The 139,527-nt window shown below is 35.3% G+C and overlaps 3 protein-coding genes across 3 annotated transcripts; 1 reads left to right on the top strand and 2 right to left on the bottom strand.

Annotated features, from left to right (window-relative positions):
• Nucleotides 1-20,301: 20,301 nt before the first annotated feature.
• On the top strand, nt 20,302-83,657 carry LOC149785733 (choline/ethanolaminephosphotransferase 1-like). Its single transcript, XM_089979618.1, has 8 exons — nt 20,302-20,657; nt 27,390-27,537; nt 33,626-33,767; nt 37,254-37,338; nt 38,999-39,127; nt 42,295-42,447; nt 67,535-67,660; nt 70,017-83,657. Exons 1-8 carry the CDS (start codon nt 20,436-20,438, stop codon nt 70,161-70,163), a joined length of 1,152 nt encoding a protein of 383 aa, XP_089835744.1. The 5' UTR covers nt 20,302-20,435; the 3' UTR covers nt 70,164-83,657.
• Nucleotides 63,357-64,115, bottom strand: LOC149785734 (uncharacterized). The gene has a single exon (XM_089931259.1). It carries the CDS (start codon nt 64,113-64,115, stop codon nt 63,357-63,359), a length of 759 nt encoding a protein of 252 aa, XP_089787385.1.
• A 5,906-nt stretch (nt 83,658-89,563) lies between the features above and the next one.
• Nucleotides 89,564-138,813, bottom strand: LOC149785732 (CD151 antigen-like). The gene is made up of 9 exons (XM_089979615.1): nt 138,627-138,813; nt 134,229-134,337; nt 130,048-130,239; nt 122,123-122,197; nt 118,695-118,793; nt 115,040-115,112; nt 111,141-111,313; nt 104,982-105,065; nt 89,564-103,132 (listed from the first exon to the last, which is right to left on the bottom strand). The coding sequence occupies exons 2-9, from the start codon at nt 134,286-134,288 to the stop codon at nt 103,046-103,048; spliced, it is 843 nt and encodes a 280-aa protein (XP_089835741.1). The 5' UTR covers nt 134,289-134,337; nt 138,627-138,813; the 3' UTR covers nt 89,564-103,045.
• Nucleotides 138,814-139,527: the final 714 nt, after the last annotated feature.

Below are 139,527 nucleotides of genomic sequence, written 5' to 3'. Positions count from 1 at the left end.
ATTTAAGGGGAACCTTTGCTTTGTTTTGAGGCATTTTTTTAAACCCATAAATTGCATGTATTGCACCAATTCTCCACATCCCTTGTTAAGGCATACCAGAAGAATGTTTGCCTTAATTTATGTAGAGTTTTGGTTATGCCACTGCTAACACTACTATACTTTTGGGTAAATATAAATGTTTTCAAGCTTTGGGTATTATAATCTGAAATGTGATTCATTTCCCATTTTCTATATAAAACATTATTTTAGAGACTGAGATCCCCACCTATTTATCGGCGTCAATTCAATCTGGTTTACTGTCTAATTTATTCAATCAGTCCAGTTCAATTTTTAAAACTGGATCTTGTTATTGTAGCTTTGCTAGAAAATATTGAGATTCTAGGTCTAAGTTCTTTAGGTCAACGTCTGTACCATTATTTATTTTTAAATTACCTGCATCATTTATCTGAGACTCTGCACAACCATTTGAGTCAATTTTCTCAGAATAAACATTTGATAAATCAGGAACATGTTTATTCTCTTTATATCTGTTATTTAACTGCTCTAATTTAGTACCAGTCTCTTTAGACATATTACAGTATGTGTTTTCACCTTCACTCAATTCATCGGTGCTATAGTTTGAATTAGCTGTGCTATATTCTGTTTGTTTACTTACTTTTAGGACTAGATTTTACCAATCATTCCTCTCAATGTGCATTCTTTTGCATAGGTGTCTTAATAAGATTAAACTAAAGCAAAAGAAGACACTAATTTTTTATCATCACATCAAGCCTGGAAAGTTAAGAACAGACACAGTATAATACTATAGAGTAAGTTCTTTTTACATACCATACATACTCGCTTATAAGTAAGTCAAACTGCAAGCAAGAAAGACCCAGATCTGCCTTAGCATAATGTGCCTTCAGATCAGGATCTGTGCAGTTTGCAGTTGGACTTGTCTTATAAGCAAGTACCTACAGTATCTCATTTATAATACTTTTCCCAGTCATATCAATGCCATTTTAGTGTAATTGCCATTTTAGTGTAATTACCATCTTAGTGTAATTACCATTTTAGTGTAACTGACATTTTAGTGTAATTGACATTTTAGTGTACTGGGCAATTGCCATTTTAATGTAACTGACATCTTAGTGTAATTGCCATTTTAGTGTAATTGACATTTTAGTGTAATGGACATTTTAGTGTAATTGACATTTTAGTGTACCGGGCAATTAACATTTAATGTAATTGACATCTTAGTGTAATTGATCCCCACATGTGACACTATTGACAATGTAAATTATTTTATTTCCTTCTACACTACAGGACTGAATGTGATTACTTTTGACATTGTAGATTACATCACTTTTTGTTGTCATTTGTTATTATTTCATTGCAGTATTGTTCATAGTGTATCACAATATTTGCAGAGGGTATCATGACATCTTCTTGATGATGGATCAGCATTGCTATAAATATTTCCTTGTCTATACGCAAACTTTGGGAAACAAGACTTTTTGCTTGTCTGGCATTTTGGGTACAGGCCATTCATCAATGTTTTTATCTTTTGAGGCAGTTTCCTTTCACCTGATTCAGTTATCAAGTGACCTAAGAAATAAGGAAAGAAAGAAAGAAATTCACTTTTGTAATAGAGTACACGTCTTTGGATTGAACTTCAGATTTGCTTGTCGCCTCCTCTCAAAGATAATGGTAAGATTTTCAAGTTGGCTTTCAAAGGTCTTGGAGTAGCAGGTAATCTAGAGACAGTATCAAAATGTTCCAAAATAGACCAGAAAATATATTCAGCTTGTGTCAATCAGGTGAGAGTGGTAGGTAAATTACAAAGACCAAATGCCATTCTTTTCCACATTGACTGTTCACTACCCAGTAGTATAATAGCCATTTTTGGTCTGGCTTCTTCCTTAATTTCACATTGCCAATAACCTGATTTTGGTCTCACTGGATAGTTTCGTATTTTGACACCCCTCTAATTTTTAAGGTAGAAGGCATGAACCTAATTATCACAAGCCTAGCATTTATAAATTCACACATAAGCTAAATCTGTAATGTGGTTTAGATTTACTTTGATTTAGGGTTGGAAATGGGTTGGCTTGTTGGTGACTGCCTGTCACAGTTATATGAGCATTGGAGATCAAATGCGTAACTTGGGCTGCAAATGAGCAGCTGACTTGGCTTACGTATTTTTGTGTCTGCTACAGAGGTAAATATCTAAAAATCTAGGTGGTCGAGGGGTGATGAAAAGTATGCTAATTTGTTATAGTACTAGTGAACTTTATTCATGCATAAGACACATACTGATTCTATTAGCTGCCTTGTCACAGGAAAATATTTAAAATAGCTATTTCTTGTCAAAAATGAATGTAAAATTTAGGGGTTGGTGGCAGTGTTGGTTCTTTATAAAAACCACCAGTTGCATCAGGAATTAACCTGATTACTGCAGTCAAAATCTCACATGTATACTTTCTACAAAAATCATTAGTTTGTTTTTATTTGTATCTTCAGTGTAAAATTATTCTCATTTTTCTGTAATTGGTCATTGTTGGATGAAAATTCACCAGATAAACTGTCCAGTGAGACCTTCATGTCAAGGCAAGACCGCCGTTTTGAACCAGAATGTGTATCAAGACGTTCATCAGTGTGGGGTCAAGGTTGTAAATCTTTTACCTTTACATCACTCATGCATGAAAAAAAACAATGAAATCTTAATGAGTTATTTGGTTTGTTTACCATTCCATGGACTTTGGGGACATTTTTAATTATGTCTACTTCAGCTCGTAATTTCTTCTTCCATTTTTGCCAGGAGAATTCTGTATAGATCAAGTCTACTGGTAATTGGTTTAGAGTCATTTGTATTGATTGCATGTTGTATTAGTGACAGGTGTCTATGTTATTATAATGTCTTCAGAAAAATTTCTGATTTTTAATCAGAAATTTTCTTAATTCATTTATTTGATCTTCAGATAGCTTCTTTGAGACATTTCAAACATTTTAGTTAGGTGTCTCATTCATTTGAGCATCTGTCGGTAAAAGAATTCTCCCATACTTCCTAATAGTTTACTGTTTGCTATAATTTCAGATGTGGAGGAACTGAGACACTTACAGTAGTTGCAACCCTGAAACAGACAGGGCTTAGTACATTGTTAATGAAACTAATAACCTTTCCTCCATTTATCACGGTAATGTCACCCTCTTAGTAAGAGGGGTGGTTAATTGGATTTGGCTAGCATTATCTAGAGGATGACCTCCCTTGATATTATAGTCCGGTGGGAGTGGAAGATAGAATTTCAACAGAGAATTGAGCAAGAATATTGGGAAGAAATAATACAATACAAGCCCCATTAGACAAGAAAAAAATAACAAATTTAATCAAAACAAATTAATAGCAGCAATTCCAATTCAATCTAAATTGTGTCAACAGAATTTAATAGCAGTGTCTAATTTGGATTTATTTCATTGTAATAATGAATGGTGAAAAGAACGCAATGTCCACAACTGATTGCATCACCTTTCTCCCCTGACTATGTATCAACGTCTTCCTGTTTCCTTGAGCATTCCTATTCTCTACACTTCACCCCTTCCTGGACTTCCTAGTCCTTTATTCTGAACTCATCACTTTTTTTTTCTGGACTTCCATCTTTGGACTGTCTCATTTCTCCCCAAAAAGCTATTCCTTAAGGACAAAATTACCCCTAAATCTCTGTATGTACCACTTTCTACATGTACATAAATTCCTTCATTTACGTTACTCAGAACCGTACCTTAATGCTGTTCTCTTACTAAACCCTGTCTTTTCTTACAAGACAGTCACCTGGTCCCCTTTTCTTGTTTAACGAGTAAAGCACTATTCTTTTCAGGCATCTTCGGAGCTACTTCCTCTCAGGAATTTTAAGACTAAAGAATTTCAACTACGGTCATCATTTTAAATTCACATTATTTTCAAAGTGTACACCTTAATTTACTTGTAAGCAGCAGTTCCTAAATTATCCCAAGATAATAATTTCTTCTGTCAGATCTCAGACAGCATAGAATCTGTGAAGTATGGGCATATCAATTTAACTTTGAAAATGATAATTTGACAGGCATTTCTACCAAGTGGTTATGGTTGGCAGCTCAAATGTTAACTTTCTCAGGACAGCTTAGGAATGCCCAGATCAATCTCACTGAGTCATAAATACTAGCCTTTGAAGTTTTAACACTGACATGAGGGGGAGAAAGGAAGAAAGGTCAAAGTGACCCTTCACAAAGACTCTTCTGGCATAAATGTGATAAAATTTGAATGCTCAATGCATTCTACTTTAAGGTTCAGTGCAATTCAAAATTTGACACTTTACACAGACCTAGCATATCATTAGGTCACATGTGTTTGCCACATTAATGTCCATCCCTTGGATCCTTTTTTGTTGGAATTCTGCAATAAGTATGTTATGTTTAAATGTTGTATTCCCAAATTTTATATCCACATTTCTTTTACCATAAAATGGTACAGTCATCACTAGTAATGTGCTAATTTTACTGGGTTACTATTTGGTGGATGGACAGTTGTTTTTCTACAGTTTTCCTTACAGCATACACATTTTCCACCATGTCACAAAGTAATTTCATTTCTTTGTTTTTTTATATTCTTGACAATACAAAGTAACCATCATATTTCCCAGGCTGTTAAGCTTTATTATTGGGGACCTTTCCCAGGCTGTTAAGCTTTATTATTGGGGACCTTTCCCAGGCTGTTAAGCTTTATTATTGGGGACCTTTCCCAGGCTGTTAAGCTTTATTATTGGGGACCTTTCCCAGGCTGTTAAGCTTTATTATTGGGGACCTTTCCCAGGCTGTTAAGCTTTATTATTGGGGACCTTCCCAGGCTGTTAAGCTTTATTATTGGGGACCTTCCCAGGCTGTTAAGCTTTATTATTGATGACCTGCTATGTGAATGGGTTGAGTTTCAGTCCCTACACTTGTCCCATTCCAATTTTCTTTATTTTGCATTTGACCTTGACTTTTGTTTTCTCTCCAGTCACCTTAGAATCTTGTTGTATTTTCATAATTTGATTTGTTATTTGGATTTTGTTTGTGGCTTCCTCCCAATTTAGGTTTTGTATTGTTGTATTGATGGCTAAAACATCAGACCTTCTATTTGACTGATTTATGTAGTTTCTCTCATTGTTCTGAATTCTCTGGCCTTGGAAATTTTATGATTTATTGCTAGACTGGATCAATTTCACTTGTTGAACAAGTTCATTTATTGTTGCAGTGAGATTTTCCAAGTTTTGTTTTAGGTCTTCACTGCCTTCACACCGTATATACTTGCTTATAAGTTGAGTCAAATTGCAAGTAACTAAGATCCTGATCTGCCATATCATAATGCACCTGCAAATAAGGGTACATCTTGTTTTGTTCTACTGATTACTAGCAACAAACTGCACATAACCTGATATGCCAGTGCATTATATGACATCAGATCTGGGTTCATGAAGTTTGCAGTTGGACTTGATTTGTAGATGAGTATATATGTTACATTCCCTTGAACAAAACCTACTCTTCTGTTTCTTCATCAGCTATTCTGGTTGCTTCCAGTTTTATGATTCAACCCCTGACTTGGTATTTAGCCCATGTTCCTCAAGCCTCAGTCTTATTTCAGAGTCATTGATGATTTTAATGAACTGATCTATTGCTAAGATTCCAGAAGCAATCTGGTACATTTTCTGACATTCTGAGCTATACAGGAAGTTATCTCCCCATTATCTCTAAATTTCAACTTTATCTTTGAACACAAGATCTCTGTCTTTGAACAAAAGATCTCTGCTCTGTGAGTACTCATAAATAGATTTAGTTCTATACATTGTATAAAATCAATTCATGAGTGTTCCAACTAGAGTATCTTAAAAAACCAAATCATTCATGAGTGCTCCTACAAGAGTCTTTTAGAACCTAATCTATTCATGAGTGCTCCAACTAGAATATCTTAGACTCTAATCTACTGAGTGCTCCCACTTGAGTATCATACTTGGTTCACTGTTTGTACTCAAGTTTCCTAATCTGTGAATGAGCTATACCAGACAAACTGTTAGCTAGTGTAAAGTGAATACTCCAGCCATTTCTATATTAAACTGGGTGAGATATTCACAAGTGTCAATATTTCTTTATTAAACTGGGTGAGATATTCACAAGTGTCAACATTTCTATATTAATCTAGGTGAGATATTCACAAGTGTCAACATTTCTATATTAAACAGGGTGTGATATTCACAATTGTCAACATTTGGATCAGATAACTGAGGATTTATTTTAATCATCATTTTTGTTCCACCATTTTGTTGGGTTTTATGCAAGGTATGTTCATTATGGATAGAAAATTTGCTTTGCAATTCTTTTGACTTCTTTTGAGTTTTTTAAATAGCTTAGTACCTGTCAGCTTTTAAAATCTTTTCCTCAATTTGTGGGAAATGTTATCAAATAGTGCACTCATTCTTTCACTCAGAGACAAAATTGTTTCTTTCTCATCATGTGGAAACTAAGATTTCTTTCTAACTTTTCCTCCAAAGTCAAACAAGATATACAAATCTAGGTCTTGAAATAAGTGACACAATGGAAGTGAAACCAACAGTTTAAGTATACTTCAACACATCATATCGGGGCCCTGAGTGGCCGAGTGGTCTAAAGCGCTCTCTGTTATGGATCACTGCCATCTCACCTCTGTCTGCATGGGTTTGAGTCTCGGATTCAGCCAATGTAGGTATGTGAGAAAGCATGCCAGTAGCTTCTCATGGGTCAGTGGTTCTTTCCAGGGTTTTCCCTGGTTCTTCCTCCACCATTAATACTGGCCGCCATGTATAGCCTATCATGTGCTGAAAAATGGCTTTAAACCCCACAACAACAACAACAACATATCATTTCCCTGTAATACAAAGTGAAAATTCAAAAGAAACCATATTATAAATTAAATTCCAAACAATATAAATGTTATAACGCAAGTCCAAAAGTACAGAATATTCAGAATGAATTCCAATAGTCTTGAATGTCCCAATATGCAACAATGATACAATTTGAAATATCTTTGAATGAGTTCTCAATGATCCCAAAGTAGTGCTTTAGTCAAAAATGTCAATTAGCACTTGGTAATTCCATTGAATTCTAGAAGTATATCTGAACATAGCAGTGATTCCACAGACTGCTCATAAAATAGGAATGAAGATCTTGTTTAAGAAATCTCTCTCTCTCTCTCTCTCTCTCTCTCTCTCTCTATATATATATATATATATATATATATATATATATATATATATATATATATATATATATATATATATATATATATATATATCAATCACTTCATTATTTGCAAAGAAAACCTCTACCAACTCATAAGTAAGGTTAGGTCTTCAATTTAATTTCAAGGAAACAGCTTGTTAACTTCTCATGACCCTCAGTCAATGAAAATAATCAGGTAGGAATTAATTTCATAACCCTCAATCAATGAAAATAATCAGGTAGGAATTAATTTCATAACCCTCAATCAATGAAAATAATCAGGTAGGAATTAATTTCATAACCCTCAATCAATGAAAATAATCAGGTAGGAATTAATTTCATAAACCTCAAACAATGAAAAATAACAGGTAGGAATTAATTTCATAACCCTCAATCAATAAAAATAATCAGGTAGGAATTAATTTCATAACCCTCAATCAATGAAAATAATCAGGTAGGAATTAATTTCATAACCCTCAATCAATGAAAATAATCAGGTAGGAATTAATTTCATAACCCTCAAACAATGAAAAATAACAGGTAGGAATTAATTTCATAACCCTCAATCAATGAAAAATAACAGGTAGGAATTAATTTCATAACCCTCAAACAATGAAAAATAACAGGTAGGAATTAATTTCATAACCCTCAAAATAAATAAATAAAGAATAAATTATGATTTACTTTTTATTATGTTCTTTCTTCTTTATCTTTTATTTAGATATTCATAATTTACTCACAGTGACATGGCTTTAATTCATTACCATATTTCAAACTTCATAAAACAAGTTTTTTACAATATACTTATTTTATGTGTGCTTAAAAATAACAGATTTTGTTATAAATTTTATAAGGGGTTAAAGAAATACGTGAACTATATATATATATATATATATATATATATATATATATATATATATACACACACACACAGTTAGATTTTCTAAATATGAATGAAGATTCTAAAAACTAAAGTTTGTTCTGCACAGCATCATAAATGATATCCACATTATTAGCTCAGTGAATTTTCAGGTCAGTACCATTAAATGATATTAACCATATATACTCACTTATAAGTCAAACAATCTGCAAACAACAAAAGATCTGGATCTGCCATACTGTGCCTGCAGATCAGGGTCTATATTGTTTGTTCTACTGATTACTCTTAACAAACTGCACACACCCAGAACTGTTGGCACATTATGTGATGGAAGATCTAGGTCTGTACAGTTTGCAATTAATTTCACACACAATGTATTTAAACATTATTCCATACTTCAGAACTTAAAGGTCATCCTGTTGCTATTTAAACTCACAACACTTCCTTGATAACATGTTGGATCCATGGTCATCTATTACTTTATGAATTTTACAAAGCCCTTATTTTCATATTTTTGGACTGAATGTATTGAAATGTTGGGAAGTGTATACACTGGTATCAGTCTAGAGAGAATTCAACTACACAAGTCATTCCAGTCTGGGTTAAATTCACTGCATTTAAAACTTGTTGATGGTATAATACTTGTAAGAAAATTGTCTTTGGTATAGTTGCACAAATTTTGCTAGAAATAACTTACCAATGGTCATTTAAAAGTCTGCTGAACTTTGAAACTGACTTGAATTGAGGCATATCACATTATAATGATAATTGTTGTGAGTCTATGCTCTTAATATAAGTAACAGAATAGAGTGAAACACAACAAGCTTTGTAAAATTTAACAAATAATCTATTTCCCGAGAATACAAAGTGAAAATAATTAAAAAAGAACTTATGGTATTGCGAATTAAATCCCAAAATAATCAAAGAATTACAGGCACAAGTCCTAATTTAAAGTCCTGAATAAAACTCAGTACCCATCCCGAAGAAATCCAAAACTGAAGGTGATGACGTGTCTGTTATAGCTTATAGTGTTGATGATTCAACAGTCTTTTGTTGAATCACAGTAATATGTCAGGTTTGAATTCAGTATAAATTCCAGTGAATGTCTCTTATCCAAGAATTGTATCAGAGCACTTTTGTATTTCCAGAGAAAATAATCACTTTAATTCAATAATTTGAAGAAAATAAAATTCAGCCCAACTTATCACAACATATTACAAAGTGCTAGATGCTAAAGCATGAATGACCAAGTCCTGACAATCACAAGATTATATACCGGTAGTTCTCTACTTGACCTTAGTTCACAATTATCATTTTTTTAAAAACCATTACCCAATGGAAAATAACCTTCTAGAATGATGCTGATGTTTACTAAACAATAACCTGGATTATGTATAATTCACTTAGGAAACTCCAAACCTTTGACCCAAATAAACATATTTACTTCTATTAATAATGATCCTGATATCAAGCCCATACAATGAGAGAATAATTTAGCTATGTATTAGCTGTTTATATAAAATGAAATATATAAAAAATCAATCAGATCAAGCAGAAATGAACTCAATTTTGGACAAGGTCAAGTCCAGCATTCAATATTACACTACAATAGCATGTGATGAAATAAACTTGAAAAAAAACCTAACAAACAAACAATTAAATTAAATATACATAACAATATTAGGGGTGAGTGGGTGGTTTCAAAATTTCAAAAGTGTGCTGACTTTCCTCACAAGGGGACCAAAGCAGAAGTCTGTGTGTCTATTTACTCAAAGTGTGCATGCCAGTAAAACACAATAAACATGTACAATCATACAACAATTGTCAAATTTCAAGTGAAAAGTGACTGTACATTTTTGTGTGTGTGGGTACGTTTTTTAATTTTTTTGCTTAGTCTGGGGTGGTGGTCTGCAAACCACAGCCCTCTCCCCCCATGGTATGTCCCTGGATACATACCGTTATTTGAATGTAAAAACTATTTCTTTGTTTACAGTACTGTCAGCACATTGGAAGTCTTGAAATACCGCTGAAAAGCAGGTGGTAATCTAAAGCTGTATATGAATACATCCCAGTAATTATTTATCATCTATTGAATCAGTCTAGATGTAGTATGGTGTATTGAAAGTAACATTTAAAACTTGGGCTGTGTGTTAAGCAAAATTTATGCATCCCATTTGACATTTAAAAATGGGGAATTTATGCATCCCATATGACATTTACAAATGGGGAATTTACGCATCCCATATGACATTTAAAACTGGAATTACCTTGATGCAGACTACTGGTGTGGCAGTAAACTATAGTTCAGTTTTTAAAAAATCAAAATCATGCAATATTTATTACTGATTGCTTAAAAGGGTGTCAAGGCCTGTTGTATCAAAGTTTATATACAATATATATCAAATTTACCAGGATAACATATCCCTGTTTCACACACATTTAGATTTGTAGTCTATGATCCAATAACACTACAGTCCATGGGAAAGGAATTAATTACCTATGACTGTATGGGCAAAATATTCATAAATCATAAAGTACAGGATGCATTTGACACACACACACAGACACACATGTGCATATATATATATATATATATATATATATATATATATATATATATATATATATATATATATATATATATATATATATATATATATTTATTTATTGTTGGTTGACTATCGGGCTTGATGAAGTCAGTCCTGTGCTGCTCTTTGCTGATGGGTCCTCATGTGACTGATGAGTCCGATACAAGATGCGCATGTCCTGGAGCAGTGTGTACACTGGAGGCATGGGTTGGTTCATGATGCTGAGGCCTTCCTGCATTCCCTGGCATTAGCGACTTCTGTTCTGCGGGCATCCTCGAAGATTTTGCACCCATTACTAACAGCTGCATGTCAGCCAGGTCTATCCTTGGCACAGGACTCGAGGTTTGTCACAGATATCAAGCAGCATCTCTGGCTGTCCTTGATGGAGTCTTTAAATCTTTTCCTCGGACAACCAATTTTTCTGTGTCCACTAGATAGAGCTCCGTACAAAATCCGACATGGAATTCAAGACTCCTATATATATATACATACACACACACACAGACACAGATTACTCAAATGACACATTCTTATAAATGTACAAGAAATTTTAGTCATTATATTGAAATTTAAACTTTTGTTCAGAAAACTCAAAAAATTTTGTTTCAAAATGTTATAAATGTGTAGTGCTAAAGAAGATGAGAGAAAAATTAATCATCTTATCATTACAAAATAAGTGTACTCCTACAAAACTTCAACTCATTAAATGGAGCACAAAATAACAAGAGTTGTTCTTTTACTAATATAAAAATTCTCATATATATATATATATATATATATATATATATATATATATATATATATATATATATATATATATATATATGTATGTATGTATGTATGTATGTATGTATGTATGTATGTATGTATGTATGTATGTATGTATGTATGTATATATGTATGCATGCATGCATGCATGCATGTATGTATATATGTACATGTATATATAGGGGCCACAAGTGGTCTGGGACCCCAAGTGGCCGAGTGGTCTAAAGCAATCACCGTTATGGATCACTGCCATCTCACCTCTGTCTGTGTGGGTTTGAGTCTCGGGTTCGACCAATGTGGGTATGTGAGAAAGCTTGCCCTGAGTTTTTCCTCTATTGTTAATGCTATGTTTAGAAATCATAAAATGACCAAATTGGACATCCAATCCAAACTCTTTTCATTTGCAACCAACTATATTTGGAGTAGTAATTTCTTTTACAATGGACAGATGATAGACACTATGCTCTCTAATAAGTGTTTTAATGGTCCCTGACCATTCAAGTTGAAATCTGTAGGAAAAATCTACTATAATCATCTTTAAATTGGACCATTGCATTATTGTCATGGTAAACAACTTGTTTTTATTATGGCTGCATGCTCATTTTTTTTCTGACCCTTACTATCCTAGACATGTTTGAACTGAATAATATTTTAATTACACGACATACTGTTCATCAAATTATGTTTAATTTTCACCAAATTATTAATAAACTAAATAATTAAAAATTTGTGCTAAATTATATGTATGTATGTATGTATGTATGTATGTATGTATGTATGTATGTATGTATGTATGTATGTATGCATGTATGTATGTATACACACAAAATATGGTACTGAATTAAGGAGATCACTATCATTTCACCCTGTCCGTACTGTTATGGATCACTGCCAGTTCACCCTGTCCGCATGGATTCAAGTCTCAGATTCCACCAATGTCAGTATGTGAGAAAGCTTGCCAGTAGTTTCCCATGTGTCAGTGGTTCTTACTGGGTTTTTCTTCCATCATTTATAATTTATTACTTGATATCAATTATATGGATAAAGGCATCCACTGATAACAATGGACTTATGTAATAAAATTAAAGAGGCTGTATGATTGATATAATGTTATTTTGGGCATTAAAAATGGGTGTTGCACTTAAGTATCAGATTCAAATAAATAAATACATGATTTACCTTTTACAAAATCACAAATAATACATTTTAGTAAGGCTACTCAGCAAACATTTAAAATAGTGCTTAAGATAACATCTGGAACAAGTGAAAGAGATCAGCTGGAAAATTGTAACAATTATGGATATTGTAAGTATTATTATTATTATTACCATTTTTAAAAATTATTATTATTACATGTATTATCATCATCATTATTATTATCATTATTTTTGATGACTATTTTTTATTATGACTTATTATTATTATTGCTATTTTTATTATTATTATTATTATTATTATTATTATTATTATTATTCGCCAAAGCTGCTTCATTTCTTTGTGTTCAGATGCTGACTACATTTATGTTTAGCAAATATTTCTTTGGTTGTTGTTGTTTTTTGTTGTTGTTGACACAGACATGTTAAATGAAAATAGAATGCTAATTAAAGACGACGTAGGTGATATTTGTTCACATGTGGCACACAGTGGTTTTTGTAAAGCTATAAGCTGTATCAAAAATGGATTCATTTTCAGAAAGCAGATATAGTTGCATCCAGGAAATGGGGATCAGCCTAGATTCAATGCAGTTGCACCCAAACGATCATAGTAAAAATAACCTTTGCTGTCATTTTATATAGGCATCACATGATCCACTTGTGCCATTTTTCAGCACACGATAGGCTATGCATGGCGGTCAGTATTAATGGTGGAGGAAGAACCCAGGAAAACCCTGGGAAGAACCACCAACCCACGAGAAGCTACTGGCAAGCTTTCTCACATACCCACATTAGCCGAATCTAGACTCGAACCCACGCAGTCAGAGGTGAGATGGCAGTGATCCATAACAGAGAGCGCTTTAGACCACTCGGCCACTCAGGGCCCCTGCAAGTGGGCAGAACATTCATTAAATGTTGCAAGAAAGTGTATTGATTGTGTTCGTTTATTTTCAAACACAGAATGATAAACTAAGATAGAAAAGTATGCATCACTAACTTTTTACAATTATATTAATGTTACAGCACCTGCATTCTACTCCCAAAATAGAAAAGACAAGTCCAGTTTTGTTGAAAGAAATTGGATTTATTGTGCATGAGGTTGTTCAGTAAAGGTAAATGTATTTCTCCTGTTTTCTTATACTTTAACTTATTGGACAAAGGTCAAGGTCACATTTTTTTCCTCATACAAAATAATCAGACACATTTAATACTGCAACCCTATGACAATCACACTAGTAGAAACAATCTACTGGAATGGCTATTTATCACTAATGTGCTCTTCATGCCGTGTTGTTTATACAGACAAGTTATTATTACTTGAACTATGATAGAACAAATTAGCATGAACAGTAATCAGGTAGCTTCATTGTTCAGAGTGAACAAAACTTGAACAGGTAATCCTGGTTCAAGGTTGCCTAACTGACTAAATGTGTGCAAGGCAATAATTGCAACTGGAAACTTTATTTCAACTAGCAATGAATATGAATTATATAAAATAAATTATATAAAATAATAAAATGCCTAATTCTGTCCAATTGAAATATGAATATATAAACTAATAAATATGATCCAACCATATTAATACGTCCATTTTTTATGTGTTTTGTAATCAAATGATATAAATTAACCAAATCTTGTTATGTTTGATTGTTCTCAAGAATGTTTTTCAGGTGAGCAGCACTTCATGTAGGTTAATAACATCTTAATCTATTGTACCTAATTTTAGTTGAAGGGAAATAACTCTTTTAAATATTTGTATACACAGACATTGAGAAATTTTATAATATAGGCCACTGGCCCATGATACATATCCATACATCATGCAGTACAAAAATATGTTATAGAACATAGCAAAAGAACATCATATTTATATGAAGTAATATACATGAAAGTAATAATTTTTGCTTTCTTCGGATATTGGTGAGGTACAAGTATATACTGCACAGTAATCAAACAAACGGATTTAAAGGTAACTTTAAAACTTGTGTGGAGCAAGACTTATGATATTGATCTAAAGTCCTATGTAGCAGGAGTTGTTGATAAAACAGTTTCTCTAATCTTTAAGGCTTTTATAGTAAAAATTGCTAAATTAGTCATCAGAATTTTATTAGTATCATTGTGTATAAAAGACCTTAATTTTTATAAAGTTGGATTTTTATATACAAAGGTGGGTAAGTATTGTCTTCGTATTTCTCCACATAGATGATAAGCAGTAACAAAATGGAATTCATTTTCGATGTTAACGTTACAAATTTGACACAATCTTTTCTCACAGCAGATACTTTCATATCTTCTGGTATTACCTCTGGCACGTTCCCCACTCTAAGCATAGTGATTATATACCAAAGATCGTTATCTCCAAACAATTCTAGTTATTTTTGTCAAGTAAATTCTACTCCCAAGGACCTAGAGAAGTGCATCCATTGACTTAATCTCATCCTGCAACTTTTGCCTAAAAATATCTTCACATATCTGGCTGAACAATCTAAGAAATATATTTTCATCATTTACACCCTGAGTACACCGAACATTGCCAAGCTCAAAAGTAAATAGAAGCTTTTATGTTGTACTTATTGATAATAATTGTTTTCCATAAAAGAACACATAATTTTACTTGAAATCAGCTCAGTACAATAGTCTGACCATTTGGCCTAAGAAATAACTTTAATTTTACTAAATCCTCTTTAATTACCCAAATTAGAAAATAACAAGTAATTCACAGAACAATAATGAATCTGTACCATATATAATATTAATTGCAGTCATACTTACTGGTAAGGAGAGAAAGATAAGAGGATTGGGCCATCTCTGGGCATTTTATAAGTGGAGTATGCAATTTTTTTTACTTGCAGTAATGATGGGAACCTCATAGTTGTCCTGCCCCAGAAACCTTTGCTATGAAGACAAAATGAACATTCTTTAACATGTGTTTTAAGTCTGTGCACTTAAAATAAGAAACAGAAAAGAGTGAAAAGCAACAAGTTTTGTAAAATTCAACAAATAATTTATTTCCAAAGAATACAAAGTCAAACTGTAAAAAAAAGAACTTATGGTATTGCAAATTGAATCCCACAATAGTCCTAGAATTACAGACACAAGTCCTAATAATAAAAGTCCTGAATAAACTTTAGTGGAAATCCAGATTAAGTTTAATGCTGAAAGTGTTGATGTACCTGTGATGGCTTGTAAGGTGTTGATGTGCCAACCGTCTTTTGTTGGATCACAACAATACAATCCAAGAAGAAATCCTTATTTGAAATTTCAGTACCCATCATTCCATATAAATGTTTATATGAGACACCACTGTGTATAAAGCGAAGTGATATCTCACAATCACTCCATATACATTGGGTAAACAGGATTAAGAAACTATATTGAAGATAGCTGTCAATGTCTCTGTGTTAACTGGGACCCTGAGTGGCAAAGTGTTCTAAGGCACTCACCATTCCAGATCACTGCCATCTCACCTCTGTCTGCATGTGTTAAAGTCTCGGGTATGCTAATGTGGGTACGTGAGAAAGCTTGCCAGCAGCTTGGGTCAGTGGTTCTTCCCAGGGTTTTCCAGGGTTCTTCCTCCACCAGTTATACTGGTTGCCAAGTATAGCCTATCTTGTGCTGAAAAATGGAGTTAAACTTAATGTTAAGCATGCATATGATGTAAATATTGTGGATAACATTCATTCTTTACTTTCATCATTAATATGGACTATTGGTAGGGCAATCTATTTAAATTTCAGCCTTTTCTTTTCCAAGAATAGAATTGTGGTTGGATGCAAGTATACTATGGTCAAGTAAGTCAAAAGCCTTAAAATAATCAAGGCATATAGTTCCAATCAATTTTTCATTGTTCACTGCCAGCAGCTATTTATCACAGACTGACAGGAATGGTTCCATCTAAATATAGATTGGGATGTGGGGGGGGGGATTAAATAGTACTTTGAAAGTTTACCAGTGTTATTTGTAAACATGCCTTTCAAACAGTCTGTATATAGTAGACTGAAAAAATATTGGTCTATAATTATCTTGATTTGATTTTTAAACCATTTTATAAACAAGTAAAGCCTTGGTAGCCTTAAGTCGAAATGATTGATTAACAGGTAAGAGATGAAGCGACTATGTCAACACATATATTTAAAATGAATAAAATCCATCTGATCCACTCCTGTCTAATTGTTTGACTTTAACTCTTTTTAGTTCACTTACTACATCTACATGTGACATAAATGGAATAGTCAATTATACATGTTCAGGAAATTTTGACTTAATAAAATCCTGTAAGTTTTTTATTGTTTTTTACATAGAATTTGTAGTACTGTTATATTAATGAAGTGCTCGTTAATAAGATGTATATAATCAATTATTGTCATATCAATTGTTAGTTTATTTGGGATTTTACTGTTTCTGTCTGCAGTAATATCCTTCAAATCTTCCATATTTCATTTGGACATTCTGCATTTTTAATTGATCTTTTATAATAATCTCTTGTTGCAGGCTGAATCATATCAGTATATTTCTGTTATGTCAGAGTTTGTAGTTGTGCCATTTTTTTGATGTTATGATATAGGCTCTTTTCTGTCTGACTTAATTGATTTTTGTAGTGAGCCATGTAAGTTAGAGGGTACCTCATTTTGTTTTTATAGGAACATGTTGATCAAAAACAGAGTTCATAACAGCATACCAGGTTTCAAGGGTTTCAGTTTGGTCATTTTCAACACAAATGAGGCAAGAGTTTGCTAAATCAGATAAAATGCTTTCGACACTGAATTTCGTAAAACATCTATAGGAAATAACCTTATGCTTGGCATCACATACGTCCTTGCTATTTACTTTGCAGGTAATACAAATAAGATAATTGTGACTTACTGAGAAATAAAAGACCTGTACTTAAATGATATTATCTGGCTTGTTACTGTATACATAATCAATTAGTGTACTTGATGTTTCAATACTTTTTGTAGGTAACATAACAAGATGATATAAGTTGAATTTCATGTTCTTTGATTTGTCAACTTTTCAGAGGCAAGTCTTTAGAATTACATGTGTGCTTTCAGAACAGCCTGTATGAAGCTAATATGTTTGAATATATTTAAATTATCACTTAGTGCAGACAGAAGTACTACGTCTGATTGACACAAATCAAGTGAAGTACATCACACCTTTTGCTGTAATGCATTTCTTTCAATTCATTTTGTAAACTGTTTCAATTACCTTTTAGAAGAAATTTGCTAATCCCTAATGTCACAGTGTTTATTTGCTAATCCCTGATGTCACAGTGTTTATTTGCTAATCCCTGATGTCACAGTGTTTATTACAGCATCTGAAAATGATTTAGCCAATTTAGCAGCTGCTGTAGCATTTGGGAATATTTCATATGACTTTTTAAAATTCTTTTTCATTCATCTTTTTTAGTTAAATTTTGCCAGTTATCTCTTTGTATGTTCCATTTGCATTAGCTAAATTCATGTCCTATTTTTTTTAGTTGTGCTTCGCTCGTTAACGACTGATAAAATCTTCACTGATTACAAAATCGAAAAATGGCTGACTGGTGAATTTTACTAGTTTATTTCTGTTGAGCATCTGTTTACTGGTTTTCCATGTCTACACATTATAATACGTTGATTGTTCTCTTTTATCTATTAATATCCTCCACTGCAATAACATTTTATTCTCGTTGATTTTTACTCACTCTCAACATCCCTTTTGTTTTGCATTTCATATAAAATTTCCTCTACCGATTTTAGTCAGTGTTCTCATCTTCAAAAGAACAGGTAGTTAAAGGAGGAACATTTTATTTTTAGAAGAGAGAGCGATACGTAACATCAAAAAAGGTAGTATAGTGACTTTTTTATTTTTATTTGAAAAACGTCTCAGTATTCGCTGACCTAGTATTTGTTTAAAGTGACATGTAGTATTCTCTTGTGATACCTGATATTGGTCCGAATTTCATTAATATCCCCTCCCCCCCCCGCGAGAATTCAGTCTAACCGAAAGTAGGAAATTTTCGTTGAAACCGATTTGACTGGAAAGCACCCACGGTCCTGGGCACTCTCGATTGATCAATCCTGAATTATTCTTGTAAAATTTCTTCCTAATTTCCAATCCAATTTCTGTGCACGTTGTAGTAAGCGATCTCGAATGTTCTTATAGCAATCACGACAGAAAAGCAAATTCTGAGTTGCAGTAGTGGTAATTATATCAGCACGTGAGGCATACAAGAGATAAGTACAAGATGAGGTGGCGTGGTAATACATTAAACATGTAACGCCTTTGAACAGTTCTAGCTTTCAATCATTGTTATCCTCCGCCCGTCATCTCCACCACAACTACAATATTGGACGGTACTAATTAAAATTGGGTTGTCAGCTGTCTTTGGCACACGTATTTTTGTTTTCGCGAAAAGTATTTGTACAAAACAGTTTTTGCATAATACATATGCTATAAAATATGAATTCCGTAACTGATATTGTGTCCCGAAGATCATTGTTCTGAAATACTCTTTGAAGATGACAGTCTTTGGGACATCATACAAAATATTCTTTCTTTTTTTAATCGGAATATTGTCTGTTTGTCAAATGACAGCATTTCTATTTGATAGCAATCTCCATAATTGCGGTTCAACCTCACTATTTCATCTTCCGATGGAAGCGGAACTTCCAGGCTTATTTCGTCTTTCGTGCTATAGGAGCACTTAATTTCACGTATAATCAATGTATCATTATCGACATTTAAATCAGATTAAGGCCGACATTGCTGTGGGCCAACTCAGTAATGGGCCATGTATGGTATGGTGAAATTTCTGAACTAATTTGTATGGGTCAAACCTGTAATGGACCGATTTTGTTCTGGGCCGACTCCGATATTGACCGTAATCTCCTGTTACCTAAAAGTGTCAGTTTCCTGTAAGTACTCATCAAATAACTTTAATCCAATCTTCTTACTCATAATTTATGACTATCAAAAGACGCCATCAATAGCCACATCACAATTCACTTCGTCACTATCCCGCCACATTTGCATCTTCCACGTCATATGTACGACTCATACCTTGACGTGTTGAGCTACCATTCGGACCACATCAGATATTTACTATAAACAAAGATTGACCGAAAAGCTGAGAATGCGTCTAACTTGTTTTCAACGGCATCTTATTGGTCAATCCAACCGTATAAATAACCAGTGTGGTCCAAATAGATTGCGGTTAAGTTTTGCGAAGAGATATCAGGCGAACAAAATGCACGATTCTTCTGTGAATAATGCGCCGACATGTCACTTTGGCACATTTTTCTTTTGCAGAAACAACCGAGAACGTTTTGATTGTGACGCGCAAGTTTCAAACGTTACATTATCAGTGGATAAAAAGTCACTTCTGTTGGTTCATACGAGCTTATTTCATTAGCTCATTGAAGAAAAATGTTTTTTTATGCATTTTGATTTATTTAAAAAGAATGAAATCTTATCGCAGGTAACCATGGATGAAAACTGAGTGTAGCGGAGTTTTGTTTGTGGCGTGCGATGATGGGAAACCGTCAGTACAGAAAGAAACCAATTCTGTACAGTTCGATTGGCAATCATATACGTTTAGAATATTCGGAACTATCAATCAAGCGCGCTCCACGGTTTATAAACAAGGAAGTCCCATATCCGCATGCGCTCACACATTTCCGCTAGCCAGCTGTTGATGCGGTCAATGTCCAAAATAGGCGACTACTCACCCGGATACGATGGTCGAAAGCATACGTAGTTTACTGAATTATCACGTTTAATATATCATCACATACTAATTTGAATCGTTTCTGTATAATGGATGTCCTCACAGAAATTCAGTTGCGCAATTTAAAAAACCATGAGTACAAAGCCACCGGTACGTCAATCTTCGAGCCAGCGATGCAAGTTTTCTGGCGATGGTTGGTTGAACAGATCCCAACAAGTTGGGCTCCAAATACCCTAACTCTAGTTGGACTGACCTTAAATGTTGTGTCTTCAATTTTGCTTTTCATATACAGCTCAGATGGAGTGGCCGAGGTAAGCCTAAAAATTGTAGGATGTCAAGTTTTACACAAGTTAATCTTTGGATTCGCATCCTTTGACCTTTTCCACCTCTTATCAAATATTTGGACATGGTTATGCATCCCTGTTGGAAAGAGAAGAAGAAGAAGAAAAAAAAACACAGGTAGTAGTACTGTGATTCGTACCCAGGTATCGTGCTGGCATTAGTAAAAACTTGTCATCCCAGAAATTGCCAGCCTCAATATCTTATTGCCAATTTTCACAAAATGTTGGCATTTTCATGATACAGTAGGCCTACTGCCCTTTTATCTTGATATTCAGTAACCAAGGTAATATTATCGACTTGAGTGAGTGTTAAGATGGGGGGAGGGGCTTAAAATAATTTTTTAATCATACTAGTGAAATTTGCACGATGTGACCTATTGTCAGTGAGTAGGAAATTTGGAATAACTGAAGACAAAACTAATCTGAAATACACGTGTATTGACAACTTACAATTGTGTAGAAGAATCCATAATGCGTAAAATATGGTACATGTGTATGAAAAATCCATGAAAACAAATATGGATCACATGTTAGAAAATTTATATATCATTCACATCCTGTTAGAAAACTAACAAAACTTTTTAGTCCTTGTTTTGATGTATCCCATTGTCAGCAAACATGTATCACTAAACTATTCACTAAGATATGTATTGTTGCCAGTGGAAGATCACTTTATAGTTGTTTACATGTTACCTGTTTGTGGTCTAGATTTTGGTCTGCTGGAGACAGGTATACTGTTGCTGAGGCTACCAAGAGGATGTGGCTGTTAATAGGGAAATAAAAACACATGAACAAATAAAAAAGTTTAATAAACATCTTTGCAACCAAATATCTATGGATCTGAAATTTAGTTTGCATTTTATGCCACCTTTAGTAGCAATCATAAGCTGAAACATTTTTCCTGTAAAGTTGAAACTTTCATGGCACAATAAAAGTGTTTCAATCACTTTGGAAAATGCAACAATTGATCAGATTCCATTGCTTTTATATTAGTTTAGTGTTGACTTCCTTCGATGAAAGGTGCATTGTTTTTATTGAAGATTGTAGTTAGCTTGTTTTGATGAAAGGTGCATGTGTTATTGTAGTTACTGCTAAATGCAAACATTCAAGGACCAAACAAATGTGGTTTGTTATTGCAGCAGTAACATCAAATTATTGTAGAACAATGATTGAGACTGATTGTTTTGTTTCATGTACTTAGTATTTATACCAAAGAATTGGTAATTCAGAGGTAATCTGTTTTCCTTGATGTTTCAGCAAAACTGTTTTTGGGGGGTATATTTTTTATTTTAAAAAAGCACAAATAACCCAGTGATTTGGTCCATTTTAGCCGTTCCTGTTCCTGTCTTTGGAAGTTGATTGATTGCTGCTAATCCGGTAGCGTGACTATCTGAATGTATTGCAGTATTCAGTGCCCAGGCCAGGTGTCTGCATTATCAGATTTAGGCTGATAAATCAGCACCTCTCCCATGATGATATTGATTTTCTGTTTAGTGGCTGACATCACCAATTCATTAAAACATGCAAAACTCTGCATCCAGTTTTGGCTGCACACATAGCTGTTCATTTTATACATTTACCAATATTTCTCGCAGCTGTGGGGATACTGTTAGCTGAATGGCTCTTTTGGTGAAATGTACATTAAATTTCTGGAGAAGATCCTGTTTGGTAACTTGTAAATCCACGTGGAATAGCACAACCATCTGTCCTGTGGCTATTTTGAATTTCACACTACATATGGATGTTACCAATTACCGGTATGTCTAAAGTATACACATGTTTTTTCTGAAAGATTTGCATGCAACAAAACTGTATATTTTAATGAACAGGTGACATCAGACCCACATATTGTACATCAGTATCAACACAGATTTGGGGAATCGATTTATCAGACTAAAGTGGATGATGATGTAAAAATGTGCCATTAAGATGTATTTGTCAGTATGAACAAAGGATTTGTTTATGTGACAGTAGATAAATTTGATTGCATTTATATCCAAGTTTGCAGTTTTCTTTCATGGTGCCTTTGAATTTCTCAAAACCAAGATTGAAATACAAGTATCAGCAGCCAGAATGTTGTTGCCGAAAAATCATCGGATGGTATATTTTGTCACCTTTAAGTATTTTAAAAAATTACAATTTTTAACATTGGCAAAGCCCAATGCCATGCCTGTGGTACCCCTACTTTGCTAACTGAGTACAGTATTAATGTGAGATTGAGTGTATTAATGGAGCAACCAAGTTTGATTCACACCTGACACTTTTTGTGCTAATTGTAACAAAAATTTCTACACGTTTTAACATGTACTGAAAGAATTAAATATTCCTCTTATTTAATTCCAGATTGCTTCATGTCACTGTAGAAATATATGTAAAATATTTATCTTTGCCCGATATGTTTCAGTTGAAAACTACATATGTTTTTATCCATGTTTTTATGTGTGTGTTTGTGTGTGTACCATATAAGGACATTGTTGCCTTAATTGGAAATGTAAACAGATTATAGTAAATACTGTATGGATTAAATAACTTCTTGTAGAATATCTAAATACATGTATGGTGAGGTAAGCCTTATTTTTGGAAAAGGAATTACATTGAGAATCTCATTATCCGTCATGGTGGATAGGTTACAGTTAGAGTAAACATTCCAATTTAATTCACCTGATATAAGCTTGATAACGTTATCATAGGCCAAACTTCCTGAAAAACATAATTCTATTTAGTAGATTTTAACCACAGTCATCTTTTTGCCTTTGACTATAGTTTTACTGGCTCCATTATAAGATACAGGTCGGATCATCGCCTCAGCCATGTTGAGGTTACATTGTCGTAGCTAACATGGTATTAGTACTAGATTTAGTTATGATCAAAGTTGTTTTGAAAAATGCATTTTCAGTAATTAATAATATCTTCTTTATATTTATCAGGGTCTCATTTTTAGATATCTCTTTTTTGTCCCCCATAACTCTAAAGATATTAGCCTGGAACTGGCCAAAACTTAAAATAAAAAAAATTGCATGAAGCCAAACTATGATTGTTAATTTCCTCTTCAACAAAGGGGAATTTACAAAAGTGTCCAAATTCAAAATATTTTAAGAAGTAAATCAAACTACATATATGTGTTGGTGTTATAGGGTTTAACGCCATTTTTCAGCACATGATAGGCTATACATGGCGGCCAGACTTAATGGTGGAGGAAGAACCTGGGAAAACCCTGGAAAGAACCACCAACCCACGAGAAGCTACTGGTAAGCTTTCTCACATACCCACATTAGCCGAATCCAAGACTCAAAACCCACGCAGACACAGGTGAGATGGCAGTGATCCATAACGGAGAACGCTTTAGACCACTTGGCCACTCGGGGCCGCTACATATATGTGATTTTCATACATTGTACAAACGAATAAAGAGCGACAGTGAAAACGTATATCCCAGTTATTTCCCTGTGTACCGGTACATTAATTTGGGGTAAATAATCCCAGATTGTACATTAAAATTTACTTTGCATTGATTTCCTCTGAAATGAAAGCACAACCCAAGTGAATCAAAGAATCTAAATATTTGTTACTATTCATCCTTTCTTGTTCCTGAAAACAGCAGTAAATTAGAAGTCAAGACAGCTAACATCTTTATGATGGCGAAAGGGTTAATACTTGTTTAAACTATTTAGGTTGGTGCTACTAATTGCCAAAAAGAACAGACCAAATGTTTATTCATCTTAAGCCAGTGATTGTTGCTATTAAAATAACATATCTGTTGGCTGAAAAGTTATGAAGTTATATACTTTTGCTGTGTAACTTACTTTTGAGTCTCGATGAATGATGTGATGAGCATTAATGTATATAAGTACTACTTCTGGCATGTTAGTACTGGATCTAACACTTTGGATGACAGGTATAACCCACTAAATTGAAAACTGGATTTGAAATAAGTCAAATCAGTTAAAAGTTTCAAAAATATCTTCTGTTTTTTTTTTAATGTTGCTTTTTCTAAAATTATATCTGTTTAGAATTTGGCCTATTAAGAGAATAAAATGCATATCATTGTGCCTTTACTCACTTTAAACGTGAACCAGAATTACAATAATGCTACATACAAGTTACGGTGTAAAAATAGACCTGTTTTGGACTCTGGTTCCAATGTTATTTTCCAAAAGCTGCTTAGAGTTATCCCCCTCCCCTTGCCTGAGCATAGCTGTTAAAATACAAGATGTCTGCCTTGATACTTATGTTGTTTGGGTCAATGTCTTACTTACAAAATAAACTCTTTTGTGTAGTGTATATGGGGATTGACTGACATGGGAAATAGAGGTTACATTTTCAGGAATATCTCACACAATGGCAGCCCATATTGACACTTTCTAGAAATTAACTCCTTTAATCGGACTAATGTGATTTTTTTTCTGATGGAATCATGTTGACAATATTTCATTTGGTCACAATGTGATGGAATCATGTTGTGATTCATTTCAGTTGGTCAAAATGTGATGGAATGATGTTGACATGTATTTCAGTTGGTCAAAATATGATGGAATCATAATAACATACATTTCAGTTGGTCAAAATATGATGGAATCATGTTGACATACATTTCAGTTGGTCAAAATATGATGGTAGCACAGAAATGCCAAGGTTGGTTAAATTTGGGAAAGTTTTTTTTATTTAAGGAAATGAAGCTAATCGCTTTCATGATATTCTTTGTTTCAAATAAATGTACTGCAAGTGTAAATGTGACACAACAATTTAATTCTTTTTTATTTTACTTACTACTTAGCTATTATAATTGCATAAAACCATTAAAAACAGTGTTAAATCTCAGATGAAAATTCAATATGTAACTTTGGAACCTAACAACAATGGTTTAATTCAATCTAATTTTTACTTTCACAGTCATTCCATTTTTTAACAATTAGGAAAATGTTGAGAGAAGAAATTTATCACATAAATGTAAACAACTCAAATATTTTCTTAAGTTCATGATTTTACTGATTGACTAACTTAAGAAAATCAGAAACTGCTTCATTTGTTATGCCAATTTTCAATTTTGCTACATTAATGAATATGTAGCAGGATAGAACGTGATGACTGTTTGCTTGTTACCATAAACAGTTAACTGAAACTGTTGTTTTCTTTCAGGTTTATTTAAAATAGCAGTAAATAGCAGGAATAATTATTTTACAAGATACATATTTAATGATTCCATTTAATATGATTTTCAGTTTTCAGCCCAAAAATATGACTGAAAAAAGTTCTGTTTTTTTCATTATCTAATACTTATATTTCTAAATGAAATAAGACATTCATTTATTTAAAAGCTTTTCATTTCTGGGATATGATGAATAAAGGAATTATGATAAAAATTTGCATCATTTATATTTCACACTAAAGTCCTTCAAGCACACACACAATGTGATGAAAGGTCATAATGTTTTATATGTTTATTATATATTTATATATTTATACATTTAATTTCAAAATAATAATAATTGAAGGCATTTGTTTTATGACTTCATTTCACATGTCAGTGTTACAGTTCACAGCTTTTTACCTTTAATAATCAAATAAACTAACATTTGCATGGAGTTTGAACTAAATAGCATTTAATAGTTGAAAAATGTAAGAAAAAAGATAAGTTTACAGAAACAGTCCTTATTTCCATTTGAGACAATATGACCAAAAGATTTAAATTATTATTATATCTTGATTATAATTATAGCAAACACAATATTTATATCTATGCTATTAATTTCAAAGTAAGAAGAATATTTGTATGATTATATTTTGCTCCATTGCTTTCCATTTTACACAAAAACCCTGCTGTGAATTTAAACCTATCCTTCTGAAATAGAATGTTATTTTAACATAATGTGTAACTTTAACGTCAACAGTGAGTGTTCTGTTGTGTTTATCAGCAGATTATGCTGTGATACATCATTGCTTAGTTAGGTGTCACTGGATCTCACAGCCACGTTTGAGTGCAGAATCAAGGTAATCTTGCATCTGGTTGACTGACCTTGTTACTACTCTGAAAACTATATTTGTGATCGACTTTTTATAACATGTGAAATATATGCTTACATGATCAAAATATTGGCTAATTTTAATAATGAACTTATTATCTGATATCCTACATTTGTATGCAGTTCATTTTTTACATTTTTCAAACTTTAGCTGACACTAAATAGCCACTTTATTTCCAAGGTGTCATCAAACACTACTGTATTCTACTCTGGAAGCCACAGGTCTGATAGGATTTTGATCAAGCTAGGAAAATGGGGTTGTATCTTCAATCTCTTGGATGAGTATGATTGTGCACAGGATTCATGCATATTAATGAGTTGATATGTTGCATATAATGGGCTGCACTTGTTGCCACTGTAGAGACTGTATTTTTGGATCCAGTTTTGATCGCACTTGGTGAACAGGCTTTTCCTTATGGTTTTGTGTGATTTCTACTATGAACAAAATTCTTCCAAAATTAATGGAGTAACTGATTGAGCTTATCAGTACTTTATCATCACCTTATTTTTTGGTAATATTTTTTTTCTCAAACTTTTATCATTGACAGTTGAATTTCATAAATTTCATAATCCAGGCGAGTGATATCAGGTCTCTCATTAATTCTGTTACATCCTTAAATGCTGAGACTTTACCCCATTGACCACATAATTATATAAAAATAGTTTTATTTTTCTCTTTCAGGCTCCAAGATTGGTATACCTGTTTGTATCTTTGTGTTTGTTTGCATACCAGTCACTAGATGCTATAGATGGAAAACAAGCTAGGCGTACAAAATCTAATACACCACTCGGGGAGCTGTTTGATCATGGCTGTGATTCAGTTTCCACAGGTAAGTCAAAGACTGCATTGATCAGTATACAGGGGTTTCTTTATCAGCAGAGAGCCAGGTGACTTACCTGCCTACCTTTACTTAACACCCAGGTATGTTAAAAAAAAACAACCTGTATCCCCATTGGAAGAGATCCCACAAATCCCCCACCTGCTTTGGCAACTTACCAACCAACTTTAAATCTAATGGAAGGCCCTGAGCATATGGTCTGTTGTAAATATTAACTTGCAAACTTACCCAGTTCCACAAATTTTATTTCATACACAGTATGCAGGGCCTTTTCTTCAGGCAGTTCAGGCAAAATAGACACCCCAGTGCCAATAGCTTAGTAGAGGTTGTATGCTTCTATTAATAGTTATATTAGTACATGTAATTATTAGGTTTATAGATGATGATATTTTGTGCCAGATTATGTTACGCTGTTAAAAAATGAAAGAAACATTTTCTGTATTCCTTGGGTTGGATAGTAGTAATGATAACATAGCATTATGTGCAACCTTGTTGTTACTTATCATCATTATTTATTGTATTACAGGAAGTTCTTCTTCACATAAAAAATTTTGAATTTTAGCCCAGCAGGGTTGCATAGATAATTCAATGGACATTATGTGATGATCTCTTCGGGTTGCACATCAGTGGTTGTATATCTCAGACAACAAGAGGGCATTCATGCTTCTCTTTGTATGGAGGTCTGGAACCTTTTGCAGAAATAGAGGGTATTACCCTCCAAGTTTGCCATATTCCCAGCAAGGAAATTCTCCAGAACAGGCAGGTAGTTGTCTATTCAGTCGGGGTGGGGTTGGGTTGTCCTCTTTAAAACTGAATGTCTCTCCAGTCGCAGACCAAAAAGCCTGGGTAGTGGATGCTTTTAGCTTGCGGTGGGATTGACTGTTTGCTTACAAATCATTACCCTTCAGATTGATTCCAAAGGTCAGGACCTCCACTACTCAGCTCATCCTGATCGCCTCACTGGCCACAATGGTCATGGTTCTCTGACCTCTTCAACCTTTCAATAGACCAACCTAGATGAGTACCTCAGTGGAAAAACCTATGGTTACAGCACAGGGGTTCTCCACTTCTCAACAGCCCTCTATTCAAGCACTTTTGCCAAGCCAGAAGACAGTCTGCAACATGGAAAATCTTCTGTGATTGGTGCACTTGGAAGTACATTAATCCTAGTTTCCCTCTCTTACTGCAGTTATTAGCATGTTTTCAGCTCTTTACTATCAAGGTTCTATATGGCAGCCCTTATCACTTCCTCAGTGAGAGGGGTCTTCATTCATGATGATCAAAGCTCATGAAATTAGTGCTATTTATATTCCCTGTACCTATTTCAATCACTCATCATTGGAAGACATTCTGAAGGCTGTGTTTTTTCCAATCACCTATGAGCTGACCTATGGCCTGCTCCTTTTACCTTCAGTCCTTAATACACCAGAGTGAGGCACTTTTATTGGTTGGTACATTAGTTGCAGTACGAACTGTGACCCAGTCTGCTGTTGTGCCACATCAGTGGATATGTTAAAGTGATTAATTTTCTTTTTTTTACTCTTTTGGAAGCCATCATCATTTCACAAAATCAACTGCACAGTAGAGACATGTAGTGTATTACAGATAATAAAATGTAGCTATTTGTGTGTGTGTGTGTGTGTGTGAAATTACAACTAAATATTGTATTACTAAAGACATTTTATTTTAATATGTAGTTGGATGAAGCCTTTACCTTCAACAAGTATTAGTCACTTGTCATTGGGAATGGTTACATATTTTCAAGGTTATCATAAAATACTATTAATAAAGTTATGCAACAACAAGTGTTAGTCACCTGTCATTTGGAACAGTTACATATTTTAAAGGTTATCATCAGATGCTGTTAATAAAGTTGTGCAACAGTTTCTCAGATTCGTCATAAAGTGTAATGAGTTTATTTATATATTTTTAATACATGTACTGTTTAACTTGCAGAGCCAGTAAAACACCAGATGTTGACAAACTTATTTGCTGTAACAGATTTGACCTCTAACTCCTTTCTCCCTATTCTTTCATCACAATGTAGTTTTCAGCATATTTTTAAAAACTTTTACCAGTCTGTACAGCATTTACAGGAAGTAACCTGACATCACAGCCTTGCAGTTCTATTTTTAAAAACTGTAGATATGACCACCATTATTGAAAATGGAAAAGCCTTAAAATGTCTACTCAAAAGTCATTCAGTAGAAATCAGCCAAATTGAGCATGATAAGCCTTAAAATGTCTACTCAACTCAAAAGTCATTCAGTAGAAATCAGCCAAGTTGAACATGATAAGCATTAAAATGTCTACTCAAAAATTAAGTAGAAATCAGCCAAATTGCACATGATGATACTAAAGGAACACTACAGCATAAATTTTCAAAATGTTTACATGGCTTTCATTTTTTTTCCGGTTACCTGCATATGGACAAAGATCCCTGATTAATATATTCCCTGACTGACCTTAACCAGTATATGGCATGTGATACCATTTAGCCATGACATATACACTGGCAGAATTTTATGAAATCTCTCCAGCTGTCACCAAGTTATGGACTAGACAAACAAATGTTAACAGAAGGATGCATGGATAGAGTGTTAGCATAATTTTCCCAATGTAAGGTGGCTGTGACAATGCGTCAATGGTTATATCATAATTTAACATGGCACAAGAAGTGTTTTTACCTTGACATGACCATGAGAAATAACATAAAAGATATATTCAGTACACTCACATTATCTGTATACATAGCTAGAGCCTGGATACAAGACGAAAATATCTTACATTTAAATGGAACCATGCAAGTGTATACATAGCTACAGCCTGGATACAAGACTTGAGTACCTTACACTTAAACATACAGCCTGGATACAAGACTTGAATACCTAACACTTAAATATACAACCTGGATTCAAGATGTAAATATCTTACATTTAAACATACAGCTTGGATACAAGATGTAAATCTTACATTTAAACAGAACCATGTAAGTGTATACATAGCTACAGCTTGGATTCAAGATGTAAATATTTTACATTTAAACATATAGCCTGGATTCAAGATGTAAATATCTGACATTTAAACATACAGCCTGGATACAAGATGTAAATATCTTGCATTTAAACACAACCATGCAAATTTATACATAGCTACAGCCTGGATCCAAGATGTAAATATCTTACATTTAAACAGAACCAATCAAGTGTATACATAGTTACAGTTTGGATACAAGACATAAATACTATACATTTAAGCAGAACCATGCAAGTGGTATATGAAACACTCACATTATCTTGGATATGATCATATTCAGCGCCATATCTATATATATATATATATATATATATATATATATATATATATATATATATATGGGTTTTAGTTCAAGACTTGGCAAGAAATATATGCACATTAGCATGTGACCATAACTTTGTGGCTAAGACTATGAAAGTCACAATAAGTCAAGATGTTCAACTGTAGAGTGTTTAATACAGCTACTTTTAATGGCTCTAAATAACAACCTTTACATCACAAGTAAGTAGCCTTGAGAGTGTGTGTGATTTGGATTTTTAATGTAGCTGTAACAATGTTTAAGTCATATCGCTACAAAGTGTGCATTGTGGCAGTTTATACTGATGTCTAGCACTGGGACATCATGCTGCAAACATGCAGCAATATGTCCCACCCAGTCACATTATCCTGACACCAGATCGACCAGTGTTAACACTAACCTCTTAATGCTGAGTGCCAAGTGAGGTAACTTGTTAGTGCCATTTTTATAAGGCTGTGCTATGACTTGGTTGGGATTTGAACCTGCAACCTCCAGCATCTAAGGTGGATGCTTTACCCACTTTGGCCAATGGAGTGGTCGACCCAGGGGCAAACCTACTTCCTAAAAACACTAGGTATATCTAAAGACATTACAAGGGTCCTATCCCAAAATCTCAAGTTTGTGTCTTTAATAATGTAGGAGATAAATTGCATTACTAATGGGTGGATAGACAGACAGACAGATATAAAGACATAATTCCCACTTTTTTAAAAGCTGCATGCAGATAACATTCATTTACCTATTTATAAACATTATGTCTGTCAATGATAATTATGAAAAGGTTTCAAAAACTATCAATACTTACAGAAAAAGTTTTGATTTACAAAGTACACTAGCTGTTTCATGACATGAAAAGCAGAAAACCAATTTACATGTCTCGGAACTTAATGACATAACTAATTACACACATTAGTTATGTTGAGAAGACTTTTATTTTAATGTTCAATACTAATTATGTCACTTACAATTATACGCAACAGAAACTCTTGCAGAAACATTATTTTCCATGTAACCAAATATGATATTCCAATTGTTCATAATATATCAATTTTCTATTTGATTATCATGACTGTAGAAGGAATGGTTGTGAGGTGCTGACAAATAGTAATGGGAAAAGGAAAGCTGCAAATAACTTATGCACATTACTTATTATTATTATTATTATTACCTCTAGTTTTATCATTAGAAAAATAAAGCTTTAACATTTTGTGGTTTTTGTGTGAAGCTGTCAACATGAGATGTCATAGTATTTGTGATAGCCGAGTTTTTCAGATTATGAGGCATTCAAAGTCAACTAAAGCTGGAAACAAGAAAATTCAGTTCTTCCCTTCAGATGATAATTTAAAAAGATGTTGAAATTATTATATATTTTTGGGTACTGGACAGCAGTACTCTTTTACATGGAAACATTTATACAAACCATAATTTTCCTCTTTTCAAGAACACAAATTTAAGCATATTTTGTAAACAGAAACTAAAACCCCATTCAGTGGACACACTGTAGGTAAAGTATATATATAATCCATCATAGTCACACTTCTCAGCGTTAGAAATGAGTTTAAATGGGGAAAACGGTTGTGGATTCTTTAATATACTAGAGTTACTGCCAGCCATATTCACTTGAATACTTCAGAAAAACAGTGTTATTAAAGATCCTTTATGATGCCTGTAACTATGTAGATAGCATGCACTGCAGTCATGCACTCAGTACAAGGTCAAAGGGGTGAGTATACTTTAACTCTCCACATCAGTTTCCAGTAACCATAGCTGTATTCATTATATCAAATGTATGTCCATTCCTCCATCACTAATTAATAAAAAATTTATTACTGCGATTTAAATTTGCTGTAAACATCAATTCAGAATCATGCTATCAACTAGATTATTAATAATCAAGTGTTTTTATTAATTGTTTTGAGATGCCCTTGTTTTTCTCATTTCAACTTCATGTCATTTTTCATAGCTTGGAGGCATGTAGCTCAACAGTATTAGATGTACTTTCAGTTATTTATTCTTTCTTTTTCTCCCTCCTTCATGAAACTAATAACATCTGTACAAACAATTTTTTGACAAAACACATTTCCTGTTTTGGGATGTGGATTTTCATTATGCTAATGTTTACATGGAATCTTCAGCTTCTGTAATAACAGCTACATTTGTTTGAAAATGTATACCTTATCTATGTGTGCTATTTATAAACACAAAAATGATGCTTGATACTTTTCAAAATCGGAAAGTTTGACTTCCATCATCTTTTTATATCCAAATGTTTGACAGTACATTATGGGTCAGAAAATTTAATTTTTGCAAGGACTTCAGTGCCCTAAAGATTTTTGGAATTTTGTAGTTTTTCATATTATGCTGTGGTGCTCTTTTACTGCTTTTCATTGGAAGTCAACCAAATTGAGCATACTGTTATTAAGACCTTTCAAACTTACACAGTCAGCCCAGATTCCCATTTAGATGTAGCAGCCATTGCAAATAAAAGCTCCTTAATTGACTTTTTCTCAAAACTACTAATGAAATTTAGACCAAATATAACAAAGTATGTTACTACCCTAAATAATGTGACCACGAGCAGTTGGCAACTAAAGCAATCAATCTGTAATCAACCTTAGACCCTCATGGACATTTTGTTGTTTGTTTAAGAGCCAGGTGACATGTCATAAAGATGATTTGCTATATTGAAAGAGAGGTTTAAGTATTCTAACAGTTTTCAGGGATCTTTTTGTATTGTATTTCCAGTATTTGTCATGGCAGCAACATGTGTGGCACTGAGGATGGGACAGGAGCCAATGCTGTTATTGTTTGCAGTCTGTTTGGCTGAGATTTGCTTCTACGTGGCCCATTGGCAGACCTATGTGTCAGGAACCCTAAAATTTGGGAGGTGGGTTGCAGATAAATAAGGAAAATGGAAATTATTTCAGTTATTTAGGAGTCGTGTATAAGTAAATATACTGATTAGAATTGAAGAGTGCCACTGATGTTGGGTTTGAAAAGATTTACCATCCAGCAGCATGGATAAATTATGGGCAAGTAAAATCATACCCAAGTTGCCCAAGCATTTTGGCAAGTAAAATCATCCCCAAGTTACCCAGGCATTTTGGCAAGTGGAAAATGTTCAGATATTTCTAGCTCTGATATAGACAAACATATTTATTTTCGTTTTATTTTGTGCAACCTGATCATAGATTGCGAAGTTTTATCCTTGGACAATTCTTTGGGATCACATTTATTTGCATAATATTGTCATTATTTCCTTAGTTTGACATTGCATAATTGCTAAAGTAATTGTGCATATTTTTTAGAAATCAGAAACTAACTTACCTGTATGAACACAAAATATTCGTTTGTGTAGTGTTTAAGTCTGGGTGTCACATTTAAATATATAGCATACAGATTGCTCTTCCCATCTTTTCAGAAAATCTTCACAAATAGTAAGGAATATTTTGATGGCCTTCGTCTGTCTGCCAGTCCATCCATTTGTCTCTCTGTCCATCCAACAGTCTGTTTATTACCATATCTCCTCATTACTGTTAGCCAGGGTGCAAATGCATGAAACTTTCTGTTATGTAACCCTGGGGGTATCCATCTGCATTATTGGTGTAATCCATTGCTCCCCATGCACAGGGTCCCATAGATGGCGGGGGCATGGGATCAGTGTCAGATACACAAACTTTATATATGCAGCCATATCAGGAACACACATACTGCTACTACTACCACTACTACTATGGACTTAGTACAGCATCTAATCTTTAGGAGCTCTATGCGCTTTACAGTTTAAATAACACCTAAATTTGTAGAATGACAAGATTAGAGAAACATACACCATGGACTTACAAAAACAAAACTGGACAGTAATTAAAGAAGTAAACATTATTAAGTCTTTAAGTCTGTTCTTATAGTCAAAATAGGTGTTTGAAGAAGTCATACATACATTCAGGGAAGATGGAGAGAAAAAAAAGACCTCGACAAACACCAAACCACAGAACATATAAGGTGAATTCCAAAATATTGGTAAGCATACAGTTTGTCAAGTTTCTGAGAAAATCATATTGGCAAACGTTAACAAAACAAAAAGTACCACATATACTTGTTATAATCTGCATAAATCCCGATCTGCGATTGCATAATGCACTAGCAGATCTGGGTCTAATCAGTTGAAAAAATAACACAGACCCTGATCTGCTAGTGCATCATGTGACCACAGATCAAAGTCCGTATAGTTTGCAGTTGGATTAGACTAATAACTGAGTACATGTATGGTACATACTAATATTATTGACTGTCAGTTTAGCAAATAATAGAAATTTAATGTCATAAATATCTTAAATTAACTCATTCTAAGAAGATGAATTGATTTGAAAATACAGTTGACACAAAAGGGCATATGTTGGTCAGTATTTTGCCTCGACATTTCTTCTTGCATTGGCTAGCTCTGCTGAATGGTGATACAAATCTAAATTAAAAAGTCATTTGCAATTTTTTCAGAAAGGAATATGTGAAGGAGAAAATAAAGTTACATGTACTTAAACCACAATTACATCTATATTTATATGTATATATACAAGGTATATAAATTCATACACTAATGCCTTCATAAATCATCCTTAACTAGGAATGTATATTATGCAAATCATGTACCACTTAACTAGATAACTCTAGTTCTGATCACTGTCACTATACATTTACTTCTTCAAGGTGTTTACATTCTCACATGATACCACACCTGTGGAGACTGCACACCTGTGTAGACTAGACATTAGTAACTACACAAATCAGTTACACAGATTCTGCTATACATATAATACAGTTACAAACATACAAATAGTTTGTAAATATGATAAACTTTTCGTAAACTTACATCAAAATGAAGGAATCTAATTTATGACCTCCGAATTGAATACAATATTAACCCTAAGGTACATGTTGAAAACATAGCTGCTTGCCTAAAAAGTCTATTTTCAGTGTAAAATTCATTGAATGTATGAGATTCAATGAGTTTTAAGTACTTAGGAAAAGTATGTAGTACAAAAAACAACCTAGCCACCCAAACTTACTTATATGATGGATTTGCATTATAACATCTAGTCGTTGTTGGAGGGTTTGGGTAACTAAGAAAGGAGTTGAGGAGAGGAGTTTCAGAAGAAAGTGGGGGCATTTGTGATGGTGATTTATTTGCAGTTCCTCTGGTTTTTATTTATGGAGATATTGTTTTACCCTTTCTCTTTCTGTCCATCTCCTTGTCTCTCTGTCCATTTCCCTGTCTCTTTGTCATTCCCCTGTTAATCAGCCACTTCTGATACTGCTGAGTGGAAATTCATTTGATGGCAAAAGTTTCAATATGGCAGCTATGTGCATGAGGTCTAGTTGGTTGTAAATGAAAATGCCATCTGATGCCTAATATAGCCCCCACAGTGGCCATTTTGCAAATCTTGTCATTGCTGCTGCTTCTGAGCAAAAAAGTTATATTAACATGGGGATTTCACTGGAAGACTTTATAATGTCTTTATGGAGGCCACAGCAGCCATCTTGAAAATTGTGTTATCGTTACTCCTGAATTGATGGTCATATCACTTGAGTATTTGACTGAAAGATTTTTTATTATGTCTAGTTGATCATAAATGAAAAGGTGCTGATAATACAGCCAGTCTTAGTCAGCAGATGGTTTCCACACTCAGCAGTTAAGAAAAAGAAAGGGTCTTATCTTGGATTCCTAGAAATTCTTTTGGGTCAGTAGAGTGTCAGTACCTGTAAGGGACTCTTGTTTTAAAACTGAGTAAGTGTCGAAAGAGATAATCATCACTATTTTTAGATGTTTACATCTGTATGTGATTATTAATTTTTTTAAATTTATTTTTATAAATACATGTTGTAAGTGTATTTTATTTATTAACTAAATTGTTCAATATGTCTTTAAAAAGTCCTAATTACTGACATAAGAATGACTTTCCATTCTGTTTTTATCTGTATTATATATACGTGCATATAAGTCATGTCTGATTGCAAACAACAAAGTCCTGACCTGCCATATCATGATGTGCTTGCAGATTAGGGTCTATGTTATTTGTCTACTGATTATTCCTTATGAACTGTACAAACCCAGATCTGCATGCGCATTATATGATGGCAGATCTTGGCCTTTGCAGTTTGCAGTTGGACTCATCTTGTAAGCATGTGTATAGTATTATAAAGATAAACGTTGAAAAAACCATGTCAATTACCAGTTAAACAACGTAGAGGATCCCAAATGTATTCGGAAGGGAGATTTTCTTAAACACAATTCTTCCTATTCACATCATCTATGGCGAAAATTGTGATAAATGCAGTAGTTTTGATCTGTTGCCCTTTCTAATTGTCTTCATTTCAGAGTTGATGTCACAGAAGGACAGTTTGCAGCCATAACTATACATGTTGTTAGTTTTATTATAGGGCCCAGTTTCTGGGATAAACAAGTAAGTAGTTTTCTCGCTAATATTTCTTTCATTGTAAGTTGATCCTGTAATAATAACAGTTCCCTTGCAATCAAGAAAAGTTGGGAGAAAGAAAAGGGTTATCTCCTAACTGGGGAAAAGCCTTTAATTTTGCAAATATTGATGAAAGTCATGGAAAAATGGATAATTTTCAGCTGCCACTTGTTGACAGAAAAAGGTATGCAATTGAGTCATGATTGAACTGATTGTGAGTTAGATTTGTAGAATCTTTACTGAAAGTTTTAGAGATTGCACAACTCTTAAGTCAGTTGAGATACAGTTACTATATGGATTACTTGTGTGTTTGCTTTAAACATGTTTGTATAGTCAATACAAGCACTCAGGTGATCTGATTGGTCAGTAGACTGGTTACCCCAGAGCCTGATCCACATTGGTATCTTCTTATGTTAAAGATAAGAAGACCAGTCTGGCATGCCTGTCATGTGATCTTGGTAAATGTTACAGAAAAAAAGTTAAATTAATCTTCCCCAATAATCCTTATGGTATGTAAATTAAAAAATAATAGATCAGATGCAATTTGGAGACTTTCTCTACTTTTTATATACTTGCCTCAAAATGAACTCTAAAATTCTGAGATCAGATGCACAATATTTGAGGTTTTCACTTTACATAAATACCCATGAGACTGCTTACTATTTGTGCATAAATAGACCTATATTGAAAACTGGGTTCAGTACTATTTTAGAAAGTTCTTTAGAGTTACTTCCCGCATTGTTTGATCATAATTAACCCCAACTTGCCCATGTGGTAAATTATACTCTCTGACCATGCTAAATATGTACAAATATACTGCTGGGTTAGATAATTTTTGATGCAGGGTCTCAAGTTCTGGGTGTCTCTGATAATGATTGTATTAAATATCTCATCCAATGTTGGATTACACTGAGAGTTGATGTTAGGGCACAGATAAGACTTTAGATCATTTTACACCCTTAACAATCTCTGAAGCTCAATGTTGGTTAACATACAGTACATCAATTATCAATTACTTTACCTATTTCGTCTACATGTCAGTCCACAACATGTCGAGCAAAGGAAGTTAACTTTGCCTTTTACACATATACCTCATGCAAACTTGATATTAACGTTGGTTTCTGTCATGAAAATATTTGGTTGAAAGTGAAGACAGCAAGTTAGAACCCTTCTAGCATCAAGCTTGCATCAGATGCCATGTCTTTTAGTAAGAGCATAAGTTGAGAAAAGTGACATTACTGAGGAGTACTTGCATTAATGGAGTATTAAATAAATAGAGACTTTTATTTAAAGGTATTTAACTTTTGAGGGCTTGTAGTTAATATGTAAAACAGTCCTTTTATTTAAACCTTTCTTCATATGGAGAGTAAAGTTAAGATTTTTATTCTGTAAATTAATATTAGTTACATTTATGCAAATTTGTATGAATTTCAGTTGTTATACTTGTTTCCAGTTATGTATCTGTGATTTAGTGCATGGTCATGTTTCAAAATTAAAATTCAGATGTTATAGGAAAGTCTCAAAATAGAAACAGTTCTTTATAATAATAGTTACATTGTACTTAGTATTGCATAACATTATTAAATTGCAGAATGAATAAGTCTATTGATAACCTTGGATTTTCATCAGGGATGTTCTTTTCTTTCAGATTCCTTTGATAGGTCCAGTAAGATTTCTGGTAGCATTTGGCACCTTTGTACCCTGCCTATACTTTATTTTTGTCAGTATTCAGTATATACTGCAGGGAGGTACAGGAAAAAATAAATCAACAGTGGCTGTAAGTATTTTGTTAAGACTCATTGTTTTTATTGTACTTCGTCCTAGAAAACATTTATCCCAAAATTAAAGAGGCTAATGATTCATCTTCTTTTTAGTAAGTTACAGTTAAACTTGACTCTTAACTCTTATTTGCAGCAAAGTTACAAACCAACAAAATCTGCAATGACCCCTTGACTTTTCTTCAGGATGCATCTCTAATGCACAAATGTGCATAAAGGGAAACACTGGACCACTGATCCTAAATGAAAATGTTACCCCTTGTACATCCAGTATGATTTTCTTGAAATTTTTTGTTGGTTCTAAATGAATGGTGCTAATCATGCCTCTAATTTCATGACCATGATTACTGTCTTTAAAATATTATTGCTACTTTGATGAATTAATAGTCATTGTGATATTGGTTTTTTTATTCAAAGACTTTTTTTGACACTTCTACCTGAACGGAAATGGTACTGATGGTCCTTTAGCAGAGATAACAGTCCTTGTGGTACCAGTCCTTGTGCTACCAGTCCTAGTGATTTTTTGATGATGCTTTCTGAAATGACCCTTAAATTATGGTACTTACTGAACAATAGCCACAAATATGAAAATATCGTTATGGTCAAATTAGGATAATGGCTTGTCTGGTTTGGACCAGATGTAGGCTTTTTATTTGGAGTTTTTCACAGAACCAAGCTAACAAGGATGCCTCATTTACTTTACCATGATCAGGCTTTTGTGTTGTCTGTCAGTTTGACTTTTGCTTATGGTAGGAGAGATGACTGACAATGCTACATGAGTTTTTAAAAAACCTGTGAGATCTAGCAAGAAGAACTTTACCACCATGTCGTTTGGAACTGCAGATGATTACAGCCAAAGTGTAATTTGCACACTTTTTAGTGAAACATGACATTGCCTTCTATCATTCCAACTTCACTTTTAAACTTTTCAAATGCATCTTTTCCAAATCAGCAGTAGCAGTACATGATATTTCTTTTCACCTTACTGGACATTGATTAAACTTACAGGAAAAGATCAGCTGCGGCCTTACTTTGGTCTTTTTTGTGATTGACAACTCAGCACAAGACATTGAATTTTCAGTGCAAGACTTCTGATGATATCTAGTTAGTCCTAAATAAAATTGTTGCTGATCAGTGATGGCATCTTGAAAATCTAGTTCTCGCTGCTTTTCTTGACAGGATGATTTGACATAGGGTTTTCAGTAAAACACTTCTCTATAAGTAGTTGGTCCTAAAATGAAAACAATGCCAGCTTGGCCTCCCAAAATTTGAAAAATCATATTACAACCACATCTCCTAAACCGACATTTTCAGCCAAAAGAAAAAAGAGCAAGCAAACACATTTTTTCTTGTGATATTTGGTTGGTCTTAAATGATGCTGTTCTAATACCAAAATGGCTTCTTTGTTCACCATTCTAAGAATCGTGATGTGGCTACTTTTCCCTTGCAGATGCTGCTATAGATATGGTTTTTCCACTAAAACGCTATTATAGCAATATGTAGCTGTTTATAAATGAAAATGGCACACTTCAGACCTCCAGCATGGTAGTATAGTGGTTCTTCTTGAAAATGTTGTCACTTTTCTAATACAAATGGTGGCATTAACATGGGGTTTTCTCTAAAAAGAACTTTTTGCAATATTCAATTAGTTCTGAATGAAAATGGTACTGTTGTGACCAAGAACATATCTTAACCATACTAAGCATGTGGGTATATTTTGATGTAGAAAAAAGTTCAGTGATTTTCTGTCCATGATACCAGGTTCAAGATCAAAAGTCATGAGAAAGAATTTTATACTGTACTTACAGGTACATGTATCTTGTGTACTTGCTAACTCCTACCTGTAAGAAAATAATTTTGTTACCAAACTTGGTATGCTGGAGATTCTTAAGAATATCAGAGATGGTTTCAATTTTCATCAGGTAAACATAATAAAAGGACAGAAGAAGTGGGCTTATCTTAGATTCCTAAAAGTTCCTTTCGGAATTTCGGTCACTTTGAGGTCTTTTGTTGGTTTTGTTTATTTATAGTGTGGCAGATATGTCATTAGTATCATCAACAGATAAAAGCTGTATTTCATAAGGTACAAAACAAAAAAATCCAGCTTACAACCCATGAATTCCTGCTAAAATGCATAAATTAATTTACTTTTTAATTGGACTACTTTTGACTTGTAATTTTGTCATTTGTTTACTTTTATATTTCCATTTCAGTATGGTCAGTCCATTTCAGTATGGTCTAAAAAGTGCACCCTTCCAGTTTTCTAGAACAGTATTCATCAAATTAAAATTGATAACTACAAACCTTGACAATACAAACACCACATTTTGTTTAAGCATGTAAGCGAATGCCATTTTGCAATGGAAGCATATTTTGTGGTGGATGATGATAGACTTGGAAATTCCTCAACAAATTGGCTGTATTTGCAAAGTCTTTGTGTACATTTTCTAAAAGGGATTGTGAGTAAAACTGGTACAGAGTCCGTTTTTTTTCTCACTTGTTAAGCCCCCTGTAGCTGTGAAAGTATTTGCAAAAAATCTCATACCAGTTATACCGATAAGACCTTTCAGAAAATTACCCACAACAATGTGCAAAAATGACAGTTTGTTTAGACATTTCCATGTCTTTTAAAATATGTTTAAAATTTTACTTCTGAGTAAAATTGTGAGTCATTTAACTGCTCCAATACTGCACTGGTGGCCTGACTGGTTGGAGTGTCTGCCTTGGGTGTGGAAGGTCACAGGTTTGAACCCTAGCCGAGGCATACAAAGACTTATAAAAATGGTACTGGCAGCTGCCTCGCTTGGCACTCAGCATTAAGAGATTAATGTTTGGATGGGTTGGCCTGGCGTCAGGATTATGTGACTGGGTGGGACATGATGCTACATGTCTGTGGCATGATGCCCCAGTGCTAGACATCACTATAAGCTGCCACACTGCACACATTTTAGCGATGTGGCAAAAATTGTTAAAGCTGTGTTAAAAATCCCAAAATACACACATTACCCATTCCAAATTTACTGAACTTTTGTGTTGTCATGGTTCGTAGTTATCACTCTTAATTTGTTGAAGTATTTCTTTAAGAAAAGTGGAATGGTAGACCAATTAGATTGAAACAAATTTAAGTACACATAGACTTTTGGGGTATGTCTTTTTCCTATTGCAGGGAACCAGTACAATATTTCCAGCAGTTCCCATAGGGTTAGTCAAAATTGTACAAGTCATGATTAGCTGCAAGTCTTCAGTATACACAGACAGTCCTTGTTTGTTTCTTGTGACCTTTGGGCTGGTGTCAGCTAAAGTTACAAACAAGCTTGTGGTGAGTTCATTTTTCAAAGCTTTCCATTTTCAATTGATGTGTCACTAAGTTTGGTAATTCTAGTAATGAATTACCCTATGTGTTAAAATTTATTAAATTTTTTTCCACACTTGATGCAAAAATAAAACAAGTGCCAAACCCTTGTAGATTGAACTTGACAATTTCTTCTTTGAATACATTACCCAGTCATAATACCTTAGGAAAACTACTACTACCTTGCAAATCCAGCCCTTCCAAGTTAAAATTTTTTTACTAAAAAGCTCAGTTATTTGCCCACCTAGGTGGAGGTTGGGCAGAGTGTTCTCCCCTTAATACAGGAATTGGTACCAGATTCCATAAATATCTCATTTAAGAAGCATGCTCTCTCTATACAACAGACCTTGCAAAAGCCAGAATCAGCTTTTGGAAAATATTCAAGTTGGAGGGATCTTTTCACTTCTAAGGAAAGTATAATCCATTTGCATTCCAAATTTTCTCTCTTCCATTGCTGAAAAAGTTCTGCCTTTACAATTTTCTGACACTTTGTTCTCTGCTCACATTTAATAGCACTTAGTTATTGCACAGATAGCCAATGCAACTTATTCATAAATTCAGGCTATAATTATTTTTTTATGGGTGTAAGTCTCAGTGCCTATAGAAAACTCTTTATGTATGTATAATTTCATGATGACCAGTTAGCAGCAGGGAAGTTCTACAGACCAGACATTCCAGACCAAATAAAGCTTCCTACGAGAACTTTCTCCGTAGAAGCCTCAGATTTCAAAAATAAGCCTTCCTACGAAAATTAATTTGCGTAAATTCACTCCCGACTGCAATTTTTTGTGTGCAAATTCAATGATTCTAGACAAGTAAAAAAGGGGGGGGGGGAAATTTATTCCGTCGATGAAGTTTGCAGTTTGGCTGCAAATTTATGAATAAATTTGATCAAGACCGATTCGATATCTACTACGCGGATCGTGAAGATTAATCGTGATAAAACCATGCGGCGTTGCCTGGGCGCGGCTGAAGAAATTTTTAAATTTGTTTATGTCCATATCGCCGTTGCACCAAGTCTGATGAATATTTCTCAACGTGTGAGTATCGACGCCATTGAACACCGATAAGATATTACAATTGTCCCTAATTACCTTTGGAATTTGCGTATATCGCTGCGTCACGTAAATCACATCGGTGTTCTTGTGTCGGCCACGCGAGAATATCCTAGCCGGATTAGTTTGCTTATCCAGCATAACATCATCGAAAACAACAAGATTATTAACATCGCCATCTAAATTTTCCACTGATGGAGCTTCATTGATGTCTGTGATGAATTCGATTGTGCCTTCGTCGGTATTGTCGCTAAATTCCTTTAGCACTTGATAACAACGCTGATCATCAACGGATGGCGCAACCAAATACAACTTATCCCATTTTAACCATCGCATTATCAAATTTAGCAACAACTGCGTCTTTCCAGAACCGGACGGGCCAATGATTATCATCCTTATCGAATTCGGTAACACCGCGTTGTGTTTCACCTGCTCGCGTCGCTTCGTGGCTGAAAAATCAATTACATTCATGTTACTAGAATACATGGATCTATATTGTGTTAAGTGTCGCACTCACACAGCTACGATAAATCCAATCGAAATTGTCACACGCAATAACAGGAACGCAATTGCAGGAGAATGCGAAGTTTGTAAGACACGCAAGTTTAAATTTGTAAAAAAAAAAATAGAAGAACCGGAGGAGACATTACCGCCTCCATGAAAAATCTACCTGGGTTGCCCTGGGCGAAATATCCCGGAGAAAAGCATCTGCCAGGATACAATTACTGCGGACCCGGCACGAGGCTTGATATAAGACTCAATGATAATAATCAACCAAATCCCGGCGAAGATCCAGTAAACGCCATCGATAACGCGTGTTACTATCACGATCTTGCGTATCGTAGCGGGGATTTACAACAAAGACATCTCGCTGATATTAGGCTAATTCATGCAATAGACGCGATTCCTGACAAAAGTTTCAAAGAAAAATTGGCAACTTGGTTGATAAAAGGCGCAATGAAAGGTAAATTAGTATTCGGTGCTGGTAAATAATAATGGAGCAGATATATTATTCTCCGCGAGGATTCTGGCGAGGAAAATCAGCAATTGCCAAACTCGCTAAAGCCGCTAAAGTAAAACAATCCACCGCTGAATCGTGGTTATCGAAACAGGCAGTCTGGCAAATATATCTTCCTCCGCCTAAGAAAATACCATATGCAAGTTTCACCGTCAGTGTCCCTAATGAAGTCCATCAGGCTGATTTAATGTTTCTTCCTTACGATACCGTCGACGGAGTCACATATAAATATGTCTTGACAGTCGTTGATATCGCAAGCAGGTATAAAGAAGCCGAGCCGTTATCGAATAAAACAGCAACGGAGATCGCTAAGGCGTTTAGCGAAATTTATTCACGATCTCCATTAACATGGCCGAAGCTTCTCCAGGTTGATCCAGGTCGAGAATTTCTTGGCGCGGTTACTTCACTGATGAAAAAGAATAATGTTAAAATCCGTCGCGGTATTGTAGGTGTTCATCACAATCAAGCTATCGTTGAGAGATTCAATAAAACTCTCGCGGAACGATTATTCGGATACCAGTACGCGCGTGAATTTATTCAAGATAATCGATCTCATGATTGGGTATCGAGGTTGCCTCATGTGATTAACGCACTAAATAACGAGACAACGAGAACAATAGCAATGAAACCCGCAATTGCGATTACAAAATCGAAAATACCCCTAAAGCGAGATTCCACAATTTCACCTGTGCTAGGTAGCGTCACGGTCCGGTATTTATATAAGGAAGGCGAGGCCGAAGGAGGCAGAAAAAGAGCAACCGATCCAAATTGGAGCGTTACAACACACAAAATATCAGCCGTAACAAGATCGTCAGGGAGACCAGCAATTTATTTCCTAGATTCACTAGCGCCACAACGCGGATTTACCAAGGAGGAATTACAAATAATACCGAAAGATACTCAACTACCGCCAGCGTCATTAATGTGAAACCGAATTCTACCTGAGATAATTTTCTTACTCTTGACACGGCTAAATAAACTAAATTTGACCAGGAAATTCTATCATCGACGATCCAAACTTGGCCATCCACGGTTAATCCCTGCGATGAATGTATCGTTGTTGCGTAGCCTAATTTCCATGGTGATCTTTCTGCGTTTATCGCGTCATTGACAAGATTAATATCAACGAGAATAATATCATTCAAGACTAAGATTTTTTCCTCTCCGCAGGGTAAAGTAACACTGATATTTTGTTTCCTGGTATCAGCGGGCCTGTAACACAACGGCACCTGCAATGTTGGAAATTTCTCGCAATGAAGTTTGAATAACATATCCTGAATAACATCGCGAACAATTTTCCTACTAGCAACGATCAAATGATCGGGACGCCACAAATTAAGAAAAATATCCATCGGAGTCTCGTCGATTATTCTTCTCATCACATCGCATTGAATTTTATTCGGTTGTAATCGAATTATTTTCTTAAACTCAGTCAGTAAAATATCATCGGATCTGTAATCAGCGTCGATTTCCTCATAATAGTCAACGAAATTCCTGAGCCACTCATGAGGAGATTCACCATCAATCGGATCAGGCTGGCCATGATCTCCGCACATTATCACGGCGGTATTTTTCCCCTCCAGCCAGATTAGGAATGATTTTAATACAACTAAATTTACTGTGCAAATTTCATCAAATATTATAATTTTGTTGATATATTTGTTTCCCATGCGAGCCGAATCCCATAATCCACCGCTGTATTTGAAATAACTATGATACGTACAAGAATCAACGCCGCGTTGCCTTATTTCTCGCGCTAATCTGTGAGTTGGAGTCAACACTATCATATCAGATTTCGCAAATAAATTTATCGCTCGCGTTGTTTTACCGCTACCACCAGGACCATTTAGGTAAACGAATTTACTACGTGAAATCGGGTCAAATGCGGATGCAGCCGTCGATATTTCCTCAAATTTATCTCGATGAAATTTATCGCAATCTTCGACATCGGCGTCCTCACAGTAATCTAGGATATCCTCGTTTTTTATCCTCCAAGTTCCCCAAGAACCATCGGCGATTAAATTATCCAGCCTATACTGGTATTTCTTATCGATATAAAACGAGTCCGTTGCGACCCTTACCGCGATATCAGAAAATTTATTTATCATCGACAGTAAATTTATACTCACATAAGCGAGCATCGATGATCTCAAATGCGTATACTGCGCTGATTCTCCATCGAGATAGCTAATTACGGTACCTAATTTTTCTCCGTCAATGATAATATTCTCTCTGTTGCAGAATATTCCTCGCAATACCGTATCGGCAATAATAAAGTCCATTTCGGCGTCGTTGATAAATAACCTAGCGTGTCGGTGTTTATGATCAACGGATCCTCCTTGAGTAAATTTGCCAATTATTTTTCTTCCAATATCTTTCGCGTTTTCACAATCCGTCGGCAACCACACTTCGGTTTGTTTCCTGTATGATATAATCGCCTCACTCACCGTCAACGATACTAACATTGACGAATCCAGCATATATCTCAACAACACCGTAGGGACCCATCTGCGTTGAGAGAAATGCCGACCAAACCAAATATAACAAATTTTATGTAAATTTTCAGCAAACTCGAATGAAGTAACATAAGCGAATCCGGTCATAACAAAATCAGGCAACGGTCCGTTAATTGCCACTCTCGTCATCTCGCTGGTGGGATGGCCACATTTAGCAAAATAATCCGCACAATCGCCATATCCGAGGAAACTTCCAGGATAGCACGCGCTCATATCAACGGAAATCATGTCTTCGAAATAATACTTGGTATTCCACAATCCGCCATGGCCGTATTCGATACAGCTAAGTTGAATATCAGTGAGAAATTCGTTCCTTGTAGGTTTCCACGAATTTCTTTCTCTGGCAGCGTGAGCAGCAACAGACGGAACAGTAAAACAATTCGTTAATAACTGATCAGGATTTGACGAATATTTCACCGCGATATTTTTCATAGATTCATGTAATTTTTCATCTCGGTAAATATCTCCTCGCGGTAATATAAACTGATCATATTTTTCTTCGCTCGAGAATAACCAAACTGATATTGGATCAGACGCGGCTAATATTTTGATATATCGGAACATGGCATCGGAATTATCCTTTGCGCCTTCCACAGGATAAAATTTAACAACCCGATCTCGCGGGAATATCATTACCGACTGCGACCACGCATGTGAATTATGATCAACAATTTCGATTGGAACCCCTCGAGATCTATATGGCGACGAATATAATATTTCTCCTGATAGCGTTTTCACCATGATAGGAAATTTAAGTTTCTTGCTTAACACAGCAACATCGTCAATTGATGCGCCATCAACAACTGTCTTTGCCCATGAATTAATTTTATCCAACCTCAACTGAGTCAATCCAGATCCACGACGAGCGTTTTTCATGTGCTCGATAACGCGCTCGGCAACGCAATTTATCATCGGCGATTCTTTCATCGCAGGTAGATTTTTCATGTCAGGATTATTATTTAGCCGATAAATTCCATAAACAACTGCACTAGATGGATGTGCCCTAGCATAATAAGGACTATCGATTCCCAATAATAATCCTGGCTTCGAATTTTTATCAAGAACGACGTTTTTCTTACCGCCACGTATTGGATCTCGTTTATCGCGAATAATCCAAGTGTCGTCAGGCATTTGTGCGATGAATTTTATCCCAAAGATAAATCGCTCTTCCTTGTGTTCGAATTTTATGTGCTCGATTATATTCTTGGCCCGCTCTAGGTTCATCGTGGCATCAACGGAGTTAGTTTTCCATGTCGACCAAGTGTGAATCGCTCCATCATCAAGGAATTCTCTCTTGGCGCGATCGACCTCAGGAATGATATATTCTGCCTCATCAAGATCAAATACGTCCATTATTATATTTTAGACAAATATCTAAATTATAATGAATAAATGTTCGTGGATACCAATCGGATCAACAAAATCATGCGACAAATCCTGCAGAGGCGATTATTGTGGTGCTCACATATATGCGATTCGACGAGGCAGTAAAGGACCACAGCGGTGTTTAGTTTGTCAAGTTGGCACGCGAGGAAAGACTCGATTGTGTTTATCCTGTGGAGGGAAAAATTATCGGGAATTGCTCAGATATTACAAAAAGAAATCTTCCTCGGTGATAACATGCGAAGAAGATTATATTAATCGATTCAAGGCAAATTATGATTTAAACAAATGGAATATTGTATATGGAAATGAAATCGACGATTCCTGCAATGAAAATCACACACGAGTATAGATCTCATCCTACGATCGAGGGTTACGAGGCATCATCCGATGGTACCGTCAGACATATCAGAACGAAGAAACATGTTGGTAGAGTTGGCAATTCGGGTTATTTGATATGTAACTTCAGTAATGGTGGAAAGAGAAGATCCACAAATTACGCCCTTCATCGGTTTGTATTCGAGTGTTTCCGCGGACTCATCAAGAATAATTTGGTCATTGATCATATCGATGGAAATAAACTTAACAATAAACTTTCCAATCTACGCGCTGTATCTCAAAGTGTAAATTGCATCTTTGGTAATACTGGGCGACACCCTAAATACGCCAAGGCCGTCAAATCGATAAATCAGGAAACGGGCGAGGAGATGATATTCGAATCGATGAGCGCCGCTGCAAAATATTATGAAATTAATTCACGCTCGGTGAAATTCGCGGCAGAAGGAAAAATCAATGCGACGTTTTCCTACAATCTCGGTGAATGGATCAAATTCTCCTATATACCAATAATATTCGATTCGGAAAGCGACGAAGAATAATTGAATATTACAGAATTAATATAACATGAATGAAAAAAACATAAATAACATCATCGAAGCCATCGATGATCTAAGGAAAAAAATAAATCTTCCCTCGGAGTTGGACACGAATAAAATTCGATCCGAATTCGAAACAATCATTCAAGGAAAACTCGAATACAAATACACGCTACCATCCGAATACAAATTAATAAAGAAAATCCAAATTGCGATGTATCAATCGTTAGCTACAGTCAGCGATGATCAAATTGAGGATTTTGTTAAATTATCGACGCTGGTTGAAAAAGCTAGATTGATTTTATCCGACGAATATGAATCAAGAAAAATTACAAGCTCGCGCATCAGACAACTGAAAAAGCTTGTCGATGAGAACAAGGCCAAGGAAATATCCTCCTGAAGAAATTCCGCAAACAACAAAAAAAAATTAAAAAAATATATTAATTTTAAAAAAATTCCCTGGATTTTATTTATTTTTTTTGGCCTGTTTTCCATGGCGGATGGATTTACGATTTCACCAGCAGATTGATACTAACAGTTTCCCCTCGGATATCAAGCAAATTTCCTTTCTGATCCGTTAGTTTGAAATTTATCTTCGACAATAATCGATTATGACATCGCAGATAAAACGGATTCACTGGCTCTTTTATTATCAAAAAACCAGGAGAGGCGCTAGGTGAAAACGAATACAAGATAAATCCCTGCTGCGCTTGATTTGACTCTGACGAATCAACATTGTAGCTGCCTTCGACAACATCCGCGTGAAGATAAATCGCGATAACTTCCGTTATATTAACGATACCTGGCGAGATATGCCGCCCCTGCCCGGCGGGATCATTATCGTGTCTGAGAATCGATTCTGATTGTATTTTTTTAGTCCACGCGGCATGTAACTTCGGAAATAAATCATCGATGGTATCAGTAACAGATTTTCTCATTTTATCAACATCATAATCGGGAAATTTGAAATTTGGTAGCGTTTCCTCGGTTAATCCAAATACTCTCATGAATTTTTGTTTTTCTCCTGAATTTTTGATCAACTCGAATTTGCTAATAGGAAGAACATAATCGGCAATTGATATATCGTCGACTATCGCCCGAATAAACATTCCATGAGAATATTCAACATCATTCGCGAGTTGATTTAAAATCTTCACGCGTTTGATAATTTCGCTACATGAGCCTGATTTATTTAAGATGCATTCATGAAAGGATTCCCGCAATAAATTTAATTGTATTGTATGTTCTTGAATAAATTCGTCGAGGGTTCTTCTTACCAAGATACCATCTATGGGGGCTATTATCCTGTAAATGTGGGTAGCGTCGAAGATTTTCACACCGGGGGGAATTTTAGGAAGAGGCAACCACGAGAGAATTCTTTCGTTAATAAAAGTAAAAGCGAATATTACCAGGTTAATTTTGTGGTTATTCATGAGGTTGATGGCGCTATCGATCAGAGGTTTGTGTTTGATATCTCCATACCATCCTTCGTCGGTGGTAAAATCTTCTTTTTTTGGTTCCGGTAGTTCTGGAGGAGCTTCCTCGTACCAACCTGGAATAATAAAATCTGATTTTTTTGGTTTTGCTAGAGGTGCGATTTCAGGCCAACCTAATATGGTCCTAATCGATGATTGGTAAATATCTACCATGTACGGCGATTTCACTTCTATCATCGATGACAGCGTGGGATCGTGCGCAGATATTTTTATTCCCGGAGTAGCATCGCCGGTTATATTTGATATTCTGGTGGTAAATTCCTTATCCAGCTGATCAATTTCGTAACTGCCTGTTGGTATGCCAACGACGATCCAATCAGGCGTTCCATCGGGTTTGTTTTTGTTGGCAAAAACAAGCGAATTATTTGATAATAATCTGCCAAATGATTTCGATCTAACATTAGGCCAACTATTGTAGACACGCAATTGTGTTAACGCAATTTCTTTGACGCTAATTGGTGTTGGAAAATTAATGCTAAATTCTGGATTGGTTGAGCTTAACGATATTAGTGTTGTTGTCGGCGGTGTCGTGTTTGTCACGATCTGGGCTAGCTCGGACATTATTAATATTCATTTGTTCAATCTCCGAGTAAATACTGATCATTGCCGAAAATTCTGGATCGGAGATAACACCATCGTTGAGACTCTCGGAAAGCAGCGATGATAATTTCGAATACGCGTCGTTGACCTTGGATAATTTGTTTTTGTACAACGATAATTTCTCACTCGTGCACGAGGATATCTTTTTCGCTACGATATTGAGAACACCTGCGATTGTCGTTGTTGACGAGATTATTATCGTTGCTACGATCGGCGCTATCGTTGTTACCGCGGATAAAATTATTCCAGCACCAGCGACTACCGCAGATACCGCGTACACAGCAACATCGATGATAACTAATCTACGCTGGTATTTTTTTATTTTTATCTGATACTCGTCTAGGAGTTTTTTTAGCGAATCCTGCCATGACCTCGCCTGATTGTAACGGTAATCCGATGCGGTCATTTATTAATCTACGATAACAATTACGGATTACCAATTGTGTTTATCCCGGATAGATATTCGAAAATTGCAAAATAGGCAATTTTTTCTGTGAAAGATCTATCTGGTGGATCTAATATTAAAAAAGTGTCGCTATTTTCTTTTATCGAAATAATAAAAAATCCGGGGTAAAATTCATGAAATTTATAACCAGAATTTGGTTGTCTTTCTTGTACTGGTCGTACCTTAAATTTTATCTCGGAGATAATATATACTCGATATACACCAGTAATTGGCGCGGTAAAAATAATTTCGTTATTCACAGGTGTCCAGGTAAGATTATATGTCCTAAACACAAATGGCACATGACAGGGTAGATTTTTTGTTTCTACCTCCGCTGGTATCGAAATACGCGATAATCTTCCAAGATTCAGTGGTGATATTTTTGTGTTAATATCGCTAATTTTTGTAGATGCGTCGAGAAGATTCTCGTTGATTTTTTTTATTTTCTCATCTGTCAATTCACGTATCGCGTTAAACCCCTTAGTAAATTCGGGAACAACAGTATCGCTGAGTTTATTAATTTCCTTGTTGATATCGTCGATTGTTGCTCTCTGACCTAACGAGATATTTATTTTGGTAATTTCCTCGTTGATGGATTTTACTTTCTCGCTGAGATCGTTATGTGATGTTCTATCGGCTTTTTGAAATATTAATGCACGTGCCGATTCAATCTCTCTGTTGATTTGGGCAATATTTTCGTTTATTTTCTTTGTTTTCTCGGTAAGATCGCTGTGTGATGTTCTATCGATTTTCTGACCCATCGCGGTATTTATTTTGGTAATTTCCTCGTTGATGGATTTTACTTTCTCGCTGAGATCGTTATGTGATGTTCTATCGGCTTTTTGAAATATTAATGCACGTGCCGATTCAATCTCTCTGTTGATTTGGGCAATATTTTCGTTTATTTTCTCGGTAAGATCGCTGTGTGTAGTTGAGGAGGTTTCGATGAATTTTTTTATATCCTCGTCGAGTTTTTTATTGAGATTTTTTGATGTATCGTCTAGTTTTTTAAGATCGTTAGTTAGCTTGGTAAATCTTTTTATCATTCTGTCCTGAAGATCGTCGTGTAATGCTTTATCAGCCTTTAGAAGCATCGCCGCTGATAGCTCTTTGTCGGATTTTTCTACATCCGCGATATTAGCCTTTAGTGGCAATACCGCGATAATATCGGCGATATCAGCAATAGATTTTAATACCATCTCCGATTGGCGAGTAAACTGACTGATATGATCATTATATTCTTCTCGCTTGATTATATCAGTTATTTTCACGTTACTAGTGTGTAATCGCCCTTCGGTATTTTGAAAAACAGCAACTTCGCCAGGATCCACCTCTGACAGCGATAGAAGATTGTTAATATCGCTCTTGGTTGCGAACTTTGATAGATCGACGTCAATCACTTCTGCTTTTTCCTTCCTGTAGATAAATCTACCGTAAATATCAACCATGATATTTATCTACGGCGTATTCAAATACAATTTTGTGATACGGACCGGATGATTTTGAAATTGCGTCAAGAACATTAATTGACTCTGGACCGCATATTGGTGGATCAGCTAATGTTTGTGTTGGAAGAGTCGAATACCAAATCGGAAGTTTCAGCGAAGACACATAGTTGATAAATTCATTTGGCGGTGCTAATCCATAAGAGTCAAAGTAAACGACTTCGCGAGGATTAATCGCGTAGGCAACCCAGTGTGTGCCAGGGCCGGTATTTTTATCGAGATTAATTATTCCCGTCTCGGTAGGGTTTGGTTTGTTTGGTAGTTGATCTCGCATAAATACGCCTCTGAAAAATTTTATTTTTTTTTTCTTTGCTTCGCTAAGTAAATCTAAATTTGAATAGGCCGTGCTAATCTTAGGCCGGATCCGTATGGGGGGCGTCTTAGATAAAGGCCGGATCCTTTTTGTCGTTTTTGCAACATTCTCTCGATTAGGGGAGAGGGGAAGGGGACTAACCCTCCCTTTTTTTTACCGTATCTCCCTCCCATCACTTTTTCTCCTAATTTGGAACCTATGCCCGAGAGCGCGCCTAATCCTATTGCCTTTCCAATCATCGGAAGGGCCATTTTTATCAGAGGAAGAAAAGGAAGGAATCCGCCCGTTTTGACCATGTCTCTGATTGCGCCTATTGAGAGATTCACATGAACGCCAGAATTTGCTGATTTGGCCTTGGTAAATCGTTCACGTTGACCTCTAGTTAGCGACAGTTTGTTAGGCCCACCGTGAATCTGATCGTTTTTCAGTGTTAATTTCATACCGCATCGCTTTGATATCGCTGTTTGGAGTTTTTTTATCTGACCCGGGGTCAGAGTTACACTGACGTGTTCGTATGGCATATTAATAACCGCTTAATCTAAATTTGGAATTTGTCACATGTTCTCGACTGGAGCATCGATGACTCTCATTCTGCCGCTGATGCCTTCCAAGATCATTGTTCTATCGCTGAGGATTACCGCGATGGCTCTATATAAATTATTTCCTGTGCGAATTCTAGCTTTGAAATGAATATCAACAACGGATTGCTTTATCAGGTCGAGATGCTCCAGGGAAAAGTAATAGATAGGATAAAATTTATTAAAATCTAGCTGTGATATTTGCAATCCGGTATCGATATTTTGATCGCGACCCATAAAACTTAGCAATCGATAATACGCGCGAGCTGTCGAATAATTTTCAAAATTAATTGATATTTCCTCTGATGGTTCTTGTTGGCCATTTACTCTCAGTGACACGTTTGTTGCGTTGATACTATCGAATATCATATGGCTGTATAATTGATGATATCTTCGCGTGTGCAAAAAAGCGATAAAGATATGCCTAGGTGCAGAGGTACCTTGCTGCGATGCAATACGCCAAGTAAAATCACCATCAATATCGGTAGTTATAGAATCTGTTGTTGTTGTTAGCCATGACATGATAGATTTACCGCCTTGGTTCATAAATGACAATAATTTTTCTTCTTCGATTATTGATGGAGTTATCGCTGGCATCCACAAGGTAAATTTGAGTAATTTTACCTGGCCGGCATTTCCCGCATCGAGAGCATTTATCACGTTAGTAGCGTAATCGATATTACCTTCTCGCCAGATAGCATCATCGCTATTTCCTTTTCTAATAAGTGTTATGGTATGTTTCGCTCCGTAAATAATTTTTCTGAAATGCCTGCAAAATCCGAATATATGGGATAACGGAATAGCACAAGAGAATCTTCTGTGATGTCCTTGCAGCATAGATTTTCGCGTGGCAAATCCGAGATTATAATCATTATTAACGCCAACAGGAAGATCTTGGATACCTGCAAGGCCTGGATTGGGAGCGGCGCGATCGTTGGGTTGTCTGATGTCAAGCGGCCTACTATCGGGACGATCAGAATTATCTTTGGCAAACATCATACTAGGACCAGCTGATCTAGTAAAATCATCCGAGTATCTAGCTAGGCCTATTATCGTCGTTGCTAAGTCAACATCATTAGTAATTGACTCAATTTCTCTTCCATCAATCATGTAAGTGGCGCTCTTGAATAACGCCATAATACCGTTGTTAACAAATCCGACTCTAAAATCTGCTCCATAGAGGGTATTATCTGTTTTAATAATTTCCCCGATAACTTCGATATATGCCTCAGATGGAAGAAAATATCTTGTTGTATCGTGAACTTGAATTTCCAAGCGATTAGGTGTATTTGGTTCAACTGCATCGTACGAGAAATACTGGAAATCTCGCACGGATGTATCCCTACCTACAGGCTCGTCCATGTCGAACACTTCATTTGACACTTATGCGAACATTTATTATTAAGAATATCATCTAAAACGAAGACCACTGCCTGAAATAAAACTTGTATTAGCAACTTCATTTGCGAGATTTGTCTTAGCAACTTCCTGCGCTATATTTGTCTTAGCAACTTCCCTTGCGAGATCATTTATTTTTTTATTTGCTGCGTCGTTTATGGCTTTACTGACTTCGGGTGGCATTTCTCTGGTGATGGGTAATTTGACGGGTTGTTTTTTGCGCACTAAATTTAATATTTTACTTTTGACAGCATTGAAACCCTTGCTGGCCAAATTACCGATACCAGAAATGGCAGTCTCGCCGATTTTTCCTATTGCTTTTGACGCGAATTGTTTGATCGTGGGTCCGATTTTAGGTATTACTCGCGTAACGAGACTTCCAACAATATCACCGAGTCCGTTACCGTGGATATATCTGTATACGGGTAATCTAGAGTTTACTACGCGGACCTGTCTAGGCCTGCGTTGATATTTGTGCACAATCATATTATTTCAATTGTGTTGTTTTAATCGATGAGCTCATCGATAAGTTCCTTGTAAATGTGAGAGTCGATGACACCACCGCGGAATAATCGCTGACAAATATCTGAGGCTTCGTTGATTATTTCATGAGAGTTATTTCCAGCTCGTTTTCCTCCGATTAATACTTCGAGGCGAGATACATCGTTGACAACACTGTCAGGGCAAACGGTATATCCGCTTCCTGTCTTTGGTTCTGGAGATTGCAATGGCGTTACGCGGAATACTTCGTCTGACGGCGTTGAAGATGACCCTGGTGATGTCCCTGACGACGTCGGTGGCGACGTCATTGGCGAATATGGTAATTGTTGAGGATCGCGGCTTCTAGCAGCAGGGTGCTCATCTCTCGGGATATCCCGTCTTTCTTTGGGTGAAAGTTCCTGTGGTTTATAGTTTGTCGATGTTGGTTCTGGAGGTGGGAAGCCGGCCCAAGGGGGACGCGTTGTAGGAGGACTCCTTGGATATAATGTAGGAGAGAGAGGAGGATGGCGAAGATCAAGGGAGAATGATTCAGGACTATCACTTTTGGGTGACGAACCCTTACTTTTAGGTGATAAAATTGATGCTCTTGCCTTTCCCTCTGATAACGCTATTCTGTAATTACCAACATCCGATGAAAATTTCGCAAAATCTTCATCAGAATATCTTATTGGTTTTCCTAAACTACCAAAATAAATCATCGCATACCAATCAAGTAATTTAATTTTATCAACATCAATATCTTTTCGCAAAAAGAATCTTTTATTGTCCGAAGAATCGTCCGCAGCCATCATAATCCTTGATTGATCGTCATTGATTAAATACAACTTGTTTTTATCCAAATAATTATCCGCTGATATACTAGGATCAATTTTAAACGAACTACTAGCCGGTGATGATTTATATTCGGACACAACTATTGGTTCCGGGTCACTCTGATCTTTTTTCTTTTTCGATTTTCTTTCTTTTGGTCTAGCTCCTAATTCCTGTGGTTGAATATCTCCTTCCTGTGGTTGAATATCTTCCTGTGGTATTACCTTTTTTCCTCGTGTTTTAGTTTTTTCTTTCTTTTCCTGTTCTTTTCTTTCTTTCTCTTGCTGTTTTCTTTCTTCCGCCATTTGTTTATTATAATTATATCTATCGTCTGCTGCTGTTAAAAACCTCCTAAAAGATGGATCCCTTTCACTCGCCTGTGTTTTTCCCGCATAAACTCTATATAACGTACTAAACCAAATATTACGACTTCGATATCTTCCTCTTCCTATATCAGTCAAATATTCATTTCGAATACTAAACATATCTTCCACAAGTTGACCAAATTGATCTAAACTATATATCGTAGATAACGGTTGTGATATTATATTCCATCCCTCATCGGTAAAATTTTCTCTTAAATCATCGATATTAAATTTCCCTTTTTTTACTCCCGATTTTCCTACTCTAGGTTTTCCTACTCTAGGTTTTCCTACTCCAGGTTTTCCCTTACTACCTATTTTATAAGCAATTGCAGGCTGCCCTCCCTGTTGTGCTGCTGCTGCTGCTATTGCTAATCGCTCGGGTAATGTTCGCGATTGTTCCTCAATACCTTTCAACATGGGAAAGATTCCCTTTTTCTTAGTATCCGGATCTTTTTCGTCGCCAAATACAACTTGCTCGATTGTTCCGGTAACTGGCTTCAACCATTTCGATGATTCCTCGGCAATTCCATGTTGTACATCTTCGTAACCACGAACATTTCTCTTGAATAATTGTTTTGTCGGGATAAGCTTCTTTAATGCCGCTAATTGCTCTCGCGCTAATCTAGCAGAATGAGGCTCTCCAACTGTACTAGCTTTCGGACTCATATTATTTTCAACTATATTGTTTTAATGCGAGGTAAAATTAGGATCAGCAGCCAAACTTTGCAAACTTCATCGACGGAATAAATTTCCCCCCCCCCCTTTTTTACTTGTCTAGAATCATTGAATTTGCACACAAAAAATTGCAGTCGGGAGTGAATTTACGCAAATTAATTTTCGTAGGAAGGCTTATTTTTGAAATCTGAGGCTTCTACGGAGAAAGTTCTCGTAGGAAGCTTTATTTGGTCTGGAACGTCTGGTCTGTAGAACTTCCCTGCTGCTCCAGTTACATACAGGTGAGTTTTCTATACCAAGGTATTCTTTGCATCTGGGCTAAAAGTTTTAATGTTTTTACTTGTACAGGCTCTCCTTGAGCCTTCCTAAAGATAGTGTAAATTATATTATACCTGGACACTTTATTGTTTTATTTGATTGTCTGCTATCACAAAAAATTTCCAGGTAAAAGATCATCCAGTATAGTTCAAAAAGACATGCACTGAATTTACCTGAACAGGCTGCCATTGGTCCTTCCTATTGGTACTATTGTGAATTGATATGATATATTGACACTTCATTGCCCTCATTAGGTCATCTGCTAGCACTAATTCATGGTCTTATAGGTGACACTTTATTAATTTTATCTGTTTAGAATGTCATTGGGCCTTTTATGCAGGTAAAATTGTCTCATGGGGATTGTTGCACTTACTTTCTAAGTATTTAAATAAAAGTATTTCAGTTCCTTTTTTTGTGCAGGTTTTTGTGTGTAATATAGAAACTTGTTTATATTACTGGATAGCTTCCACTCTGGTTGGACAAGTACAGGTATTTTTTTCTATATATGTTTTACTTGGTAGCGTCCTGCTCATGCATGTTACTATAAGTGACACTTGAGTGATGTTTATCTCAATAGGCAATCCATTGGCCTTCCTTCAGGTAAGATGCAACTATAATTGATTTTTTATCTTCCTGTTCATGCTTGTAAGTACTATAAGTGACACTCCAGTGATTCTACCTGTACAGGCAGTCAAATTTGCACACATAGGGGTTATTATGGCTATAATTGATTAATTAGGGTCCATTTTCTAAATCTTCATAGCTATGCTCTAATCTACCTTTACACGTAGTTATCTTTGTGGGTAACTTTTTACAGATACTCACTTGCTAATAAAACAGGACACTCTCTTTACTACATGTATAGAGGGTCTTCTCTATTTTGTCTTGCAGATTTAGACCATGGGCATGACCAGTTGGACGACCCTTAACATGCATAGCTTCTCTGGTTGTCACGCCTTGAAGACATGTTGGACTTGCATATTATGGACAGAAGTTGATCATAACTTGGGGAAAAAACATCTGATTGCATGCAGGGAGATGGAGAATAGCAACAGGCATCAGTTACAGTCTCTTTTGTCAGGATTGGCATAGATCTAACATCCCATAACCTGTCCCAACCTCATGAACTGGACACCACCCAAGTTGGCCATATTCCTCTACACAGGCCATTACTACAATTCGATTTTAGCCAAAACAAACTTCAATCTCCAGTTCTACGAAATGCATAGTGCTGCCAAACTCGTCATGAATAGACATGTCCTGCACATGATGCACAGTCTATACAGGCATTCTCTTGGATCAGTTTAACCACATAGTGCTGCTAGGCACTTCTTGTGGAAAACGTACAGTTTATATAGACAGTCCTATGGATCAATCTTACCACATGGTACCTCAAACACTACCAACATGTGATGTCCGTTTTGGGGCCTCAGTTTTCTGGAGATGTCTCTTCACTTGCCCTATACATTTGATCATTGGGTCCATGACCACAATATATACATGATAAGTCACAGTCTCAATTTAAGGCATCCAATGAGTTTAGTCAATGGAATAAGTGGGGGCATATTCATAGGATGGTCCACCTCATAACAGAGACACAGCATCCTGTAACTGTAATAGTAGATATGAACTTACAGTGGGTGGGAAAAGATGCAGTATTTACAAGGCTACAAAGAAGGTTGCAGTAAAGTCCCTTTCGCGCATAGCGCTGGGAAACAATCATCATACAACTAAAGTGGAAAAGTCAGAGAGAGGTTTTCACCAGCATTGAACGTGACTGTCCCTATCTCAGTGACATACATACAGTCCCTCATCCCACCCTTATCAAAGATCCTGGTAGGGTGAAGGCCCCAATCTTTTGTGGCTGAATGAGGGAGATTTCTCATGACCACATGTGGACCCATCCAGTTTCCTGGGGACTTGGTATAACATTCAGTGCTCCAACTAAATCTGTGGCCAGAGTATCATCTCCAATTTGGCACTTATCAGTTGGTTCTCATTCTCAGTGCATTCAGTCGCTTCTACTATGCTCTTGGGTTTGAGATGGAATGCAACAGTGGGTACTTGCACTGTCCATTGTGAAGCCTGCCTAATCAGTGTGGACTTGAAAGAAATGTTAATTTTACCCCCTCACTCAAGTGGCTTCCACAGGTTCTGTGATTTGCCTACAACAGGCTACAAACAACCGTCTAGTTATATTTTGGAGCTGTTAAGATCCCCACCTTATAACCATATGTAGGTTTGAAGGAGATGAGGAGCTGCTACTTTTGCATTTGGCTTTCAAGCAGATGTCTACCAGGTGAGTTGTCTCAGACCTACTTGGATCTCTTGTTTGATTACACCATTAGTTCATGCCTTCTGGGAGGGGAATGCCCCAGGATGAATCTTGTGTGTGCTGTTAAGATCCCTGCCTTATAACCAAATATAAATTTGAATAAGATGAGGAAACTAAGTCAGACATATATCCAGCACAACTTGGGTTAAGTCCTGAGAGTAGGGGACTTGCCTATAGGCCTGAACTTGGAAATGTTTGAGATCCCCACCTATAACCATATATAGGTTAGAAAGACAGGAGGAGATTAAATCAGACATATATTTAGTACAGACCTAGGGCTGGGGAGTTTGCCCCTGTGTCCTAGCATTGAAACTGTTGATATCCCCACCCTGTAACTCAATCTAGGTTTGAAGGAAATTAGGAGACAAACAATCAAATATATCTCCAATACAGACCCTGGGTCATAACTTTAAAACTGTTAAAATCCCCAATATGGAACAATATGTACATTTAATGGGCATGAAAAGACCAACACACTTTTATATGCAACATAGGCCCCAGGTCATGCCCATAAATGAAAGGATTTGCATTTGGTTCATAACTTGGAACATCCCCACTCTATAACCCACTAACTGGACATGTAGATTCAGATACATATTAACAGTATTGCAACATTGGCCCCAGGGTCAGGCCATGCCTAGTAATATTACTTAGAAGCACTGGGATGTACAATGGCCTCCATTGAACTAAATCTAGTTTACATTTGTATTTGAATAAATTTCGCATCATGCTTAGATGCTGCTCATTAAATATCTTGAAGAAAAAACAATGAAAGGATTTTGTCCTGCCCATCACATCCATCCAGCAGTTACTAATGTAGAGTGTTGACTACAACATGGTTGAAGATACACATTGGAGACTTTGGGATATGACTGGGTGTGGTCTGTAGCTGTGGACATTGGTTTGACATTTTAATATAGGACGAGGGGGTGAGGCTAGGGGAGTGGGATAGGTTTTGTTTAAATCTCATCAAATTTCTTAAATATTGTAGATGTAGACCTGAAAGCTGTTTGTTTAATCATTGAGGTCAGAACTGCAACATGTGCAAGAAGGTTTTGAATTCCGCTTTTGGGTCTTTGATTGGGGAAGGGAAATGTTGGCTCAGAGTAATAACATGAAAACTGTTGTTATAACTTGGAAACTGTTGCAATCCTCACTCTAATACTGTGTATAGTTTAGAAGCAAATGAGAAAATGAGACATTTGTCCAGTTGAGACTTGGGGTAATGCCCTTTGGGTGGATGACTTATCTTCAGGTCATAACTTGGAAACTTAAGATTTTGGATGTGTTCGATAACCAGACTCTTGCTCTGTTTCAGTAATGAGCAGAATCCATCTAAATTTATGAGAATATCTTGTACATGGTTGATTGAGCTTATTACCACTATAGAATTCATAATTCTGATCTGGTTTGATCAAAATTGGAATGTAAACTTGTATCATCAAGCTGTAGGGTAGTTTTGAAAGTACATGTAAATTGAATCATTGCATATTAATGAGGTGATGTTGCATTATATTCTCTGAATTTTTTATCTGTTGGCTTTAGTACTATCAAGATCATGGGTGACTTTGATTATGAGAAATGGAATGTGCATATTAATAAGGCCTTTATCTTTAGAAAGAATGTAGTAAATAAAATCAACATGTAAAGTTTGGTAGATTGTTTACATAGGATGTGTTCTTACAATACTAGATAAGCCTGCTTAGTGAAATGGCCAACTGTTACGTTATGCAAGTCAGATGAGCATCATTAGGCAACTTGGGCCTCTTGTTAAATAAAGATTGTTTTCATCTTTTTATGACAATGCCTTTATTTATGGCAGATTAACAGTATATTAATATGTAAAAAGCTTTGATATCAAGAAGAATCTTGTAAAAAATGGTTCAAATTGTTTGTGAGAAGCTGCCAGATTATTTACAGGTTGTACCATTTTCTCATCAGCATCAGCAACCAATTTTATATATAAAATCAGTTGCTGATGAGAAAATGGTACAACCTGTATATGTGTATGTATGTATATATATATATATATATATATATATATATATATATATATATATATATATATATATATATATATATATATATATATATATATAACACAATACATAGGTTCAATAGACACTTTATTGTACATATAAAATAATCTTTGGCATAACGGGGGCAAGTCCTGTCACAGTACACTGCACCAGCCTAGCTCTGAATTGTTTGTTGTATAGGAATGACTCAGGAAGAGAGACTTGTGGGAGTTTGTAGGGTTATGAAGTGTGTCTGACACATGTATGTGGAGTCGCAAGTGGCTGATACGAGGTATATAGGGACTCTGATAACCGAAACTCAACAAGTCTGATCCTGAGGATGCCATGATAACAAACATCAGCCGATACTCCATACATACACCTTAAGAAGCGAGTATGAAGTATATATGGGCATAATAGTTGAGTACATTTAAGTACTGACACAAATTGGGGGTTCAAAAGCAAAGTTGTGAATGCCTGAAACTTGGCAATGGCCTAAACAAAGTGAAGGGAGCACTGTGACTATGGAACAGTGTGACTGTAATGAAGGCCCCCAATTTAAAGTAAATGTAAGGATATATACGGATAATAATGATTGAAAATGCTTGAAATAAGGTTGGAATTGCATGATAAGCCTGATGTGCATAAACGTAGAAATGTTAGATATACATATTAGATGGCCAGTTTGGAATTCACATGTCCACTAATAGATGCTACAGTAAAGAAGCGAATATTGCATATATTGAAACAAGCGTGAACCAACTCGTGAAGCACATGCTGTGACATCTGTCTCTGTGCAAAGTTAATTCTATCTGGGTGCACCTGAATATATCTACGATATGTATTTGAGGACCATCGACCTAAGGTTTGGATAAGATGGTCTGGAATTCCAGCCTTAGCTGCACTGGTAGCCACCCCTATGCAGAAGGAGTGTCCATTATAACGACGAGAATCATAACCTAACTTGGACAAAACGTTCTTAATGGTAGTGATAAAGAAAGTTCTACTTAAAGCGCGACCATTGTCCATGAGAAACAGAGGATCAGAAGGGCAAGCTCCAGCTAATATCCGAATACAATGGAATTTCTTCATCACACAGTATGGGCATATAAGGACATCACCGTTCATAGCATAAATACTGATATCCACTCCTTGGCGGAAAACATCCGTCTTAGATGCCCTAAGATGCAGAATGAATAGGCGCTTATCTGTATGGAATATTATATCCGACAGACACAGATTGTTTGTTGCAAAAAAATGGGCTCCATGAATAGTAAATTCTCCACACCTCAAAAAAGCATAAAAAGCAAGTGCACAGGCAGTCTTTAGTAAGAGTTTAGTGTACTCACTCAGTCCATAGTGTTGCAAACACTGCCATATGTCACACAATATATCATATGTAATCGGAAGTCGTTTTGTCTGTAGTTTCATTGCACCTTTCTGACTCCTTTCAATATATTCTGTAATCTAATTAAAGAGCTACTATTAGTTAATGGTGTGTGAACACCAAGATGTAAATATGAATGCTGAATACCAGCTGGATAAAGTTTTATAGTTTGATATGTCAGGTGCAGCATCTGCGTACAATCCGCAGCAAAGTAAATCAAGGTGTCCTCATTCACAACAGGGGGCAAACTAGATCCTGGAACCCACAATCCTACCGTTAGCAAGAAAGACCTGAAGGTTTGGAAGCCTGTTAAATACACACATCTGGTGTTCGTGGTCAAAGATGAGTCCCACAAGAAATTTATGGTAGGCTCTAGGTGAGCAGTAGTCTTGCTGGAGGAGGGCACTCGCATGGTTGTTGTTTTGCTGTGGACACCAGCTTCCGGAATCATGTAATCTGTAAACGAGACAATGCATCAGCTATAGCATTTTTCTTCCCAGGCATATGTTCAGCATATATGACAAAACCATTAGTAGCAGCTGTCAAAGTCAGATGGCGCATTAGTTTCATAATGTCAGGACTCTTAGATCTGCCTTTTTTTATTATTGCAACTGTAGTCTCATTGTCAGAGTGGAAAAGTATTTTCTTTTGCTGCCATTCCTGACCCCACAACACTGCTGCCACCACTATGGGATACAATTCACAGAAAGCTATAGACAGTTTATGGTCTGCTAAAGGACGTAACTCATCTGGCCATGAATTTGCAAACCAGCGACCTCTAAAATAATCCCCAAAACCAACAGATCTCGAAGCATCAGTGTAAAGTTCCATATCTGCAGAATCAGAGATAACATCATCATAAAATAGAGAAATCCCATTCCACTGATTGAGGAAACCATGCCACATTTGTAAATCTTTCTTGCATTCTCTGGAAATATGTATGTGATGATGTAGCTCCCTAACAGACGTTGATACATGTACCTGCAATAAATAAGAGCAAATGACCTGCCTGGGACATTTACATGACAGGCAAAATTCAAGTGTCCCAGGAGACTTAAGAGTTCACGTTTAGTTACAGATTTTGTCTGGAGAAATTGAGTCAGAAGGTTTCTAATTCTGTCTGTTTTTTCCTCTGGTAATTTTGCTTACATGTTTAATGTATCCACAAGCACTCCTAAATATTCCAAACATGTGGTAGGACCAAGAGTTTTATGAGAAGCAAGTGGGATTCCCAAACGAGAAAAAAGCATTGTCATGATGGCCATGGTTCTATCAGCCATGTGGTGTGGGTGATCAATTGTAAGGAAGTTGTCCAACAAGTAGGCTAAGAGCAGATTGTCAATGCCATACTTATTCATTTCAATTCAACTGATTGCTTGTGACAGCTTGGTGTAAATCTTTGGTGAAGACCGAGAACCAAACACTAGATGTACATAGAAATAATACTGATTGTTCCATTTAATTCCATGATAGGGACACAGACTAGGGTGGATGGGGACGTTTTTAAAAGCATCGCAAATGTCAGATTTACATAACCACGCCCCTGGACCTGCCTTTCTCATTGTCTTTATGTTAACATCGACCTTGATGTATTTCAAGGAAAATTCCTGCTTGTCAATCACCCTATTCAGGCTTGAGTGCTCTTGATTATTATGTGGGGCTGAGAGATCAACAATTAGTCTCTTTTTCCTAGAGTGTTTACCCTCAGTGATGCCTATTGGACTGACACGGTAAATGGGGTAAGGTGAAGAATCAGAAGGTCCTATCAGAAATCCCTTTAGTTTCTCCTATTCTATAATATCTTGAACTATGTATGGCTGAGTTCTAGCAGACATTAAATTTTTACATTCAAAGGTTGCTGAAGGTTCTCTTCAAATAAAACCCTCACGCAAGCCATTTATTAAATGTTACAAAATCAACATCATGGGTGAGCTCGGAGCTCTTGAAGAAGCACATCAAAATTTATAAGGGTAGTGGCAGTTGTAGGCATGGAAGAAACATAATTTCCTTGTATCTTATCTAGCGCCACACCAGGAACAGAAAAGAGTCAGTCCTTCTTATTATTTTCTTTAGCATGACTTAAAGTTTTAATGGGGTTCTCATTCTTGATTCTCTGATTACGTGTGGCCTGAGGGTGGTCGTTCTTGCACAGTTTAAGTGATGGCAGCTGCAGTGTTAGTAACATTGAAATACTGAGTTGAAACTTTTGTATTGAAATTCATACAAGTCAGCTAGTGGGGTTACATTATGGCATCCTGCAGAAAGACACAGCATGCCATTGAACCTTTGTTGACAGATGATATTATTACTGACAATGCAGAAAGGGTGTTGTGTGATGTGGATACAGTGTTGCCACATCATGACATCCAGCAGAAAGAAGCTTATTTGACTGATGGTATTATTGACAGTTCATGGCAGTTAGCAGAAAGACACCTCATGCCATAGAACCTTTGTTGACAGATGGTGTTGCTGACACTGCAGTAAGTTCGGCATGTGATGCTGATACAGTAGGGTTATATTATGGCATCCTGCAGAGAGACACATACCATTAAACCTTTTAGTGACAGAATCTATTATTGACACTGAAGAAAGTGTGCCATGTGATGCAGATACAGTAGGGTTATATTATGGCATCCTGCAGAGAGACACATACCACTGAACCTTTATTGACAAAAAGTATTGGTGGCGCTCTGCAGTTTTGTATTTTGCATAGGGTTGGAATTTTAAATAAATAGAATTTCCCTGGGTTTCTTCACTGGTTATATCTAAAAAAGACCTTGTATATCTTAGGTGTTGTTCAAAGAACCTTTAATTCCCTTTATTTTGGTGTATGATTGATGGTGTAATAAGGGTTATAGAGTATACAGCTTGGCCTTACTCCAGATGTGCACCTTTCAAACATTTGATAGCTCCACTTGGATATTTTCACTTCCTGAACTTCAGAGGTAAATTGTAAAAATAAAGAGCTGATAACTTTTTTTTTTTACATTTTATATATCTGGTAATTCATTCATTGCATTTTCAGAAACTGGTATTGTCTAGTCTTGTAAAATTCATTTCCCCTTTTTTAATAGCTGCTAAAGATAGTGTACTTTAGACTAATTCAGGCTGATTTTTGTTAGCACAAGGGAGCAGTCATTTAGTTAGAATTGTACTTAGATCATGTACAATTTCTACAAGTACAGTATCTAAAGAAATGTCAGCCACATTACATCAGTGTAGCATAGAGGTATGCCAACATTCTGTCCACTCTGCATGTTTTAAATGCAAACAACTTCACCTTACGTACATCACTCTCCCAAAAGTACATAATAACTGGTGAACACCCCCTTATATTACTACAGAAAGTGTGCCATATGATGCAGATACAGCTAACATGGCCTCTGGCTTGACTTCAAAAAAAGTACAAAAGATGAATTGATGAGATGCGAATCCTTATGTATGAAACGTTTTTATTTTGCAGGTTGCTCACATGACAAAGAGTGCTATAAGTGTCTGGGATTCATCTCTATATGGACCTGCAGCTCTTTTCCTGAATCAGTACTTCAACTCGATCATTCCAGAATATTATTTGCTATGGGCATGTTTTGTAAGTATTATATCACTGTTTTTGGCAAAGCACACTGAAGCCTATCTACGTATGCACCTCCATAGGAAAGACATCTGCTTCAAAAGGACACCATTGTTGGACATCTCACAAATATGTTTGTGAAAAATTTGCGCCTCATGACATGTTTTTATTTCCCTGTTAATAGCCTTATCCCCTTGGTAGCCTCAGCAAGATGATAGTTGTCTCAGGCAGACCACAGTCTAGGCCAATTTAAGTACATGTACATGTAGCCTGTAAACAGCAACTATACAGCCATGTGCCAGTGGCCACAATAAATTATCTTAGTGAATTGTAATTTGTATAGTGACACATGTTTGTTGACAATGAGATGTAGATCAAATGAGGACTGCCATTTTTTGTATGTGTTATTTGTGTTTTCTAAAACGTAATTTTCTAACATGTACCTGTACTAACATTGATGTATTTTTAATATACATGTACAGTAATTAAATCTTAATGGATTATATCTCACAGATGTAAGTTGTCAATATACAGGAGTATTTCAAGCTAGTTTTGTCTTCATTTAATCAAAATTTCCATTGTTTGTTTTCTTTCTGTGTAAATCCTACTCACTATCAAAAGATCACTTCTTACAAATTTCACTTGCATGTGAAATTAGATTTTTTCAGTGGCACCTCCCTCCGTTTATCATGTCATTCGATTATGTTGACAATATTACATTGGTCCAGATGATGTTGAGACAGACAGGTAGTACTTTATTGTGAATTAATTCAAGAACATTCTGGATTATATCATTGTGATGTATTGAGACTATTGGCACATCAGCTTGTCTGAGACTATTGGCACATCAGCACATTCAATAATGGAATTTATTCAGAACAGTTTATATGTTTGGACTTCTGTTTGAACTTTTAGGATTATTTGGGATTTAATTCACAACTCTGTAGGTTTGTCTTAAATTTTGTTGCAATTTAGATAAATTTATTTAATTGATTTTACTAAACTTGATTTTACTTCTTTGTTACCTAGTTTTAAGACTAGTACTAAAGTCATAACAATGTATTTTCAATATATCCTCCAGAATGGCTGAGCCCGTTTTTATCAGACTTGATAGGAGTGATTACTTGGACATGCTTAACTAGAATTTATCTGGGGTGATACTCCTTGTAATGATAATGCCTTGTTGAACCAGGCGATTTTTACTTCTCCAGACTGGCACAGACAATTTTGATTAAAATTGGTAGGACTCTTCTTTAGAATATGCTGTGCCAGATATGTATTTGGGGTGGTTCCCCAAGCAGTGATGTGGCTTCCATAGCAACCTGGTAGAAAATATCCAAATGATACATATCTCTCATCAAGTACAGGTGTTTTTACTAATATATTTTTGGGAACGAAATAATAAAATAACTTTCTTTCCAAAACTACCTGACCATGTCAGACCAAATTTGATTGGTAGAGTTATAGCATGAACATCTTTCACATCCAAATGAAAGATGCCCTTATAACATCAGAACTGAAGTTAATCAGAGTAGAAGCACAGTTAAACATGTCAAATAGCTGGAAACTATCAGGACGTAAATGCCTTTCAAATTAAACTACCTGCCTTATTGCTACATTTGCCTTCTAGACTAATGCCTTTCAAATTAAACTACCTGCCTTATTGCTTCATTTGCCTTCTAATCTAATGCCTTTTAAATTAAACTACATGCCTTGTTGCTACATTTGCCTTCTAGACTAATGCCTTTCAAATTAAACTACCTGCCTTATTGCTTCATTTGCCTTCTAGACTAATGCCTTTCGAATTAAACTACCTGCCTTGTTGCCACATTTGCCTTCTCAACTAATGCCTTTTGAATTAAACTACCTGCCTTCTTGCTACATTTACCTTCTTAGACTAATGCCTTTCGAATTAAACTACCTGCCTTCTTGCTACATTAGCCTTCAAGGCTAATACTCGCAAGATGAGTGATATCAGTGCACATATTACTCTTGTTTCCATAAAAGTGTGTATACTATGCATGTTTTGCAGAAGAAGAAATGTTTTGATTTAATTTTTATCTGTTTTAGGTATATGCAACCTACGATTAAATTTTTATCTGTTTTAGGTATATGCATCCTATGATTAAATTTTTATCTGTTTTAGGTATTTTCAACCTATGATTTAATTTTTATCTGTTTTAGGTATATGCAACCTACGATTAAATTTTTATCTGTTTTAGGTATATGCAGCCTATGATTTAATTTTTATCTGTTTTAGGTATATGCAACCTATGATTAAATTTTTATCTGTTTTAGGTATATGCAACCTATGATTAAATTTTTATCTGTTTTAGGTATATTCAACCTATGATTTAATTTTTATCTGTTTTAGGTATATGCAACCTATGATCTACTCAGATATTCCTCTAGCGTGTGCCAACAGATTTGCAGCTACCTCAATATTTATTGCTTCAACATCACATCATGTCCCAAGCCAGAGAAAACAAATGGAAGACACACTCCTCAATCAACAAACTAGAATGTCAAGGCTTACAGAGACTTGGCAGTCAACAAAAGTAGACTACAGAGGTTAATTTGCTGCCTTTGTATATTTTTCTTTACCCATATGGCCAAAGTCACAGTCACACAAATGTATATTGGTATATTTACCTCACAGAATTACCTTTTACCTTGTTAGTCATTTACACTCAGATAATTTTTTTAACTTGCCTCTACAAAGTAGAGAACAACTGTCATACTACCTACAGTATTGAAGTTGCTATCAGCATCCACACATTTATAAGCAGAACTGGATGACATTGGACAGAAAGCAACCTAGCTCGAAGGTCTTTGCCAATCCACAATCAGATAATGTTACAGCATAAAAACAAAAATACAAACAGAAAGCATTCTGTTGACCCAGATTTCTTGGTCAGAGGCATTTGGCTACTTGGCAGATGTCACTTGGGCTTTTGTTATTGTTTGATGTCGTTTATCCTGAGTCTGAGAACCAACATTCCATAGGTCAAGGCCACTTTAGTCTGAATTTTTTTTCTGCGTGATTAATAAGGTGTGCAATTGCTGCAGGAGAATACCGAAAACTTTGTAGAGGCAGTCTTTGTTATTTGTATTGGAGTGCAGTGTATCATAATCCATATTTAAATGAGCCGGTGAAGCTGGAAAAATCTATAATTGTTAGACATTTTTCAGAATTATAGACTCACTAGCAAAAAACGCCCCCAAAATAATATTTTTTAAAATCATAGCTTGATTAATAATGTAGTCAGTGTCATTAGGAAAATGTTTGTAGAACAAACAAGCCTTTGAAAGATTGAAGGGATATGAGCATTTGAAAAGTGAAAAGGGGTCAGATATTTTGCAGTTCATGGAGTATTTTGTGCTTTTTGTTTTGGCTGTTCAGTATATTATTTGATCCTTGCCTTTTTTTTGGGTAAGGGTTTGCATGCATCAACTTTATCATTATCCTTCCATCTGTATAGCTATTTATTCATGTGTTTCTTTGTCAGATACATTACGCATTTATAATACCTTAGAGTATGGCCGCTGCCTCATAAATCCAACTCTCCTAAGCTAACATTTGACCTATAAAAGCTAAATTTTGTCCACATAGGTGGGGGTCAGAGTGCTCTTCTTCCTTCAGTATAGGAATTGTTGCAAAATCCCATCTATACCTGCAAGGTAGTACACTAAATAAAATCCAGTATCAAGAGTTATCTCACTGTAGAGTGAGTTGGAGGAGTTTCTCATATAAGGGAAGTATACTCGTTCAGTGTTTTGAACTATTTCTATTTTTTATTAGAACAGCAACTTTGTTGTACATTGTACATGTCTGTGCCATTTTATGTTACCCTAATTGCTAGTGCATTCAGTAATATGTACTTGACCTTTTGTATTCTTCGGTCAGTAAGTATATGTACACTATTACAGACCATTAGGTTGTGCAGGTAATTTTTTTTAAAGGAAACAGATTGTTCATTTCACCTATATAATCTATCCTATGCTCTCAGGTTTTACAGGTAATTTTCTGTAGGCAGTGTCCAGTATCCAGTAGGGACGAAAAGATGGCCATGTTCCATCAGGATCAGATTTGGTCATCAGATTATTTTTATTACATATGGTCAGTACTGAAACTGTTCTCGCCTATAATGTTGAATTTTTGGAACACTTACATTGATCATACATCTCGTATTTCGTCCCAACAGCAGAACACATGCAAGAAATTAGCCCATCCAAAAGAGTACCACAGTGCCCCAAGGTTGCTCTGTGACCATGTTAGTACCACAATACCCAGTTGGTTTGATGGGCTCACTTCAACTGTAAGCCATAAACCATTACATACCATTTATGGAGCCATGTAGGCCTTGTTCTGCTACAGTTTCATTTCATTGCTATGCCATCAAAGATCAACGCCAAACAGTCCCAGGGTAGCCCATCAAAACTTCTGCAGTTGCAGGTACAAAGTTGTTTCAGTCTTGGATGCCCGATAGGACAATAGATGACTCATGATGATCAATATGAAGTTACTGTGTCTGATCTTGACTTACTTCTTGTAGGTTAGCAGTCACTATTGGCAAGCTTCACAATTCTGCTCCACAATCTTTCCTTAACCCAACAATGGCAAGAGTTGACTGCCTTCTAAGCATCAATTGAAGAGGTCTTACCACTGGAATATTGTCAACCACCTCCTGATCCATCAAAAACTTTGTTGAGAGTCTCAGCATGCACTGATATATTAGCTAAGAAAAGACCAACAAGTGTTCAAACAGTTACCACAGTCTGATCATGGGCTGACTTTTGCATTGTTTAGAAAGGCAGCTACAGGAATTGAGTATCAGTAGACTACAGCAGTGATTACTATCTAGTTTCATTAAAGCATGATATAAGGCATGATATAAGATGTACACACCGGTGTTTCACACAGAAATCCTAGTCTTCTGAAATAATGTAACGGGCATGATGAAACCTATGTTAATAAGCTTGGACCAGCATCGCTATAGGCTGCTTGCTGGACCTGGTATCAGTGAAAGTTTTCCTTATAAGTAGAACACAGCTTATCCTCACCTATCATTATGCCTCTTTAGAGTTAAAAGAAATCCAGTAGCCTGATGCCCAGGGCCCCTCTAAATCTAGATCAGACCCCTCCCTTATTTTATGTAATTTGCTTGTTGAGCCTATCATAATAATAAGTGTTGTCTAATGTGCCTGAAAGAAACTTTTGAGTGTACTGATGAAATTCAGCATTGATTTTATCATTTTGAAGTTCTTTAAAGACACTGAAAAATTATTAACTTTCTGACCCCTGCTGGTGCCCTGTTAGTAGGTCTCTTCATCTTATGAAGATCATCTGTTTAATTATATGAAAAGCTATAACTTTTGTATTCTTCTGTATTCAGTAAAATCTGTACCCACTGGAATCAACCAATGATGGATCTAATTGCGAGAAGGTTTGAACACAAAACTCTCAACCTTTGTCTCTCAAGTCTGAGACCTGAAGACCTGTGTAGTTGATGCTCTTTTAATAGATTGAAACAGTTTGAATGCTAGAAATATCCTCTATCACCTCTGATCTCAAAGATCTTGCAAAAGCAAGGAATCAGATTATTCTGATTGCCCCCTCAAGTGAGAATAATCATAAACAATCAACTTGTTTAATCAGTGGAAATTTCAAGAAAAAGCATGACCTTTCCTGCTCAAGCAACATTGATAACAGGAGTTTCATCCAAACCCAGATCTGTTGAACTTGCATGTCTGGTTCATATAATACAAGCTGTTGGATGCAGCTAACTATCTGAGCAAGTGGCAGAGAGAAGCACTATGCCGAGGCCTACCACTTTGAAAGCTTATGAGGGGAAGTGAAGAATTTTGTTAAAGTGGTGCAAGTTGGGACACATTCCAAGGCATCATTATCTCAAATTGGTGACATTTTCCTATCAATTATTTTTAGGAGAAAAACAGATCTCAACACAGTCTCAGACAGGTTGCATCACAATGGAAAGGAGGATTTTGGACAAAACAGTGATGTCTCCAAACTTCTGGCAAACTTAGATCTATCACAATCAAAGGCTTTGGCCCTGTCCTCAAAATGGAATCTACCATGGTTTCTGACATGATTGAATAAAGCAGAAGTTGAACCATTCTCTTGAGCTTCATGGGTTCATGTCTCATATAAGACCTACTTCCTGCTCATCTTAAGTACAGTAGGCAGGATGAGTGAAATACACTTGAACTATCTATATTTCTGTTGGGATGGTTCATTTTCATTTGTGATGGTCTATACCTTCATTGTCAAGAACAGGTTCCAGCAGACGGTCAGGCAATCTTTTGTGGTCCTTACTGGACCATTTGCTTCAGCCTGTGAGGTTAGGGCAGTCACCACTGGCATTGCATTCAAGCACAGTTTTTCCCTAACTGATATTATACAAAGCTTGTAATGGAGGTCAGAGTCAACCTTAACTGTTTTTACCTCCAAGACCTTTCTTCCAAAAGGATCAGTTAGACCAGGTGGGACCTATAGCAGCAGTGCAACAGACTACCTTTCCAGGTTGTTCAGATACATCTTAATGACATGGCTTTATGACTTCCACTGGATTTTTTTGAGGAAAAATTTGCCCAAATACCTGCATCTAGGTATATGGAGTCACTAATCCAGGCAAGTGGTATCAAAGAGTTAGAAGCTGCCTCACATATATTAGGGGACTGGAGATGGCCTATTGGGATAAAATCATGTAACTCCTTCCACCTCTTACCTGTTCTCCTAGGGTATTATGACTGGGTAACATATTTGAAGAAGAAAGCAAGTTTTGGAATAAAATATGTTTTCCCAGTAATACAATGCCCAGTCATAATATGGATACACCCTCCCGACATTCCCGACTATCACATCCTTCTGACAAGCATGCTTTCAGCTCCAGTAGTATATGAAGTATCAGATCTTATGGGATTTGGCACCAATTTTATATGTAAGGGAAGGATGAATCTAGCTCCCACCTAGGTGGACAGACAACTTTTAGCTTGGGATAGCTGGATTTGCAAGGTTGTGATCATACTCCTAAGGTAGCTATAGTTAGTAATTATTGTTGAAGAAACTTATTTTACGAGAAAAGTTTAATTCTTTGCCCTGAGTTATATCTCTGCTTAGCAACTTTTGTGAGACAGCTTGAACTGAGATAAATTTGTTTTAAAACTTACATCTATTTTGAGATTTTCCAGTCAGTGTAACAGTTATTGCCTCGACATAGTTAGCTGTTGTGTTATTTAGATTTTCCTAATTGTTAAAATGCTTTATAGTCAGAAACCATAAGGCAGTAGAAGTGTAAAAACTTATTTCTAACTCTTGAGACTTCTAAAAATCCTACATTTGAACTATTAACATAGGCTCTGTAAACAGCAATGTTAGCAATGCATCAGTCAGTCGGTCACGGCATTTATCTTCAGAGTACCAGCATGCATGTACATACGACATTATGAAAAAATACATGTAATCCACCCCGTAATTAAAGCTTGAGCATACCATACCTTTATCATCATTCCAAAGTACTTGTTTTGGGAAAATATTTGAGTCAAACTTCACCATCACACTAAAACTGACATGTCAGTTAATTAGGTATGTATTTGTTGAGGTTGTAAATTTACTTGATGACAAAGAATAATTTAGTTTTAGAAGCATACGAATGAATAAAATGCTGTTTTGGGGGAAATTTTGTAGCTTCGTTCTTTCAAAAAGAGGACATGTTTTAAATAAATAGTCCAGAAAAGAGCAAATGATGGAAGGATAATATATAAACTGAAGCAACAGCAAATCAAGAAGAAAAAGAATACAGTTTTCAGTACTTTTAATGATCCAGAATATCTGTGGTTTTTTTCTTTCATAATACAGCCGTCATACCTTCTAATTTATTTAATTTGAATTTTACTAATAGTTTTTGGCAATGTTGATTATAGGAAAAATATCTTGCTAGTAAAATCTTGGAACCCCCCTTTCTCTCTCAGTATGAATGTATGGATGGATGGATGGAAGGAAGGATGTATGCAAAGGCTGTATTTTTTCACATGTTGTACTCCACTTTGTTTCATGGCAGGGTTTTTCTTTATTTTTAGTAATAGGTGATTCCAAATTAGCACTGTTTATTTCTAGTTATTTGCCTTTTTTGTACATTGTTTAGTGTAGCTTAGATGATCATTATGAAAGTAGTATGTCAGAATTTTTCAATCTGATGATTTAAGCATGTCTGAAAATTTTGAATTGATGCGATCAACAGCGATCACAATTTAAGTTTAAATGCATATCGGAATATTTCCTCTAGGCCATGTACAACATTGGCAGTTTCCATGATGTGAGTTTGTTCAACATCACAAGAGGAATGCCATAATGCAAATCACCATAGTTGTTCCACCATTGTCGAGTGTTAAGTTTTTATAGATTGTTTTCTGATTATGTCATGGGAAGGAGGTGTGTTGTTGGTGGGTGTAGTGAAAGGAGTGTCTTTCCCATTGTAACATCATGAAAAATACATTATCAACTAGCAATATCTTTATCAGCTAAAAATGAAAATGGTAAAGGGATTGTGTCATATCAGAAGGAAAAATTATTCAGAATCACGTTCCTTTTTGTGCTGATTCATGTTAGATTTTGTAATGCAAGTAAGTTCAGAACATAAACAAAAGTAAAACTTTTTAATGAAAATAAAATAGGTGCCAGAGGTGGTCAGCCATACTTAATTGAAATATACACATAATTTGAACAATGTTGCAAAACAAAAGCAATTTTTATTGGTACTGTCTTTGAATGTCACACCCATAAGCCATGTTGATAGCTACCTTGGGTTCCTCTTGTGACATCATAAGCTCGTACACGCATATCAGGTTGTTTGCAGATAGTTGCTTGGTTGTTTTCATGGAGATGGAATTCACATTTTGGTTGTAAATAATGGGTGCTTATCCTAATACAGTGAAGGAATGTGCATCAAATCTTCGTAGTACATGTGAGATGTCTCACAAAGAAAGATTTCTTATTATATACCACATGGTATTTAGGTCTTCCTTTATGCTTATTCTTTTCAATTCATTGATGAAATTGTTTACTATTTTACCAAAAAGTAGAATTCATTATTCTTGATATGATAATTGTGCCATATGAAATTTTCATTTCTATCACATTTAGAGGCAGGAATTTTTAAACTTCCTTAGTGGTCCAATAGCAAGATTGACATAAAATAAAAATGACAGTGAATATCAGGAGAGATAACTCTTTCTTTTGAAAACTGGGTATCTCCTGATTTGGAAATTAATTTTGGGGGTCAGATTTTATTTGTTCAGTAACCCATTTCTGTGAGGACTCGCCATCATTAAGCCAGTGTGTATAGAAATATTGTGCCAAATTTCAAGATATTAAGACATTTCTCATTACCATTGTATATGGGAACAAGTTTTATTTGCCACTAACTGTTCTTGTAAGACTATATACAACTATATTTTGTAAAATCTCAATTTGTTTCTCTTTTCATTTTGTGTGAGAACTAGTTTATTTTTACAATTAATAAGGTACACTTAGTTGACTTTCAGTTTGTTTTAGGTGTTACAGTTTAGTCTTAAATGAGCAAATTCAGAAAGAAAATGTTTTTGACAGAAAAAAATGCATAATGATTATTTGTTTTTATAAAAACATAATAGGTTAATTTTAATGATGTAATTTTTGTCGAGTTCATCTTGGTGGAAGCTTTACTTAGTTGTTTCCCTTTGCCATATGTATGCATAGCTGCCAACCCTCCCGAATTTGGTGTGAATTTCACGACTTTTTCAGCGATTCACGGATTCACACCACAAGCCAAAAATTCACGAATTCTCCAATCCTCAATTATTTTAAATCTTTAATAAAATAACCGATTTCCCGTTAAGCGCTAGTCGTGATATTCGCAGTTGCCGAAACGGTCCGGTACTCTTGTCGCGATATTAGTAGATCTACAGCCGATTAGTACAGTTGGCCCGGTAGCAAGCATTTTAGCCTATTTTAATCTGTATGTATAAGAGTAGTTTTACAAATGCTTTTGAGAGAAACTGGGGTCTAACCGGAATTTTGCTCCACGCATGCGTCACCAACACTGATTTGAGTTACGGTTCAGCATCGCATGTACGATTTTGAAAACGTCTTCACCACTTAGAGAAAAGAACTCTGTTACTCAAAAAGTGAAGTTTAATTTGGAATATATAAAAAATTGGCCGTGCATTCTGACATTAAACATTGATATTCATCATGCGTTTTGCACTCAGTGCGCCATCGCAGAGACGATGTGAGGAAGCACGTCGGTTGCAGAAAACACGTAGAAGTTGGGAAAACTAAGAATTCGCAGATTTCAGCTCCGGAATATTTTAAACAATTGGCGGAAGAAATGCAGGCTACCAACGCTGAAGCATTATTTGTGAGTTTTCTTGTCGAACACAATCTACCTTTATCAGCTGGAGACCATGCTAAACATTTGTTCTGACAAATTTTGCCGGATTCGAAAATCGATTCCAAATTTTCCTGTGGAAGGACCAAAAGTGCTCCTGTGCATTCCTCACAGCAACAGTGCAAGCGAAAGTGTATTTTCTCTTGTGAGGAAGAATAAGACTTTAGGGCCTCTTCAGCTGCAGAAAATTTGTCAGTAATTTTAGTCACCAAGATCAACCAGCCGGCAAGAAGTCTGAACTGTTTAGAAAACAAATTTACGATCAAGCAGTTGAGGAAGTTCAAGTTTGCCACAGTATCATGTCTTGATAAATAAATATTTCTGCATATATGTAGTGTTTTAGTTTTATATTGCGAATTTGATATCATGTAGTATTTACGGTCAGAGTGGATGGAGTTACTGTCATGGTATTTTTCACGAATTCTTGTCCAAATTCACGACTTTTTATCCCTATTTTCACTAATTGTGAGCCTGGAAGGTTGGCAGCTATGTGTATGCATGTCCATACATACATCCATTTGTCCACACATCAATCTTAAAGTTTTTAATGTGGTAAGTTTCTCATGTACAGTTGGACACAAAGTCATGTTACTTGGTGTGTTGGGTAGGCTTGATTCATTCTATAGCCAGCTTCTTGTCTATGAAAATGCAGTAAAAGATTGGCATGTTTAGATTTTACCACCTAGCTATGAAAATGCAGTAAAAGATTGGCATGTTTAGATTTTACCACATAGCTATGAAAATGCAGTAAAATACTATCATGTTTAGATTTTACCACATGCTATGAAAATGCAGTAAAAGATTGGCATGTTTAGATTTTACCACCCAACTTTGAAAATGCAGTAAAAGATTGGCATGTTTAGATTTTACCACCTAACTTTGAAAATGCAGTAAAAGATTGGCATGTTTAGATTTTACCACCTAATAGCAAAATTTGAAAACTGCATAATAACAAATGTGAATGTTTACATCTGGATTTTTACAGAAGGATTAGAGGCATAACAATAGTACAGATTAGCAGCAGGTAAAAATAATACAGTACAAATTAGCAACAGGTAAAAATCATAGTACAAATAAGCAACAGGTACATTAAAGTAAGGCCTTTTATACAGCAGTTAAAATCACTAAAATACTACAAATTAGCAACGGGGTTACAGTAATATACAGCAGTTAAAATCACTAAAATACTACAAATTAGCAACAGGGTACAGTAATATACAGCAGTTAAAATCACTAAAATACTACAAATTAGCAACAGGGTACAGTAATATACAGCAGTTAAAATCACTAAAATACTACAAATTAGCAACAGGGTGACAGTAATATACAGCAGTTAAAATCACTAAAATACTACAAATTAGCAACGGGGTTACAGTAATATACAGCAGTTAAAATCACTAAAATACTACAAATTAGCAACAGGGTTACAGTAATATACAGCAGTTAAAATCACTAAAATACTACAAATTAGCAACAGGGTGACAGTAATATACAGCAGTTAAAATCACTAAAATACTACAAATTAGCAACAGGGTACAGTAATATACAGCAGTTAAATCGCTAAAATACTACAAATTAGCAACAGGGTTACAGTAATATACAGCAGTTAAATTGCTAAAATACTACAAATTAGCAACGGGGTTACAGTAATATACAGCAGCTAAAATCACTAAAATACTTCAAATTAGCAACAGGGTTACAGTAATATACAGCAGTTAAAATCACTAAAACACTACAAATTAGCAACAGGGTTACAGTAATATACAACAGTTAAAATCACTAAAACACTACAAATTAGCAACAGGGTTACAGTAATATACAACAGTTAAAAGGACAAATTTATAGAAGAATAATGAATTGAAAAACTTCATTCTGCTTTTACGTTTATAGAAAAAAATTATTTTCAGTCAAATATACATGTATGTGGTAGTGCATGTTTGCAAATTTAGACTAGTGAGCCGATACGTTATAGAATGAAGTGTCTTAGCTAAATAATGGTTTGTGCTAGGTATGATGACAACCTGTTAAGGGATTTAGGATATGTTTGCAGAATAAAATCTTTACCCAAACTTTCACAAACATTGGAATAGTGACTGCTGTATCTCACTTCTCACTAATGTGGACTTGACAAAAATGGAATAGTGACTGCTATATCTCACTTCTCACTAATGTGGACTTGACAAAAATGGAATAGTGACTGCTGTATCTCACTTCTCACTAATGTGGACTTGACAAAAATGGAATAGTGACTGCTGTATCTCACTTCTCACTAATGTGGACTTGACAAAAATGGAATAGTGACTGCTATATCTCACTTCTCACTAATGTGGACTTGACAAAAATGGAATAGTGACTGCTGTATCTCACTTCTCACTAATGTGGACTTGACAAAAATGGAATAGTGACTGCTATATCTCACTTCTCACTAATGTGGACTTGACAAAAATGGAATAGTGACTGCTATATCTCACTTCTCACTAATGTGGACTTGACAAAAATGGAATAGTGACTGCTATATCTCACTTCTCACTAACGTGGACTTGACAAAAATGGAATAGTGACTGCTATATCTCACTTCTCACTAACGTGGACTTGACAAAAATGGAATAGTGACTGCTATATCTCACTTCTCACTAACGTGGACTTGACAAAAATGGAATAGTGACTGCAATATCTCACTTCTCACTAACGTGGACTTGACAAAAATGGAATAGTGACTGCTATATCTCACTTCTCACTAACGTGGACTTGACAAAAATGGAATAGTGACTGCTGTATCTCACTTCTCACTAATGTGGACTTGACAAAAATGAAGCAGTAAGAACCTGAGAGTTAACAGAGGATGGTAGAATTTGTTTATTCATAACTGAAGGTGACACAGTGCAGAATCCTAAGCTGATGTACTGTGGCATGTTGATGATAGCTTGCTCAATATTTATATCAATAAAGCATAATTTGTGTCAGTAAGAAAAGGCCAGGAATCGCCGGGTTTTGCACCTTGAAAGTTTCAACTTTAATTTATTTTTTTAAAACTTCATCTTAAGTTCACATTTTTTTAGTTTTCTGCCGTATGAACTTGATAAAATCCTGTGGCTCTTCCGGTGTGAAAATTTACGAAATGTTTGTCTTTTGCTTTGTAAATTTATGTTGTTTACATTTGTGTAATTTTCACAGGTTTTAAAATATTCTTGAGTATACAGACCTTTATGTCTCATGTAGATTCATGCATATATATATGTTAGCATGTTTGATTTTTTTTGCACCTTATTTCACTTATTTATTGTATATTTTTGTTGTATATTTGATTCTGATATGCAAAAGTGCCTTTTTTTGGATGAAATGGATCAGAATTATCGGAAGTGTAAATGATGCCATCAAAATAAAAAAGGGATACCATAAGCCAAAATCAATGATTTGGGATTTCTTGAGGGTTATGAGTGGAGGTGTGTGTGATATTGATTTTTATTTTGTTTCAAAATACTCCTTTTTGACCATGAAGTTATCATATTTACTCGCATATAAGTCTGATCCAACTGTAAAATGCAGAGACCCAGATTTGCCATCACATAATGCATGGGCAGCTCTGGGTGTGTGCATTTAGCTGAAATTAATGAGTAGAATAAATAACATAGATCCTGATATGCTGGCACAGTATGCAACAGCAGGTCATAGTCTGTATTGTTTGTGGTTGGAACCGACTTACAAGTGAGTATATGACATAACAGTAACAGAAATTGTTTAACATCATTCCTAATAACACATAAACCATTAGCTGTAAAAGTAACAAGTTGCAGTTATGAGTTCAAACACTTGGACACAGTGTAGTTCTTGTGTATGTCTGATGATCACTTTTTCATATAAAATGTGGGATCCTTAAAACAATCAGATTAACAGATATATTTATCAGGCTTGCCTTGGTGTATGCTTGACACAGCAATAATGTTTTTGTATTCCAGTGCATGTTGATTAAGTCTCTCTATCAAGATCAGTGTTAAATAATTGGAAACTGGAATATTGTAGTCATTTACTTTCTAGGTGAATGAAAGAATGGCTTGACACAAATGGAGTTGGCTTTTTACTAAAATGCATTACATTTGTGTCATTCATGACCCTAATTTTCTAGCACTTGAAGGTAATTGCATTTGAATTGCATATTCCATGATTTGCTGGACCACATTTTCTCGAGGTAAATCAAGGTCTACTCTGTTCTACTTCTTTATCACATTTTAACAGCATCAACCCCAATCGGAAAGCATATTTTTGTTTTATTAACAATTCTCCAGTTACCAAATTATCATCAGGATTGATACTGATAATGAGGCATTCTAAATTGGTTCTGTTATGGAGAGTTAATTTTAGTTTTACCTTATGCCATAGTGATAACTTTTTGTTAGTCTCGGGCTCGGCTAGCGTGGGTACATGGGAAAGCCTGCCAGTAGCTTCTCATGGGTCAGTGGTTTTTCCTTGGGTTTTCCTCCACCAATTATAGTATGCCGCCAGATATAGCCTATCTTGTGCTGAAAAATGGCGCTAAACCCTCGAACAACAACAACAATATTTAAGGTAATAAAATTTGACAAGAATTTTTTTGGTGATCTCTCTTCAAAATGGCAAAACTGCTATGATTTTTCCACTGCTAAAAGTTTCTGCTGTGTAGTATTGGTGAACAAAATTGTTTGAATTTAGTTTTCAACTTCACATCCCGAATATGCGTAGTTGATTTTGAAATGTTATTTGTCTTTCTTTTACGAAAATGAAGGTTGAAAGGATTTTAAAAAAATGCTTGTTCTCATTCCCATATCAGTATTGTTTCACTGGTCTTTCAATTTAAAATTGGTTTATAAGCATTCAGTAAAAGTGAATTGTTATGTTAAACATAGAAAGGCACATAATCTGTCTGATTGTTGCTTGCTGCACTTTTATTCCATGGTTCACCAGTTTTCATGGATTGCAGTTACTTTAATCCACAAATTTCAAAACCCTTCAAGAGGTGTTATGCCATCAAAGGAAACACACTTACTTCAGCTAAATCCACAAATTTCCAAACCCAGCAAGAGGTGTTCTGCCTTCAGAAGGAACACAAATACACCATTAAATCTACAGATTTCGAAAGCCAATAAAAGATGTTCTGTCTTTAAAAAAAACAATGTATAATCCAGGTAAATTCACACATTTCAAAAGACAACAAAAAGTGTTCTGCTTTCAAAAGAAATACACATATTCCGGTAAATTCACAAAAATGAGTACCAAGAACAATGTTATTTATTATGAAACCATACAAATTGGTGGCAGAATGCAAAATGTATCTATACTATGGCTTTTACATATTCAGCATGCATATTTATATACATATGATTTGATGACAGGCTTGTTTCACCGTAAATTTGATTTTATAAATGTGTGTGACTAAGGATGATATTTTAATGTCTGATATTTGGAAGATTACAAATGTTGACATGATGATTAAATAATTTTGTTTATATTCTATAATTATATATCATGTACCTTGTTCACAAATTGATCACCCGGATTTTTCAGAGTGATAATAAAACCTCACCTTAAATAGTTTTTTTAGTCATTGTTTCTTTTATCCCATTGCCATATCTTTGGAGCAGTGTATACAGCATTATGTATGTCTTTCTGTCTCATCAATCCATATGTCATAAATTTAGTTTCTTTTATAATTAGCCACATAGATTTTATCTTCATCTTTTTGTGTGTCTAAGTCATATCTAATAAGGGGAGCATAGTTGACCATGTTCACCCTGTCATGTCACATCACATTCAATTCACCCTATCATGTCGCATCCCATTCAGTTCAACCTATCATTTCACATCCCATTCAATTCACCCTTTCATGTCACATCCCATTCATTTTAACCTATCATGTCACATCCCATTCAATTCACCCTATCATGTCGCATCCCATTCAATTCACCCTATCAAGTTACATCCCATTCAGATTAATCTATCATGTGACATCCCATTCAGTTCACCCTGTCATGTCAAATCCCATTCAGGTCACCCTGTCATATCCCATTCAATTCACCCTGTCATGTCGCATCCCATTTATATCAGCCTGTCATGTCACATCCCATTCAATTCACCCTGTCATGTCACATCCCATTCATCTGGCCATCATAAATTTAATTTCCACTAAATAACTTTTAAAGGACTTGATGAACTTGAACCATATTTGGAATGTGAGTTTATATTAATTAGACTTGTTTTAGTTCAATTCTTAAACATTTTTTCATGCATAATATTTATGGATACTGCCAAATAGAAACTTGGTCCTTGCATGATAAATTGTGCCTTCTTCAGCTGCCCAAACATATATATTTTGATGTAATTTTAAAACTGACCTTTATTTTTAATCTTATGACCCAAAAGCAATAGAGGCCATTCACTGTCCATAGGTAATTACTGCTGGACAGTTTAAAAAACTACAAAGAAATGCAACAATTTCATCAATTTAAAATGGACAAATTCAGTATGAATGCGTCAAAATAACAGTTACATGTATATTGATCCATTTAATTGGCTTATAATAACTCTCTCACCAAGTTTAATAGTTTTGCTATGAGTGGTGCTTAAAAAATGAACAGGGGCCAAGTGGTATAAAGTGCATTCCTTTACTGGACACTGCCAACTCACCTCTGTCCATGTGGGTTTGAGTTATGGGTATGTGAGAAAGCTTGCCAGTAGATTCCCATGGGTCAATTGTTATTTTGGGGGATTTCCCAGGTTCTTTCTCTACCAGTTATACTGGGTGCCATGTATGGTCTATCTTACACTGAGAAATGGCATTAACCCATGTAAAGTCTGTGAAAAATACAATTTAGGTCAATGTGAACTATATTCAGTTGAGGACTGAGTTTACTCAATTGAGTGACTATGTACAAAGCACAAGAAGGAATAACACAAAATTAAATAAAGTATGAAGTACAGGTATAGGCTACTTTTGTGGTCATAGTATGGAGAATATATATATATACATTACTTTCATGGACAAAGTAAGAAAAATAACATTAAACTTAGTTACTTATGTAATTAGGTCATAGTGACCTATTTTTTGTAGTAAAGATTCTTACAGATGTATTCCATCACCAGGTTGATTGACTCTATCAGACATTACATGAGAAATATGCAACAGATGCTGGTATATCTATTAATCTATGCCCATAGAATATCATATAGAAAGGAGTAATCAATTTGTTCCAGCTGACCATCAGCCCCTACTGTTGGAGTGACCATGAAGATGTTCCAGTATGCATGCTTTTACATTATTGCAATATTTATGTATCTATGTATTTACCATGCCACATTTCATTTTAATATATTTCACATTCAAGCTATTACCACCATGCACCTGAATTCCATCCAATATTTTGACTGCTTCAGTGGCCTAATGGTTAGAGCGGATGCAGGAGGTCGCGGGTTTGAACCCCGGCCAAGTGATACCAAAGACTTACAAAAATGGTACTTACAGCTGCCTTGCTTGGCACTCAGCATTAAGAGGTTAGTGTTAGGACTGGTCGGCCTGGTGTCAGGATAATGTGACTGGGTGGGCCATGATGCCCCAGTGCTAGACATCACTATAAACTGTCACACTGCAGACATTGTAGCAGTATGACTGAAAAATTGTTAAAGCTACATTAAAAATCTAAATCACACACACACACCATCCAATATTTTACATTTTAAAGTATTTACCACAAAAGCACATGAATCCCATCCAATATTTTACATTTTCAACCTATTACCACCAAGCACATGAATTCCATCCAATATTTTACATTTTCAAGCTATTACCACCAAGTCACATGAATTCCATCCAATATTTTACATTTTCAAGTTATTACCACCAAGTCACATGAATTCCATCCAATATTTTACATTTTCAAGCTATTACCACCAAGTCACATGAATTCCATCCAATATTTTACATTTTCACGTTATTACCACAAAGTCACACAAATTCCATCCAATATTTTACATTTTCAAGCTATTACCACCAAGTCACATGAATTCCATCCAATATTTTACATTTTCAAGCTATTACCACTAAGTCACATGAATTCCATCCAATATTTTACATTTTCAAGCTATTACCACCAAGTCACATTAATTCCATCCAATATTTTACATTTTCTAGCTTTTATCACATGAATTCCATCCAATATTTGAAATTTTAAACTATTGCCACCAAGTCACATTGAATTCCATCCAATATTTGAAATTTTGAAATTATTACCACCAAGTCACATGAATTCCATCCAGTATTTTACATTTTCAAGCTATTATCACCATACAATAAAATCTCATAAGAATGAAAAATCCTCAGAACTTAATTAAAAATGTTTGTTATGAGGAGTTTTTGGTTTACAGAGGTTCAACACTTTCACTCAAGAACAAAATGGAATTAATTACAGCCACAATCCATGAACCTAATATTCCACCTAAAGATTAATGAGATATATTGGTCTTCACAGGCAATTACAACTACTATGCATGATGTTCCACGTGGAGGCTAATACAATAAGATATTGCCCTTCACAGGCTATTCCAGCCACCATACATGTGCCACTTGATGACGTGTACCATGTGGAGGCTAATACAATACAATATTGCCCTTCACAGGCTATTCCAGTCACCATATATGTGCCACTTGATGACCAGTTCCACCTGGAGGCTAAAATAAGATATTGCCGTTCACAGGCTATTCCAGCCACCGTACCTGTGCTACATGATCACCTGTTCCACATGGAGGCTAATACAATAAGATGTTGCCCATCACAGGCTATTCCAGCCACCATACATGTGCCACTTGATGACTTGTTCCACGTGGAGGCTAATACAAGAAGATATTGAACACTATCCCTACATGATCAAGACAAGGGGAGCACACAACTGGAATGGACTCATAAAGAAGCAATTTTCCACTGCTGGTCTGTGTTTTGTACAAATACATCCTTTCCCTCAAATACACATGTAATGGCTTCTCTCTGATATGTAGTTATACTTTCAATATTAAACTTACAAATTATCCTTTAAAGTTGATTGCCTCCATCAGTTTCAGTTGATGTACAATGCACTGCTGCTACATGCTATTGGTTCGTTGGCATTACATACTAAGAGAAGCAACACATGAAATCAGCTGTAATTGTAAGTAATGTTTGATCAAAATCATGTTTTGTTCCAAATAGCACTAAACTCTGTGGGCTCATATTCATCTCAGCTAGTTTACTTGTCTGAGTAATTCTAATTTCTTGTCTGAGTAGTTCTAATTTCTTGTCCTAGTAGTTTTTATTTCTTGTCTGAGTAGTTTTAATTTCTTTGCACACTTTCCCACACAAGATGTTTTTAACATTGATCAACACCCAATCAATGAAAATCATTTTATAGCAATAAAGAAAATAATGTTTTTAACAGCGTATTAACCACAGTTCAAACAATAAGGCCAAAATGGGATTGAAGTTGCAAACACATTAGGAGGTTAAATGAGATGAGTACATCTTAAAATTGCAAGCACAGCTGACTGACTAGTCTCACTCAACCAATGTTGTGTAATGCTGCAAGATCTATGCCAGCATAAATTGGCAAGTTGGATGATGTTGTTTTATTGTGGGGTTTAATGCCATTTTTCAGCACACAATAGGACATACATGGCGGCCAGTATTATTGGTGGAGGAAGAACCCAGGAAAATCCCGGAAAGAACCACCAACCCACGAGAAGCTAGTGACAAGCTTTCTCACATATCAACATTGGCCGAATCCAAGACACAAACCCATGCAGACACAGGTGAGATGGCAGTGATCTGTACAGGAGAGCGCTTTAGAACACTTGGGGCCCCCAGCAAGTTGGATGAAATTATGGTTAAACAATTGACTTCTTATGACATCATGCATATGCAGATTGACTTCTTATGACATTATGCATATGCAGATTGACTTCTTATGACATCATGCATATGCAGATTGACTTCTTATGACATCATGCATATGCAGATTGACTTCTTATGACATCATGCATATGCAGATTGACTTCTTATTACATCATGCATATGCAGGCTGACTTCTTATGACATCATGCATATGCAGATTGACTTATGACATCATGCATATTTAGATTGACATTGTATGACATGGTTGAGATTTCCTGTACTTCGGCACACGCACAATTTTAGCATGTAGAAAAGAATTTACATTGCACACAATATTTTAAATTTCTTCTCCCAGTTAATGTTCATTTTTGTATGTAAACACTATTTAGTCATTATTCCATACTGCTTGACTGGTTTGTAACAGGTATACAACAATGCTTTTTGGAAAAGAGTGATAGGAATTAGTCATTAATTCATTTGATTCATAAACTTTAGCTTTGTTTCCAATGCTCAGCTCTGCTTTGATTTCATGGTACATAAAGACTTATCATTGAAAAAAGCACTTTTCAAAGCATACCAGAAAATAATGGAAAAATCTGTATGCACCATGAAAAATACAAAATATATTAACTGTGCAATATCAATGTCTATAGTGGTCTAAAGCATTTGTCTGACAGGTAACACTAAATACCATCATAGGCTGAATCCACACAAAAGTCAAGTTTTTGCCAAGGCTTTTGAATAAAATGGAATCCAAGGATCCATGACAACAAGAAGAATCAGGCTTCTGCAAAGGACATTCATGCCAGACTACACTAACTAGAATGGTGGATGATTGGTTAACAGCAATAGATCAAGGCAACCTTGTAGGCACAGTGTTTCTTGACCTTTCAAAGGCTTTTGACCTTGTAAATCACAAAATCCTGCTGAAAAATCTCACCATATATTAAGTTAACCATGAAAGCTTAACTTGGTTTCAAATCTATCTTGAAGGCAGACAACAAGAAGTTTTTATTTTAAATAAACTTTCAGATAAGAAACTGATAAAGCCTGGTGTTCCACAAAGATCAGTTCTTGGACCATTACTCTTTCTGCTATACATCAATGATTTACCATATCAAACTGAGTTACCCATCACCAGCATGTTTGCAGATGACACAACATTATATAAAATAGGATGAACAGGTCATGAGATTCACACACAAGAGTTGGTAAAAATAAATAACTGGTGTGAACACAATGGTATGAAGATAAATGCAGCCAAATCAAAAGCCATCATCAAACTTAAGGTAGTTGAGCAAGAGTAAAAGCTGAGGAAAATGATTTCAAAGTAAGGATAAAAGGAATGGATATTTAACAGTCTGAAAATGAAAAAGTACTTGGCATTATGACAGACAATTTCTTGTGATGGAAAATGAAAGTTGATAAGGTCATGAAAAAAATGCCATTAATAAACAAATTTAACCACTACATTTTTTTGTGTTGCTAAGCCATGAAAATTGATACCCATGATTTCACAGTCTCAATGTTATACAAATTTTAATAGTTCTCTAATTAGTAACAATGGTATATCAATAAAAAATAAAATCTTTGCACAATAAATTTTATTTATTTTACAAAGTTACAAATTAAGGACAGTACAACGAGTATAAAATCTTGGATGAAATTCACAAGTATTCAACATACAGTGTACAAACAAAAATACACAAAAGTCTTAGTATCATATTTAGCTCAAAAACCTGAAGATCAATCAATTAATCTAACATTTCACAGGTAACACATTTTTGAACCAGGTATTTTCATAAGACAAAGTAAGATTTAAATTGTCACAATAAATATTTAAATATTTATAAAATGCTGCTACAATATTTGTAGATGGAAATTTTTTTCTTCAGAAAATCTTAAGAAAAGAAAATACAATGACTTGGAAAATTTTACGACTCATTTATATGACTGAGGTGCCATTACCTTACATATACATGTAAATCTTTTATTGAAACAATAAAATTTCACAAAGAAAATGGTACATGTACTATAAAAAATGCTAAAAGTTTCAGTATTGAAAGATTGTTGACGTGGTAAATTTATTTTGTACATTATTTTCTCGAAATATGATCTGTACAGCTCTGCGGACTTTGAAAGAATTTTCCTTTCTTTGAAGGCTCATTTATCTTACACAAAGCTAAATTTCTACCTATGTTATTTATTGCAAAGCTGCTTTGCTTAAGTATTTGTAATTGCACCATCATGATCAACAGCATCAATACATGAAAAACCAATTCTAGTAAAATATTTGTATTTGACAATACTTGCTTGATTATACCTAGGAGTTCTCTCATTACCTCACAAATCCTGCCCTCCCAGCTAAAATATTTAGCTATGGGAACTGAATGCTGTATGTATTGTAGTTATACTGACCTCTATTTGAGGTTGAGGTTGGTGCCAAAACCTGTGTATGCCTCAGTTACTATTGGAGCAGACTGCATGACATCCTAATAGGATGTGTGTGTGTGTGCATGATTTGGATTTTTAATGTAGCTTTGAATTTTTTTTAGTCATATTGCTATGATGTTTGTGGTATGGCAGTTTATAATGATGTCTAGCACTGGGGCATAATGCCGCAGACATGAAGCATCATGTCCCACCCAGTCACATTATACTGACACCAAGCCAACCTGTCCTAACACTAACCTCTTATTACTGAGCAGGAAATGAGGCAGGTGTTAGTAACATTCAAAAATATTTGGTTTGACTCAGCTGGGGTTCAAACTCGGGACCTCCTGCATCTGAGGCAGACACTCTAACCACTAGGCCACCGGAACAGTCTAGTAGGATGTAACTTTGGAGAAAGGGATTGTGTATCCATGTTATGATTTGTCAAGTACTACTGAAGAAACATATTTTACTAAAAAAATTGGTTCGTCTTCAAATATATTAACTGGTCATACTACATTAGGAGAATATGTAAGAGGTGGAGGGAGCTATATTTCCTTACCGAAAAGAAACCATCTCCAGTCTCCAAAGGTATGCGAGGCAGCTTAAAGGTTGAGTACCTATCTAGAGCATTAACTCTGTATACAGAAACGTGGCTCTAGGAAAGGGCAAGTTTTCTTTCACACAAATGCAGTGAAACTGAAATGTCATGTCCTTAAGAATCTGCCGAACAACCTCGAAAGGCAACCTACTGTGTCATGGTATAGGTCACTAAGCCTTTTGGGATAAAAGTTCCCTGCGTAGAAGCTAAAGCAGTTGAATCTCACCTTCATTCCATGCCTTGCATAATGCCAGCAAGAGAACAGTTTCGCACAAATGCAATAATGATTGCGACTGAACAGGTTCTGCGTGAAGTAGCACACGTATGGTTCCGTAACTTCATGAGATGAAATGTGTAACAAATTCATTGATTTTTAGTTATTTTTAATATGCAAATGAGATAACCAATTTTATCCAGGACAATTGATTTGCACCAAGATATCATCCTTTCCCACTTGTAAAAATAGACAAAATCTCCTTCTTTTTATAACTGCTGTCCTTTTCAGGTACCACTTCAAAGAGCTCTCACCAGATCCTGTAGACAATCTTTAACTGAAGGGTCCAGGTTAGAGAGAAGCTTATCACAAAAGACTGATCATACATGAGGAGCCTGTTCTTGGCAATGAAAACAGGGGCCATTATAAGTGACACTGACCGATCCATTCAGACCAGAAAAAAGTTGTTTAGGTCAACTGACAAAGCACATATTCAGCTCATCCTACCTGCTGTAGCCGATATGAAGAGAGCATGTCTTATACAAGACGTATACCAGTGAAGCTCTAGAGAGAGGTTCAAATGGTGCCTAATTCGGCCAGGTTACCACCCATGATTGATTTCACTTTTGTGCATAGAGCTAGTGCCCTTGTGCATGTGAAATCAAAATTTGACAGAAGATCAGACAGGTCTTTGTTTTGTTCAATATCATCTCTTCTCTTATGATGCTGCATGTCAGAGATTGTGAAAATGTTACAGTAGCCTGTATTGTAATGGTTTCTTTTCAGAAAGTCAAGGTAGGAAATTAGCTATTTGGTGTATTGATGCCTTATATTCAAGCTCACATCACTGTGAGAAAATTCTCTGCTTCTCCTCATAATCTTTTAAAGTGGAGGGCCTTCAAGCAAAATTCCATCTTGTTGCAAACAGATCCATCAGTGTACAATCCCGGCATGTGCATATTCAAGTGAAAACTAGCCAGCCACAGCCACATCATGCTTTATGAACCCAAGGAGTGGACATCTAGCCACTACACTATATTGTGTGTGTGTGTGTGTGTGTGTGTGATTTAGATTTTTAATGTAGCTTTCAAAAACATCAGTCATATTGCTACGATGTCTGCAGTGTGGCACTTTATAGTGATGTCTAGCTCTAGGGCATCATGCCACAGACATGAAGCATTGTGTCACACCCGGTCACATTATCCTGACACCAGGCCGACCAGTCCTAACACTAACCTCTTTTTTGCTGAGCGCCAAGCGAGGCAACTGTTAGTACCATTTTTGTCTTTCATATGACTCAGCTGGGGATCAAACCCACGACCTCCCGCATCCGAGGCGGACGCTCTAACCAAAGCAGAGTTTGTACAGAAATATGTGTGCAGTACGAAGTAAAAAAAACTCCTGTAACCCAGAGTTGTCTACAGTACAAACATTACCTGCACAACACAATTAATCATATTATTAACATCCCAACATGAGAGGACACACTTGAGACCAGTGCAATTAAGTACAGAAGGGCACCTATTTTTACAACAAAGTTGTAATTCTATAATAGATAGAAAGACTTTATCTGTGAAAGAAAAGAGCAAGAAAATGTTGGAGAATACAGCCCTGGAAAAATGTGATCTAATGTGGAACATCTTCTAAACTTACTGAAGATGGTTTGTGTGGTTTCTTAACAGAAGAGAGTGTGCTACTTGGCATGCAGTAACAGATTAAAACGGAATTTGGCACCAATCCCTATATCAAGCTGAGATCACTGTTTGACTGCCACACATGTAGCTGCACAGCATTTAGCCCCCATTGCTAAAAGCTGTAGCTGGTAGGCTATATTGGGAGGTAGTGGTAGTATTCCTAAGGTATCATGATCAGGTAACATATCTTAAGAAATATAAAAACATTATACTAATCAGGTGATCCTAAGAATAAAACTCTCCACAAGTGGACTCAATTTCTTTGTTTTAAAACTTTGTATTTCCTTCTTAACTTCAAGGAGATATTGACAAAAAGAAGCGATTTTTAGAAGAATTCTTAAAGAAAATCACTTTTTGGAAACTCAAGGATTGTTCAGGCAAATCTCAAAATTCAAGGACTTTTCAAGGTTATCTGAAACATATTGTATGACTTTTTTGAAAGAATAATGCAAAACTGATAAGCTCTTTACAAATGTACTTTAAAAAAAATATCCTGCTTTATTTAAAACAAGATACATGATATAAAAAGCCTTCATTTTAGATGTTTCCAGTCTCATAATGATAATTACAGTGTTATGTTCCCAGCCCAACACCGTATATACTCATGTTATTAGGTTAAGTCCAACTGCAAACTGCACATATCCAGATCTGCCATCACATATTCACCGGCTTATCTAGGTCTATGCAGATTGTTAGGATCAATCAGTGGCACAAACAACGCAGGCCTTAATCTGCTGGTGCAGTAAGTGATAGAAAATCAGGGTTGATGTTGTCTGCACTTGGAATAAACTTGTGATATATACAGTAATCAATCCAAGCACTCTGGGATATTCTTTGTCTTGTAAGTGAATGATTCAGTTCTCCCATTTCATTAGCACATTGTAGAAATAATTTGCTTAATAAGATCTTAAATTAAAAAATTAAAATATGAAGTAAAATTATATATGGATAATATACACATCATTTTTTATTTATTGAATGGACAATTATATATTACATTACAGACATATAGAATGGGTAAAAAATATCATATACAATAAAAAGCATGAGTATACAATTTTCACATGATAAAATGTGAGAATGCAGAACAACTAAATGTAATTATTAGCATTAATATGAAATTATACACTGTCGTCACAATAATACATTTTCATTATTTTCATTTTCTACAATAATACTGTATCTACTTTCATAGTGTGGTGTGAAAAAATGCTAAATTTTAACTAGTGGTGATGCAGCAGGTTAAAAACATGGGGGCTTTTTGTACCGTTCGAAGAAATATTATCAATATTTATGCTGGAAATGAAACCTGTCCTTTTATTATATACCAATCTTGCTCCTGAATCAAAACTTAGAAAATTAAGCTCATCCTATATACTTCCTCCCCAGTTTTGTAAGTTTACCTCCACTTGAATCCTATTCCAACCCCTGATAATAAAAAATAGCAGTAAGTTAAGGTGTTGGTGTGATTTTGATTTTTAATGTAGCTTTAACAATTTTTCAGTCATATTGCTATGATGTCTGCATTGTGGCAGTTTATAGTGATGCCTAGCACTGGGGCATCATGTCGCAGACATGTAGCATGATGTCTCACCCAGTCACATTATCCTGACACCAGGCCGACCAGTCCAAACTCTAACCTTTTAATGCTGAGCGCCAAGTGAGGCAACTGTTAGTACCATTTTTGTAAGTCTTTGGTATGACTTGGCCGGTGATCAAACCCTCGACCACCCGCATCCAAGGCAGATGCTCTAACCACTAGGCCAACAGAGCAGTCCAGTACTTTAAGAGAACAGGTAATTTAGAATAAATTGCATTTAAAACATTTATAAAATATTTTACTGAATCCAACCACAAAGCAAATAGAACTTAGTGAAACAAACTTTCTAATATTGTTCACTATGTAGAACAGAGGACATACACTGGTAGTTAAACAATGGTGGCAAATCCAATATTATGGTAAGTAATAATTGAAATTTGTTGAAAGGTAACACAGGTTTTAAATTCTCTACCATATAATCTGGTCATTGCAAGCATTAATTTTGCTGGAAAATATATTCAATCGCTGCATGGTATAATGGGAAATTTTGCAAATAAGAATATATTTTTAACATGTGAAAAAAATATAGGAGTGGAGGAATGTAAAAAATATTTCACCAATATTCATTTATATTTGATTCATAAGTATATGATAAAATACAATATTGTTTTATGTGCACAACACATAGAAAATAAAATGAAAGTACAAAATTGCAATATCTGGTAAAAATTAGCATATTAAGAATCCATATTTATTTGGTAACTACCAAACAGCAGGTATTTTAGCTGTAAAAACACTACCAAATAGCAGATATTTTAGCTGCAAAACACTAGCAATTTAGCAGCCTCAGAATGAGATCATAAAAACAAATTTAGTCAAATTTTATACTTATTTCACCTTATACACTGTACTGTAAGTCTATTTATTTTTGTAAGTATAAAATTTTAAATGCTTTTTATCAAATGACATTTGCGCATGCTTCAATTTTTGGATTGCAGAAGGAGTCCGATCTTTTCCCAAGAGATCACCATTTGTTGAGTCTTTCGATTCATGTTTTGTAACAATCATAAGATCTATAAAAAATAGTAAATTAATGGTACATTGCAATCTTTGTAGGTTAGCAACTGCTAAGTTATAACTCACCTAAAAATCAATGAAAAAACCTTTTTTGTAATTTTTTTTTACAGTGACTAAAAATACAGACTGTAATAGAACATTATGAAATGCAAACATCAACATTTCCATGACTCTTTCTAACTGTGCCAAGTCTTTATTTTCTGGAAGGGCTAGGAAAAAACCCAATGAAATATTCAAAAGTCTGAAATGTTTTATTAACTTGAACTGACCAAGTATGCCCATAGAGATGAAATATTTTTTACAAAAGCTAAAGTTTTGGAACTAACAAATGTATCAGTACGAGGTTCTAAAACAATACCCTTATAAAAGTGTTCATGGGGACACATTTTACTACTTATTTGCAGTTCTTGACAAAGCTACCTATGTGACAACTCTGTATACAAAACAATACTACTAATGATAATAATAACTCTTTATTTAATGAGTGTAGCTCAATTACAATACAAATGTATTCCTTGAGACCTCTAACAATTCTATTTATCCACATATCAGGAAGTTTGAGTTCTCAAACTGAAACTTGCATAATGATGAGCAATGTCAATATCAGGTTCCTGCATTTAAATAAAAAAGAATTATTTATAAATTTGATGTTTTGCCTTCAACACTACATCTGTAACATGAAATTCTAATGTAATGCAAATATGACATGTATTAAAATGGCGAGGATGCAAAAAAGCTCATATTGTATAATCAATGATTCCCATAAAAAAAATGTTGTTCTATTATGACAGAATATATAACAGTACAGCAAAGAATCATGTCATGTAAACAGAATTGTATGTCACTGTTCAAAGGTTATTTTACTGTAAAAATACTCAGTTTGTGATAGAAGACTTACTATTGATGTCCTCAAAACCTCTCAAATGAGTGACATTTCCAAATCTGCAGCAAAATCACATCTATCTGTGACAATGGCTTAAGACATTCCAAATGACATCTGCCTGATGACAATGTAGACAGATTCCAGGAAAATACTGTTAACCTACTTTAATTCATGACCACTCTGGTTGCTGGATGTCATTTCAAGATTTTTGTAATATTTGGACAGATTTTATGTCTGATTGTCATTCATTTATAAAAATTTAAAAGACCTTCATACCATAGTACTATTTGTCAAATTTGGCCCGATTCTGTCAGGCAGTTTTTGAGAAATCATTTTGAGAATTCTTTGTTTAGTAATGGCATATTTGACAGTGGATTGGCCACCCAAGCCAAAATGCTTTCCATTGAATCTGGTCACATTCAGTTAAACAATTTTTGAGTGGAAACCATTTAATTGTTGTTAAAAAAATTTGTAACAATGGACACATTTTATGGTGGATTGGCATTATTGTTCTGAGCAATTCATTCCAGGATGTTTTGTCAGATATTTCATAAAATTCTGACACGTGATTTTTGCAAAGAGGTCATTTTGATGTGTTATGTTTTTAGCAGTAGTGGCCATATTTGATGGGTGGGTCTGCATTATTTGAACAAACTTGAAAGACTCTACTAGGATGCTTTCCATCAAATTTTGGCCAAATTGTGTTTTGTGGTTTTTGAGAAGTCATTTAAAAGTTTTTCTATCTTTAGTAAAGGTAGCCATAATTGATGGCAGCTTAGAGTCTTCTGAAAGCCCCTCATGACAGAATGCTGCTTCTTATTTGATATAAAGTATGCACAACAGTTTTTGAGAAGTCGTTGAAAGATGTTAATATTTGTTGTCATATCTGGTGTCAAATTTGCATTGTTTGAACAAATTTGGAAGAACATCATGCAATGAAGCTTTGTGTCAAATTTGGTTGAATTCTGAAACGCAGTTTTTGTGAAACATTGTAAATATTAACTGTGAATGGATGAAGGATGATGAACAATTCATCATGGATGGCACAATAAAAAAAGGAAAATACCATAAAGTCACTTATCCCTATGGCTAGGTTGACTAAAGGTTCCTGGAGAAAAAAAGGTGATTTGTCAATATGTGCATCTTCAGGTATTTGATCCTAACACCTGCCATGTTTCCTGACAATCCATCAATAACTGAGGGATTAGTTGCATGCACAAAAATGAGGACTTTGGAACTTAATAGAAAACGTACTTAATGAATAACAGGGTTAAAGTAAAAGAATCAAGAATATTTTATGCGAATGTATAAATGCAGTGTTAAACACTGATAAACATCCATACAATGACAAAGGCATCAGAAACATAAGTAAAAGAAAAGAATATTGCTTCTTGTATGGAAATGTTGGCACAGTTTTTTAATTGACTATTTAACAAGCTGCTATTAAAAAACACGTATTAGAAAAACTGGCATGATATTTTGTGTAGTAATGAAGAAGTACAATGAAAGAAGACATATCAGCAATGACCCTAGTCCTTTGATGCAAGTTTTGGCAACTTTTTTAATTGTTTGCAAGGTTGGGTTAAGACTGTTCCCTAAGAAACAAGCAAGTACCTGATAATCTGGAGGTATTTAAAGAGCTATTATTGACGTCCCTGTTTTTTTAAATATTCGCTGACAGCTGGTAACCGTGCTATTTTTCACACTGTCACTGAATGTTAAAAAAAGAAAGTTTATGACAATGCTTTAAACACACCCTGAATCTCTGTTATCTGTATTTTGGACACAGTCTTAACTGAAACTTGCAAATAAGTTTAAAAACTTTAGTCTAAGTGGGTAAAATTGTACCATCTATACTCGCTTGTAAGTCGAGTCAAACTGCAAACAACAAAGATCCTGATCTGCTGCAGCATAATGTGCCACAGGTCAGGATCTATATTATTTGTTCTACTGATTACTCCAAAAAAACTGCATAGACCCAAATCTACTGAAGCATTATGTAATGGTAGATCTGGGTCTATACAGTTTGCAGTTGGACTTGTCCTATAAGCAAGTATAGATGGTATGTGTGTGCTAGCCAGATTGATTTAGGTTGCTTGCCCTGGAAAAGCACAAAGAAAATTAAGGGTAACAATTTGTACTTTTAAAATACAGATGTACTTGTAGAATGTACACTACATCTTCTATCCATATTTACACATTTTGTACGTTACAAAAATGCAAAAAAAATTATTCAACAGATTTAATTTTTTCCTGGTTTTGTGGTTTTCATACATAATTTGAAATCGACCCTGCTCACTGGTTTCAAGGAAATGACTAGAAAAAGATGAAGATTAAAAATGTTAAAATACTGATATGTACACTTTTAGACAGCCAATTATGAATTCAGAAAATTCCCTAAACTGTGAAAGTATCATGATAAAGTTCTACAGCAATTTCTTTCCCATCTTCTGGAAAGCCATTCAAGTCAAGGTGTCTTTAATTGGATGTATTATCAGACAAGTACTTACAAGTACAGTCAAACATGTTTTATTGCCAGACTTATTTACAAATAGTTCAACCTGTCTATTGTCAGACATATACTTACATATAGTCAAACCTGTTTTCAAACATATACCTATAGTCAACCGTTCTATTGTCAGATATACTTACTTATACAATCAAACCTGTTTTCAAACACATGCTTATAAATAGTCAAACCAGTCTATTGTCAGACATAAACTTACTGATACAGTCCAACCTGTCTGTTTTAAAACATATAAATAGTAAAACTGTCTATTGTCAGACATGTACTTATATATACAGTCAAACCTGTATATTGTCAAGCATACACCTACAAATAGTCAAACCTACTGAGGGGACCATCCAGAAAGGTCTTTATGAAGTATATATCCACTTAATAGTCAGTCCTAACTGCAAAATGCATAGACCCAGATCTGCCATCACATAATGCACCAGCAGATTTGAGTCTATGTAGTTTGTTAAGAGTAATCAGCTGAACAAACAAACCCTAATCTGCCAGAGCATCATGTAATGGCAAATTAGAATCTACGCTGATTGCAGTTGGACCCAACTTATGAGTGATGGTGATATTAACATATAGGCAAACACATACAAATTTCTGTTTATTTGGACCTATATAAATTTTACACACATAGTCCTTTCATGCATGTTTGACGGCATGGTATTGGTTCATGTTACATTTTCATGCAATTTTATGTTTAAACTCCGAATTATTGACAATATCCAATGCTTCTGATGGGACTATTAGAATTAGAGACCAAAGATGAAAATACTTTTAGCGATAATTAATTGTAACCAGTAATGTGAATTTCAGTTATAATTTTATATAGTCAATTCACATTTGTTCATAGTTAGGGTACCAATTTTTTTGTTATTGTTATACCATTACTAATAGCAGTTACTTGAAATGTCCCATGAATATTAATTCATCTCGGAGGACCTGAATAATGAATTTCCTTTCCATTCCAAAAATGTAAGTATGACAACAATTTTTTTTTAAAAGGTACTAGAATTTTAATAACATTTCAAGTCAATCAGACAAGTCAGACAGCATGCTTCTGTATTTCATAAGTAGGGTAAATTATCCATAATTCAACCATTCTGGGATTCTTATTCCTATACATATTCCAATCTATTATTGTTATGTAAACAGGTGAAAGGTGGATGCGAAAAAGCTTAAGCAACAAAATTTTACTATGAATGTGACATTGTAACTATAAATAATGGAAGAAAAATAAATGTTATTTAATCTGATCAAACTTGTTCAGTCTGACCACCAAAGGTAATCAACTGGTGAGTTATCAAGTCACATTTTATCGAAGGGTTAAAACATTTTCTGCACTGAGAAAATCTAGTACAATACGACAGACAAGGGGGAGGGATGATGGTTTATTTTCCATTTGAAGCAAATGCTTATTTTTAATGATGACTGTTCTGCTTTGCTCGTTAATATTCCTCGATGGTTGAAATTAACCAACTGATTCATATTACTGGGGATAAATCTGGCCTTCATTATTGTGTAGGTCAATTATACACCTCCCCTCCATTACCATGCCCTTCATTATAGTGATAATCAATTATACAGTTCTCCTCCATTACAGAGCCAGTCATTATAGTGATGGTCAATTATACACCTCCCCTCCATTACCATGCCCTTCATTATAGTGATAATCAATTATACAGTTCTCCTCCATTACAGAGCCAGTCATTATAGTTATGGACAAATTATAGAGCTCTCCTTCATTACAATGCCCTTCATTATAAAATGATTCTGGAGTATACACTTCTTCCTCAATAACTTGCGCACAATGGGGTTCACAAACATTGACCGCACTATAAATGAGGGCGCGAGTCACCGAGGGACCTCCAAAAATTGACAAAATTTGCTTAAACGTCGAGAAAAACGCAAGGGGGGAGTTAAGGGACCAGGCAGTTTAATGACTGAATCCTCGTTTTACAAATCACTTCGATAATAATTGTTAATAATGTGGTTTTTCTAATGAAGTTGTTCATTATTCTGTATAAATAACATTTATTTTCAAAAAGAAATGTCCAAAAGGTGAAAGATTGTTCCAACTGGTTTGAACAACCATCACGTGTACATGAAAACATGTTGATTAACTCACTGCTTTTTGTTTTGTTGATATGTCAGGTTCCCGGAGTTGTATTTACTAGTCTCCTGCCAAATTGGGAGACCGTTAGCAGGGAACTAGACTGACTTGATACACCAACAAATAAGATTCCTTTGTTTTAAAAAACATGTGACATTTATTTCATGAGACAATTTCTTCGTCAAAACTCAAATTTTTATTTATTCAATTAGTACATTATTGATGTCGCGATTTCATTGGAAGTATCAGTAAAACTTCTTATCATCCTTGAGGATATCTCTTAGTGCCAGTTCAGGAATTCTCTGAAACTAGCTTTTCCACAATGGTCCATATCAGTGAAACCAAGCTCTTTATTTTATGAAGTATTCTTTTAGCTTGGTTGCCTTGCTATCTTTGATCACAGTTATGAATGAGTTGGTTTATTTAAGGTAGTTTATGTTACATACACAATAATATTTTTAACAGTGTTCGATTGATCCATGAAGTGAGTTCATCCAACATATGAACGGGGCCACTAGATTTTAAGTTTGTAGGATTTTTGTGCCTTTTAACTTATCTTTTAATCCACCTCCTTTATTTGATTCAAAAGACATAATTAACTTGATAATACAAAGGAGGCCAGCTTTTAATTCAGTGCAACATTACAACAAATACTTTCACAAATCAGTTAACAAAACACGGTCAGCACTTAATTAGGTTCTCAGACAAATGCTTGTGGATATAGCTGTTATGGTAGATTGACACATTTTACATTTAAATACACATTGCATTTATGATGATTACACTTAAGAGGAACTAAGAGATAGAATTAAAATACAAATTTCACTAAACAAAAATTATGTAATTGGTATTTAAGTATTAATGTACTGCGTACACAAGGCGTGACATTTTCATTGAGCGAAATTTCCTTGAATATTTTTAATTATGGTGTACTAAGAATGTCGTCTGGAAAGAAAATGTAATCACTTAGATGACTTCTTATTAAAAGTTGATAATTTCAAAATGTTGATTAAAATATTGAGGTTCTATCGACTGTTTATTATTATAAAACAAGCGATATATCAACGTTTCAGTTACCAATTTTGATCGTGATTTCTTAAAGTTTTAAGAAATAGGGATCATTTCTTTTTGTATTTAATGGTTTAAAAAAATGGAATCCTCACCTGACCATGCGTTATAAGCGGGTTCATGAGTTATCAGGTGCGAGTTATTGAAGGAGTGGTGTATCATGATTAGGCTATGGACACTGTACCCCAAATTAAAAATAGTTAACATAAAAAAGTAATACACAAATTTATTTACCTTTCCAACATCCACCAGCTCAGAAATTTACATCAAAACCATTGTACTTATTCTTACTAAACTAATAAAAAGTGTACATACCTAAGAAAATTATTTTTGTTCTCTACCTTTGGGTATAGGGAAGTTTTTCTTTTTAAACTTATGCAAATTTTAGGTAACTAAGAAAACAATAAAATTTTTTAGTTGTCTGTATTTGGATACAGGGTAAATCTCATTATTAAACTGAGGCTAAATTTATGTACAAAAGAAATGATCATTTTTTTTCTTTAATTTATATTAAATAAAAAGTGTATAAAAGTTACAGACAATGCTGGAATGGATTACAATGAGTATCCTTACCTCCACTTACTCTTAACATGGCTGGAAAATCCCAGAATATTTTACTTAACCAGAATTTACATTTTGGTGAAATTTCACTAAAAATCCATTATGTTTCCTACTTTTAATACTGTTTATTTCATTCTGGACAAAAAGCAAACAATTCTGTTTGGCGAATAACATTTACTGCCTGTAAAAAAGAGCACAAGGAAAGTTTTTTCCTCTTCCCAGCCCTGATTTTCTGAAAAATGCTTATGTTAACAATTCATTTATATGTACATTCATGACTCTATACAAATTTAATTCACGGGTAAACAAATTGCAGAATTCCCCGTCGATATGTGGCACAGTTCATGTAAAATTTTCTCAAGACTAATCTTTATAATCTTCCGTAAAATCTTGCCTGCCTTCCTGTCCAAGCCTTCTATAAAGCCATATTGACAGAAACATTCCAAAAAGCTGAAATGAAAAGTAAGATGGAAATTCTTAACTGGTAAATTATTTTCTTTTCTGAGAAATTTAAATTACGTGAATATCAAACACAATAAAATCTGTAGTCAGTATTCTGCTAAAGGTTCTTACTTACGAACACTAATTCCTATACACCTGATGTTTGTTCTTAAATCACTTCCAATGGTTGGTAGATATGTTTTAAAAGAGTGTGTGTGTGTGTGCATGCATGCACATGACTGCATACGTGCATGCACATACACATGTCCAAATATAGAAAATACACCACCAGTAATGTGTGCTGACAGCACTGGTGGCCTAAGTGGTAAAAGCATCAGCCTCAGAAGCGGGAGATCACAGGTTTGAACCTCGACTGAGTCATACCAAAAACTTATAAAAATGGTACTAGCAGTTGCCTTGCTAGGAGCTCAGCATTAACAGGCCATTTTTAGGACTGGTCAGCAGGATAATGTGACTGAGTGGGACATGATGCTACATGTCTGTGGCATGATGCCCCAGTGCTAGACATCACTATAAACTGCCACACTGCAGACATCATAGTGATATGACTAGAAAACTGTTAAAGTTACTTCAAAAATCCAAATCGCATTAACACACAGTAATGTGTGTTTCCCTTGCATACAGTGATGTAACACTGGGAATCATTCTGTGTTTCCTAAATATTTATGGGCCAAAGTAATTCATTTATGGAGTCCGATTGTTCCAAGTGTGCTAATTAAACTTCATTTGTTTGATGAGCAAAGCATGGAATACATAATGGTATATTACATGAATTGATAGCCGCAGGAAGCTTCTTTTCATTCCCTTTATCATCAAAGGTCTCTCATAAAAGCAGGCTGTCTTTTGATCTTGGTGAGTTTAAGCAACTGCATCAAATGTTTGAAGTGTGAATATGTTTTTCATGCCTAATTACACCAGCTGGCCTAGCAAAAAGTCAGTCATGTGTTTCCCAATCAAAGGTAAAGTTTGGATGCAAATGAAATCAACTGCTAATAATTGATCAAAACTTTGACATGTGATGATGACAGGTTAATCACTGGTGATGGCCAGGCAAAAGGTCAGTCATGTGTTTCCCAATCAAAGGTAAAGTTTGGATGCAAATGAAATCAATTGCTAATAATTGATCAAAACTTTGACATGTGATGATGACAGGTTAATCAATGGTGATGGAATGTGCATAAGGGATTAAAGTTTGGATACAGCAGCCCTGTGTGGAATTTTTTATTTTATTATGTTGTTAGTTTTGAGTTTGCTAAATAGATACACTAAATACATGTATCTTGATAGCATATTACTGTTGCTATTAATATATGAAAAATAATGATACAACAACTAATAATAATGATAATGCTAGTCGGTGCATGGTACATGTATTTGTCATGAACCAAGCTTGAGAGCTCAACCTGCCTTCAGAAGTCACCTGCCTACAAAGGCCACTTTGATCTTTTCTCATGAGTCGCCACTGTAGACAGGTTCTAATGTATTGTCAGATAACAGACAGCCTCAAGACAGCTTAGCCTGCTTGTAACTAATTAAATCACTCTCTTAAAATAAAGATATTATTATAATGTCAGACAGTAGTTTTTTTATTCCAGTTCAATGAACCAAATGTTGATTGACTACAGTCCTATTATCTTATAGTCTTGTTACATTAAAGTCACTTACAAATTTTTTTTCCAAGAACTTGAAAGTCCCTTGGCATATGTATGTGACACTGAAACATGATATTGAAGGTTACTAGAAGAGATGATCTTTCTTTATGGCTTGTCAGACTGACTATGAATTTAAATAATTCAAACAACAGTAATGGATAAATATATTTTCAACTAGTACTTACCATTGTAAAGCAAAAGGAAAATCCTATACCCAGCATGACGGTGGACTGAGAAAACACAAACTCTCTTGCTGCAGTGTAGCAACCCTAAAAGGGCAGAAAAATCAAACTTTTTGTTTCTGAATGCATGTATTTTTAATATGTGGAATATACAATCTGATTATGATCAGATCTCCACTGTCCTACGTGAAGAACTGACAGGGGTCATGTTCTGGTTGACTTCTGAATTAGCCAATGGTAATGCAGCTTTCAAAAATCTGAAATTGAATCAAACTGTCTGGCACACAGTGATGCTCTTAGCCATACTGCTCCATCTCCAAATGCAAAGATAAAAGACTTCATCTAATTGTCTGATAAAATTAGCAATCATGATAATGACATAGGTCACACGAACCTGACCCCTAAGCAGTCTTCATGTAGAACAGTAAAGATAGAATTTTAATCAGATTGGATAAATGGAATATATATAGTTTGCTAATTACACAATTCTCCTGGAACAAAAGGAAAGATTTTAAACCCAATGATACAGAAAATGCCAGACAGACAGCTTCAATTCTTTTTCTGAGTGTTGCAGAATAACTTTATAATTATCAAGCCATGTAAAATAGACTATTATACACATTCTCTGAGGAGACATCAGAGTTACATCCCTTTGTATTAGGTCCGTCATCCAGGCTAAAAATGCATTATATTCAATGAACTGTTCATTTGAATGGATAGGTGGATGACATTTAAACTGCTGTATTTTCATAAATGTGATATGGTCAGAGACCATAAAAAATGGAAGAGCACAAAACTATTAAATAATCTGTGCTAAATTCGTATAACACAAATAATCCTGAAAGTTGTGATGCAAACCTTTCTCATGAAATAATAAACGTTGTCAATAACCATTTTAGGAGAAGATGGTTATCACATAACTTGTGTACAACCAGGACTGTGTACAAGGTGCAAAGGGATGGTTTTACTACAGCAAATGCTAAGACTGACTTGTGTACAACCAGGTCTGTGAAAAAGGTGCAAAAGTATGGTTTTACTACAGCAAATGCTAAGACTGACTTGTGTACAACCAGGTCTGTATACGAGGTACAAAGCTATGGTTTTACTACAGTAAATGCTAAGACTGACTTGTGATAACTACAATGATAAGATGTTTCTTGTATATTTTTGCATAACTCCATAAAACAACTGTCTTACAACCAACATCTACCCAGATGTTCAGTTCAACTTGACTTACCAACAAAGTCCACCCAAATGTCCACTTGCAGACAACTTGTCTTACCCCAAAGTAATTCCAGATGTCAATTTCAACTCGTCTTTCAAACAAAATCAACCTGGATGTCCAGTTCAATTTGTCTCACACCAAAATCCACCCCAATGTCCAGTTCAACTTGTCTTACACCAAAATCCACCCTGATGTCAAGTACAGCTTGTCTTACCAAAAAAAACCCCAGCTAAATGTCCAGTTCAACTTGGTTTGCCAACAACACCCACACCTTATTTCCAGTTAACTTGTCTAATAAACAAAACTCTCCCAGCTGCCCAGTTCAGCTTGTTTACTTCTTGGGAATCCCCTATATTGTGGGCTAAAGATATGAATGGCATTTAAAAAGTTCTGTACATTAGTGCACTGTACTTATAGGTTACTGCATTTGTATGGGAAAATATGAACTCATTTTATATGCTCATTTTCTTATTCTACCTAAGGCTTAATTATATAAACAAAATACACTACAATAAGCAACGTAAATGAATGTATGCCGTATTCCAAACTAAATACACAAGTGCAGATACATCATTACAGAACAACAACATTATTAATGTGCACATAACTCCGCCCAGATAAATTTTAACTTGTTGTGCGCTAGACATGTTTTGAAAGAAAATGGCGTTTTTGTCTATTTAAAATTTGAATTTGGAGTCATACTGTATGAATACGCATTGCAACAAGTTTTCCATTTGATCTGGAATGAATAGATTTTGGTATTTTTGTCAATTCTATGAAATTTCGTGATTATGGACTGGATTTACCTGTGCAAATTGTACATGAAATACATCGGATTAAAGCAGCATGGGAGAAGCGTGTTTACATCTACAAGTGTGTTTGTTCTGTCACTGACTATTTGAAATCATAATGTGGGAAAAATATAAAGTGTTTCAATTGCAATTATCAAAAAGACGCTATTGAATTTAATGTTTATTTCATTTTGAGTGCAGTAAGGAGGATGTAATTGCACTTGGAATATAGTCGAAATTTCAGTACAATTTCAAAATGTGTAATCAAGCTTGAGAACTCATGACATGGCTCATGTAATTCAGATTTGCAGAACTAAGAAAATACATTTTGAGGAAATTCAGAATGTAAAACTGTAAGTATATTTTTTGCCATTCTTATTACCAGCTAATGGAGACAGTTTATGCCTTTATAACTTGCATGTTATTTGTAGGTACCAAGCAATTTTATGAAATCTGGTGTCTATCACCAAAATCCAAAACATTGTATCAAAAAAGTTAACGTGGAATGTAGCAAAGCAGCTGGTAAGTGGCAGTCCACGAAACATCTGCTTTAGTTCATTCAGAAACAAATTTAATCAACCAAAACGTAAAGCGTCTGCTACACAAGAGTATATGATTTGTTTACAAAGTTGTTCCTAATACACTATTGGGCACACATGTCCTGCATGTGAGTGCAATCTGAAGGTGTGCAATATCGTAAAATACTTAACGATTCTGACAATGTAAAGTTAACAGAGAAAAAAATGAGCATATAATAAAACACAGTTCTTTATCACTCAGCAACACATCAGTGCATCTCCTCGAAGCACTCCCTATACAACTGTACACAATTTCTCAGTCTGATAAATTAAATCTAATTATTAAATGCTATTTCACATTCATTTTGGGTTTTTATGTTCAAACAATGGAAAATGCCCTTCAATCTGCATTGCAGATTTCATATGACCTGCCCTTCAGAAAACTTTCATAATGTTATTCAGGCAAAAATCACTTGCACAAACCTTTCTGAGCTTCAAAGGATATTCAACATATTAAAAAAAGCTGATGAATTAATCCCATTCTTCTCCTTATGCCTCTCTGTCCCTGTCGGTGCACAGGGCCTCAACTCTGCCCCTGTGGGATCACAGGGCCTCAACTAGGCCTCACCAGGGGGCCTGGTTCTGGGCTGTCCTCTTCAGTTTGCTCATGTTGTTCAATCTGGAAGTTTTCTTGCCCAACAGACCTGCAACCTGGTCTTCCTTGGTCTGTCCACCTTTCCCTTGCTTTGGGGGGGGGGGGTTTCAATCAAAGGGCCAGCCTATTAATGCTATTGGCTGCCTTGTCATTTTATGCCCAATCCATCCCTATTTCCTTTTGGAGATTTCTTGGTGGACAGGTAGCTACCCGGATATGAATTCATGCCTTTTGATAACAGAAATATCATCTACTGTGTATTAAGCATCTTCATCAACTGTCCACTTTTTGTTCACCAACCAACCCACAGACAATGGCCTTCCAGGACATCAGAGATGCTGCCAAGGATCTTATCAAAAGGGGGAAGCTCCCCCTTGTCACCAAAATAAGGGAGGAGGAGGAAAAATCAGGGGAGAGATGGAAACAGCAACAGTTCAATATTTTACTTAACAATGAAATATCATTCTCTCTTTCTGCCTGCTCCAATGTGTTAAAACTATTGAAATCAAAATCCTCAAGACCTCTACTAGCAGCATGAAAAACACTTTAATTAAATAAACATTGTATACTGCACAAAGTGCATTTTTATGTGTGCGACTTTCAACTAATTTGTGGAGTTCTCATACATCACTGTTCTCCATGTGTGCAAATTTGTACACATTTTGCACAATTCCCATGCTCATGCACCCTGGCAGCATGTCTGGAACATGTGTCGTCTTTCATGGATTCATGACTATCTTAAAAAGGATGAAACCTCCTCAAAACTGTTGGATATGACCAAGAATTACATCTGCAAACTTCATCAAGTCTGCCTTTGTATCAGTCCCAGAACCCTAAAGCACCTGGAATGTACTTGCTAAGCAGCAGAATTGTTCTCATTCTCCAACATTTGTTACATCACTTTTTTTATACTAAAGTCATGTCAGACATACATCTGTATGTAGTCCAGTGTACTGCATGTGCAACTGTCGAACTTGAATTTTTTGGTCTATTGATGTTAAATTTATTCACAGATTCAATGAAATAAAAAAGTTATAACAAAATATTCCCAAATTTTCAAACACCCCTTGTAGCACTCATTACACTATGATGTGGAGGTTGTGAAAATGAGACTCACTTTTCCTTAGGTTACAAACATGCAAAACGTACCAAATGACTATTTTGGTCATTGATTTTTGTCTAACACGGTTTTTGAGCTAGACGAAGGATGGATACAAATTCACTGGTAGTGACACTGAGGACCCAATAAATTCCTGCTTTTTCTCAACTTCAGTGTACTTTTTTGAAAAATATTTGTCATAATACTTCATTAGAAGAGTCATGGACCATGTCATGTCTTTATCCCAATTCATGATTATTTGCAGGAGAATAATAAAATCTATCCTGGGGTTTGCACCAAGACAAGGATATCCCAGTCAAGGGGAGACAAGTCATGTAAACCTGCAACTGGGATTTACTTGTCTTAGTGCAAAGCCCAATGTAGATTGTTTTTCTCACCCAAAAATTTCCTATAAAGTGAAAATAATTCTTCACTTTTGCATTATAGTTCACACACAAATGCTTACATGCAGCGCATTAATACAAATACGTTAATGAGGGCTGTGGCATGACTGGTCCATCCGAAGTACACAATTTTTATGCCTGACCAAAAAAACAAATAACATAAAAGGTTTAATAGTACTGAGGTATTATCACATTTAATACATAGACATTATATGAAATTAACAATAAATAATTATATAATAATTAAATAATGTTTCATTTTCATCTGTTCCAATTTAGAAAAGTTATATAGTAAAGAATGAAATGATATTGAGTACACAGCTCTGTATAGACCATAACGAAGAGTTACATGTAGCAATGAGTGAACGTGATTGGATTATTCATGGGTAATTAGAGATCTGAGTCACTATCGTATATTAACTCTCATTTTCTTTGGAGGAAGTTAAACTGTGACATACTGGTGTTGTAATCAGTATTGATTGTAAAATTACCCCTGTGTATGAAACACCCTCCACCTTATCAAGTTCACGGTTTCTTGGAAAATTTATAATTTCTGTCCTCAAAATATGGCAAGTGTTGCTATTAGTTGTGGAAAGATATGTTACAGGGAAATGTGCTTGTGGAATAATGCGTGGACAGATAAATGATTCCTTCCGACTGGTAAGTGCATTGTCATTAATGGTTGCAGGTACATGTTTGATTCAACAGGGGTACAATGGGGTAAACATTTACAATTTTTGCCCTCCTACCTCTAAGAGTCAAGATGTTCCCTAACTTACAGTACATTTTCTTTTGTGTTATCTTTATTGTTTTGGTTTTTTAAAATCTTATTTTTGTAAGTTATTTGTTTCTTTCCTCCAAAAACTATGTTGGTAAATTTCTCTGAGTGTCAGCGTTTGTTTGATTGGAAAACACCTCCATCAGGCCAAGCAGAAGACAACAATGCTTGCATCCCTCGATAAAGTACTCCCTAGCACATGGACACCATGACTGAGATGACTGGTCTGAGATAACCAGACTGAGATAGGAAACGTAAGGTTAGTAAAACAGCCAGAATTATCTTCCAATTAGAATCTACAAAACCTATGTCTTTATATTTTATGTAGGATTCTTGACAAGTGACAATATGCATGAAACGTGCGACAATATACATGAAACCTGTGGCAACAATATACAATGAAAGCTGTGACAATTTACAACAAAACCTGTCATAGCTGATTCATCCACATTTATGAATCCAATTTCTTGACTTGAATATTTAACCATGACACAAGGAGCTGACCATCACCTTTATGTTCAAATCACCCCCATACATTTTGTATACTGGTATTGTACACATCAATATATATACCAAGTAACATGACTATGTGGCCAACTGTATGAGAAATTTACTGCATAACAAAACTTTAACAATTAAGTTAGTATAGAATGTGGATCTATAGATGGAAATTTGTACAGCAGAAGTGTTACCTTATAAAACAGAAAATCATTCTTTGCTGAGCCTAATGCACTGTGGAGTGGATTTGGCGGTCCCACGCTCCAGGATTGGCACTGTTCTGCATTCCGATAGTTTTTCAGTGCCCCTTCATAGACACAACAAGTTATGGGAACATACTTTTGGGTACTGCTCTGCGGGTTTTTAGCTGTACAAGAAAGCAAGATGATGTCTGTGCAAGATTTTGGCCTAAAAAATGACTTAGCTTCTATTGTCAACAGACAATAATAAAGAATTTCAAAAAAGGAAAATTAAAATATAAATATGAATTTCACTGACATCTATTTCACAGAGATGTTTAACAATTAATCAGTATCATCATCATCATTGTTGTTAATATTATCTAAAAGACTTATTCAAAACCTAACATTTAAAAAGATGATTTTTGCTGAATGTCACATTTTTAGCTCATCTGACTGTGAGGTAAGGTGAATTTATCATACAAGGTTTATCAGTTTAACGCCATAAAAGCCACAGCAGCTACTGGCAAGCATTCTCACACTGCCACATTAGCAGGCTCAAGACCTTAACACACGTGGACAGAGGTGAGATGGCAATATTCAGTAGAGGTGAGTGCCTTAGAACACTTAGCCACCTGGGACCCTAATTTATTTATGGTCCAACTCTATCATCATGCTGCTATTTTTGACTTCTAAAACATTGTTGGGCCAATCTAGATCAAACTTGGAACTTCCAGGTAAAGTAAAAACCTTTTCTCCACAACTGCCATACCATATCAGACTAAAAATGTGATAGAGTCAGATCCACTTGTTCGTCTTGCATTATTTATTGTGTGTGTGTGTCTAATTTGGATTTTTAACGTAGCTTTAACATTTTTTAAGTCATATTGCTACGATGTCTGCAATGTGACAATTTATGGTGATGTCTAGCACTGAGGCATATGCCACAGACATGTAGCATGATGTCCCCACCCAGTCACATTATCCTGACACCAGTCCGACCAGTCCTAACACTAACCTTTTAATACTGAGCACCAAGCAAGGCAGCTCTTAGTACCATTTTTGTAAGTCTTTGGTATGACTCAGCCGGGGATCAAACCCATGACCTCATGCATCTGAGGCAGATGTTCTGACCACTAGGCCACCGGAGTGGTTGAGAGAGAGATATTGTATTATATATTGTAAAGTAATAACTAATGTAGAAAAGTTTTGCCTTTCTCCAATTGATGCTATAGGTGGATGTAATCTCCTAACAAACAAAATAACCAACTCTGAGCATAGTTTAAAGAAAAATAACCAACTCTGAGCATAGTTTAAAGAAAAATAACCAACTCTGAGCATAGTTTTCAACTTGTTCCCTGCTGAAGTATTTTTTTTTTCTTTCTGAAATCTACCATATTTCATGAATCTGTAAATTTATCTGGAATGTCCCAAATTACATTGACCTATGGACTAGGGACTTTACCTGCATAAAGTTTCATCAAATATCTGTAGTATCTGTAGAGGTTAAGCAGTTAAAGCTTGTATATGGAAACTGGCCACTAACTTGCATTATCCTTTGTTGTGACCTTGACCTTGAGACAGGGATAAGTCTGAATATGCAAGATCCTCTCATGTCAAGACATGTCAAATCTAAAGTTTCATTAAAAAAGATAATTATTGGTTTAAAAATTATATCCGTATAAAGATGGAGGTCACTGAATCATATTTTCCATTGCTATGAACTTTACACTGAGGCTGGGGGGCATGGCTATGTCATATGTGACATAATCTCCAGATGCTTCTAAAAGTTATAATGCAAACTTTATACAGACAAGCACATGAGTCAAAATGTCATCATCTCTTGTGTGACCTTCACCTTGTGACTAGGTGTGTGGCTATGGTGTGCAACTCTATGCCTGATACACTGGCTAAAGTTTCAGTACATTATCTTCAGTGGTTCAAAGGTTATATCATTGGACTAGGACAAAAGCCATGGAAATATATTTCCCTTGATGTGACCCTGAACTTGAAGCTATGGTATCTGACACACAATCAAATCATAATGTACAAGGGCAAAGTTTGATGAAATCCAAACATTTCAAAGTTATGGGCCAAACAAGCCAAGGTTAAAATAGGGATGGACAATGCTATAACGTAATATGCCAATATTTTAAATGGGAATGCATGGACAATGCTATAACATAATATGCCAATATTTTAAATGGGACGTATTACAATTAGTCAGGTCCACCCCCAACAGTAATAAAAGAAATGGCCAAAAAGTTTTAAGGTTGAGAAAAATGGTGGTGGGGGTGGAACTTGTCAAAATGGGAGCAGAGAAATGAGGCTCAATCAGGTACTTGTGGCTGGTGGCAAACAAAATTTCCCTATCTGTCCATCCTTAATTATAATAGAATGTCAGATTGGAGACTGCTGCTAAAAGAGAGCTTATCTACCAAGTTAAGTTGTATCTAAAGGTTATGGACAGATGAGGATATGGACCAAGGGTATCCAAATATTCCCATATTTCATGTAACAAAAATAAAATGTGTGGATAATGGCTATTATGGCAGACAACACTTGGCAGCCCACCAGCTGATTCAAGGGATTATGGCAATTATGGCAGATTACACTTGGCAGCCCACCAGCTGATTCAAGGGATTATGGCAATTATGGCAGACAACACTTGGCAGCCCACCAGCTGATTCAAGGGATTATGGCAATTATGGCAGACAACACTTGGCAGCCCACCAGCTGATTCAAGGGATTATGGCAATTATGGCAGATTACACTTGGCAGACCACCAGCTGATTCAAGAGATCATGGCAATTAATTCAAGTGTTGTGTGCATAAATGAAATAAAGTTCTTGGAAACAAAACTAATCTTAAGAAGTGTTTAATTACCCAAAGTGAATAGTATATAGAATAATATATGCCAACCAAACCAAGACTAAGTCAGAAGGGTTTTAACAAAATTACATATCTTGGTGTCATCTGAGCAACTGAGAACTGTTCCAGTTTTAGTTATAATTCTATCATTTATCTAAAGCAGCAACAGAGAACTGTTCCAGTTTTAGTTTGAATAATTCTATCATTTATCTAAGCAGCAACTGAGAACTGTTCCAGTTTTAGTTTGTATAATTCTATCATTTATCTAAAGCAGCAACTGAGAACTGTTCCAGTTTTAGTTATAATTTTATCATTTATCTAAAGCAGCAACTGAGAACTGTTCCAGTTTTAGTTATAATTAAATTGATTAAATGGTACAACCCTATCTTCCATAATATATTTTACCCTTTAAAATTAATAAATATAATGCAGAGAATTCAAGCCAGCAAGGTATTTTGCACTGTTTCATACTACTCAAATTAACATAAATCATTCTTGTACAGCCACCAGTTGATGACCTCATTATAATGCTATTTTGTCAGGCTTTCACTAATAATATATGCAAATTACCATTTTAAAATCTATCATGATAATGGATATACACAAAATTTCTCTATTTTCAAAGTCCTCCTTATTGTAGGTACTAAAAATTTTCCTCGGATATTAATTTATATTCTTTAAAATTAAAAAAAATTAAAATTTCCAGAATATTATCAAACTCAATTTCTATCTTTGCTGAAAACAAAATTTATTTTGAAATTTCTTCTAAAATGTTAAGACAATATCCTTCATAAATATATGAAATAAGGGAACATAAATCAGATAAGAATTATGTGCAAAAAGGTATATGTTTTAAATTTATAGTAATTTTTATTAAACTGAAATCTAGCATGAAATATTTAGGAATGCTCATAAGTTAAAAAAATTCCAGTTTTCTCCTCAAAATTCATGAATTTTATACAACGGATTCATCAATTTATGCACTGGAAAGATCATGTGCCTGAGAAATTTAAAACATTCATTGTATTACATTGTCACCTCACCTGCTTCATTTTGATACCATCTGGATTGATAATATAAACTCCATCCTCTGTCTGTGACAGCACAGCACTGAAGCTGCAAAGGGAAGTAACAGGTGTTTAGTCAAAATCAGGGTCTAATCTAAGATTGTGGAATTCGTGCCAATTTATAAACATTCAAACTGAAACATCAACAGAATTTGCATAAATTGTGCATCATTTTGGACAGCAAAACATTTAAGTCCCTTCCATAATTATAGAAGTCTCACTCCTACATTTTAAAATGAAGAGGAGAGTATATCCCCATGATGGTCAGTTCTACAACAGACCTTGCAAAAAGTACTAAACAATTTAATGCTATAGCACTTGAATACATTTAGCTTCGTTTGTTGCATTTTTCAATACTGGACAGATGGTAGGCACATTATACGTACAGTGGACCCTCAGTATAAAGTACTTCAATATAACATGGTCCCTGATATAAGATGGACTTTTAGTATAAAGCATCTCAGTATAACAGGGTCCAAGATATAATACAGTACCTCAGTATAAAACATCTAAATATAACATGGTCCGTGATATGAGATGGTCTTACTATAAAGCACACTAATATAACATGGTCCGTGATATAAGATGGTGTTGAACAATAAAGCATCCCAACATAACATAGTCCCTGATATAAGATGGTCTTTCAGTATAAAGCATCTCAGTATAACATGGTCTAAGATATAATACAGTACCTCAGTACAAAACATCTAAATATAACATGGTCCCTGATATGATATGGTCTTACTATAAAGCACACTAATATAACATGGTCCCTGATATAAGATGGTGTTGCACAATAAAGCACCCCAACGTTGTTGTTATAGGGTTTAACGACATTTTTCAGCACATGATAGGCTATACATGTCAGCCAGTATTAATGGTGGAGGAAGAAACTGGGAAAACCCCGGAAAGAACCACCGACCCACGAGAAGCTACTGGCAAGCTTTCTCACATACCCACATTAGCCGAATCCAAGACTCGAACCCACGCCAACATAACATGGCCCCTGATATAAGATGGTATTTCAGTATAAAGCATCTCAATATAACATGGCACCAGATATAAGATGGTCTCATGCTATAAAGTACTTCAATATAACATGGTCCATGATATAAGATGGTATCTTTGCATAAAGTATCTCAACATAACATGATCCCTGATGCAAGAGAGAATCTCAGTATAAAGTATCTTAACATAACATAGTCCCTGATATAAGAGAGTATCTTTTGTGTGATTTAGATTTTTAACATAGCTTTAAAAAATTCAGTCATATCGCTACAATGTCTGCAGTGTGACAGTTTATAGTGATGTCTAGCACTGAGGCATCATGTTGCTGACATGTAGCATGATGTCCCACCCAGTCACATTATCCTAACACCAGTCCGACCAGTCCTAACATTAACATCTTGATGCTGATCGCTAAGTGAGGGAGCTGTTAGTACCATTTTTGTAAGTCTTTGGTACGACTCGACCGGGGATTGAACTCACAACCTCCTACATCTGATGCGGACACTCCAACCACCAGGCCACCAGAGCGGTCAAGAGGGTATCTTAGTATATAGCATCTCAATATAACATGGTCCCTATTATAAGATGGATATAGTTGTGGATCTCATTTTATTGCGTGCTTCTATTTATTTCATGTACTATACCTTAGTATCAGGTGTCTAAAATATGGTACAGTTTACTCTCTTATCAGAATTTTTTTTCCACATGTCCTATCAATATCAATGAAGATTTTCTAAGGTGGTATGCTCATGCAGAAAATCCTGTTCTTGACCATTTTCTACCTCACATAATGTCAGTTTAGTGTAAGGCTGCTCTAACTTAATTTCATGAAATCATGTCACCAATTTATTCCATCAGCTTTAATTTTAGAACTTCAGTTAACTGTGTTTTAAAAACACTTTCAAATTTACACTGACTTTTTCAGTGTAAACTAAATCATATGCAGTGGTCCCCCTCTTGAATGCCCCCCCCCCCCACCTACAGCCACCAGCTTCTTATGGCTGGAATCCCTTGGCACTGACGAGATTGTGTTCAAAAGTACCCCTCAAGAATGGTCACCCCTCTAATGCGACCAGCATATTAGTACAAAAATGTAAAATGTTTCCCTCACAAGCTGACACTTTTTATTTCAAATGTGTCCAAAACCATTAATTCATATAATATGGTAAGTAATCAGATTATCTCTACCGTCGATACCTGTCCCCAGATGTCAGGTTTCCATTACTGAAAGAAGTGTTGGCTAAAGTAAACGTAACATTAAGATTAATATTATATCATTATCTATAAAAGCCGACGTTTACAGGAAATGGGCTCAACAATGTTGTGACAGTTTTGGGCTTCTCACATTTGTTGAGTTCTTCTCTTTAATGATTACAACCGGACGTAATTGTCAAGATCATAACATTGTCAGCATAGGCTAAATATAGATTTTGTGGATTAACACACACACAGAAATTAACCTTGAACAAAACAGGGTATCAGACAAAGACCGAAAAATCATGTGGCAATACATCTTTCATTTCCTTTAGGAAGAAGGCATTTCATACCTTCTACAAAGGTTTCATCTGCATAAATAAACTGCACACAGCTAGCAACATCCGAATAAATCATTACCAAACATTAACATGTCATCACATAAATGGAGACATATTACTTTAGAAGAAAGTCGGTTATTCTACTCTACAACATCAGGAGGTGGGGAGGGCGGGACTTGCAGAACAATTATATGTTGAAAAGACTCGAATAAACAACGTCGTAACCGGAGATTATTCAGAAGCAGTGGGAAAATGGAGCAAATGTAAAGAGAACTATGTATGTACTAAGATTTAAATGAAGTTTTTTAATGGTTTTGCAATGAGCAAGACAACAATACCTGCTCACATATCATGCTTATGTCAAGAATAAGAACAATTAATTTATATTCAGTTGAAATAAGTCTATTCTTAAGACAAGAAGAACCTTTTAATAATTAATGTTACTTTTAAACAAAGATATTAAATGCTTTGAAGTATGTAGCTTTCTTACTACGTACATTACATATACTTCTCATAAACTTTTTAGCCCCCCTCTGGAAAGGCCAAAGGGGTGGCCATATGGCAGAGGAACCACTGTATGCTCTTTCTAAAGGCACTGACCATAGACATGGGCCTGTTTCAAACCTAGGGAAATGGCTGCCATCCAAGGTCAATGGTTTTCTCTTGGTTCCTATGTTTTTTCCACCTTCAAGAGTAGCTTCAGCCAAAACTAAATTCATCACGAGTGTTATTTAGCCAATTGTAAAATCAGTGTAAATTAAATACAGCTGAAACCTAAGCTTACTTTACTCTGCAAGATATCCCAGCTTACAGTAGTCTGTGGATCAGCTGGAACCTAAACTTGTCTTACTTTGCAAGATAATCCAGCTTACAGTAGTCTGTGGATCAGCTGGAACCTAAACTTGTCTTACTTTGCAAGATAATCCAGCTTTCAGTGGTCTGTGGATCAGCTGGAACCTAAGATTACTTTACTTTGCAAGATAATCCAGCTTTCAGTGGTCTGTGGATCAGATGAAACCTAAATTTATCTTACTTTGCAAGATATCCCAGTTTTCAGTAGTTATGGATCAGCTGAAACCTAAAGTTACCTTGCTTTGCAATATATCCCAGCTTTCAGTAGATTGTGGATCAGTTCCATATTTGTCTTTTAATGTAACTTCCATCCTCTGTTGCATGCCTGTCTCCATCTATACAAAGAAAAAGATTACAGATTAAAAGGAAAGAAACCAAGTTCTACAGAATGCAGTGTCTCACCTGTGAACAACATTATTTCGGGTTGAAAAATCTAGAAAAAAAATCACTTGCCTATCTAGACTAGTACTTAACCTTTTTAATCACCCAGAATAATCTTGAACTCAACAAGCAGTATAGAAATATAAAACCTGACAATGACATAGATGTAATCATTTAAAATGTTATTTTCCAGAATTTGTGACTAAATTATAAAATGAGAAAAGTCTGCTCTTCATCCATTAAGTCTTTATTAGTATTAAAGGGTGAGAGTCAAGTACTTGTATAAGCTTACTCAAAACAAATGGAAACTTTTTTCCTCTTGGCTCTTGAAGAAGAAGTGATTTCTCTCTAAAATTCTGACCTGGCATGAACCATTCATAAAGTAATATTTGTTATTTGAAAGTCTCAACTAAATAAAATGATTGATGTTGAAGATAAATGATTTCAAGAAATATGAACACAAAATCTCAATATTGATGATACCTCCATCACCAATGCCCATGTCTTACCATTCATATGTGAGACATAAAAGGAATGAAAGAAGGAAAGAGAAACAAGAGTTGCATGACTTTGGATACATAAGAAACATCATCTACACTTTTTAAACAAGTATCACAAAACCTGTCTCTAAGCCACTGATTGAAGCAATGATTCTGTGAAACATGTGACCCCCAAAACCATAAGGCTGAGCAAGTATGTTGCAAAATGAACTTAGTTTCAAAATAATTCATCCAAAGTATGAACAAAATCCATCTAGTGCTTTAGAAAATATAGGCATATGACAAAATTTGAATCCAAACCAAAACATGCATTTTCTATGAATGTAACCTTAAGCCATAAGTGAAAGAAAAAAGGTTTACTTGTCTTAACTTCATAATCATTCATTCCATGTATGAACAAAATCCAGTAGTTTAGGGGAAAAAACCATTGTGAAAACTTGATGAGAATCAATCAAGGGGTTTAATGAAATACATTCAAAACTGTAAGCAAAACCATAACAAATTGTTGCCACCAACACTGCAAAATGACCACTATGTCTCTCTTTTCCACAAACTAGGGCTTGACAAAATTGATTCCTTCAGTTTAACACTACATGTAAATGAAAAAAAAATAATTTTTAGACGTACAATTATTAGCTTTAAGATAAAAAAATGCCCAGCATATATATTGGTCTATAAAAGAAATACAAAGAGAGAAAGAAACAGAAGAGACAAGGTGGTGAGGTTTTGAATGTAAGATTCAGGAACAATGGCTGCAAAACAAAATTAAAAGTTACACAGAAAACAAATATAGTTGCATCTTTTATAGCTGGATTCAAAATAATCTGGGAATTGGTATATATCATCAGGATGTGATGTTCAGTTTTTTGTCTGCAGATATCAAAGTTTATAAAAAAAACACTGAACCTGATATTCTGAATTATACTTTGCATTTAGAGCTCTCACTAGTTGTTGTTGTTGTAGAGTTTAACGCCATTTTCCAGCACATGATAGGCTATACATGGCGGCCAGTATTAATGGTGGAGGAAGAATCCGGGAAATCCCCGGAAAGAACCACCGACCCTCGAGAAGCTACTGGCAAGCTTTCTCACATACCCACATTGGCCGAATCCTAGACTCAAACCCACGCAGACAGAGGTGAGATGGCAGTGATCCGTAACGGACAGCGCTTTAGACCACTCGGCCACGAGCTCTCAGTAAGGATTAAACCTGATTGATAAACTTGCAAATCACAGTCCAGCAGGTTATCTAAATAGAGTTGTTAGATAATAGGAGCTTAAAGATTTGCCAATGAGGACACTGATCTATTTCTTGTGCTGAAAATGAATACAAAATCTCATGAGGACATTGATCTCAATAAAGTTGTAAAAATCCCACGAGGACATTGATCTCAATAAAGTTGTAAAAATCCCATGAGGACATTGATCTCAATAAAGTTGTGAAAATCCCATGATCTCAATACAGTTGTAAAAATCCCATGAGGACATCGATCTCAATAAAGTTGTGAAAATCCCATTAGGACACTGATCTACTTCTTATGCTGAAAATGAATACAAAAACCCATGAGGACATTGATCTCAATGAAGATGTAAAACTGCTCCTTGCTGAAAGGCAATGATGAATAAATCCAATCCTGTAAAGAGCTTTGTGTGAGAGTATAAGTATTATTTTCAACATTTTGCATTTTCATTACTGTTTTATCATGCAAGGAAATGATTACAATTACTTAAACTTAACATATAATAAAGTATTAAACAGTTTCAAATATTAATTCTATTATAATCGCATAATGAAGTACATTATACATATATCTGCATAAATTATTGAATTCCAACCTTGCAAATATGTAATTCACCCTAGTATTAGGCTATGTTTACATTTTACAACATAATTTTATATAGTCTGTCATCTGACAAAATGCATGAACAGAGTTATTTGAAGAACATTTCATTTTCTTATAACAAGAACATATAAATCATAATCAAATGTAAACTTGAGAATATCACTTGATAAAGTTTTGTATGCTACATATAAATCCATTAAAGATTATACAAACTGGAACAAGTTTATTGTGATGAAATTAGTTCTCTTAAAAGTCCCCATTCAATTTAATCATCAAGTAACATAAAAATATTAAACTAGTATTATTATTATTATTATCATCATCTGAATGCCAAAATGCAAAAAATGTGCCCCTCAAATTGCTAACTACATACTGAAAGTGCAATCTAACAAGGACAATTACAATGCCTTGAACAGTTTCCAAAAGAAACACTACTAATGTTCACGTAAACTGACATTCTATTGTCTACAAATTAACATGAGATCTCTTATCCATTTTAGAAAAATTAGGCTCTGATGATACCGTAAAAAGCTGGGTTAGGGTTAACATTTGGGTTAAGGTCAGCAGCCATGAAATAATGTCAGTACAGTTATTGGAAATTAAATTTTGGAGTAAAATATGTTTCTGCATGGTCAACCATAATGCATTAGGAGCACGTATACCACTCCTATAATCCTATAATCAAGCTCTCCATAAGTTAATTACAAAGATATTCACTACTTCAAATTTTATTTCATATGTTTCATATAAATTTTAATTTGGCTTGAATAAATAATTTTGAAATCTTTTCTACAATAACATTTTTCGCTAAAATGTATAAGATGCTGGTGATCTTGTCTGCCATACAGAAGTGCTGATGCCTAGTCAGAAAAAGAAAGGTACAAAATATAGAAGACTCACACAAATGCTGAAAATAGAACAATGTGAACTTTAGAGTTACCTCATCTTGGAATATGGCTGCCAAAACTGCTACCATCATCAGTAACACAAACATGCAGACCAAGATGATGAGATACTGAAAAATAGATGGATACTGTATTATATGCCGCAGACATTGTGTGGAGAAGGAAACTGATCAATACTGTATGTAATTACATGCAGAAAACAATGTGGAGAAGGTCATTACAATGATTACACTATTTGTTTTTACAGACATCCTAACTTTGTTACTTCTGCAAATCACTCAAAATTAAGAAAATGTGTATATCCTAAGGAAGGTATAAAGAGCCTACAATTGTCTTTATTTTGATATCTAAACGATTGATCTGTGTTTGCCTATTTTCACTTCTTGAACTTCAAAATTACTTAAAAAAATAAACCAATTACTTTTTCAGTTGATTTTTTTTACATTTCATAAATGCACACTGTGAAAATTCATTTTGTGATTTCAAGGGCAGGCAAAACTGGTGTACTTTGTGCTTTTTCAAGTATATTTCTCCATCAAATCATTGTCATCTTATAACAGCACATGGTATTCCTAACAGTAAAAAAAAATTAATGTCAGTCTAAGTAGGTGAAAGAAATGTAAGGGTATGTTAACATTTTCTACACGGTGAGACTTACAAAGCAAATCACTTTGCTCTGTGCCCACCCCATTTTTAGTGGTGCTCCAAAACGGAGTAGAACCCAATATGCTACATTGGTTTTCTTTAAAATTTAATCAAGAAAGCGTTCACAACTGCAAGATATTGTTGTTGTTGTTGTTGGGTTTAACGCCATTTTTCTCCACACAATAGCCTATACATGGCGACCAGTATTAATGGTGGAGGAAGAACCTGGGAAAACCCTGGGAAGAACCACTGACCCACAAGAAGCTACTGGCAAGCTTTCTCACATACCCACATTGGCCGAATCCTAGACTTGAACCCACGCTGACAGAGGCGAGATGGCAGTGATCCGTAACGAAGACAGCTTTAGACCACTCGGCACAAGATAATGATAATGTCAGGGCTCAACAAAACAATTTTTTCAACCACTTGTAATGGACAAGTAGTTTTGGAAAAATTCACTTGTCTCACCTACAGTTTCACTTGGTCCAAAATTTCAATCTCTTGCCTAGGTTCAATGAGATGTATGCATTTTAATCCATATTAAAATCAAAAGAAACAATGAACAAGCTATCTATTTCTTCAAAGGGCAATTTTTTTTAGTTTTTGTTATTGTCAAGTTATCCTGTATACACTATTAGTTGCTCCGATATAGTAACATCATTATCTCCATAAGCATGAATGGAAAGGAATTTACTGGAATTCAGACCTTCCCTAACTTCAACCCTCAAGACTTGACCAAAAGACAAAACAAAGTCTCCTGCCCCGAGTCTGTTCTTATAATTGGCACAAAGTTTACAATCATACTTCTTAAGTGCACACAGCATCTCCTTATCAGAAAATTGTTTTCCATATTGGGCTAGGGTGTAGGCTGTGTTAAAGAGAGCCCTCCTTTTTATTTATTTTTCATTTCATTCTCATTTTGTTTTAAAATGGCCTTTCCTAGTGCAGTGTTAGCAATGCTGAATTCAGGGATTTTCTGCACATGCTGGCTAGTGTCATGCATACAACTACTGCACAAGCTTTATGAGGTTCAATACACAGGATTTATGAGGTCCAATACATAGGCTTTCTGAGGTCCAAAACTGTCATGAGACTGCTTGATTTTATATCCTGAATCTGACAGTTCAATGACAAATACACCGACTGTATTTCTAACATGTGCCAGTTTGAGATAATTCTTGCAGTAACTGCAAAACATTCTTTCCTTCAGGGTAAATGAATTCAAGCCAGTTACAATTATTGACCCAACCTTTCTTTGTCTTTTAGCTATCTCATATTGTCTTTTAGCTATCTCATATTTGACATTTTGTGTTGCAGAGTTTGGCTTATGTCTCTTTGGAGGAATAGTTACCTCCGACTCAGTGGCAGCCTTACATTTTAACCTCCTACTGTTCCATAAAATTTTCTTTTCATCCTTATGAACTTTATTGTGAAAATAATTTAGTAAACTCATTTAATCTATATAAAAATGATCACATCATTTGACAATTACTTTTACTAAAATAATCATAACATATATTTTGTTCTTTAAATGCAAACTCTGAGTTGCTTTTGCGTAACTGTTTTGCTTCAAACGTTATACTGCAGCATAATCAATTAAAAAAGTGAAGATTCATTGCTGTCATTTAATCAGTTCATAAAGGGAATGGACACGTATGCTGATAAAGTGCCTTTCATTGACTTCTTTGCATTGACTCAGTGAATTGAAATCCAAGGGTGATATACTCATGAGTATCGGTGTTGAGTAAACACAGCAGAACAAGGTCATTTAAAGTACAGTGGAACCCCGCTATAACGCGATAATTGGGGTCCAAAAAATTGGATTGCGTTAACAATGGGGTCGCGTTAATATGGGGTTTTACAGTATTTTGCTTTTTTCAGAATACAACCCATCTGAACATATACATTTATTCATGTCTAATGTATATCATGAATAGGGTATCAACACCATTTACTAATTTATGGCCGCTATCACTTAATCGGCTTGAAGCAGCTGTTCCGTTTCTTAGTGCTGTTTTCATGATATTTGTGCTTGTTGCCTGTTTTCATCTTCGTTATTGTGTTCATTATGTATTGGCTTTAAATTCGTATGTGTTTCTTTATCTCCTTGTTCTGGAAATAAGAACAATTAGACTTTTTCTCAGCTGTCTTGCTCCACTGTTTTTGAACAAACGGCCATCACGTGATACTCGCCAGTCAACCCGTTTATGCTATGATGGACCCTCATTAACTGCTTTAAATGGTCACTCCTTGGCTCTCCACACTACATTGTGCTCTAGACTAAATGAACTGGGACTACATTCATCATTACCTAAATGTAAACAGAAGCAAAAAAAGAAATGTTTCAAAGCTGGCTGGCATAGAACAGGAAGAAGAATTTCAGTTATCTCCCTTATTTTGGCTCAACAATTAAAAAAAAATTCGACCATTAATTTAGATAACCTAATTCAAATCCCTATTAATTCGTCAACCTTTGTGTCAACTATCCAAGAAATACATCTGCGCATTGCATTATTCAATGCCCAGTCAGTAGATCCACCGGAAAAGCGCACAGAAATAGTTAATTTCATCAACGACCAGAATATTAACGTATTTTTCCTGACAGAAACATGGCTAAAAACATCAGGCGATGAACCCAAGTGTGCGGATCTAACACTCACTTAATACTCCATCAAGTCGTTCCCCCGTAATTCTCAAAGAGGTGGAATTGCTATCATCACAAAGAACTCCATGATAAAACGTCTTAACCACACCACAACATTCAATTTCAACCACACATCATTTGAACTAGTCCAAACCACACTCACACTGGAGCAAACGTCAGTCCATTTTTTCTGCCTATACCGCCCTCCTCTTAGTAGAAAAACAAGCTGGCTGACTCTCTCTTTTTGGAGCAGTTTCCGAATCTCCTGGACTATGGAAATTCGATAGGTGGCAACCTGATTATTCTTGGAGATTTCAACTTTCACTTTGACTGTCCCGGAAACTCAAATACATAAAAACTCATAGATTCCATTAATGTTTTCAACCTCAAATAGTCAGTTAACCAACCCACCCATAAACATGGTCACATTTTAGACTGGATTCTTCACAGACCTGATGATAACATTCTACGGTCCTCCCTGGTATCCCATGACCTTGCATCAGATCACCTCTGCATTATATGCCATCTTGATGTATCAGTCCCTAACCCTCCACCTTTATCTGCTATAAGAGAAACCTCTGTATGATAAATAGAACCAAACTAATGCACGACATCCAAGCTAACCTAACAACTTGCTTACCTCCTACCACAGAACAACTCGATAACTGCCTGCATCCATTGCTTGACAAACATGCCCCAGCTACCAAGTGCAGAGTATCAATTCAAAAGTGTTCTCCATGGTATAGCAGTGTTAGGGACCAGCTTCGCACTGCTAAAAGATACTACCGTAAAGCTAAGAGGCTCTGGCTTTCCACCAGACTCACTATTCATAAGCAAATCTATGAAGTCGCTAAGAAGAATGTCACAAATATAGTCCATGCAGCGAAATCAGCCCACTACACTACTAAGATCATGGAAAGTTCAGCTGCAAAGAGCTCTTCGAGATTACTAACAAGCTAATGTCAAGGAACAAATGTACACCACTTCCAACTACCTTCTCTCCACTCAACCTTCTGGACACGTTTGCAGATTTCTTCTGTGACAAAGTACAAACCATTACAGATAAGCTTGACACCACAATTTCAACTAACTCATCGTCACCATACAGTTGGGATACAGAATTTGAGCGGCAACCATTAGCAGCATTTGCACCTGTCTCTATGGATTTTGTACACACAATCCTGATGAAGAGTGCACCAAAGTCATGTGAACTTGATCCAATTCCAACATCACTGCTGCTTGAGTGCTTAGATCCAGTATTGCCTTTACCAACTGATGTTACTAATACCTCTCTCATCAGGGGAATTCCCATCATTTTTCAAAACTGCCATTGTAAAGCCTCTGCTGAAGAAACCAACACTAGACCATAACGTTTTAAAGAACTACTGCCCAGTTTCTAATCTCCCATTCATATAAAAAATCTTAGAAAAGGTTGTTCTATCCCAGCGTGTATCTCATCTAAATTAAAAGTCTTTTTAGCAATGTACAATCTGCATATCGCCCTTGCCACAGTACTGAAACTACTCTTCTAAAAGTAGTTAATGACATTCTCTCTGCTTTGGATAGTGGAAAGATTACAGTCCTCACCCTCCTTGGTTGTCTGCAGCATTTGACACAATAGATCATGATATATTACTTCACCGTCTCCAGCATGTATTTGGAATTCATGATACAGCCTTACTGTGGCTCAAGTCCTACTTGGTCAACAGGACATAAATTGTGTCTGCAAATGGAATACACTCCAGCCCAGTTGATCTATGTTGTGGTGTTCCACAGGGCTCTGTTCTTGGACCTGTTCTCTTCATTCTGTACACTCAGTTGCTCTCAAGTGTCATAGATCATCATCCAGTGTCTCACCAATTGTACGCTGATGACACCCAAATATACAAATCTAGCCAGCAAACTGAAGTTGATGCTACCATCCAAGGTGTAGAGAGGTGCATTTCTGATGTGAAATCATGGATGACATGTAACAAGCTGCAGATGAATGATGATAAAACTGAGGCCATTCTGATCACAATACAAAGACTTTCTCATTCACATCCTTTACCTCAAACAATAAATATTAGCAACACCAACATTAAATTCACACAATCAGTATGAAACCTAGGTGTTACTCTGGACAGTACTCTCATACTGCACCAACATGTCATGAACATATGCAAGGCTGCATATCTTGAGCTAAGACGCATCAGCTCAATTTGCAAATATCTTTCAGTTGATGCCACTAAAACACTTGTGTGTTCATTAGTACTTTCAAGACTGGACTATTGTAACTCAATTCTGTCTGGTTCATCTCAATATCTGCTCCAGAAACTTCAAAACACTGCTGCTCGGATCATACTTAAGAGTACCACAATCAGAGCACACCTCCCTGCTGCTCTGTACCCTACACTGGCTATCCATTCAATCCAGAATCAAACACAAAATTTGTTCTCTGTGCTACGTTTCACTGTCGGTTTCTAGTCCAACACACCTATCCGACCTCACCCATGTGTACACACTAGCAAGATACTTATGCTCCTCTTTTGACAATCGTATACTCATTATTCCCACTATGAAAACAAAGTCATATGGACAGCATTCTTTTGCATACCAGGACCCAGCAATGTGGAATGAATTGCCCACTGAACTTAGACACAAAGACACAGTGATGACATTCAAGAGGGCTCTCAAAACTCACTTATTTCGAATGCAAGAACAAACTTAAAGACCTAATAATGTTTCCTACCTTAAATATTCTCAGCATGTTTTTTTTAATGTTTTCTAATTTCATGGTGTTTGTTTTTGCAATCATATTATTATATGTTTTTAATCTTACAGGTGCTGTTTAATGTTGTAAAGTGCTTAGAGCTTCTAAAGATTAGGTGCTATACAAAGTCCTCATTATTATTATTAATATTACTATCGTGCCGTCGTGGCATGCAATTCATCCATAATGCATGTAACTCCATTGAAAAACTGCACACAGATTTAAAATATTCAATAATTTTGCCACAGATCATTGTGTCTGAATTCAACGTCTAATATATAGCATAACAGAGTATTAACACCGTTTACTTACCGTCTGATATCGTACTGTCGTGGCATGCAGTTAATCCATAATACATGTAATTCCATTGCAAAAATTGCATACATATTTAAACTATTCAGTAATTTTGTCACAGATCATTATGTATCTGAATTCAATGGGAAAAATTAGTTTAAGAAGGACGAAGCACATGTTTCATTACATTCCAGGGTCTATGAAAGGTGTCTGTACAAATTTCATACTGCTAAAATTTTATCATATGTATTTCTGTGTACCTTTATCCACTGTAAATTCCCCATAATTAACACTTGTATGCCTATTCATTTGAAAGACCACAACAAGAATAATTAATAAACAACACATGCTTTCAGAGTGCATATGACGTTTACTTCAGATTTTGCAAATATCAAAAGAAACACGTGAAAAATACTTTTATAAAGATTATTAAGCTGAATGCATGTACAATTTCATACCCTTTCAATTTCCAGCTAATAAAGTGACATTATTTACTGGTCAACTGATTGCATCTAATAACACCGCCAAGCCCAGCAAACATGTTGGCAGCTTTCATTTATTTATGTTTATGAAATTGTGTGAATCTTTTATCAACCACCGCGTTGTCTGCTGCTTGGTTGTGTATGCATTTAAAGAAGAAACTCGTCAGCTATTGTTTGAGCAATGGTTGTAAACAGAATTAATTGAAGACAATCACAAAGACAACTTACTGGCTTTACTCATGATCAATAATAAGTAACATTTCCGATAATGTTTATTTTGGCATAACACTTCAAGAACCTGGTGAAATCGTTAAATTTCAGAAGCCACGCCATGATCATATTATATTCGAATTCATATGCAAACTGTTAACCCAAATGATAATAAACATTTTAAACACTATTTCTCGTACTTAAAAAAAAATAAAAATTTCCGGGTATATGAAATATAAACGTATATGTATTTAAAATTTCAGGAACCATGCCATGATCGTATTATATTTGAATTCATACACGATCTCTTCCCCAAAGTGATAATAAATTTTTTATACACTATTTCACGTACTTTGAAGAATTTTTTTTTTCATGTGCGAATGAATATATGAAATTTCAGGAGCCATGCCACAACCACACTATATCCAAATTCGCGTTATAGCAGGGTCGCACTGTACTGCTAAATAATTATACCAGTGTTTTGATTGGCTGATAATTTGATTGCTTAGCCCAGCATGCAGCCAAGCAGTAACAGAAATCACAAACAGGTGACATTTATCAATGACACTTACTAGAGTATCACAGGATGTGAATGACTAAATGGAGTTTGATTGAAGCATTCAGCACATACAGACGGCATGATTCGCCAGATAAGAGAAAGTGATTAAAATATGAAAATTAGCCCCTGATGTAGTTGTTTTAAAAAATAAAAAAAGGACTGGTCGTGGACAAATTTTTACCTTTCTGATTTTGAAAATGTATAGTCAAGAGCATTGGGTTGTGGGATTTGATCAGCCATGACAGTATTACTAGGAACATGTATTTGAACACCAGAGAATAAATTCTCCACAAACCTAATCTTTGCCTTTAAACTTTATATTAAGGTCCACCAGACACTTTGAAAATACATGATTTCTATAAATATACACTTACCACAAGGCATAAAGGCCTACGTCCAGCAAGGGCTGCACCACAACCAAGGAAGGATATTATTACCAGAATTACACCGGAAATAATTGCAATGTATGAGGAAACAGCAAAAAGATCAGATCCTAGAATTTCTGATACAAAGACCTTGTCAACCACCATCCATACTCCAACGCCAATTAAAACAGTTCCACATATCTGAAACAGAAATATTAAAGACAGGTTATTCATGGTGCAACTGTAACTACATACTGTGTATATTGACCTCTGATACCCTCATTTATGAAACCCAAGGGAGAGGCCCAAAATCCTATCCCTGTCACAGACGGTCACCAAATGGACAAACTACATAATAAGGTTGGTAAACTGCCATCCAGTAGTTTAGGACATATGGTTAAATACAGACATGTGAACAGGAAGACAGAAGATATCACATTATCCCCATACTATATCATGGATAAAAAAAACCTGCAGATAAATACTGTTCCAGCGTTGCACATTGATCATGGCATTGCTGCAATTTGTTGTCCTGTGTCCCCCAAATTCTGATCCTGTGCACCCTCCCTGGACACATCTTTCCATAACATTAAAACTGGAAAATACACATACAACTTTTATTTTTGGATGTTCATCTGTGTCTCTGCTGGCATTAGTAATGGCAAAATTCACAACAGGTGATACATATTGTTAGATGCAAAGAATATATATTTTAAAACAATGTATCTGGCAATTAAAACATTCAAGGTTTATAATAGTCAGCTGGGCTGCAATGTAAAGTGTTTAACAGCCATCAGTATGAGTTTTTGACATCAAAGTCACCCCATAGAAAGATTTATTTTGAGGCTGAAATAATGACAAAAGAGACTCAGTTTATGCAAGTACACAATTTGTCATTTAATTATTTGTAATTTAGAAAACATAAGCATTTATTATATATGTAATAAATGCTGGCAGATAATGAATGTACACTTAAGTTAAATCATGAAATGAGGGTAAGATCTAAAAGCAGAAAACTCCAAGATGCGATTCTGGTTAACCAGATTTTTGAAACACGTTAATTATGTCATGAGTTATTTGAGCGCATGATAAAATGCTTACTGAAATAATGTAAGTGTTCAAGGAAAATATAATAGTACAGTGCAGAACATAAAGTTAACATGACAAAATAAGATCTTCTTATTTTTATAACACAATATTACCGATGCTTTGTTTGTAACTATGTCCATGTACTCGGAATGTAAACATGCATATAAAAGACAGCCACAAGGAGAATTAGTTCCATGTTGCTAACTGTGTCACCCTCTTGAAATAAAGTTGTTATTATTATTATTATTATTATTATTATCATCATTATTATTCCATTACTGTACTATTACTTTCCGTTGCTCTTCTAAAATGTTGTATGACCCACAAATCTGGAGTGTCCCCTGCCCTTGGGTTCCTAAATGCAACAATGCTGTGCTAATAGTATGTAGATGCTGTTAGTTTGGACCTGACTATCAGCAATTCCATCAGTATTTCAAAACAGTATAAAGAATGCATCATAACACATGTAATAAAACCTGACCATGGACACTCTAAGTATAATACAGTTTGCAATATCATAACCTGAAAAATCCTACATTTATCATTACAAATTACCATTCTTTTTATTAATACTCTGTACTCCCCCTAACTTTTAGCCCACGCTGACCAGTGGGTGGGTACAGGATGATGCTCCCCACTCATGAATGCCACTCTGTCTGTGCCCATCTTGACACAAGAGTGCTGATCCTACCTGAGGGAGGGCATAACTCACTCTCCACCTGTTTATAACCTCCCTTGGGAGGGAGCCCAAAGAATCTCCAAAGAGACTTTGGTAATTTTTCTTTATGACTTCGGGAATCCAGAGAACTAAACATCTGAAAATTCTGAGAAAGATCAGGAAGGAACTTTCTTCCTTCCTTTACAGGCATGCTTATCCATGGCAAGGTCTCAAACCTTGTGCAACCATAAGCTGATAAAAGGACAGCCATCTGTCCTCTCGCAGCCTTACAAGATAGGCAAGTGGGGGGTGTGTCCCAGGGGGGCTTTCCTGTGGCCACACCAACTTACACCTTGCATAGACATTGCTGTAAAAGAATGCTGAAATAAAGAGTTATTTAATAACATCTACGTAATTATATGTAAAAGAGGCAGTGTGGACCAAGGCTATGGTAAATATGAAAATAGCAAGAAGTCACTTACCTAAGTGTTGTCACAAAGAATTAAAACAACTGCTGACATTTTAATGGAAAAGGTGCACAATGCTAAGCAGAATACTGAAAATTACAAAATAATGAAAACAACGAGGCTTAACTGATAGCTGATGATGACTAAAATTAGCCACAAAGAAAAACAGTTTAAAAGACCGCTAATAAAAGAGGATAATATCAAGGAAAACCATTCTATACTAATTCTGAGAATGAAACTGTGTTTGATAAAAAGAACCACACAATATGAAGCGAAAAAGTGCTATGCAACCTGCCTTTTGCAAGTAAAAAATATATAGCACAATTCACAGTAAAGGAATGCAAGTCAGTAATTTATTAATAGTACTGAACAATTATAATGATCCAAAATGAGTACATAGACCCAATTAAGATAAGATGGATATTATATCAAAATAACTACCATATTTAGCAATAATTTTGAACAAAATTAGTACAGAAGCACCCATGTGATGTGAGAAAAATAAAATGCAATTCAGAACACAACATTTACAAGCACAACTGTTAATAACTCTTGAGAAAGCTCAATTTAATCTAAGAAAATTCTTGATCTGGGGTAATTCCAAGCAATAAAGACAACCCACAAAAAGTAGGTGATACAGCCATGCAACAAAAGAAATGAAGGAAATAGCACATGGGCAATGCATCTGTAGCCGTGACAACCTCATGCTCAAAAATATTCTGGTCCACCGTAATGGGACAACAAATTCATATCAGAGTCTGGGTATTTTCTGTCCAGAAAAGTATCATCTACACAACAGCAACAGGCAGGCATAGGGACAATTACATGAGCTTGATTACAATTGCAATTATAATTACAGGTTGTTTGGCTCAAATGATTACAATTAAGATTATCCTTTATTTTGCAAGCCATAATTATGATTACGATAACAGCTCACACTGTAATCGATTACAATTACATTCATAATTGGCCCCATGCCTGGTTACTGATATTAAACTGATCCTCATATTGAGATTTGACAGTATGTTCCTTTAGGTACTTCCAACAATATCCAACCTTTCGTCAGAGGTAGAGATAATACAAAATATGCAAAGTCACTTTCGTTTTTAAAACACAAGGAAACCTTTTTATTCTTGAACAAAAAAAGTAAAGAAATTGATTTTCCTCAAAGACAAGTCAGGACACCTTTATGAAAAATTCATGGTTTTATGTCCAGTATTTTAACCTATGATGTACGCTGAACATCGTAAAAGAACTCAATGTCACAACCCAAGCAATATGAAGATATTTTCAAAAATCTCTGTTTGAGAAAGAAATTAGTGCAACTGGGGCCTGGCCATTTTTTCAGTTGAACAAGGGTAAAATTTAACAGATTAACCCCTGGTGACGAGTTTATGTGGCAGGAAGTAGTAGCCTACTACCGAGCTCTGTAGCATCAAGGTCATGTAAGATGCACTAAAGTGGGTGGTAATATAGAAAGGTAGACAGACGTAGCTCTACAATGATACCAAATTATCTGGAAGTTCTAGTTGCACTACAAAATACAGAGGGAAAAACCTCATTTTTTGGACCCAATATTTTTTCACCCTAAATTCACCCGTGGTCAGAATCCGATTTTGTGTCCGGGTTTTAGACTTTTTGGTCTCAGATCTAAGGCAGACTGATGTGAACTGCAAACAGACAGATGAACCTTTGCAAAAAGTAGGATAAGATGGGCATCTGGAATAAAGATTGGTCTCGATATGAAAAACTTTTACCCTTTTGGTCATGCGTGAGCCAAATTGACAACAAAAACCGATGTTTCTAACACTACTAGGCATTATGTTATTGGAAAATCACCTGGAAGTTGATTCATTAGGATTTATTCAGAAATAGCTTTCAAAATGTGTTTCCTACTCGAATTTCAGGCGAAAACGACAAAAACCTCCAGGGGTTAATGTGTTAAAAGGATCAATGTGTTTAAAAAAGATACTTACAAAATATATTACATTGACAACTGCTAGAAAGGCCTTAATAATCTTAGTGTTACACCCCATGATTATTGTCCCAGCACTTTTCTTGCCTGCAATTGCCGAGTAAGAAAGCCTGAAATTAATGGAAAACAAAATTAGAAACAAACCATAGGAATTTGTCTATTTTCTAAAGTTGGGCTTTGTTTTAATATAGCAACTACCAAAGAGCTTACACACACACACACACACACATATATATATATATATATATATATATATATATATATATATATATATATATATATATATATATATATATACACACACACATACATATTTATATATAAACACACACACACATATATATATAGCTGTAACACAATTACTGTGAAATACTAAAAACACATTTTGGGACTATTATAGTGATTCTTCTGTACTACTGACACATAATTACATTACAGATTATCAATAAGAATACATTTGGTACTCATTCGCATTAATCGATAATTTTGGAACAGAACATTTAGGACTTGAGGATTTCATTCACCATACTGTAAATTACTTTTAGTTCTTTCGCTTGTATTTTAGGGAAATATATATTTTCAATTTTACAAAACTTGTTTGTTTTCCATCTTTTCTCGTTACTTTTAATATGTCGAGTGCTGCAAAAATAAATGGTTCTGCTAAGAAAGAGAAGGAACTGAGTAACAGGAAATGACAAACATGACATGTGACATTAATGTAAAAGATAATTTTCATACACTTATTTTGACATTAAAACAAGCCAAGTATCAAAAGATAGATCAATTTTTGTACATTTAGTCTGCCATTAAAATACAAGCCAAGAATCAAAAGATGGATGAATTTTCTTACCCTCTTTGAAAATGAGACACAAACCAAGGATTTAAGGTCATAAATTAATTTTCTTACACTTATTTCAAAATTAAACAAAGGCCTAGGATCAAGTGATGGATCGACCTTTTTTCTATATTTGTGTCTACTATAAACATCAGCTGTAATAACATGCAAAATTAATTCTACAAGGTGGGTCATTTACATAAAAAATTGAATGTTAAACTAGAGCTTCTTACATGGCTTGCCATAAAAAAATCATAACACTTTCAAATACATCTTCTGACCCCCAATAAATCTAGAGATTGTAGCCCAATATATTAATCAACAAGAACATGAGTTCTTGAAAAGGCCAGGCTGACCTAATTTTTGACTGGTTAACACGTGATCTTGTTTATTAGTTGAAATCATTCACGAAGGAATATGTGCATTTCATTTGTTTCTGAAACTTAGACTTAGCTTTGTATATAAGAGAAATATTACATAGAATTAGGCATTCTTAGTAGTACCAGCATTCTTGAAAGTTATTTAGTTATACTGAGAATAATTCATTTATTTAATTTAATGAATCAATGGGATTAGAGTGCTCAAAATATTCAGATTAACTGGAATAACAGGCATCAAGGAAATACTGTCAATTCACTTGGACATATGGATATTTAATAGCTGTCATGTAATCACTGTGAATTCATTAAAATGACATTTTGTGATTATCTCATAGTGATTCTTCTGTACTGTTGATACATCATTACAATACAGACCATCATTCAGAATACCATTGGAACTTGTTCTGATTACTCTTTACTTTTGGAATTGATTGAATATTTAGGACTTTAGGATTTCATTCACTATACAGTAAGTTGGTTTTCTTTCTTTCACTTTGTATTTCAGGGAAATAAATAATATTTTCAGTTGTTGGTATTAACTCTTTCTTAATATATGACCAAAGAGTCATAACGATATATATATATATATATATATATATATATATATATATATATATATATATATATATATATATATATATATATAGATAGATAGATAGATAGATAGATAGATAGATATAGTCCTCAGGCTATAATTTCATGTAAAAAAAAAGTTTCACATATTGTACAATGACTTGCTCTCCAGGACATCCAAAAATGAAGCACTGGAAAGTCTAGAGACTTCTCTATTTTCTACCTATACTCCCATATAATAAACCCCATTTGTACTAACCATTTGGAACTGCAACATATCCCTGCTACTAGGGACTGTTAATAGTGCCGTTTAATTAACCTTTAATATACAATCATGAAAACAATGCCAACTTGCATGTCATTTCCTGCCTAGTCACCATGTCAACCTGTGTGGACACTGGTAAGGGTTTAAATGAGTCGATGGTGTTAGTCATTATCGTAGCCATATCATAGTACAACATCCATAAATAACTGCCTACTGGTACTGCCATTAGCATTCAAAGGATCACTGCCAGCATATTGAGACAAATGGATACTGTCATGATATTATCTGCAGGTACTGCCATTAGCATTCAAAAGGATTACTGCCAGTATACTGAGAGAAGTGGATATGTGATTATACTATCTACTGGTACCTGCCATTAGCTTTCAAAAAGATCTATGCAAGTATATCGAGATAAGTGGATATGTGATAATATTATATTCCAAATATGAAATGAATTGAGTAAGGGATAACTGAGATAAAAATGATGGAAAAAACTTTTAAGCTCAGCTTTTCACTGAGACACCCACAAACCCAAACACAAAAGCTGGGGGGGGGGGGGGGGGGGGGGGGCGGTTGGACAAACAAAATACCATAAAAAAGGACATTAATTACTAATAACACACAAGAAAGCATCTTCAAGACCAAAATTTCATTGGCTTATTTTGGGTAATGAATTTAAGCAGGGTTATCACAGGGTTTCTCTTATCATTTCAGCACAGAGCAAGCCCATCCTAAAGCAATTCCTGGTGATGGGAACTCCATGTACCAGCTTTGCTTCCTGGTAGCCCACTCAGTTACCATCTAATTTTAAGATTGACCGGACCCTTGGAAATTTGAAAACTAAAAACAAATTGCAGTTTGTGATTTACTAAACGCCAATAACTCATATCTAAATCCAGATGCATATCTCCACTGGCTCTTTACATTTTAAAAAAAAAACATTACCAGTGAAACCTAAGGTATAATGATCCTAACTGAACAACTTTGCATGTTTTGCATATGAAAGTGGGTTGACATTCCAAGCATCTGACAGATGCTGCATAGCAATGTGACTATTACAATAAGGTGGACCTGAGTTCAAGTCTGCCTCTTGTTGATGTCATGGTGTCCTTGAGGAATATTTGTATCTTGCACCAACTGAGCTAGTTTTTGGGGAAGTCAACTGACAATGCCTTAGTCAGTTCTTGTTACCAGGGTTTTCCCATGTTCTTCCTCTACCAGTTATGAGTTCTATATACCATGTTAATGTGCTACACTCTATGGCCCATATGAACAGCATTATCACGAGTGGCTGATGTACTAGGTTCAACACTTAGTGTATGTATGGGGGAGGGAGGGAGGGAGATAAACTGACACTCCTTGCAGATCTGATACACGTATATTTAATGTAAATTGCTATTAAGAAATTATAAATCACATTCTGATGCTTCAACTTTTAACAAAGGTACATTTAAAGCAAAACTGCTTAGGTAAGAAGTGCTTTACCATCCCCAACTCAGCAAAATTCCTGTCTGGAACACTGGTGAGACTAACAGAAAAGGTGAGTCATTTACAATATTAAATTTGGCATTCCCTGCAAGGCAGACAACAAACAACGGCTGATTACATCAGGAAAATCCCACTGGCATACAAACTCAACATCTCCAAATGTAAATTTATGTATCAGTCACACAACCATCCTCTTGGTGCATGTTTTAGTCTTATAAAGTACTACTAGGAGGCTCCTGAAAGACTTCAATGTTACTTTAACCTTACATCAATGCAAGAACAATTCTGGTAGACCGGAGCTTCATTTCATTAGCCTACATTCAAGACATACTTGTAGTCTTATAGCCTTTCGCTAACCGCGGCACTGGCTCTGAACACAAGATTTGTGGGATACTTGTAAATTTCAAATATTAAAATATACAACTAGTTTACATCGCATTTTTGAGGGGTCCATTACTTAGTCAAAGAAGGTATTAATTTTTTCACCAGGAACATGCATGGAATGACAAGTAACATCACAGGTGCTTATGCTATTGCTTACAATTTACCTATAAATTATACATATATACTATATTAGCCCGAGTTACCCCTTACCCTTCCCACCCAATTTTAGATATAATGTCACTGTACAGCTCAGATTTATATAATAACACGTGCTCTTATACATCTCAACAAGCCCCTACAGCCGGGCAACAACAACCAGCTACGAGATACATTACTGAATTTTGATAGTAAGCCATCAAGCCATACACAACAAAAAACAGCGTCAAAGAATGAAAAAAAAAATCACTGAATGCTGTAATATATCTACTCATTCAATATAATATAAATTTTTCATTATGTATATGTGTGACTCACTTTTTACTAGCTCCTCTAGAATTTGTTTACCTTCACTGTAAAATCAATACAGCAGTATCAGGGTGCTTTTTTAAAACCAAATGTAGTCCAATTTAACTCAAAAGTAGCTAAGTTATTACAAAATCGTGCTTAGATTTTGATTCATTGACCGGCAGGTACTCTTTACATTTGGAAGGTAAGAAATGACCAATATAGACTGGTGTACGAAAAGGCCCCAAGCTATTGGCTGTTGAAGAAATATTTCGCATTCCAGTCCCATTAAATATCAAGGTGCATACAGGTGATGCAGGTAGGATATGACAGGTAACCTCATTATAACTGTATTTATTACGTAAATACAACCAAGTAAATTTAGTTTTGTCCACTTAGGTTTGCCGTAAACAAGTCAGCTGGAAACACTTCAACAGAGGGCTATTGACTATCAATGGTTAATTATATATCACTGATATTTTGCCTTATTTATAGTGCATCACGGTAACAGACATTACAGTGTTTAATCAATTATACCTTATATATATATATATATATATATATATATATATATATATATATATATATATATATATATATATATATGCGTGTGTGTGTGTGTGTGTGTGTGTGTGTGTGTGTGTGTGTTATCAGGGACCGTATCTGCAAGTTTCGCTGTCAAAATTTTAATGAAAACGTGTTCACCTTAGCCGAACATGTCAAAAATAAAAATATTTTTCATGGAAAAAAACTTTCTCTTCCTAACACTCACATTTCTATATATAATTCCAGTTTGCGAGGAATTTTCCTTCATTTGTATTTACTTACTATCTAATCGTAGTTATGTTACAGAGATATTTCCAACCCCTTCAATAATTAGCGCTCATTGTTGCCAAAAAGATATATATATATATATATATATATATATATA

This window comes from Sinohyriopsis cumingii, chromosome 13, assembly GCF_028554795.1.
Source record: "Sinohyriopsis cumingii isolate HCF-2022 chromosome 13, ASM2855479v2, whole genome shotgun sequence".
In the NCBI taxonomy this organism is placed as follows: domain Eukaryota; kingdom Metazoa; phylum Mollusca; class Bivalvia; order Unionida; family Unionidae; genus Sinohyriopsis; species Sinohyriopsis cumingii.
The sequence above is the reverse complement of the archived record's forward strand: the minus strand, read 5'-3'. Positions and strand labels throughout refer to the sequence as shown.

What these genes read in the sequence shown, in the direction of transcription:
- LOC149785732 (XM_089979615.1), bottom strand. Translation starts at nt 134,288, where the DNA reads ATGGGGTGTAACACTAAGATTATTAAGGCCTTTCTAGCAGTTGTCAAT. An exon ending in GTAGGCCTTTATGCCTTGTG is followed by an intron (nt 122,198 to 130,047) that starts GTAAGTGTATAT and finishes TCTATTTTTCAG; the next exon opens with TATCTCATCATCTTGGTCTG. An exon ending in ATGGTATCAAAATGAAGCAG is followed by an intron (nt 111,314 to 115,039) that starts GTGAGGTGACAA and finishes TTTCTTGTACAG; the next exon opens with CTAAAAACCCGCAGAGCAGT.
- LOC149785734 (XM_089931259.1), bottom strand. Translation starts at nt 64,115, where the DNA reads ATGAAACTACAGACAAAACGACTTCCGATTACATATGATATATTGTGT.
- LOC149785733 (XM_089979618.1), top strand. Translation starts at nt 20,436, where the DNA reads ATGGATGTCCTCACAGAAATTCAGTTGCGCAATTTAAAAAACCATGAG. An exon ending in AAGTTACAAACAAGCTTGTG is followed by an intron (nt 42,448 to 67,534) that starts GTGAGTTCATTT and finishes TTTATTTTGCAG; the next exon opens with GTTGCTCACATGACAAAGAG. An exon ending in ATTTGCTATGGGCATGTTTT is followed by an intron (nt 67,661 to 70,016) that starts GTAAGTATTATA and finishes TATCTGTTTTAG; the next exon opens with GTATATGCAACCTATGATCT.